Genomic DNA, 144,179 nt, shown 5'->3' with positions numbered 1-144,179 from the left:
AGCCCAGCCATATCCTGTCAGAGCAAGACCCCCTTACTCAGGTGCTCACTTAAGTGTGTTTTCAGCAAATCCAAAAATCAATATAGCTGAGATTCCAGCCGTGAAACTCTCATGTTAATTTGCTTGGGCAAAACAGATTATAGAAATGTACTTTTTATAGCTACAAAGTTAAAGGATTTTCTGACCACAGGCTGCAAAAATCCCCTTAATGAAGCCCCACAGCTCTCCAGGGCTTTAGGAAGAGCTCTGGCCCATGGCCCCCCTCTTTCACTTGAAGTATTGTTTCTGTCTTCAGTTTCCTGCCAAGAATCTCTTCAGCTCTGCAGCTGGATTTGATACAGGGTGGGGAGAGGAGCTTAGTCGCAGCAATATAAAGAGAACTGGAGAGGAGCTATTCGGGGGGACTCTTTCAAGGAGGCAGGTTTAAAAGTCCCCAGGAGTGAAGGGGGATCCCAGATGCCCTACCCAAAGCTGTATGAAACAGAGGGGCCGAACAAAACCTCTCCCAGCCCTTTTCTGTCTCTTAATTTATCCCAGCCCCAGGATTAGAAATAGGTCATTAAAGCTGCTGCAAGGAAGTGGTGGGGGGAGGCCGAGGGTAGCCCTGTTCGTGTCTATTAGCCAATGGTAAATCACAGCCTATATGGAAGCTCACACTCTCTGGAAGGGAGCCTAATTTGCAGCAGAGTGTGAGACGCGCCGCAGTAAGATGAAGTCCCAGAGCAACAAGGGGAGAGGAAGGAGAGAGGGGAAGCAAGAGCAGTGGAGAACCATGGAGGAGGGGAAGCTGCTTTCACCCTCCCTGAACTCAGGCTTTCCTACTGAAAAGGAACATGGAGGGTGAGCCAAGGTGGAGGTGCTAAGAAACGTAAGAGTCAGTTGCTTGCAAAGAGAGGAAGCACAATAAAACACCGGGACTCACTGTTACTATCTAAATTTGTAACCAGACCGTGCTCCTTCCCAGGCAGGTGCATCTGAGCAGACAATCAATGGCCTACCACTGAGTACATTTTGGTAACCATGGAGTACAGCAGTTGCCAGGACCCCCGTATTTCTCTGCCTCTTAGGACATCAGTGTACCTCTATTTACTGGGCATCCAGGACCCAGTCTCAACCAGGACTGAAGCACCAAAACAAGGTGAGGGAAGCTGCCTTCCTGGTAGCCTCAGACCTGCTGTGTCAGAAAGTAGTGGAGACCTAAGAGGCCCTCTTGTTCCACAATTCCCAACCTAGCTTTGCAGATCCAAGGATACACAGACATGTGGATGCTTATTTGAGACTCTCACAGACACTCCTTTTGATATACCAACAGACATAAAAGCACTTCATACACCCAGCTCCCTGCACAAAAAAGACCTCCAAGAGACTGATCCAACTAATCCAGAGCCAAAATTTTTTCCAGATTTAGGGGCACTGAGTGAGGTAATAAGTCTTGAGCACCAATGTAAGTCGAGTAAAATGTCCACTGAACACTTACACGTGTAGGCCATGAAGTTCATTTAGTTTGTGATCCCAGGTGGGATGCAAACTTTTTTTCAGAGGTGCCAGGTAAAGCTGTGTGCTCTCCTCAGCACACAGCCCCCATCTTTCTAGCCAGAGATGTACTGTACAGTGAAAGTACTCTAAGGTAACATGTTCACATCACACACTGATGGCACTAGTGCTGACTGGTGCTGCCAAGCAGCTGACTGGTCCCCTATAGCACAAGTGCGAACCTGCTCTGGGAGCTTGGCTTGCTAAAGTTGGTTCTTGCACCATATGCTGTATCACTCCGAAGTGATGTGTGGAGCTATGACACTCAAAGCCACTTCCTGGGCCCTACAGGGAAATAAGCCAGTCAGAGTGGTAAGGGCAGTGAATCACAGATGATGGGATCTCCAGGCTCGTCTCTCAGAAGAGAAGTTTGAATCATTCTGGGAAATTGTGTGTTAGGACACCTTCCTTTAAATTTGTAGGTAGAGACCATCAGAAAGCAGGAAGAGGTGAGAAAGCCTTGTCCCCATTGGAAGCCACATCATTTGAATCATTTGAGGTAGGAGTAGAGAACACCCAGTCGGAATTGACCCTGTACTAGCACTTTGAAGACAGGAAGGGTTGGAAGCAGACAAGATTAGCTGGGCCCCCAGACTGGAGACTCTTCCCGCTCTGAGCTACACAGGAGTCTGTGTCATTCCCACAAACTCAGAGCTGAGCTTACAGCTTCCCAGGCTAACACAGACATCCTTCCCCATTCTTCTTGCCGCCCTGAAATGCTAACACTCCCACCTCAGCAACACTAGGATGAAAAACACACAGCAGCAGGAAGCCAGGTTGGGCTGTTGTCTGCCACACCTTAGCTGTAGGTGCCACAAAACCACCACAGTCCAAACCACTGACAGCCCAGTCAGCAACTATGCCAGGACACCCCAATAGCAGGTGGGCACAACAGACAATGGCATATTGCTGTCACTCCAGCTACCCGGTCTGCCCCAGTGCACTCTTCCATTCCTGGCCTCCCAGTCGACAATGCCACCTATAGGGCTAGGTTCTTTCTCCCACCTCATGTGCCTGCTTTTCATCTGCACAAATAAAGATGGAGCTGGGAGCAAGAAGCCGTTCTTCAAGACCTGGGTGAAAATAAGCACTGGGAACCCACATGTACATGCAAGAAGCAAGGGTTGCTCCTCCTTTCTGCTAAGTGTGAGTCCCAGCCCTCACAGCAGCAAAGGAAGCAAATGGTGGGACACTGCAAATGCTCCCATACTCCCAAAGATCAGAGAGACAGCTCCCTCCCTCCTGCAGCCAAGCTGTGCGTGGAAGGAGTCCTTGCAAGTGTTTCCAATTACCATCTCTGGAGAGTCAGAGAGCGAGATACACCTGCAATTACCAGGCAAAGTGCCTCCAAGCACAGAGGACAGCGAAGCTCACATTGCTCCCGACTCAGCACAAAGAAGCCCTTACATCAACTCAGCAGCCGACATGCTTTGGAGAGGGGAACAATTATATTTTTATTCTCTCATTTCAGCTCTTATTAACATTCCATAATGTGGCAGTGAAGGGCTGTGCTGGAGCAGACGGGTGCGGCTGCAAGGACAGATAGAAAGGCAGACATTAGAAAGCCAAGCTCAGTTGAAATTTCTGCTGACAGTCTCCCAGCCAGGTGTGATCTTTACTGACTAATCCCCTGCAAAATCATGCACGTAGTTGGGGGGTGAGGGAAGCGGAACATGCACTGGCCTGGCCTGGCCTCGCCCCTCAAGGTGAGGCTTCCTCCATCCCCTGCCAGCCAACCATGGGAAGAAGTCCCAGTCCCAAATGTGGAGCATGAGGTTGGGGGATTTTACGTACTGTGCTCTTCAAGGAACCAGCCTCTTCTCTGTTCCTTCCTCCTGTCTTCCCCTAGGTGGAAATGAGAGCCTTCTCCTTTGTGTTTTCTGCCTTGGAAGGATAAACTCCCTCACCTGGCCTTGTTCTGCCTCATCCACTCCATCTATTTTCAGTTCTCAGATCTATCCTCTCTCACTTCCTGCTTATCTTCATGTCACTCCCTTTGATTGGCCTGAGGATGGGATGCTTTAATTTGTTCACCCAACACTTGCTGTCCCTGTTTGCAGTGCAGCCTGCTGTGACTCATACTGCACAGAGCCTGTCCGACATTGTCTAACTTGATGCAGTTTGGACAAAAGCTGCTACACAAAACGATAGCATAGTATTGTATGCTATGATGAACACACGGCTCTGCTGTGGAAGTGGGACTAGAAAAGTTTCTGAATGATTTTCACATCCAATTTATTCCTTTTTTACTCCAGGCCTTCATTCTGCCAGGCCTCAGCCTTGCAATCTCACTCTGGGATGTTATGTCTGGCTTGTGCCTCATGATAGAGTAAGGACTGGGGGGGCTGGACAGAACAGAACCTGGCTCTGGCAATACATCTTCATTAACTATCCCCTGGAGCAGGGGTAGGCAATGTTTTTCGGCCAGAGTGCCAAAAAAACCACAATGTCTGCCTTGGAAGGTGCCAGAGTGCCAACATGCCAGAGCCCGGAGCAACTGTTTGCAGCCTCCCAGCTGCAGCCAGCCCACGGAGCCTGGTCTGCTTGCAGCAGGGCTTGCAGCCTCCCAGCCACCTGCTGGGAGCAGCCTGGGCTCTGTGGTAGGCAGCAGCTGCTTAGAGCCTGGGCTGACAGTGGTGTGCCAAGCAAAATGGCCTTGCGTGCCATGCTCGGCACGCGTGCCGGGGGTTGCTGACCCCTGCCTGGAGGATACATGAAGCAAGTTAGGACCTCCTATCCAGAGCAGCTGGGACAATGTGAGGCAACAGAAGTAGCCAGGCCTGCTTCTGAATGCATGGAGGGACCAGATCTGACTGGTAAAAAGATGCCAGTTCTTACTGTTACTCCTGGTAGCATTCAGACTAAGCAGCTGGCTGGTTCCAGGCAGCAGGCGCTGCCAAGGGCAAGGTCACACAAGAGAGATCCACTGCCATCTGTAGGGCAGTTAGATTCATAGATGCTAGGGTCAGAAGGGACCTCAACAGATCATTGAGTCTGACCCCGAGTTCCATGTTCCAGTTTCCCCCCACTGCTCCCACCCATGCCCAGTGTCTTGTGCAGACAAGCCACAACCCCCACAAGGAGAGGGAGAAAGTGGTGTTCTTAAAAAGGAAGGGTTTTGCTGAGGATCCTGCTCACCCTCAGTTTGTTCCCCATATTCTGCAGGCAGGCGAGTGTGTGTAGACAGTCCAGCCCCAAGCATGTCAGCAGTGGAAGGAAGCAGACACGCAAGTCTGCAGCTAGCAGCCAGAGAATGTTGTGAGACTGTCACACAACTCTCCACAAATGAGCAAGCAGCTTCCTCCTTTTCCCTGCCCAACTTAGATAAAGTGGTACCTGCCAGCTTGCAGGGAAAGAAGTGGTGGCATGCCTTCACAAAGTACCCAGAATTGGGCAAAGCCACAGGAAAATCCCCTGGCCTTTGGGGTTTGTTCTTTGGCAGACCTCTGGGCAATCCTGCGTTACTGATGTTCATAGGGAGCAGGTGTCAGAGCTGCCTGGGTGAGCAGTGCCAAGGAGCAGGCGCCCAGCAGACACATGACATGCTTCATGTTCACCAAGCCAGGGAACATCACCATTCTCCTGTGACCTATCTGACCACACTCATCCTGGCAACTGGGCCTACATAGCATATGCACACACGCACGCATGCACACACACACACACACACCCTCTTTCCCCGGCAACTCAGATACCCTGATTGGGTGTCCCTGGGCTCTATGAGGAGCTCTGGGTTAGCACATGGTGGCTTCCATAGCAGCTTCAGGAATGAGTTCATCCTCTATGGTGACAGTCACAAACGTGGCTTTCCATCAATTCTGAGCTGTGGCCATCCCAGGCAGAGGGCAGCAGCACCCATGTGACTGGAGTTCCAGGAATCAGTCATGGGATGGGGCATGGCAGTCGCAAGCTGGCCACGCTGATGGGGGCTGGGCCCCTTCCTGGGATGTTCCACGTCCCAGCTCCCCTTTCCTACACTCCTGCTTCATGTGGCGCTCTCTCTCCTAAGCATTTTTAGACATGACCCTCAAGTGAGGCCTCCCTGCCAGTCAAACTGCCAAGCTGCCATAAAACCCATGTCTTCTCCTGCCCTTTCCGTGGAGGGGATGGGGTCGCTGGCCCTTCTAGGGAAAAGGGAAATGGCTCCTTTTCAGAGAAGGTCTGTTACCAAAGAACAAAACCTACCCAGCATCCCTGCAGAGGCCTCTGGTTGGTGCACTGCAAGACAGCCTTACCTGGACCTGCCCATGGGGGCTGCTCTACCCCAAGCCAGAGGGACAGCTAGTACTGACAGAGAGAGTAAGGGAGTAGACATCTCATACCCACACATGTCTAAGCAGTGCCATGAGCCCAAAGAGCTGGTTAGATGCACAGCAGCAATCCTGAGCCTGCACACCAGCAAGCCTGACCCCACACAGCCTTCAGTTATGCTACCCTTATTTTTGGAATATCTTCCTCGCATAAATTGAGCTGCTGCCTCCTAGCTCAGATCTCCTCTTGGGATCACTTCTCTGCATCCCTCAACACAAATCATTTGAGTTTCTCTTCTCTCATAGCTTCATACCTCACCTCCCACTAGTTGTTACTGACTCTATCCAATTTAGGCTGTGAGCTGCTCAGACTGGGGCCTGTGTGAACCATGAACAACTGTGGTGCTGGAAGGGAAACACGGTAGTGTTTTGCTGAGTCTCATTCCAGAACAAAAATGCCTCAGGAGAAGGTGGTGGGGACATGACTGGACAGAGGCTGATGCAATCCAGCCAGTGCCTGCCATCTTGGATATAAATAAAAAGGGGAATTTTCTCTTGGGTTTGGACACATCACAGAAGTACTGTACAGGCTTGGTTAGGTTCGCCTTCTATCCAGGAGACACCCAGGACTGAAAAGGCATCAGGTGCTGTGGTCTGGGTTGAGAGACCCCCAGGAGGAGAATACCTTAGAAGTGCTATGGGTGATTGTAGACACTGGCAAAGAAGGAGAGAAGTACTACCTGTAGCACTGGCCAGCATCATCAACCCCACAGGAGACCTAAAGTGCCCTAAATCCAAAACAGCTTGCTGCATATCTCTGCTTCCCTTTTCTGAACTCCAAGTCTGCATGCGCCTCTGAACCCAGCAGTGTAAGAACAGCTGTGTCTAGCCCCTAGACACAGCATTTGGGCTGGTGGCCAGCAGCCTCAAGTGCCTTCCTCAAGGGAGGAAACCAGCAGGCTCTGCAGACAGTCGTGCATGGCACGGGGTACAGAGTCACTTCTGCACACTGGTTGCAAAGAAACAAGGCCTTTTTCCAGCTGTGTCCCAGGGCATGGGTCATCAAGTGCCCCCTCTCACCATCCCAGGGGCTCCTCTTATATGTGGTAACAGTGCTGTAGAAGAGCCACAGCATGGAGCAGAGTGACTGCACAGGGCCCTTGAATCTAGGCTGGAGCTGTGCTACCAGGGGAAAGAAGCTGCAGAGGGTATTGGTCCAATGTTATGAGAAAAGGCAACTGACCTGAAAAAAGGCCATGAGGGGGCTAGATGGACAGGTGCAGGGCTTGTATGGGAAAGGACAGAGGAGCAACAACAGGGGCACTGTGGGCAGGACATGCACAGAGCCATATACATGTCCAGTCATCTATCTGCAGTCAATATCAGGTTCATGGCATCAACATGCAAAGCATATCTTTGCTTATACACAAAGGTGCACGCAACTGCACACATGACATGTATACAGAAATACTCTGTCATGCACATAACTTCACACATATAACGCCATCACACATATCTAGACACGTTTAAGTGAGTCTCTGTCTCGTTTGGGGCTGTTTGGGCAGGGTGATTTTACACTGTGGCCCTCAAACTGACCCTGAGATGGAGCCACAACTACACTATGTAGAGACCCAGTCAGGGCCAGCTAGTAATGTGAGCATGGCTCCATCTCTGGATGAAGAAAAGCCTGCTGTAGCCTGGTATTTAACCTGGTCTTCCTTACTGTACTGCTCATGAGAACTCCTAGTGGTCTCAGCCAGAGCACTGCATCTGAATTGACCCTTCCCCAAAAGATTGGGGAGTTCAGAGCTGGATCCACACTAGATAACTTGGATCCATTTCAGTTCAGAACTAGAAGCCTAGAGGGTCTTGCCTGTATGTTGGCACACAGTTGTTCCACCCCAGGTGCTGCCACAGGAGCAGTTGTTTTATGGGATCCATGTGGAAATGGAACATTTGCAGCTTGGAAGGCACAGAAAATCCATTTTGTCTTGTGCTAGTGGGGAGAGGGGAATGGCACAGTGCACCCAGGTGGGCATAGAAAACCTCATCAGGCTGTTAGAAGACCATAGAACGAAAGCCTTATGAAGACAGAACACTGGGCAATGAACAGGAGGCTCATTGGTTACATGCACGTAGCCCGGGTACACCCAGGGGATGTGCCCTGTCCTCCGATGACAGTCATAGTGGTCAAGCAGGGTGCTGAGGAAGGGGTCAGCTACTAAAGCGGCTTCCTCCCCTCTCTATAGAGCTAGGCCAAAACCAAGTACTTAACTATGTACAATTTATTACAAGAATGAATACAGACACTTAAAATAAAACATAGAATATTTACAAGGCTTAACATATAATACTATATATAATATTCCACAATTTACATATAATACCAAATATGAACCAATTACAAGCTATACAACACAATTAACACATAGGGATATTAACCTATATAACCCAAGTAAATTAACAATAATGTTTCTTTAAACCTTCACAAATAACAATACCAATATACACATTGAGGCATTAAAACACATAAACCACATAAACCCCTTTAAAGAATACCCCAAGCTATATAGCCCTTAACAGGACAACCTCAAAATAGGGAGCGCGCTCAGCACCTCCCCGAGGGGTTTCATTGGAGCCCCTCCCCTTTAGGGCCCTGGGACGTGGACATGCCCCTCCCGCAATGGAGGGTGGAGGCGGCAGACCCTCCTCACCTGTCAGCCTCCCCTGCAGGGCCTGCTTTCCCAGTAGCTCATGCTTCCTCTATGGAGAAGTCAAAGCTCATCCCCTGGTGGTCGATCCCACAAGAGCCTCTCCCCAGTGGCAGCTTTGGATCTCCTCGATGGCCCGGCGCCCTGCACTGGGCCCCCAGGGCTTTCTCTCTCTCACAGGAGCCATGACCTTGCAGGCTCTGACTCCCCAGTCTCACACTGGGGGTTCTCCCCTTTCCTAGGCCCTGCTCTGGGCACCAGGGCTCAGGGCTCTTTTAGTTAAAACTGGAGCCGCGCTGCGGGGCTCTGGTCGCTTGGTCTAGAGCCGGGGCTAAAGTGAGAAGTCACAAGCTGCTTCTAAGGTGGTTTCTCTGTGCACCAACCCACACACCAGGTGAGGCCCAAGCAACCACGAGCTGCTCCCAGGGCAGACTCTCTGTGCACCAACCCAAGCAGCGTGTGGACCCCGAGCAGCCTTGAGCTGCTCCCAGGGCCAGCTCCGCATGCCCCGAATCCATGCGCTGCTGAAGCTCAGGCGGGGTCCCAAGGATGGCCATCTCTGGAGCTCCTCTCTTCTCACCATCCCTCATTGTCTCTCTCTAGCCTGCTGAGCATGCTCCCCTTTTATACCTTTCAGGGCTCCACCCCTGAAGTTCTCCAGACCTAACTGGTGCAATTCCGATTCAGGTCCAGCTGCTCCTTGCCCCCTCCCTTTGTAAAAGGACATGGTATTGCTTCCCTTTGCTGTCTCGATTGGTGGACGAGCTCCACCAATTGAACAGCAGACCCTCGAGCCTAGGACTCTCCCCAAACCCCGAAAAAGGTAAGCCTGCTACATGTAGGTTGCACATCATGTTACTATCTCTGCCTTTCTAAAGACTAACAGACATGATACCCAGACCCCAGAGGAAGTGGTGTAGGGATTACCATTCTAGCTTCCTGGCTGTAAATAATGATAAAAGGAGCTGTGTTTGCCTCAGCACTGAAAGCAAGCAGAGGTTGGAAACCAGCATTGACAGGTCCTCCATCCCAGGCTTCCCCACAGCAGCAGGGGAGTGAAGAAGGATTGACGTACTCAGGAACATCAAGCACTGAACTGTGCAGGTCTTTGGGAATGGTCATGGGCTTGTAGGGACTCCTCTGTGCTGTGCTTCGGGGTGAGCTCTCCTCAAGAGCCCTCCCTGTGCTTGCGGTTTACACTGAGCGCACATGATTGTTGCTGTCCTAGTCACACTGATAGCATGCATCAGGCCAGTGGTTCTCCACATATTTAGATTCCAGGCACCCTTGTTAAATACAAGGGGTTCCTCAGCTCATTGCTTTCACTAGTTTCCTGACTACAGAAACATAATAGAGCAATTTTCCATTGCAAAGAAAGCCAGAAAGACCACAACAGGTCAGAATGGTGTTGACCCTGTGGATTCCTATTTGAACTCTCTGGGCGTATTTTGTGAATCAGATGTAGATGTTTGCAGACCTCACAGAGCTAATACTGTGCAGCACCCTAATTGAGAATCACTACTTTAGGCACCGCGAGAAAGCTGGTCACTGAGGTGCAACGTCAGGGCCGGCCTGTCCTATCCTGCAAAACCTGCAACCACAGGGCGCCCCACAGCCAAGGGGCCCCCTGCTTCCGGCCACTCACCCCCCCCGCCACCGCCACTGCCGGCTTCACGCCACTCACCGCCTATCCCGCTGCTGACGCCACTGCCACTGGCTTCTTCGGCTGCTCGCCACGCCCCGCCCCCGCCCTTGCTACCACCAGCTTCTTTGCATCAGGGAGCCCCAGAACTATTTCTTGCAGGGGGCCCAAAAAATTGTGGGCCAGCCCTGTCCAACATGGAGCAGTCTGGCCCCCTCCCATGAGGTCCACTGGGTGGCCTTGCTGCAGGTAACATCATGTAGGACCCCAGCAGTGGCAGGGCAGATGGGTCTATGGCAGAGGCTGGGAGCCAGGCACTAGAGATCTGCACAGAAGAGATCTTCAGTAACCCACTGGAGGATTTTGCTTTGTCTGCACACTTGTGGCCTATTTCACATCTGGTGGCAGGCTGCTATGTACCCAGACCATTAACATGGTCAGGGTCCATGAGACACTAACTGCTCTTCCTACATGTACACAGACATGGTTGTCACTGCTTGCATGCACTTCACCTCATGCCCCTACCTCTCCCCCTCAGCCACACCAAGCTCTCCCATTTTAACACCAAGTTGAATCAAAGATACTAAACATTAGAGGACTTTGCCCTCCTCTTCTCCCTGAGTTAAAGGCTGAAGTGAAATGGTTTCTGGCCCCTAGCCCTAGAGGACCCCCACACTGTCGGGGTCACGGCTCCGGGAGGTGGCTGCCCCCAGCAGGAGGCTATGAAATGCTGGTGATTATTCCTTTTTTTCCCAGCCCATCTCATGGTTTATTCCTGGTGGGAAGCGCTTCCCCTCCTGCCACTTTCAAGCTGCTGCACAGAGCAAATGGGGCGGGTGCCCTTTTAAAGAGCAACTGTCACACTTGAGCAAACTTGGAGAGAGGGGGCCAGGGTTACACAAAGAGCCATTTACCAGGCTGGGAAGTCCCTCCAGATGCTATTTGCTGTTATTTCTGATATTTGTGTTGAATCTTTATTGCTCTCCCTCCTTCCCTCCCCCTCTGGCTTATCTCACTGCCAGAGTAAGGTGAGGTCTCATTTGCCTGCCTGCCTTCATGGGCATGGGTGTAGATGGGCAGGGCCTGTGGTGCCATGCAGAGAGAGAAACCCTTCAGCATGTAGGCAACTGTGGCTGAATGCACACATTTCATACTTTTGTACATGGATCCTGCCTCTGATTCTGACCAGCACTGTGGTGTGAGGAGATACTCTGTTAAAATCCCTTTGCTACCTGCCTGTCCCCTGCTGGGCACACAATCTTGCTGCAGTCCTAGTACCAAGGGCCATTTTCCTATGAGAAAACTCCTGCTGCACCATGGGTTGACCGTTGTTGGCTGTCTTGGCCTCATTAGGGAATATGGACCATGCCCAGGGTTAGCTTCCTCTGCCCAGTTCTTAACACATCCTTCACCAATGCTACTTTCAAGGGTCCTGAGGGAAAATAAGAGATGGCTCTAGGGCAAGTGCTAATTTTGGTTGACCTAGGATGTTACCCCAAGGCCCCCAAGCTTAGGAGTCCCCTGTTGTTTGCCAGGAGAGTTGGGTTGGGTAGCATGTAACTTTCTGTTCTGGGTGTGACATCACCATTATCTCCATAACCACACACTGTGATGTCATACCCAGACCAGCAATGGGAAGAAGGAGACCAACCTGAACTGATCACAGACCAGGGTTCTGCTCTAGTATGCCATGGATTTAATGCTCAGTTTACAATAGTGAGAAGATTTCCTCAAGTCACGGAGCATTTCCAGCTGAGATTTGCTTTTGAGCCATCTTTCCCCCACTTCCCTAGTGCTGAGGCAGAATGTAAAGAAGAACGTCAAAAATGGAGCTGTGTGGTCCTTCTGCTCCTTGAAGAAAGAAAAATGTAATTTCACTCCTGATGCAGGTATCATGGATGGACAGCAAAAGTGGTGGGAAGCTCCTGCTCTGTATCCCCACTGCTGGTCTGTTTTGATCTCCCACAGCCCCAGTGGTGAGCAGCCCACACTAGCCTTGGTGCAGGGCAGGCATTTAGAGAGCTCTCCCACCAGAAATTGACTGTTCCCTGCTGTGTTCAGCAGGACACATCACTGCTGCTTTCTTTTCAGTTCCACACACTTGGCCAACGCTTCCCAGGTGACCAAGAGATGGGGCAGCCTGATATCTCTCTCTCACAAAGCCCTTGTATATTCCCTTCCCCTCAGGCTGTGCTTCTGCTCAGCTTCTCCTCATACCCTATCTATGATGAGGTTGAGGTATAAGAGGCTGGATGTGGAGAGGCAGAGAAGAGAACAGAGAAGATGAAGATGCTCTTCCACATCTGGAATTGTTCTATGGCATGTAGACACACCCCTGCCACCCTCTAGAAGGCACAGACTCTGAAGCTAGCTTGTCATCCTGGCTGCAAAAGGCCTGGGTCCTCTCCCCTACACATGGCCCAAGCATTTGAGGACCAGAACTGCCCCCATCTTTGAGTCTCCATCCCTAGAGCTCAGTCTGTCTCTTTTTGGGTTTCACTCAGAATCTAGTCAGGTATCCAGGTTGAGACTCAGAATCTAGCACGTTGTTAGTGCTAGCAAATACAACAGGAGTCACAAGCTTTGTCCTCTGTGCTAGCTCCTAGAGTCTTGGCCAGCAGGGCTCAGCATGCATGCACAAGAGCAATTAACAACTACACATAAAAACTACATAAGAAATCCTGGCCCATAGCATTGTCATAGCTGCAATGTCCATGTCTGTTTGTGAACAGAGAAACATAGGGAGAGAGTGGCTCCTTGGAGATGCCAAAGGGACAAAGTCACTACCCAGCATGAAGAATGAACCCCAGAGACTGATCCCAGGGACCTGAAGGCTACAGGAAGAGCAAGGCAAATCTGGGCCATTCTGGGTTGGGAGCTGCCTCCCACCACACAGGAGCCCCTGGCACAGGAGAGCTGTGGGTTTGGGAGAGCTGCCCTCCTTTGTAAGCAAGTCATTACATCTCACTGTATCCCACTTGTTAAACATGCAAAGAGAGCAAATATACCAACTCTTTGTGCTGCCCCAGGGCTTGGCTCGTTCTCCGCTGGCTCCATTTCACCGCCCAGGCTGTGAAATACAGTCACAGCACCTGGGAGCCACGCACCAGAGCACAGCTCTGCTCTAGGAGCCAGCCAGAAACCCTTCTCTCTGCAACTGGGCTTGTATACTCAGGCACCAGGTGCTCAGCCCCAGATGCTGTGAGGTTGTCTCACAGCAGCACTGCAGGGAGTGGGAGGGAGACCAAAGAGCAGGGGGAGCCTATGTCCCTCTGCCTGCCACTCAGCATTATTATGAATAAACTCTGAGCAGCAACCCCCCCCCCCCCAGCTGTCACTGCCCTCAGCCACCAACTTCCACTGCACAAAGTCACCCCATCTCCCACCATGTGGTAACAACCCCACATCAAATACAAGCACACAGCATCCTACTGTTGGGGAACTGGCACTATCTAAAAAGCCTGCAGACCTGAGGGGACAGAGGGAAGGCAAATAGCAGGCTGTTAGAACTGGTCCCATTTTGTAAATGCCAGGCCAGTGGAATGGCTAATGACAGGTGCAATTCAGCCCGTATGGAGGCTGAGATCAGATTACACCTCCCATACCCTCTCCCTGAGCCCCAGCAAGAAGTGGGGCCCAGCTACCCTTCTGGATCTTGACAGGATGTTGTTCCTACTCAGATGCCTTGGCAGGACATTGACCCTACTCAGACGTCTGGGCAGGATGTGGGAGCTCAAGCTGCTCTTCTTGGCTGGGTTGAGGCACAGGCCCAGCTGCTCCACAGAACAAGCTCTGCCCATTGTCAAGACCATAACTACGCAGTAGCCTTTCCTCTGAGAACCGACCCCTTCTCCTAAGAAGCAAAGACCAAGCCACCCACCCCAGACCCCTTACATTATTTAGAGCCATCAGCAGATGAATCTCTCCTGCAGTGCACTGGAGTGGGGACGGCAAGCCCAAGGCCCCCTGCACTTACCCTGAGCAGCCCCATTATATAACATGGCTGGGACGTCAGGCTGAATCACATCAGCAAGCACCACGGCTTCCCTCCAGGGAGGAGGCGTCAGCAGCTGCCAAGTCGCATTAGGCAGCACTGTGTGCACTGGAGGAAGCTTTAGGAAGGCCAAGGAAGCAAGCGGGGGGGGGCCTTCAGGAGAAGGGGTCCCAGGGTGGGGCTGCTCCATCTTAGTCAGAATCCTTCCCTGCCTTCTTGCAGCCAGGCACAGGGCCGCTGACATTTCTCCTCCCTTGCTTACAGCTAGCAAGTTGCCCAATGCCCACCTATCAGTACCCTGACTGTTCTTGGAGAGAGTGGCCACCGCCCTGCTGCATTGCTGTTCATAGCTGCACTGGCTTTTTGTGTGACAGGGCAAACCAGTGGGAGACAGTGCAGCACTTCTCCCTTCCCAGCCTGAGCACGGCAGTGTACAGGTCAGATGCCCCTTAGAGATGAGTGGGAATCAAAGAGGAAGGAGGGGGATTCTCTCTCTGCTGCTATGGTAGCACAAGGCAGCAAGCTAGTGCTTTCCCTGCACTCCACCCCTGTGGGGTACAATGGGCAGCATCATGGTTGTGCCGGCTGGCTGCCTTCCAGACCTCTCCCCTTTCCTGGGGCTGGGCATTCGGAAATGACCTCACTCCACCTCTCTCTAGTGCCGTCCATGGGAGGATCTCAACGCACTTTACACCATTAATGCTTGATTCTTGCAGGTCAATATCTTCATCTCCACAAGGCAGATGTGGAAACTGAAGCACAGGGGGATTAAATACATTGCCCAGGATTACAGAGCATGTCTGTGCTAAGGTCAAGCGCAGAACCCAGGAGTCCTGACTCTGAGTGCTTGATTTCAATTACCAGGCCTTCCTACCCCTCCTGCATGGTTACACTTCAACACTAATATATTTTCAGAGTTGTTTGTGCCAGAGAGGAGGAAAACAGCATTTCAGGCTAGAACCCCCTAGTCAGTCTGGGATAAAAGGTGGCTGTGTGAGTAAGATCAATCAGCAACAACTTGCTTGCTGGTTGCAGTGAGGCTTGATCCCGGGACTAGGAATGCCATCCAGGCATGGCCAGCCATTTCCTTTAAAAAAAAGTTCATGAAGAGCTACAGTTTGCACAAAGAACCCTATCCTTGTTTGCAACCTAAACAAGACAGCGTTAGGTTAGTGAAAAACACCCTGGAAGGAAAACTGATTAGAAATTAGAGCTGTCTAAATAAATGTTGGTTCATTTAGGTAGCTGAACTCCAGAAATAAAATGGAAAAAAAAAATCACTAAAATCAATGAGTTGCCCAAAATGCCAGATTTTCAGAGGGGGCATGGTTTTGTTTCATTCTAGGATTGCACTGTGCTTTTCTTTTTAGTTTTACATTTACCTAAACGTCATTTCAAAAGGAAAAGCCAAACTGTCTTGTTTTGGAAAAGTGGCAATGAAACACTTCTAGGGGGGTTCCATTTTTCCTTCTTATGTTTTGGACAAAACGGTGCAAATTCCTGAATATTTTTGATTGCTTCAAAACTGTTTTGTTTTTTTTTCCCACGGTGAATGAATGGTTCATCCAAAAAACCTTCCTGCAGCTCCACTACAAGCAAAAATGAAACTGAGTAGGCTGCTTTCATCATCCTGGATGAGCGAAATGGAAAAAGCAAGCAAACATCACAAGCGTTGAGTAGTAAGTCAGCTGTTTACAGCTCTTTCTGCTTTACTGAGCTAATAGGTGGTTAGTGACACAGTAAAGGAAACTGGTGGGAATTTTTAATGTCTATGATTTCTAATATAAGAGTGTCTCTCTAAAACGCCAATAGTCATTGAAGAAGAGAGCCAAATGGGGATACATTCTTGGGTTCCCTGCTGTTGCAAAACAGACTAGATTAATCCCCTTTGGAAGTTCCCCACAGCTTACAGACACCCTGCAGGGGCCAAGCATTGTTCTGCCCTGTATCGTAACACCTCTAACTTATCTCAAGAGCTGCACAGGAACCTTTCTGTCTCCTGAGATACATGATTGCCTAGGAGCAAAGGATGAGCAAATGTCAGTGTGTGATTGAACATGTGAAGGGCATATCTATAGAGAGGGGAGAAAGAAGCACGTGTGTGAACAAGAGGGTTTTTTTATTACCTAGCATGTATGACCATGAGGTGTGGAGATGGCATGTTGTCCTGTTTACCCAACTCCTCACTGTGGTCTCTACATACCCAGGGCATCCGGTCCAAGGGGAATGATCATGGCTGGGAAGTAAATCTGGCAGGATTCACCTAACAGCATTCTGAACATGCTTTACAAATTAAAACTGATTCAAAAATTCACTGGGTTCAGAGCTCTGATGCGGCAGAGCAAACAGGGAAACAATCTGCTCTCTGGCCAGCCTCTTCAGCGGGCGAGACAGGCTTGGGGGTGGATGGGAGGCCTTGGACAGCCTGTTAGGACCTGCCAAAAGTCCATGCCTGGCTGGCCTTTAAAATGGAAACCAACACTAGTTTGTTCACAGCTCACACTAGAGCTTCTTTCTCATTTGTTCAGTTTCCAGAACTGACCCTGGAGCATGAGGGGAGGCGAATTGCTCAACTCTGAAGTGAAAGGCTTTGATTTTCAGCAAAATGATGGTAAAGCAAGAACTCCAAAACCTCAGGATATAGGAGAAATTCAGATCTGAATCCAAACATTGTGACTCAGGCCTGTCTTTGTGAAAGAAATCTCTACTGAGACAGCAGATTCAGCTTCCTCTGCCCTGCATCCGGCCCACCTCTCTTTCTGACCAAACCTCTTGTGAGGTCCACGGGCATTTGGGAAACTTCACTTTGTCCGGGTATGTTTTTATTTTTGTGGCTGTCTCTGTGTATCTGAGTCACAGCCTGGCATGGAAGGGGATAAGCAGAGATACCGTGGGAGAAGCTAGTCCTTTCAACCCTCCAGCCCCAACTTTGGAACTGAAGATGCTTCTGACCAGCCTCTGGTTTGCAGAACCCCAAGGAGCAAGAGTAGACCATTCATAAATAAGACACAGAGACTCTCCTTGATGGATGCTGGGTCCCTGACTGGGAACTAGATTGGGGACAGAAGTTGGTTTCACACTGACCCTACAAAGGGCCACGGCCTATTCCTTTGGGTGTTATCAATGGCAGGGTAACCCCTAAAAGGGCACTGCATAGCTCATAGAGGAGCAGAGAAGCCATTTCCCCCTCTGCCCAGATCTGATTCAGCAAGATGGAGAGAGATTCAAAATAACCACTAAGATGGGGTGCAGGGTTGTACAAACAGCAGCTTTTATTCAAAATGGCAGCCACAGAGCCTACTGTAAGCCCTCAGGCAGCATGAGCATTGGAGTTCTTCTATAAGGCATCATGCAGAGGAAAGGGCTACATTGCCTCCCTTTTCCAGCTGTGGATTGCCACACCAGGGCTCTCACACTGCTGCTCCACCCGCACATTCCAGTCTCCCCACCCGCTTCCTGTATGCGAACAAAAACCCAGGGTGAGAACAACAAATGTAGGCCCTGTCCATCTGTTCCTGAAGTAATAAGAAGGTGAAGAGCCTGAAGGTGGATCTGCAAGACCACAATAGATCACTGGGACACCTAATCTGAAAAACCAAGGCCTTTGTGCAGTGGTGGAAGGATGGTAGCGTGCACCAGAAGAGATGGGCTTTGTTCTCCACTCTTACAGACCTCGCTGAATGCCCTTTGTCAAATAACCTCTCTGTCACTCCGAACTGGAGCTAATAATCCTCTCTTGCCTATGCCCCAGGGATGGGGAAGGTCTGACATAGTTCCAGTGCATTAACAGCTACAGAGCACGTTGTTCTACTGTTACAGTAACCATCTAATCTGAGGTTCTCAAAGCATCCTGAATCCATCTCAGCTTCATGATGACATTAGGTGAACAATGGTCCTCAAGCTCTCAAACCTGCCTGCAGCAAAGCCCCAGAGTTGATGTTTCCAAGGAAGGAGATTTAAATCCATTAATACTTGGGCACTGCAGTACGTAAGACAAAAATGTCTTCCTGACCCCTAAGGCAATAGTGTGTGCCCTGAAGCATGGCATTGCATTGAGCATCCAGTCACTTTATCACCCAGCCTCTAGGTGAGGTCTCTACCACTGATAGCCTGCAAGCTCTCCACACCCTGTGAGCTTGGGGATTGACCTAGGCAGCTCAGGGGGACTTGTGCAAGGCCCTAGTAGACGTCTAGGAAAAGCATCCCTTTGCTCCACTCAACAGCTCTGCCAAAGACCAGAGGGTTCGTCTTTCCCTTTTATTAAGGGCTAATTATCCCTCTATTAGTTTGGGGAAGGATACTGCCAATGTTTGTAAAATCAGCATTCATTAACCCATTCACCCCAGCCTGGGATTAATTTCCCCTTGACCCCATGCTGGGTGATGCACTTCCATCAGGGGAGCTGGCCATCGAGGCAGACAGTGCAGGCTTTGTTCAGCCACCCAGGCTGCATTTGTTGATGGAGTATCACCTTACTTGTCAAAAGTTCCAGCTCCACTCCTGGCTTCCAAGAGCAGCAAAGCCCAGCAGGCACAAGGATTATTATTGAAAGTAATGGGAGAGGGAGCAGAGGCGTCAGGCTTTGGCAGGGTCATTGTGATGGGTTTGCTCAAGGGAATATGTCATGGGATTGAGACTAGGGCCTGGCTGGGTGTGAGACAGAGAGAACAGGAGGAGACTCAGAGATAGATGAGAAAGCATGAAAGAGGGAGCTGAAGGTAGCAAGCAGTGGGAAAAGGGAGAAGAGGCAGAAAAGAGGAGGTGGAGAAAAACAGCAAGCTCAGGTCCTATATTCCTCTCAAGCTTGTTGCCAATAGGTAGTACTGATCTTGGGGGAGGGATGTACCATCCCAGTCAGCAATGCCATGGTCATGTTTCTCCTTGATGTTTGATCCAGTGGGTGGCACAGAGCACTGGGGGACCTGCCCCTGCATGCACCCTGCAAATGCAAGCTATGGAACTAGATGTAAAATCCTACATGGACCTGACTCCAGGCTTCTTTCAACACACTTGTGTTCACCTGTATATTTCATACAGTGGCACTGTCCCACTGTAAGCAAAGGCCAAGACCCACTCCTTACCTTCTGGTTCCCTTCCTCCAGGAGTGGGGCGGAGCTCAGACCTGGTCTCTTATAAAGTTTCAGTCCCCATCTCTCCAGGGAGTCTCCACTACTCCTCTGCCTGGTCAGCAGGTGCCTCCTACTGGAGCCAATAGCCTTGGCTGCGTATGCACTGAGGTCTCCATTCACCCCCTCTCATAGCACAGCCATGGCTCTGTTACTTGGCACCACTCCTGATGCATTAATTCATCCATCCGTTTATTTGTTTATTCATTCATTCATTCCTTGAGGTTCTGCAGCAGGTTTGCTTTTCAAGCAAACAATTACTGGAGTCCAGATTCTTTATTAAATTAAGTAGCTCTTTGCTAGGCTTATCAGAGACTCCAAGTCACGTCTCCAATGTAGCTGCAGCACAGTAGTGATACGTGCATTGCTCTGTAAGTCAGTATTTGACTTAGAACAAATCCAAATACCAAAGGAGTGAAATTGGCAAGTCCGCTTTTCCATGAAAGCCCTCTGGTCCACACACCCTGGCACAATGCTGGAGGGTTGTGCTGAAGGGGGCACCTGGTTTGCAAGGTTGCTGCATGCATAGGAAATGTAAAGCTGGGGGGTCCCATGACAGTGATCACCAAAGCTAGGAAGTCACTAAACACCCTTGGGATTGTAGAGTGGGATTGTATCCAGGCCAGATCCCAGTCAGTCTGCCTTCTTGAACTCCCTCTGCTGTTTCACTTCCTGCCCCAGACTCTTCAGCTGTGCTGCTTTGCGGCTGAGTGGAAAGGCTGATATGTATGTCTTGGTGCGTGCCCAAATTGTGTTCCATTTTTCCTTTTGCTGCTGCCGAAGCTCTAAGGGCAATGTGATTCTCCCACAATCAACAGGATATTCCACTCGGGGACCTGCAAACATTGAAGCATATCCCACACGATCCTAGACTGCAGAACGGTCCTCAATGCTAAAATGCCAGTGTGGTATGATGTTGTCCCCCGCCCCAATTATGTTCAGTCAACCCAGGGAAAGAATGGTTGTGACTGTGAACAAGGAACGCAGTGTCATTCCACGGCAAGTGGCTGCCCTCCATCAAGGAAGAGTATATTTGCCCAGCGCAACATTGCTCTTGGCTCCTTACACAGCCAAAACCCTGAAGTAATCTAGGTCCTGGCTGAGCAGTAGGAGCAAGATGGCTCTAAGGTTGTTATTGCCAGGATCGTTCCCTTGTGTCCTAAGGGAAATCACATCACCCCTAGATGTACTTGTTGCTACATAGGCACAGACTGACCTAATGCTGAAGGAGGACATCACTGAAGCCCCCCCAGTGAGGGGCACAAAGATCTTTCCACAGACATGCATGACTTCCACTGACTTGCTGAGGAGACTCTTGGCTGCCTGCACCCTGTAGGAGCCTGCTCTTCTCTGCTTGATCACAGAGGCCCTCAAGCCTTCAGAATTGGGACAGGAAAAAATGCAAACATGATACAGAGAAATATTCAGAGGGCAGTTGTTTCCTGCAGGGCACTCATATCTAAGCCACTTTCCAGGAGCAATGGGCTGCCGGGGGAGGGTTGGCTCTGCACAACAGCCAAGAACTTCAGGAAGCCTCCCAGGCACTTTCCTCTCATTAATGCAGTCAGATAAACCACACCCCAGGTGCCTGAATGCTTCTGGCTCTGGCTGAGGCTCTACCATCTTGCTCATCTCCTCCAGATTTTTTCCTGCTTCTCTCCAATCTTTCCCCCCTTTGCTCCCATGCAACCCCCTGTACATGGTCTTTTTCTGCCTCCTTTTGCCTTTCAGCTCTTCAGGGTGGATCCAGTGCTTTGGTTTTTTCTGCATCACTCCTGTCTTGCTGCCGCCTCGTAAGCCCTGATGCTCTGCCATACCTCCTCATTTTCTTTTGCTTTTTCAGCTTCCTGCACTGCATTCCCCTTGGTGTGCTCCTTCTTTCCATGTGCATATGGATGACAGGTATGTCCTGGGTTTGCAAAACCTCATCGCAGTTGGAATTTGCTTTTCTTAGCCTGGGCTGGTTCTGGCCTAGGTTCCTTTCATCTGAACCACAGTAGTGGTTAGACTAAGATTGGTTGCCCCAGGTCAGGCCCATTTCTGTTTGCAGGTGGAGGAGAAATGACTATCGCTGGCATTTAGAGATAGGAAGTCTCTGAGGAGGAGAGCATCTCCTTTCCCCTTGGTTGGTCTGATCTCTGCAGGGGAGTATCTACCCCCTATGGCAGCTCTTTCCCCTAACCCATGTGCTTGGGATGGGCTCAGAGTCTGAGCTTAGCATCAGGGCCACTTTCATCCCACAATATAGACACCGTCTGGACCGTTATACAGCCCCTCCTCCACACACCCTCACCGGAGTTTACTCGAGCCCATTTCCTTCTGAATCACCGTCTCTCTTTTCTTTCTGGCTCAGCTACATTACAAAGACCCCAGAGCCGCAACAAGAGCCAATTCCTAGCAAGAACCTGGCGCTCGCCTCGCTCGTGAGGATTACACCAGCCTGCAAGAATTAGGAGGAAAAAAATCAGCTGAAATCCAAGACTCCTTCGGTGCTTCCCACCAGGGGCTGGGGAGGATCTGAGTCTGAGGGAAGCCAGGGTAATTACAGCCTTTAGAGCCCACCTCCCTTTTCCACCCTCCGTGCCCACAAAGGGGAATGGGCATTAAGCCAGTGGGTGGCCCTTTGGGATGAGCTCTGGATCCCACCCCTGGGAGAGGAAAAACTACCCTGCTATCTGGGTGCTGTCCTGACGAACAGCCATCCCTCACAGCTCTCTCCAGGCCTCCATCGAAGCTGCTTGGATTGTTAGCACTTTGCCCTGGACCCAAGGGCTGGAAGGAGTCCGTCAGAAACGAGGTTCTGCATTGTGATGTCCTTGCCTGCAGCCACATCGGCATTCCCCACTGAGGCCCATTGCACAGTGGGACAACTGGCCACGTCACTCAGGCTGTGTCTCTGCTGCTTTTGGCATCAGCCCAGCCCAGCTTCCCTTCTTCTTACCTGCTTTCAAATGCGGGCCTGTGGGCTGGGGTGGAGACCGCTGACACATCCAGTTATCAGCAGAGTGCAGCCTCTGGGAGGCTGTGTGACACCCTGCAGGGCACTAAGGGAATCTGGCATTTAAAAACACAGCACCCTGCAGCTTTCCTGACAGCGAGGCCCACGGTGCCTCATCCCATTAGGATCCAAAGAGGAGCATTCAGTCCCTCTTTCTCTCTCTCCTGTCAGCTTTCCCCTTTCTTTTCTAACTTGCCTGCACAGTCTTCTCCACATCCCTCCTCACTGGCCTGTCCTTCCCTTCCCTTCCCTTCCTGGCTCTTGTAGCACCTATCCTATCTACCCTTCCATGCTGCCTGCTATTTTTATTCACACAGTGACCCTGTTTTTCTGAGTGCTGTGTGTGTTGCATTGGATGTCTGGTTAGAAGGCTGTAATTTAACTTCTCCCCACCCCTTCACAGTAGGCAGCATGACAGCCTCCCAGCTAGGTTGCACTTCTTGGCCACTTCTGCTGCCTTTGCACACTTCTGCGGAGAAAAGGTAGGTCCGAGAGGCGCGAGCAAACGTTTCTGCGGTGTCCGGAACTGGACTCCTCCGTGTTCCTGGTCAGCAGGAACAGACCCTGAAACTCCGGCCCAGATTTTACCTGACACCCAAAGCCTGGAGACAAGACTCTTTGGGAATGCTCAGTCAGTTCTTTGGAGATCTCCACCTCAGCTGGATTAGCTAATAAAGCTGCTAGTTCTTTATATTAAGACTGAGTCTTAGTGCATTAATTCCAGACTCCCTGTGACCTGGGGCACAACACGTTCCTGGAGAGCTCAAGGGAATCCTCCCCCTGGTCAAGCTGGTCATAAAAGTCTTTTCCAGCTGGAGGCTGCTCTGATGTATATCATGACCAACCAGAGTGATTCAGCACCCCCGTTAGCGTGTGCTTCTGTTTATGCCTCTGAGCTACTCCTGAGCTCACCACCCTGTGTCCACATCCCATAGGTCACTGGGGAGATTGCTGGATATAAATAGCTTGCTCTCAGTTGTTGGTGTGCTCCAGGCTAGGGAGAGCGCTGCCGGAGGCAGTCACTGTGGACCTGTTGGCCAAAGGTGGTGTGAGAGGAGGTTTGATGCTGGTGAAGATGTGGGGAAGCAGTAAGGTGTCAAGGCAGTCACATTGCAGCTGGTGAATGGCTGCTTTGTAGCGATGTTAGATGATGAGGTATCACCAGGGAGGCTCCTGGAGGCCAAAGCATGGATGACTTTTCTGATGGTAGCAAAATTAGTTGGCTGAAGACCTTGGCTTTGGTAAGAGGATTGTTGCTAAGAGAGGCCTTCTTATGTAAGGTATTCTTAGGTCTTTGGAGACATCTAGTAGTATTCCAGGAGCTTCCCCAGTATAATTTATCTACCACACTGCCCCTCAAGCTATTTGAGGCCCCTTTCAAATTCTCTCCCCACTTTTGGATGGTCGCAGTTATAGTGCTCTTGCTTGAAAAGAATAGGAAGACTGCCTCCTCTGGCCCTAGGGCTAGCAGCAACTTGGGGAACAGACACCAGTTGGAAAGTCAATGGCACCTTCCCTCTAGGACCCAACAGAAGTCCAGTGATGTGAGGGATGCTGCTCCTGAGCTACAGATCTTCTGCAGCCACCACTGCCAGTGCCTACACAAATGAATCTTCAGACGGGCCTATGAAAAATAGGCCACCAGTGCATTGCAGTTATTACTCTAATTACTCGGCCTGTGGGACTCATTGCATACCAAGACAGGCCTAATGGATCTTCCAGGTTCTTCCTTGTGCAAGCTTGGAAACCAGGTGCAGTTTAGCTGGTGCAAGTCATAAAAGTCCTTGCGTGTGGGAAAGGCATAGCGCCTCGATCAGTGGAACCTGTTATTTATTCTGGATATACTACAGGGAAAACAAGGATAAACTTCCTAATCCTCACTGCAGCAGCTGGCCCAGGCAAGATTTATTAGAAGGGATTTTTATTATATAATCTAATGCAGTTTGGGTTGTTCTAATGTTCCTTTTCGAGCTGAAATGGAAACATTTGACGTAGTGGCAAGGCAGGTTGAGAAAGGCATTTACCTCCATGGAAAAAAAGGCGGAGGGATGGGTGGAGGCAGGGGGATGTTCTTGCCCCGGTGTGATTGGGGGACGGAGGCAGGGAAGGAGGCAGAGTTGGGAAGGAGAATGAGGGGGGAAAAAAAGAAAAGGAACTTTGAACATCCATGTTAACGAGAGATTAGAAAAGCATTTTAGGTCAGTTGCTGGCACGCAGGTTGCTATGGTGACCTACTTAACCTTTATGCATCCAACATCTAAGGCAAGGCAGCCTGTCAGCACCTCCCAGTGAAGTGCGAACGTCCCCCTCCCGCTCAAGGGGGAGGTGATGGTAGGACAAGGGCTGGGGGGCCGCCAGCACTTCCACCTGCCGGAGCATAAGCCAGCCTCAGCCGGGCAGAGGGCCAGGAATCTGTGGCGCCCTGGCCACTGGGTTGTGTTAGCCAACAAAGGCTCTTCACCTGCCTTTGGGGCCCTCACTGGAGCCGGGACGCCTGAGAGAAAACAATGAAAGGAGAAGCCCTCAGGAGGGCTTTGTCCATGTGACACAGCTGTCAGGAGTCATTGCTCAGAGCAGTCTCGCATACCAACACTTTCGCTAAATCACCTCAAGAGATTTGCCTTCCCTCTGCCCTCCTGCTGCTCCTCGAGGATCAGGTTTATCCTCAGACGCAGAGCAGCCATCACAGCGCTCTGCCAAGGGAGGCAACTATCTGAGGTGTGAGAGAAACAACCCCCAGTGGGGGTGCATGGGCAGAGCGGGTGAGGTGTCTCGCTGTGCCTCCAGAGACATGAATGCAAGGCCTGCTCTCAACTCAAAAAGCGACAACCCCCCCCCCCCCACACACACACACACACACACTCAGTTGACACAGCAGTAAATGGGCATCTGCTCATTTGGACCAGGGAGTTCAAAGGGAACCAGATGTGACGATATCCACATCGCTCCCTTCTGTGCCATCCGCTACAGAAGCTGACGTGCTTTAACCACTGTGCTGGGCTCAGGAGGATCTTTGCCCTTGATGTACCCAATGCTAAGCTATCCTGAGGAAGCAGCACAGCAGGTCTGTCTGATGGGAGGATTGGGGCACCGCACATCAGCATTTCACCTCTCGGAGGCATATGCTCAGGTGCCTAGGAGCTGAATGATGGTTGAGCAACCCAGGATCTTTGACCTGTCTACTTGCCTGCTCCAAGACAGGGTGGAGGAGATTTGGCTGAGTTGTTCAAGAGTATCTAGCACCTGCCCTGTGCTAAAGCTGAGCTTAGAAACCAACCCAAGCTGCTGGGACCTCCAAGGAAGGTAGCACTATTGCTCAAAGTGCTCATCAGAAATGGACAGGGAGAACCCCTAGTCTCACCAGGCAGGGGGAAGAGTCCCAGTTGACTTGCTGGTTTGACTTTGTCCTACTGGGTGTGCGGAGTCAGCACTTCCTTCACAACACAAAGCACTTAGCCCTGCCAGTAGGGGAAATACCAGGATTAAGAGCAAAAAAACACACATCCTGCCTAGGTGGGTCCCTCCGGCTATTTAAGATCCCCTTGCACACGCCTATAAGACAGCAGTGCTGGTGAGACATAGATATACCAAGATGTGTCAGTGCCTAGTAGAAGCTGCCCTCCCTGAGACTGGTAAACTCTCCGTATACATTACACACGCGCACAGCTCTCTGAGTAAACTGAGTGTTCCTCAGGAGGCACTTACATAAACGGAGAGATCAAAATACACCAATAACATCTGAAAAACATCAAGCCTCTCCTTGTGGTCTGCTTTCGATTCGGGGAGGTTACTGCTGGGTTACTTGGATCCGCTGGTATGTGAGTGCATGAAGACAAGGCCAAAGGTGGCCCAAGAAGGCTCTTTGCTTAGATCTGTCTCATTCATAACAACCTGCCCCTTTGGAAGTTCAGGTATGCACCACATGTGCAAGTGGGGTGACACCATGCGTGCTGCAGCCCCAGAGCACGTGAACTCTGCGTGTGGAGCTGGAGTCTGCTTTTTGCAGGCAACAGGCAGCAACGGGCAGCCCTATCGTGAGCTAGTGCCCACGGCAGTCACAACCTGAATGCCCAGCTTGCAGCATAGATTCACATGTCTTTGTGGCTTGACATGTCATTCAACACACTGATATTTGTTGTTCATGTGCTGGAAGTGAGCAGGGTTCATTCAGTGCACTCCAGGACTTCCTGAGGGGAGGGAACGGGCACACCCACTAGGTCTGAGCCCATGTTACGTGTGCTGAAACAGACCATTTTGAGTGAACCTAACACCTCATCTGGATGTGGCACCAGGGTCCTGGGAAGCTTAGCCCTGCTCCTCCTCACACTGAACCTAGATGTGCAGAAGTTTGACTTCCCTGGTACCATCCATGCACCCGTCAGGGATAGTTTGTGATTCCAGCAGTTGTGTGCACACAAACCACCACTACCACCTCCCAGCCTCCCACTCCCCCTGTCTATCAGTGGAAGCAGAAATTCAGACATGCAGTCTGGTCCTGACCCATCCAACTGGGCCATACCATTCACTCCACACCAGACACTAAACCACTGATCTCCATGCCAGGCCAAGCCAGCAGGTCTAAACCCCGCTGCCGAGAGGCTACAGATGCACAGGTATGACAACACTGGTCAGGCAGGGAACAGTCTGGCAAGAACACAGCTGGAGAGGAAGGGGTTGTTTTTTTTCCTAGTCACATTGTTCCCAGAAACCTAGAGAGAGGGAGAGCTGTTGATAAACTCAAGTCTCTTCAGAGAAGCACTGCAAATTTAGAAGGAGTGGGAAGGACTGAAGGAGCTAAATTTGTCTAGAGTACATGGGGATGTGCAAAAGAGTCTGCCACCTTCCTACTGCTGTAAACAGCAGAGGAGGGAGATGAGCCATTGATGGAGGGATGACGCCGGGGGGAAGGGATAGAATTGGAACGGGAGGGTGTAAGCTGAGCCTCAGGAACACCTTCCTCAGGCAATGGAGTTGCCTCCTAGGGGAAGGGAGGGAAACCCCATTACTCCAGGTGGTGAAAATTAGTTGGGGAAACAGTAGTAGGGATACACTTCAGAACACTTCCACACAGGCCAAGAGGTGGATTAGATGGAGCCAGGTCGGATTTTTCCATCCCTGACATTAACACGTTCTGCATTGGGATCAGGGCTCTGGCCAGATGTGGAGCAATATGGTCAAAAATAGCACGTTGCTGCATTAGCCGCCAGCCCTCATAAATACAGCAGAAAGCCTCGCTGCTCCCCCTTCCCCCATTACCATGGGGAAGCATGGATGGTGCCATGGTCTCCTGTCAGCATGACAGGGCACAGGGCCTCTTCCCTGGATCTCCTCCAATGATCTTCAGGCAGACTTGCTTCCCCACTCTATCTAACATCTGGCTGGGGGGCAGGGCAGGGAATGCAGAGGTTTTTATGTCCTCCTTGCACTTCTGGCTAGGGCTCTTCAGTGTCAGCACTGGGCGCTCACTGGAGAGGGTTGCCCCTCTCCTTAGCCTGGCTCCTTAGCACACCCCTACAAAGACAGATATACATGAGTCCTCCTGAGGTTTGGCTCATCCCCCTCAAGTCAATCCCACTCACCAGTGAGCAGGCTGCCTGCTGTCCTCAAAAGATGGCTGCCTGGATGACACAGAGCAGACCAATCCCTTCCTGGGCCTGGGAGCCATAGGGCTGATGTCCAGCCATCCCTGGGGCTCAGCCCTGCCGTGTTGTTCAGCGACCACTCGGAGCCAAGCTGTCAGGCTACTTGGCTTCATTACACCAAATCAGCATCACGTCACATGAACCTCTGCACAACAGCCAGTTCCAAGCAGCTTATACCAGAGCATCTTATGGGGCAGTTCCCCACACCTGCTTTTAGGCGTGTTCAGACAGCCAGACTCCCAGGGGCCCCGCGGGTCCCTACCGGGGCGTTTTGGAGCAGGCAGCGTGCTCAAACGTTCCTGCGTCTGCCGGCCTGGCAGCTTTTCCAGACTCAAGGGGGATCCAGCCAAGGGCAAGTTAATAAACTTGACAGAAAGCTCCTTTATTTTAAATAATTAAAATAGCTTATACACTTCTGATACACATCCAAAAATATCAGCAGCTTTGCGGCTTTAATGAAGTTTCCAGGTCTTGAGGCTCACAGCCGAGATCCTGCAAATCCCCCTCATTACCAGCTGGCCCTTTAAGAGCAGCTCTGGATATTGCTTGCGCTCTTGCTGCTGTGATCCCAGTGGCCGCAGCCAATCAGAGGAGCAGGTTTGTGGCTCTTGCATGATGCCATCTCATGACCCTTGCAAGGGAAATCCCTTTTCCAGCCTATTTTCTCTTCCTGCTGGGTCCATGATGGCCAAGGAGGCAGGAGGCATTGCTGTAAAGTCAATCCCAAGTGCTGACGCTTTGCAGGTTACTGCCTGGCTCCAGCTGCATTGGTGGAGAAATCACAGGGGCACAGTGGAGTAGAGCAGAGCCAAGGTTTGTTCATGATGGGCACAAAAAGCAGCTCTGGCCCTCAGACAGATGAAGTGGATCTAGAAGCCAATGATTTTCCAAAGTCTCAAAGCACCTGTGGGAGCTTGAGCTCTTGCGACACCCCACTTCCATGGGGACCTTCTGGTAACATTCATGTAGCTTGTTGTGCCACATGGCTAAGGGAGATGGACTCCTCTAGTGCCAAAGCAAGGGGCCATTTAATTGAGATGGGGCTGTTACAGCTACCAGCAGGCCACCCCTCAGGCTCCTTCATGGTCTCTGTGAGCACAGCTTTGAGATGCTGGGTCTTTTACACGAGCCAACCCAGGGCAGAGGTCTGCAACTCACCCACTCTCAGCCCACCCAGGCCCAGTGTGCACTACCGTGCAAAGTACTTTACTTCTCCAACAGGTTCCCCTGGGTACAGCACCTAGGCTTCTTCCCTTCAGGAGCTTGCAATCCAATTGCCTGCTTAAAATGAAACACTTCCCCCCTCTTCACTCCCTTCCCAAATACCTCCTGGCCTTTCTTGAAGGACTGGGTTGTTTGGGGTTTTTTTAAGTGTGCCATGGTTCTTTGATCTCCTGGGTGGAGAGGCAGCTCTTCCCGTCCTGGCATTGAGTCTCCCAACAACCTTCAAGGGTTTGCTGAAAAGTGGCTTATCCTAAGCCAGTTTTTCCTCCTGGCTTGGTTTTGCTTAAAGTTCCTAATTAACTAAACCCAGAGCTTCATCCAGTGAGCATCCCAACAGCGAGCTCATCAAGACTATTCATAGCTCCTTGCAGAGAAGCTTGATTAGAGATGGGTATGATTAATTGTGGACAGAGCTATACCATGTGCTTGACTTCGCCTCACATGTCAGTTTGTCATCTGCATCCATTTCTGATCCAGGGGCATTCTGCTGGCACTAGAGGATGGACCTCTGTGCTCTCCCTTCTCTCTCCCTGGGCTCCAGCAGATTTTTCCTCCCCTCATCTCTTTTTGATCAAAAGTTTTTGATTAGCAGTAGTTTCAGGAAGGCAGCCTCTCTCTCTCTTTCTCTCTTCATATTTTGAACACTGAGACACAATCACAGCAGTCCCTCTACTGCCACATTGGTTACAGTGTCTCTTTGAGAGAGCTGCTCATGCAGCGCTTGGAAATCTTGGCTCAAAATCGTCCCTTCTCTTTGTGACCACAGCATAGACCTCTAGCTAGCATATGGTACTCCTGAGGGACACTCTTAGAGGACACTCACCCTAAGGTAACACCTTCCTGTACTTCCAGACTCCAAGACTAGCTGTGTTTCCAGACAACATCCTATGCCCTAAAGCCCCTGTTGCCTCCTTCTTATGGCTTGGCCTGTTCCTCCATAACCTTATATGCAGAACGCACAGTAGGTTCCTCCTTTGGCCCGTACCCAGTCACCAGACCGCTCAAAGACTCCTCTCTCCGCTCCCATCAAGTCCTTTGCATTCTCAGCACATACCCTGACCCCAAACTCTTGCTCTTCCTGCTGCTCCGCATTCCTCTCAGGCACTCCGCAGAGCCATGTTCCTTTCAGTCAGACCCGTGTTTACACTGGACATAGTGGGAGGTGGTTAAATTAACAAACTTGAACTGGGGAATAGTTGTTTCTTTCTCCGATACAATCTCTCCCCCCACTCCCTTCCATCCGTCCCTGTGCAGCTCCATCTCGGAGGATGCATTCCACAAGCATTCCAGGCCGTGGAAGGATCCTCGCTGGGGAGAGCTATCCTAGGAAAACAGAGTTCAGGTTCTGAAAGGGATATGCCACAGACAGCGACTACAGGCACAGCCTTTCTAAGACCAGGCCTCCCACAGGCTCTGTTAGGGAGACATCGTGGGGTTTCACGCTCAATTCTTTCAGTAAGAGGATTAATTTACAGACACAAAAAGTCCATCCATGAATTGTGCTCATGGGGTCACCGGCTGACGAGTCAGGCCCTGCCAGAGTGGAGGCTCAGTGGAGCTTCTGGCCCATAGGAAAGTGTGTGGCCATGACAAATGAACAATGGTGTCTCTCAGCCGGACAAAGTTAGCTGCTTTGTGGCAACATCTGGTGCAAAATGGCCTTCAGGAGGTCTTGCTAAGCTCTGGTGTTTTTTTTGGTCTTTTTTTTTTTTTTTGGGGGGGGGGGGGAGGCAGGGGGGTTGTGTGCTGAAACAATCTTCTAAAGGGACTCCTCCTCCTCGCCAGAGATCTGGCAAGCATTTTAGGAACCCAGACATGGCCTCCGTTATCCAGTGCTTCAAGGAGATTTCTGTGCAAACACAGGCATGCTTTGCATCCTGTGTCCTTATCTCTTCTCGCTACCTGACACACAGGTGGTGTTGGATACAAGGGGAGCTTGTGACACCACTGCCTATGCTGGGCAATGGGAACTTCCCTGTATGCAACATGTTCTCCAGCAGGAAATTCACTTGTTTTAGCAAGTCCAGTTCCCCTGTCCCACCACTATGTATTGTCTTTGTTAACTATTAAATTGTAGCTGCCTCCTTTCAAATCTAGCATCCTCCTGCCTGGTCTAGCATGTATGATTGCAAGTTACCTCTCTCCAGCACCTTCCATCTTGACTCATACTAAGTGCTTCATGAAGTGGTGTGAGGTATACACCCAGGGATCATTTCATGGCCCCTAAGCTTCCCTGCCTTTAGGCGGATTCTGAGCCTGAAGAGTTGCTTTAAGACAGGTCAACCCCAGACATCCTGGTGCCCAGCTCAGACCCCAGTAATACACAGGTGATTCTCATCCTATGTTATGAGTCAGCCTTAAAGACCACCAGAAATAGAGCCCTTGCCCTTATGAGGGCATCTGTTTGATGGAATCCCATAGGCATCTGCTTGGAGGGTATTAAACATGCCCCAGCAGGAACCTCCTCACAGGAAATGAATTTGACATTGCACATTCCCTTGGATCATTTCCATGAAGACTTTATCTGACATAAATCACAGCTTTTGTGTTTCACATGTCAACTGATTTTTAATTTTGTGTATGAGGAAAAGCAGTGTAATGGCAGAGGGCTCCCCTCAGAGCTGCTCAGAAGCAGAGCTATCACAGACTTCAAAGTTCTCCAGAGGACACCGTCATCTCTGCAGGGTGTGAGGAGAAAGAGACACCAGCGTCCTCACACTCCCCTCTCATCCTGTCGAATGAAATCTTCCATTGCCATAGTCCCTTTCAACCTGAACAATTCTAACATACTTTGCAGCAGCTACACTCAAGGATGGGACAGGCGCTGAACGCCAAAGCCAGTCATCTAGGTAAGAGCAAAGAGAAGTTTTCCAGTTTGAAGCCGAGAAAGGGCTCAGTGTGCTGCTGGCTTCTGTATTCTCCAGCTAGTGGAAAGAGACAGCAGGTAACAAACTCCACAAGATGACGCATGTGCAGCAAACTGGCACAGAAGGAGCACACCCCCTTCTGCCTCCACCCACCCCCCACTTTCAGTGAAAGATGCCCAAGTAGAGCAGAATCAGGAGCGCTCCAAACTCCGCAACGTGGGGACCCATTTCAATAACACTTCTCATCAAAATTCCACTTTTATCTCATCTATTATATATTGCATTACATTACTGTAAAGTACCACGTAAAGTCCTATATTAAAGCAAGTTATAAAGAGACAGAAATAGCTATGGTGGAGCCTCCTTTGGAGCTGGTTATAGCACCATCTGTTAAGGATTTATTACCAAATCATTCCCCAGAATGATTTTTTAATAACTTATTAAATGAAGTTACATTGAGGGGTGATTAAATAAATATCAATAGCTAAATGGGGCCTACACTTCTGCCCTCAAGGCTGTGCCCACATACCTCTCCCAAGAGACTCCTATGTACCACCTCCAGCCTCGCTCAGTACAACAGCATATTGCTGGGTATTCCTGCTCCTGCTGCTAATTCCCAACCCAAGGCTGGCTAGATTTACATGCGTAATGGGCCAAATAGGAGGTGCTGATCTTGGGTGCAAGGGGAGCAGCCCAGATGCTAAGGAACAGGGATCATGATTTCATGAAACACTTCAGAGCCAGGGATAAGAGCATGGGAGCTAACTTGTATGCAAACAAGGAATTTCCTCAGTTCTTTAAATAGTCTGCACTTTTGATTAACACTTAAGGATAGTTTTCAGCAGACTAGACTGACAGCCCTGGGAACTGATGTTCTTGTGTACAAAGACAATAGCAACCTGAACTTCCCTTCCAGCTGCTTTCTGCTAGCACCCTGCCCCCGGAAAAGCAGGGAGTTCAAGCCTCATAGCACATTTGCTTCCTGGCTGAGAGCTGCAACAAACCCATCAGAGCCAAATTGTACTTGCAAATTGTGCGATGTGGGCCAGAACATGTCAGTACAAGGCAGAGTCCCCTTTCTGAAATCACTTTCCATAAAGACCAATGAACAGGGGCTAGATAGAAAAAAAACCCTTCGATCAGTTCTGAGGCAGTCTCTGTACTGTGGTAGCAACCAGTGCAGCAGTTCCCCCACCTCCCTACACCCACACCACGCAGGGTGCAGTGCAAATGAAGGAGCCAGCATGCACCCTGCCCTGAAGAGCTCAGTCAAAAGGGGAGGGGGGAACACGACAACAATGGCAGGCAGACGAGCATTTATGCAGGTGACCATTTTTTAATACTCGTCAAAATAAATATCAGTCTGCCCTAATGCTTACACGTTTAGCAGGCATCACCTGGAGGCATACTGCTTACTAGTCCATTATCAATTCCCTGAGCTCACCTGTACCTGCCTCTTTCACAGCATCACCTGGTTTCCAAAGAGAATCTGGGGCAAGAACAAAAGCGCACAGAAGACAGCCAATTTCCATAGGAAAAAATCTTTTATTTAACAATATATCAGGTTCCATCATGGCTCCATGGAATTCAGATTCCATATTATTGATTACTGAGGATGATATGATACTAGGTGAAAGCAGCTGTGTAAAAGGCAAAAGAATTAAAAAGAAACGTGACAAGGAACAACAAGAGAATGCATCATTTGAGTGAACCCAGCACTCTGGGCCACGGCCCAGGAACCAAACTGAAACCTAAAGGCATGGATGGAACGTGATTGGAAGTCACAAGATGATCAACCAGGGAGTGAGCTGCTGGGCCCTGCTGATACTGTGCTCAAGGGCTGGAAGAAACACACCCCCCACTCACAATGAGGAGATCGAAGGAAGGGAACAAGTGTTCATGAGAAGAGGCACTCATTTTGGAGCCCTTCTTAAATCAAATTATCTGCTGCCTGCCAAAGAGAAGCTTGAGTGGATGGTTCTGTGTGGAGAGCCTTGGAGAAAGCATGCGCTAATGCATTAATTCCATTAATGAAGGCAAAATGTTAAACCGTCATTAGCTTTGTGCTGTGGCTGAAGAGCATCTGTATTCTCTGCATACAGCAAGTACATCAGCAGGGCAGCTAACGTACTCCCAGCACATTCATTAGCTGTCCTCCTGCATCTGACTCACAGAAACCCCAGCAATTCACAGGAGGGTCCCAGGACCTGCTACCTCAGATCTCTTACAATCAAGAGGAAGCTGCTGGCAGCATCAGTGTTAGTGTCAGGAGGGCTACTTGGGATGGAGGAGGGAAGAGGAAGGGCATGATCCAGACAGAATGCTTGGGAGATGTTAACTGCTTCTCTGCCCCAACACAGGTGGGCATAAACAGCTGGGGGCTGCAGCACCACTGGTTGATCACGTGACTTGAGATTTGCTACCTAGGAAAGTGGAAGGGAAAGTGTTTTTTCTTCAGAATACTGGATCGTGGGATTTAATGAGATGACCCAAATGTGCTCATGGCTGTGACGTATGGTGTTCAGGGCTCATCTGTCAGGCAGGGTGTGTCTGCATATACTTGGTATGTACACACACTCCCAAGGATGGATGCATTTTTACATCTCTGAAATGTGGGAGCATGCCACGTTACAGGTGTTTGTGCACGCGTGCACGCTACCACAGAGACACCAGGGTCTCTTGCCCCTTTTCACTTCAGCTTGCTAACTTCCCCTTCCACAGAGAACCAGGTACTGCACAAGTGACACTCCATGGATTTGCTGTGTTGATATAATGCAGGAGCTTTGAACATTAGAAGCTGCAATTGGAGAGTAATAACCAGAGGCAGAGACAAGCCTCCCCATGGGCCTGGAGATGGCTTCCATGGGGCACATGCGCATCTCCCTGCACAACCAATGATCCTTGAGCCGACTGAACCAACGAGTCCATTCAACCACGGGCTCTAGTTAGGCACAAGGGGCCTTCTCCAGCACAGGGAAAGTTTGCATTTAACTTGCACTCTTCAGTTCAAAATAAGAAGGGGTGGGAGAAGCAAAGCCACCACACTGACAAGCCCCCACATGTTAAAATGTGAGAAGTCAGGCCCCCAATGCATGAGGGACAGGCAAGGAGGTGGCTGAAAAATCATGAGGTTTAAAATTAAAGTCTGAGGTTCTGGTCATTTCTTTTTTGCCTTTGAGTCTTGGGTCACATTTGCAAGCTCTTCTCCACAACCAGGAAGGCAAGAAACTCATCTATAAACTTATGATCAGATCTTCACGTGAGAATGATACGACTCCAGCTCCTGGAGCGGTAGGTACAAGGAGGCTGGGAGTTGTGAGGGGGATAGCTTGGAAAAGTTAGTTGTGATCAGGAAAGAGGGAAGCAGCCTGAACTGGGTCCTAAGCAACTATATTTTAATGGGAAGTAAGATCCTGCATTATATCAACGAAGCGGGGAATGCCCACCACAGCTCTAAATATTCTTGGGAGGAGCACTATGCTGCAGTCTCCTCTGGAGAGCACTGAAGCAGGCACCAGAAGAGATATTACAGGTTATCCTGCCAGGCGAGGGACTGAACACCTAGGGGACCAATCTGGGCCCCTCAGGCCAGTTTCATGCAGCAGCTCCTCCCCCCACTTCCCCATCTCTTTTGGAGAGCAGTTTTGGGACCTGGATTTTCATACAATAATCTAGGCAGTTCGCACCTCACCCCATATACCCGATTCCCCATGGCCCCCTGGGACACATGCCCGCGCGCGCACACGCCCTCGAACGAGCCTCCTGACTTGGATCGTAGCATGACAATGTTTTACACCCGTTCTTGTGGTTAATTTTTTTTTTTAGTTCTCATTTGTTTTTCTAAGAAAAAGCAACCAGAAAATAATTCAGAGTTTATACAAAACGTCTTTACATTATTTCTTCCAAAAAAGACTAGTATTTACACGAACAGCAACAAAAAAACAGAACAAAAAAAAAAAAACCTTCAATTCTTTCAATGAAAAGAACAAAAGGGACACCCAGGTTTAGGGCCCAGCAAACTGAGGTGCTCAGAAAGATCAGAGCTCAGGTTTCACCCTGGCACATTATTTACAAGCGTTTCCAGCTGCCCACAGCAAAAGGAGTTAGTTGGGTGGGTCGGGGTGACTAAGCAACACCCCCTTCTCTACTGGTGACTGGTGGTTTTGTCTTACTGCTTTGTTTCCTTCAGCAGTTAAAAGCTGAGGGTTAAGGACCCCAAGAAGGGGTGGAGGTGATGGGGAGAAGACACTGCACTCGAGGACAGCAACCACACTGGAGAGCTAACATTAAAAAAGGTAGAAAAACTGTGTTTGCTTTTGGTATGGCATCTGGCCAGGCTCCCTGTAATTCCCTAGCCCCTCCCTTCACCCGTTCCCCCAGCCCCAGCCCCAAGCTGAGTCTCAAAACCATTGTCAGTCGCTCCTTTCCAGGCTGTGAAGTGAAACCCCCTGTAAATAAACAGCTCTTTAAACATCATCATTCCCAGACGGGGCTTTCTCCTGTGGTAGGAATCTGGAGGATTGTTTCTGGGTTCCTTGCGGAAACAGGAAGATGGGGACAAGGGAGAAAATTTTTCTTTAAGACACAATGAGAAGCTTTTTGCCATTTTAAACAGCAGACTCAGGTGCTCCTCTGCAGAGCACTGAAAACCCTGGACACCTTGGCCAACCTCCACTGAGCACGCCTCAAAGTGCACTATTGTCTAAGCCCTTTAGAAACACCTCAGCAAAACACTCTGCCCAGCCCGGCAGCTCTGCGGCACAGCATGGCATCCTGCATAGACGTCCCGATGGGGAAGGAAAGGCGCATTTGGGAGGGAGGGAAGGAGGACGAGGTGAGATCAAAAGGTGCTAAATGAAACCCCTCGATACAGCCATGTCTCAGAGTGGCAGCTGGGTGTGCGCCTGGGGTAACACTCTCCCCTTCTGCTGCGACTCACCCAGGGACAGCAGGGAGGGTCCTGTGATCAGATTAGCTTAAGTTTCCTGTGATTCTAAGGCTCTGGTTCACCCACTATCAAGGCAGTGATGGCTCCAGCCACTGATTTGCTTTAGCCTGGAAAAGCGCAGGCTCAGGGGTGATCTGATGGCCACCTACAAGTTTATCAGGGGTGACCACCAGTATCTAGGGGAACGTTTGTTCACCAGAGCGCCCCAAGGGATGACGAGGACGAATGGTCACAAACTACTACAAGATCGTTTCAGGCTGGACATAAGGAAGAATTTCTTTACTGTCCGAGCCCCCAAGGTCTGGAACAGCCTGCCACCGGAGGTTGTTCAAGCGCCTTCATTGAACACCTTCAAGATGAAACTGGATGCTTATCTTGCTGGGATCCTATGACCCCAGCTGACGTCCTGCCCTTTGGACAGGGGGCTGGACTCGATGATCTTCCGAGGTCCCTTCCAGCCCTAATGTCTATGAAATCTATGAGGCCTGGAAGGGGATGGGGGAGAGGGTGTCTTGCTGCTCCTGGCCTTGCCTGGGGTGGACCACAGCTGCTCCACTGGCCCTGAGCTCCCATTTTCCCCTTTCTAACAACCATTTGCTCCCTTTGAGCAGTGTCCCAGGAGGCCATTTCCACAGACCAAAGCACCCCTTTTCCAACAGGACCTCATCACACCCTCCACCATTCCCCATCTCTCCTGGTCCAACATCTGGACCATTGCTGCCTAGGCAGGTGTTCAGACTCGATGATCCTTTCTGACCCTAGCATCTATGAATCTGCCCCCTGGAAAGGAGGTCTTTGTGCCAGAGAGAGAAGGCACTAGGCCAAGAGACCCCCTGTCATGGGAACAGGTCAGCTGCTGGGGCATGTGCTCTCCATTTTGTTCTGTGCTTTTTATGCCTTCTCTTCCACTGAGCTTTCCCCCAGCAGGGGCCAAATCTGCCCTTCTGCCTGCAATTCTCTCCAAACTTTCACCAAACTTTGCCCACCTCCCCCCCCACTCTCTGCCCCGCATTGCACTTCCAATATTTGGGGCCTCAGCAAATCTAAAGAGCTGAGCTCACACCACACATATGTATGGGAAAGGCTGAGGGAAGGTAAGGGCCCAGCACAGCACCCTGGGAGACTGACATGGGAGCTCCTGCACTGTGCCATGGCCTAAGCACTCCAAGCTCCCATGCCCCATCCACATGTCGGTGGAGCATCAAATATGAGTCTCCACTCAAGCCTGACAGTCACTAGGGAAACCAGAGAGTTCTGGAAATTAAAATGCGAATGGAAAAAAAGGCCCAGCTTCCTTCTGTAGCAAGACTGAGATGAGCGAAGGCAGATCAGGGTCTAGATGACCTCTGGAGAAGAGTAGTGGTATGGGGAGCTTTCTCCAAATTCCAGTCTATCCCAGCCAAGGCCCAGAACCAAAGCCCAACTGCAGTAGCCACATAATATCTGCTCCCTCTCACACGGAGATAGTTTGCTCTCCCTTCCCTTCTCCTGCTCCCCAACCCCTTGTTCTAGGCTCCTGAGTACATGTTAAGTAACAACTTCAGGCCCGTTTTCCTCTTCTCTCTCCCAAATGGAAGCACCGTGGCCTGAACCCAAGGACCCAACCCACTTCACAATATGCTCAAATGATGAATCCAGGGATGAAACCTATGCCTAACATCTTGGCTATTCCCTCCTGTCTCACCTCAGCACAGTCCTAGATGCAGCCTGAGACGGGCAACCAGTGCCATCCTACTACCACCTATGACTGGGATCATCTGACCCCAGCACTCTTTCCTGCCTAGGCAGGGGGTTGGACTCAATGATCTGTTGAGGTCCCTTCCAACCCTAGCATCTGTGAATCTACCTTCCCCTTGCTTTTGAAGAAACCAGCCCGGCCACTCTCCATCCTAGGGAATGAGATCAGGCGGGATGCACACTGGGGAGAAGACGCACCTTTTCTAGGGGGGAGAGGGCTCAGAAGAGTCACCATGTGGTGGAAGGACAGGAGGCTGCTGGCTCTGTGTGGGGGAGGCAGAGCCCTCTCACACATACTGACCGTTCAAGACGTCATACATTTTTTTTCTTTTCTTTTTTTTAAAAAGAGACTAAAACAAGAGTCAACGGCTACGAACTGTGAACACAAAAAGTTTAGGATGGCAACGACAGCAGAAGGCATGAGTCCGTGTTCTGTGGCCAGGAGGCCCCACCACGGCAGGTGGGGCAGAGAGGGGAGGGGAGCGTGCCAGATGGCTGAGGGTGGCGGCTCAGAGTCCCACCAAGAATTCACAAAAATAAAAACGTTACAAAAATTAAAATAATAATAATAATAAGTAAGTCGGGTTTGTCAGCTTCCTCCCTGCACGGTCTCTGCATCCTCGCTGTGCCTCGGCAAAGGCTGCCTCCCCAAGCTGCTCCTTTCCACACCGAGTAGGAGGCTCTTTTCTGTGGCCCCCAAGTTCATCCGACTTCCCAGGACCATTCTGGACCTAAGCCACCCAGGGCACAGCCCCCAAACACAAGAATATTCAATGTAATAAAATATAGATGAGGAAGCTGAAAGGGAAAATCCCAAAAAACAAAGCAGGAGTGGAGTCTTCTGGTGTCACCAGTGGTGTCCGAGAGTGAGGAAAGGCACGAAGCCCACGCACGCTGGGTGCTGCACGCGCTAGGGCCGCATCACGGCCGGATGGATAACAGAGCCAGGATGCAGTCTGAAGCAGCAGAGGAGGATGCTAAAGGCTCACCCTCAAGTCTTGGGATTACAAAAGCTGAGAACTACAAAACTAAATACAAAGGGAGAACAGAGAGAGCGTGCGAGCGAGTGATCCACTATCTGGTGCGAGACCCTTGCGCTCCCCTTGTCTTGCCATGGGATTTGATTCACTTCTTCCCTCATGGAGCGAGCACACTGGTGGGGAGCGCCAGCAGCTGCCCCCAGGGCCCTCAGCTCTCTAGTGCTCTTGCATTGGTGGGTAGCTGAGGCTGCTCCTCAGACCTTGTAGTAGATGTTGGCTGGGCTCTGGGGGGGCATCTCCTGGACGATGTAGACGGGGTGCCCATAGTCCCCGCTCACCTTCTCGTAGTGAGGGCAGTAGTTGTTTTCTGTAGTCCGTAAGGGGATGATGATATCGCTGGGTTCTGAGCCTGCATTACCGCTGCACTTTGGGCTGGCCAAGGTACTGAGTGACAAAGCCGCTGCCCGCTGCTGGGTGTGCTTCCGGTGCCGCTTGCGAATCTTGATCAGGAGGACAACGAGGAAGATGATGATGAGGATGAAGATAACACAGCCAGCACCGATGGCAGCAAATACTGCTACCTTGGAGCTGAAGAATCCATCACTGGGACCTTGAGTTTCCTTGCCATCCTGGTTAACAGAACCTGGGATGAGGGAAGGGGGAAAGAAAAATAGTTGTTAAATTAATTTTGTGGAGCTCAAATCCCATCATCCCATGGGCTCAGGGGACTGACAGGTCTCCCTTCAAAGTGCATGTTCCCCCATTGAAGAAGGAAAACCAGCATGCAGAGGGCAAGGGGTTCTCCAGCTCCTCTGGCAGCATTGGGGAAAGGAGGTTCTGTCCTAGGGATTATGGCTCAAGGATCAATGTAGGGGCCTGGTATCCATACCACTCCCAAGTTCTGACACACCAAGCAGCTGGCAACCCCTGCAAGGGTCCCCTTCTGCAGCATCTGCATCCTCACTGCCTCAAGCTGGTTGTCAGCTTGCTTTGGATGGGCTGGGCTGCTAAAATGGTATGGGCAGCAATCTGATTAGTAGAAGCATCTGAGCCACCAACTCCAGATAGGTAGACAGACAGATACTCTGCCAGTATACCTACATACTCTTGCTGAGGTGTCTACACTGTCCCACCCACCCCTTTGCATATGCTGGACTCCCCACACCAATGATCCCATACCCCTTTGGCCCCTTTCAGTATGGCAACATCTGGGAGGAATCCTGGACACTCACAAACAAGATCCCACAGCTCATCCTCTCCTCACCCCAATGTTGTGCTTTATCCTCTCACAGCCCCTGATTGGACTGGAGACAGAAAACTGTTCCTATCCAGTCTATAATCAGAACAAACCCCAGGGGTCCCTGCTCCCCCTCTGCATACTCGAGTGCTCTAATGGAAGTGGGTTGTGAAGTCTGTGCAGACCTGCTATATCCTGTTACTGACCCCCCACCTCTCTCTGACCCCAGGCCAAGGCTGCCCCAGGCCCCTGAAGGGAGGCTGTTTGGCCTGTCTGTATCAGAGGTGGAGAAATGGAGCAGCTTTTCCCCACTTCATCTGATTTTGCTTCTCCCTCTCAGCAGGGTCAGGAACTCAGGAAACCACTTTCAAAGAGCTCTCACATAGGTTCAGCTTAAACATCCCAGCAATCTCCATCTCCCAAGCCCTCTATTCTGCTTCAGTAAACAGAAGAAAAACAAAGAGGGCAGAAAAGCCACACTCCTCCTCCTAGGATACTGCCAAAGGCACTGAGGAACTGAACAGGGCTCTGGGAGCTTCTGTCCACAGTCCAGCTCCAGAAGTTGAGCAGTGACTTCAGGAAATGGAGGGTGAGTGATCCCTGGCTGGTGAAGTTTGCAAGAGGCTCTTACAGAGACCCAACAAATACTGGATCCAAGTCCCTGACCTTAAAGCAGGGTCCCTTGAAAGCTTTGCCAAAAGAGTGAGACTCCCTTCTGTTCTATCCATAGCAGATCTAATACAACACCCCTCTGGCTCCGTGAACATAGTTATTCTAGAGTTAGTCCCCCTCTTCCCTAGCTTGCTCTGAACAATTACCTGGCTTCCCAGGTTCTTCTATCACAGGGACCTTGTTGCGTGGACTCTGTGTGACAACTTTCATCGTGTTGTCCGATTCCTTGCTGGGCCGACTGGTTGTCAGCTGCTCTGGGATCACAGCATTTGGATCTGTGAAAGGGAAGGAGAAGCTGGATGAGAAATCTAAGTCTGGACCCTGAATTAAAACATTGAGGGCAGCCACTCTTTCCCCAGCACTTACTGCTCTGAACTGCACCTTCCCCCTGACACTGAGGACCCTTGCCCAACACTGTTTGCAAAAGTGCTGCAGCACTATGTGCTCCCAACAGCTGTGGGGCAGCACCCAGCATTTGCACAAGTGTGCTGGAGTTGCGATCAGCACTGCACCTGCATTGGCAGGGAGAGGGACAGGCGGCAGATGGGTGCTGTGACACTGGCCCATCTCCCTACCCCATCAGGGCACCTTTTTAATATGCTCCCTGATTATCATGCTCCCCAGCTCCAGAGTGCCATGCATAAGGCTGCCCAGCCAGAGAAAGACAGGGAGAACCCAAATGACACAAGGCCTCTCTCTCCTTCCAATGAGCAGGGGCTGAGAGCCTGACCCAGAACCTTGCCTTTTCTCCTTCTCTCCTACCAACAAGCTAGGAGCCAGGTACAGGTCCCAATTTCAATATGTATTCACAACAATTCCCTCTAATTAGAGGATGCGTGATGGTTATGAGGTTAAGCCCTATATTTGACATAGTCATTCAGAGTCCCTGTGGTTTCCTCCACATAACCCCGCATGCAGGGAATGCTTCCCTGAATTAATCGGTAAGGCCACTACCGTTTCCTCCACAAGCCTCGCCTCTAATGCAACACCTGGTGACAACTGCTAAACTGCACATTGAGGAAAGAGATTTGATTTAAAACTACGATAATTCAGAGCCCCATCAGGACCATGGCCTACATGTCACTAACCCGTGTGACCACATGATCCTATCTCTTCCCTCCTCACTTGTTATTCAAGAGTTGATCTCTTAAATTACTGGGCAAGCTCAGAGACAACAACTCTGTCTTCCCTTGTGTGTAGTACAATGAGGCTCTGATCCTGACTGGGGTTATTTAGTACTACTGCAATATGGATTAGAAAATGGTGCCCTGTGAACAGGCAGGAGGGAGGCTTCCCATGCTGCTGCTTCCTCACTACATTACACGCTTGAAGGGAAGACTCCCGGCCCAACTGTGTTTTCTGAGAGCAAGCACTCAGCCTGGTTTGTTTTTAATGGAAGATACTAGCAGTACAGCTGCAAGCATTGCTCCTGAACTCAGCTTGCAAGCCCTCTCCTCCTGGGGTGCAACTGCAAGCCAATAGATGTCCTGCAAATTCCCAGCTTCCAGAAGCTAGCCCAGTTATACAAATTCTGAGGGTCAGCAAATGGATGCTGAGGGAAACAGCACAGAGCTCTTTGGGAAGGGACAGAACATGGGAGGGTGCATAGAGCAGAGAGTGAGATTTTCATGAGCTGCTGCCAGAAATGGAGGCTTTTCATTTGAAGTGCAGCCTGCAGCCAGCTTCATTTCACATATCCTACATTTGAACAGCATGCTGCAAGACATAACAATAGTAGAAAGCACAACCCCTGTCCTGAGGAGCTTAGACTGTGTGGAGAATGGCAGACAAAGCTAGGGGAATGCCAGGCAATGGGAGGAAGAAGCACAGAGCTGAAATGAGATTGTAGGGCTGCTGTGATGACATGGGGAGTGCCAAGGCAGCTCTGGCATTTAATGCCACTGATTTTGAGTAGCATTCACTCTAAAGATTAGCATTTGAGGGACCATGACTAAAAGGCAAGGTTTGATTGAGGACAGGGAGGTTGTGCAGCCTCAGCATAGGAGGCAGAACTGGAGTAGGCACAAAGACACTTCTTTTACAGGGAAATGGGATCAATGGAGTGCAGGTTCTGAACAGAAAGCCAGCAGGAGATGACCAATGACAATCACAGGTGAGAGCTGAGCTGTGCACACAAGAACAAGGCAACTGCACTCAATGGGGAGGCAGTAGTAAAAGCATGAGAACTGTGGATATCACAGGCAACATTTGTGTAATATTCCACCGTAGGTCAAAGGCTCATGTGCTTTTGCACTACATCACTGAATGTCCAGTCTCCGTGAGGAGTGACCCTCATGTCAGTGACAAGGGTTGCATGCTTCAGAGGCAGCCTTCCTGCTTCAAGCTTGTTACCTGAATGGCTCTAGCTAGGAGGAATTTCAACATTGCTCTTGGATTGGTAGATAGGAAATCCTGCTCTGCCTGCAAAAGTCATGGATGTTGGATAAGAAATGTCTCCATTAGCAGTAATGCTTGGATAAATAAATAAAAAGCAAAGCACAAGTAGGCTGAATCCTAAAGGAATAAGAAAGAAAAAGCCAAAATCTTCCCACTGGAAAACGCAACAAATTCAGTGTCAACCAGTGAGAGGAAGCTGCTGGGCCTCAGTGCTCTGGAACCGTACTTTAAGGTCTCAGCACAACTTGGACAGCTCCATCAGACATATAGTCTTATAATGTTTCCACGTGGGCTCTAGGAGCAATTGCTCAAAGCTGGATAGTTTTGGCTGCCATCTTGCAGCCAGGAAGGGAGCTAACATGTGCCCTTCCACCCCCAGCTTAGTCTAGCTGTGAAGTGCAGCACACTTGTGAGTTTTGTGCAAAAAGGAACCAGTTGTGGTTACTACTGGGAGAATACATCAGACCCAACGTCTATTACCCTGAGCACATTTGCTTTTCATTGACCAACAATACAAGGTGTTCCCTATGGCAGTGTGGAAATGTCACAGAACAGGAAGGCAACTACAAGGGCACAATGAGATGGCTTACTTGGGGCCAGTCCTATTCAGCAAGTGCTTGGTCTGTTAAACGTCAGTGGAGACTGGTGTACAGGCAAGCTGGCTTCACCCCAGTTGCCTGGTGGCAGTTGTACCCCCCCACCCTTCTTTCCTGGCCCTCTATTCTGTTTGTACACTCTAAAGTGACCATCGTAAAGGCAGGGGAAGACACCAACACACTTCCTCTGCTCTCCAGCTGTGACTGCAAACAAGCAGACCAAATTCAGGTGTGGGACATGCCCGAATGTTAGAAACCAACAGCAGCCTCAGAGATGAGCACTTTCTGTCACCATATCCTCAGGTCTGGGAAGTGTGACACATGCAGAAGGGGAAAGCAGCCACCCCACAAGAGTGACTGAAATGGCAACATCAAAGCCAAGTCGTCTCCTCAAAGGAGCGTTAACATCACAGGCAACAGAACCATAGCAACCAGAAACAGAACAAAACCCATGGACCTAACAAGTCTTCTGCTACCCTTACCAGTCTACTGCTGTTCACCTCCACCTATGTTTCAATTGAGTGTGTGAGCTCTCTGAGACAGAGGATGGTAGCTGTGATCAGGAGCTGACTTTATGGGTGGGATGGGGTGGAAGCAATGAGAAGCCACATGGAAAGAGTATGGCAACACTGCAAGTCTGGAGCATTTCAATACTGGGAAAAGAAGCATTTTCTCTTTGGTGGTTGTTCAGGAAGTTCCTCCTTTGCTCCAGTACTGGGCCTGAGGAAATTTCTAGCAAGGGCAGCTAAGGGAATGCAAAGGGAATTGCATATTTCAGGGCTACCCTGCTATTCCTCTAGTTTATTATAAATATTGGCCCCAACAGAGCAAAACAAACTAATAAAAAGCAGCCACCCTGAGCTCGGCAGCTAGGGAGGTGGCTGAAGTCCAGCCTGCAGCAGCCCTGGAGGCCAGAACTCCACAGCCTGGGGACAGGAAACTTTAGGAGAGCTCTGCCCATCAGAAAAAATTACCCGGCAGTGTACAATTAAAAGACTAAGACAGGTTGTGGCTGCACTACAGCTCCAAGCTCTAGGGGCATTTCCAAAGGAAGCATCAGATGTCATGAAGAATTCAGCACCTAGGCCTTGTTCCCACAGCTGCCCCCTTCCTGAGCAGGAGCCATGACCGCTCACAGAATCCCAGAGTGCACTGGGAAAGGTCAGGGAAAGTCAAAGGCTGGCACCTCCTGGAATGGGGTTGCAGCTCCAGAAGCGCCATTTGCTCGAAGCAGTAATTACATCATTTCCAGAGTATCACAGCACAGAAGGTGAAGTTTGTTTGTACAAATGGAGAAATGACTCCCCCACCCATCTCACAGGAGGGGTACAGGAGGACCACAAAATGACAGACTGACAGCATCTGCAGAGCAAGAAGGGGGCTGCTCAAAGGAGAGCTAATTGAGAGCAGGGCTCTGAGAGGAACGGCCTATGATGAGGGTCCCCAATACATGCATTTTGTTGTAAAATACGATGTACAATTCATTTTGTGAATGCTCCAGGGTGTGGAATCCCTTGTGTGGACAGGTGCAGTGTTACTATTAACTCAGGGAGGGGTGAAGGTACCTTAAAGTCAGAGGCCTGAACTGCCAAGGTTTGGGCTGTATCTGCTGTCTGTAGCACATGGATGCCTGGAGGAGGCCCTGCATAAAACTACAGCTCTAGAGTGCAGTATTTACCCCAGGCAACCTGGTTTATAGGATCTGTAATCCCCAGTGCCTGCAAGGAGTTCCTTTTATGCAACATGGGAGTGTTTCTTAGACTACTGACAAGCTGCCTACGTCTCTTCCAAGAAGTCTCTGGTTCATGTTATTATGGGGGGAAGCGCCTGATCCTGAGCTCTCCCGTTGTACTCGGCCTTGGTGAGGCCGCAGCTGGAGTACTGCGTCGTTTTGGGCTCCACAATTCAAAAAGGATGTGGAGAAGCTTGAAAGAGTCCAGAGAAGAGCTATGTGCATGATCAGAGGTCAGGATAACAGATCCTATGATGAGAGGCTGAGAGCCATGGGACTTTTCAGCCTGGAAAAGCGCAGGCTCAAGGGTGACCTGGTGGCCACCTATAAGTTTATTAGGGGTGGTCACCAGGATCTAGGGGAATGTCTGTTCACCAGAGCGCCCCAAGGGATGACAAGATCAAATGGTCACAAGCTCCTCTGCAACCATTTCAGGCTGGACATAAGGAAGAACTTCTTTACTGTCCAAGCCCCCAAGGTTTGGAATAGATTGCTGCCAGAAGTGGTTCAAGCACCTACTTTGAATGCCTTCAAGACACTTTTGGATGTTTATCTTATTGGGATTCTATGATCCCTGCTGACTTCCCGCCCCTGGACAGGGGGCTGGACTCGATGATCCTCCGGGATCCCTTCCAGCCTGAATATCTATGAAATTGAAATCTATGAAATCTATAAGCAGGAGGGTAAAGAGAAAGAGGAAGTCTTTTGGATTTTCTCGTAGAAAGTTCTGCACCTATTTCAAATTGGAAGTATTCAGACTTGAGTATAGTGTCTGCTTCACAGACTGGACATTTTGCCAAGAATAGTTCAGATCAGCACTGGTCCCAGATCTGCAGCTATTCCTAGGGTGACTGGCAGTACAAATCAAGGCTTGTTCAACAAGCAGTGGGCAAGAGGGCATCCTCTGATGTACTGCATGGAGGAGGGCCGAGGACTGAGCTGGGCCCAAATGCAGACCATGGAAGCTTCAATCATCTCCACAGTCCACTGATCTCATAGGCACAGCTAGTTTCTGGCCCAGTCCTCAAACCAAGTTGGGGATGAATAGATGCATTCAGCATTATGAGAGCAAGGTGCAATAAGAACAGGGCCTCTGGAAAGGCCCCTGCCACAGGGTCCATGTAGCCTAGATATTAGGCATTAGTCCCCCCCTTCCTCTCCCCTTCACTTCTTCCTCACTCCTTTCTCTGTCTCTCCCTCCCCCCTGCCACCTTCTGGTTTTTGCTGGGGCATGGCAGGGCTTCCCTGCCAGATTCCACCCAATGCCAAACGGTAACTGGTAAGCTATAACCGGTCATCATTGAGCTGATCGGTTAAGCCAGGGGTTTTCAAACTTTTTGGATCAGTGTACCCCCCCCAGCTGGATGCAGAGTGGGTGGGGAGGGAAGGGAGGATGCAGCCAAATGCAGCGGCAGCAGACACCACGTATGAGCTTCCCCCACCCCCTGCACCCACCCAAGCACGCACCACCTGCGCAGCAGCATGGGATGGTGCGTGGCAGTGCTCTGTCTCCACCCACCCATGCATACCCCCTAGGGCCTTCTCAAGTACCCCTGGGGGTACTCATGCCCCCAGTTGACAACCCCTGAGTTAAACAATTAATCATTTAATCATTCATATTCCTACTGGAGCCTGCAGTGGGAAGAAGGGGCTTTTATACAAAATTGTTCAGACATCAACTGAGTATCAGCACCAAAGTTAATATTGAGGCAGTTTGACGATAAGTTCAAACTCAGTGTAACTTTGTTTGTCAAGATGGTCCCGTTGTGGGAAAGCTTAAAATGGATGCTTAATAATTTGGGGGGGGGGGGGGAGAAGGGAGAGGAAATCACTCCTCCTTGGGGGCCTGACTGGCCAATCCCATGAATGCTTCAGAATCCTAAACTATGACTGGGCGTTAATCTCACATGGTTTAAGCCTCTTCCAGATCCAAATGGCATTTAAATCATTTGAGGAAGAAGCATGATCACAGCTGGAAGAAAGGGGACGTCATAGAACTGCCCTCTTTGAGCATATCTGAAGCAAAGCTTGGGGCACCCAGCAGCTACACCACCACAGATTGTGTTTTACAGCACCTTATGATCTAAGTGTGTGCAAGGACCTCAGTATTTATTATAAAAATCAATCAAGTTAATGACCTTGAACGAAGACAGCAAATTAGCACCTCCCCCCCAAAGCATCACAACTGAGACAGAACTCAACAGAAAGACAAAGCCTTCCTTCCTGCCAGCTCAGTTCCTAAACGAGACTCCTTTGTGAGCTTTGGCCCTGCTCTCACAATAGCACTCTGTCAAGCTCCCATAGAGGACTGAACAGTGCACTTCAGCAAAGTTGGATTTTAAAGAGGCTGTGTAACCATAGCACATTTGGATGCTGATTTGATATCCGATGGGGGAACTCCGCTGAGCATTGAGCAACTCACCCTGCCCTACTTTCATGACAATCTTCATGGACCGTGTCTGGCAGACCCCGCCTTCTCTGTTCTCCAGGCCATCCAGAGTCCCATTGGAAGTGGCTGCAGGAAAAAAGAAATGACTGTTAACAAGCAGTTGTGAAACATGGAAGGGTCTTCAAGAAGGCAAAAGGGGGTCTGCCTAGAATAGCCTTGGGAGGCAGCCCAAGCTTCCCTTCAAGAGTGGTTTAGTTACTGGGATGTGTTTGGTATTGAGCCAGTCTATAGGAATGGGGAGCAATTTAAAGATGATGTTTTATGTAGCACCAAGTGTGTGGAGGCCTATGTGGTGGTTTCTTTGTATGTCTTCAGCTGGGTTTCCTTTGCTATGCACAGGGGAGGGATGCAGTGCTGTGGACCTCCATTCTGTGGTTCCTCACTTCTGAATACCTATTTAGGAGCATCTCAAGGAAAACCAGAAGGCTTCTAATATTCCTATCACAGAATCTTGCTTAGAAGCACTGTTGAGTAACAGAAGGACTTTTAACAGAAGAGAACCTCATAAATTATCAGGTAAACCTCCTCCAGGACCCAGTTAGGTTATGGGATAGTATTATGTGGGCCCCACAAAGAGTGCTTCCATTTCTTCCCTGGGGTGCATGTTTTTCCCCGTGTTCTCACACCCCTGCCCACTCACAGTCTGAGGTCAGGATATCAGTGGGCTTCCCCATTCTGCAGCCCTGAGCACATGGTAAATGTTGTTCAATACACTGCACTCTGGTCTTCTCCAGTCTTCCCCAAATCCTGACTGCTCCACCCCCCCCCAGTTCTATTCACTTATAAACCTCCAGCCCATTAAAATGGTTACCCTGATGCTTGAACTGGTTGCTGAGCTGCTAATTAGATTGTACTCCAAAGGAAAAAGAGAGGCAGCGCCTGACAAAGGCCAAAGCTCCCACTCCACAGCCATGGCACAATGGGGATAAAAGCTGTAGAGAGGCAGCCGGGGCACCGGAGGAGAGGAATGCTTTGGAGGCTGAACTTTCCAAGCCATAAAACTGAGAGATTCTCTCCCCCCTTTTGTCTCCCCTTAATAGGGAGCTTGTTAACCTCATGAGGACAAAACATGAAATGTTCTTTTCACCAACCTGTCGCCCTCCCCCTCTTTGGACTGGTTAATGGCTTTCTGAGCAGCCTAGGGCACTAGCCTAGTACTTAAGGGACTGCTTCTACTCAGAAAAGCCATGGCAGTTGATGGATGGACCACAGCCTTCTCACAGATGGGAGGGAGGCCTGTGGACTTCTTGCCACATTACTCCAATTCCTCCAAAGAGATGCAGCTGAAACAGTGACTGAGTTCAGATGTTGAAATGTGTGTTGCTTTGTCCAGAAGCTGACTGACTCGTTCTGCTCCTTCTAGTATGGCTGAAGGAGACCACTGGACCATCTCTGCAGCACTATTCCAAGCACATGCAGCAGACAAAGGGCACAGCAGGGGGTGTATGCACACCCTTATAATGCACCATGGCGTGCAGTACTGTACTGGCCTCAGCTTTGCATTCCAAAGACCAAAGCCTGACAGCCCTAGGAATGCTTATCTGAGGGTCACAGGTTGTGCCACTAAGCTGCTAGGCTGTCCTGTTTAGGGAAGGGGGTGGGGGACAAGCTACTGTGGAAAAATGCTCACATGTGTATGGCACTGCACTTTGATGCAGGAGAACCAGCTTCAGTCCCTGACTCCAACACAGCTTTCCTGTGTGACCTTGGGCAAATCATTTAAACCTTTTGTAAAACAGGGACAGAAACTTCCCAAAGCATTTGTATATTGTATAGTGCGAGGAGGCCACAATTGCAGTTCGTCCCTCCAGGAATTGCCATAGCATAAAATGAGGAAAGCATCAGGAGCTGTATTTATGAGCAAGAACAAAATGATGCTGGTTATGTTTTGCTCTGCATTGCATGCAAGATGTAAGTCATAGTGCAGGAAGGAATTCCTTCCTGCACTACAACACTGTTGCCAAGGAAAGTCACAGGGAGAGTGGATGCTTCCCAGCACACAGCAATGCAGGAGCCACTGTAAAAAGACCATATTTGGGAAGGTAAAAATGCATCCCCCACTCCCAAATGCTTCATCTCCAAGTCAACGGAAGCAAGAAATTCTAATCCCCCCACTCCTTGGAGCATACGATAGGAACACTTATGCATGTGCAGCACATTATACATATATAATTACACAGTGTGCCTCAGTAAAGAATGTAAACTCAGAGCCCCAGTGGGTTTGAATGGCTGTAATTGCAGGGCAGAAGTCAGTTAAACTCACTTTGGGGGGGAGGGAGGGGAGAAAGGGGGTGAGGGGAGTGCTCAGTTTTTAGTCCTGGTCCTGTGGGAGCGTTGCAAGCCATGCATCTCCTGCTGTTACTGAGCAGAAAACAACACAGCAACATGTCTGTGAGCCCTCTCCCATGACTGGGGATAGCTCTGATGAACCCGCCTGCTCCGTAGCCAGGACTGGGGGGTCGTATGCGGTTAGGAGATTGGTTAGACTGTATACATGCCTAACAAGCACCACGTAATTATGGAGGGAGACAAACAGCTATGTCTTTCTGAATTTAATGTGATGCCCCAGGATAATCTTGACCTCCCAGGAGTGGTGTGCCGTGGGTGGGACGTACTCTCCTAGACAGAATCCTTTTGACTTGGTTCTTCCCACCTTTGCCTTTCCATCCCTCTGGCAGACAGAGCTGGGGGCACTTTCTGACTAAAACCAGGGAGATCGCCACTAGTTACAACTATGGTTATGGTATGGGACCAAACAGGCAGTCAAAAGCCAGACTAATCTAATTGTATCTGGGAACTCCACCCTGCTTGAAGGGTCTATCTGCCTCCTCACTTCTGACCTCTCCACTCCACATAGATCCCAGCTCCTGAAGCTATGAAGGGTTAATCCTTCCATGCACAGCACCAGAACGAGTTTGTGACATTGTCTTGGCTACCCTTTGGATACAGTGCCAAATCAGTCACAGAACCCTCTTCTTCTGGGTGCACCTTTTGAAGAGCTTCAGAAGTGCATGAGAACCCCATCAGAAGGGAGAACTGCAGGCAGAGGATCTACTTGCTTTTTGGACTCAACACTTCTTCAAAAACCTAAATATTCCAGCAGAAGATGTCCCATCAGCAAAAGACAAATCGCTATCCACCCAGCCCCAGAGCAGTTAATTTAAGTTCTGCACAAAACATCAGTCAGAGGTGAATTTGCAACCTAGATTTCAGGGCTCTATTCTCGGTTCAGACAGTCATCAGTACTGCAATGAAAGCTTCACCATGTACTTTTTTGTTTGGGGGGGGAAAAGTGGAAGGAACAGTGGAGTAGGTAAGAGAAGGCAGCCCAAACCCCTCGCTCACAGAGCAGGAGCTTACCTTATTTGGTTAGCTATAGAGCACTACTACAGTAAAAAGCTAAACTGCTTTCAGAAGTACGAATGCTCAGGAGTACCTGCTCACGTGGGGAGAGACCCAGCAATGTAGGACAGGGTTTGCAGTAAGGAATGCTGAAGCCTCGTGAATAACCTTCTGGAGACAATGATGTGTAAAATGGAATTTGGCCAGGGCAGCAGAGCTAACTTCTATCCCCTACTCACCAAAGAGGAGTTTCATGTTACCTGCAAAGCCCCATCCCTTCCATTACTCTGTAGCACAACCAGTCAAGTCTTATATTAAGGGGAAGAGACAAGAAGTGACAGATGGCCGACTGGAACAAAGCCATCACACAACAAGAGAATCTTTACTGTTATGAACCTAATTTGTTTCTGTTAGATAGGTATGGGGAGGGGCAGTGTTTCTTTCCTAATAATGATCTTATACAAATGGACAGTGTTGTTTAACTGTGGTGCCTTGAGGAAGGGGGACTGACTCCTAAGCCTACTGAAATTTGCTGATGCTCTGAAGTTGGCAATCTATTACCCTATGGTTGGCCTATGCAGACAAGTTAACTGGGATTAAAGTAGGGTGTGAAGTCAAAGTGCAAGAGCTCTATTGCTGGAAACCTTCACATGTATACAAGCCCTTTGTATGAAATGACTACAAATGGTTGTAGTGATCAAAGTTAGCCAGCCACAGGATGACTTCATGGCCCTCCCATGGCAGCAGTTTCACAGGCAAGTTTTTACAGACTTCACTGAGTGAAGTCATATTTCCTTACATGTCTAGAGTTCGCAGGCCATTAGTTTTAAAAGCACTGTCAACAACTGGATGGGAAGAGAGCAGGGGAAATTTCCCCTTAGAGAACCGTGTCAATCATTCCCAGCTCTCAGTCAGGCCATGAACCCATTCCCTTCACAGATGTGTCTTCTAGAGACAATTCCACTCATAACAAGCAGCAGCTCTGGAGTGAGAAGAGAAATGGGGTCCTCTTCATCCTCCTATCCACCTTCACCTAAATTCAAACCAAGTCCTTGATCTTCAAATTTTCTAAACTATCACTATTACCATTTTAGCCCCAGCTGCACATTTACTCTTATTCTCATGCTCAATTGTCACTGACTATGCTGCCATTTGGGTTATGGCTATTAGAAGATATAACCCACAGGCAGCAGCATGCTCTATTCCACTCAGGTGCAACACAAGCTCCAATAAGGCACATGGCATCAGGAAGACGAGCAGATCCACAATAAGCCCCCTGTACCACCTTGGTCTCAGTGAGCTGTGGGGAGTCAGTCATTTGTTCTCAGAAACAGAAGTATTTGGTCTCCTTGTAATCATCTGAACCGCAAAGCCCAAGCTGCCCCTCGATTGTGGGAAGACAGGATAATTACTGATGTTTAAAGGACTGGTGGGTATTGGACAAAGCCGGTGGCACCTTCTCCAACTCCACACAACTTAAGGATTGAAAGGTGCACCCCCCCAGGGCCCCAATCTGTTTCCTGCCTGGAGGCACCTGCTCCAGAAGGAAAAAGAAGATGGCAATGCCCGAGAGCACACTTCTAAAGCAGTTTCATGTACAAAGACCACCACACACATCCCTGACATTACAAGAATCCCATACAAGGAGATCAAGCACAGACTACAGGCCATCTGGATATGGCAGCTGGTCCTACTTTGATGGACATATTACAAGATATTAATCTTGTAAATCAAAAATCAAAAAACATTCTTCCTTAACAGTATCATACTTTTGAACGGCCCTGGCACGATGAACATCCCCACCACCCCTTTCTACCATAACAGTGGTAGCGCCCAAACTCAAATCAGAACAGCCTATCTACTCTGAAGTTGATGGTGAATTAGTACCACGCACTGCCATACTTTCTGCTCCAGCTGGCAGAACTCCATAATTAGCAATGGCAAAGTCTGGTCAAGCCAAGCCTGGCAGGACCTCACCCTTTGAGCATTGTCCGATAGCCTTATCAATTCCCTAGGAATTTATTCTTTCATCTGAAGGACTAGGAGAGTAGAAGCATCTTCTATTGAAACCCACTATGCTTGAGGTCAAAGGGAGTCCCACACTAGGCCTTGAGAGCTGTTGGAGACTTCCATATTAATGGAATGTAAACCCTCAGACCTGGAAAGGAAACTAGAAACTCAATGCTGTTACCTACAGAACTGCTAATCCATTTAGTAGAAATACCTGGCTAATACAGAATTGTGAGTAGAGTAGGGGTTCATTGACAGAGCTTGCATATGTCCCTTGAGCAGAGAAATAGCTAAACCCTACCATTTGGTTCATGCTGGGGGTATTAATGTACTGATTGGCGGCAAGGAGGATCCAAATGCTCAATATTTTCCCTCTCTTTTGGCTTCTAACAGCAGGAATGGGCCCTGTGCAGGCCTTTCCCCGGCCTACCTCAGTGGCACATCAAGCTGGCTATGCCTTGCCTCTCCTGCTGAGATATAGCTTTAAAAAAATGTTTGAAAGAATTTGGTTTTGGCAGATCTGAAGGTTTGGAAGAAGTAACTGGCAGCAGATAAATGCAGAGGTCTCTTAAATGGTCAGCCTTGGATGGAATTAGATATCCCAGATTCCCTTTAGAAGGTCTCAGTTATGCTCCGGGCCCCAACGTGCAATCAATGTGCTGAGACTGTAGCAAATCCAAGCCACTTTTATTAGTCTAAATTACTCTCCCATCTGCAGACAGCAGCCTGATGGTAGGTGCAGCCAAACGTTGCAGGGATACAGCATGGACTCTGGCCCTGTAATCTCTCCCATGTCTCCAGAAACGTCTACGATTCAGGAGCTCATATTTTACCTTACTGTCTTTGGTTACAGCCTCTGCTTTCAGTAACAACATTTCTTTTAACTTTTCCTTTCTGTGAAGGTGATTGTTTTTCTGGGCAGAGTAAGATCTGATGAGCCCCAACCTCTGAAAGGTTAAGAGAAGCTCCAACTATAGGAACATTAGGTCCTTCAGCCACAAGTGGTCTTGCAGCTTGTGAAGTGGAGCCTGCGGGTAATTATACTCCAAGAAAAGAGCCCATTATCTAGCCAGATACTAAGGAGCGAGAAGTAGGTTCCCCAACACTAAGCTTCAATTGATCTCATGGCTAATGGATGGAACAGCTGCACCACAGCAACCCTACTGCCTGCCTCACTGAGCCCTTCCCCTCCACTGGTGGCTCTGAATAGTGGATGTGTCAAGGAAGAAGAGAAAGGTGTGTGTGTGGGGGGGGGGGGGGGGGGTGGAGAAGGAAGGCAGGCAGGGGTCAGGACACAAACCTCACAGAAAACCCTCAAGAATTTGGGACCTGGTTCCAGTGTTCCTGCAGGGACTAGAAGAGATGGGACTGGAATTTCACCCCCTCTCAAAGAACGGAAAGATTCTCTCCACAGATGAGAAAAGCCTGGCCATCTCTAAAAGACTGCTAGTCAGTCAAGGCCCAGGCAGTAAGATGATCTACTCCAAAACAAACACCAATACCCAGAAGAAAGTGACCCAAAATGCTTTACTGTGTACAAATTAGCACAGATGATCCCAATCCAGTGATGAAGCTTCCCCCTGCCTACCCTGCTCCACTTAATCGTGCTTCATCCCATTTCTGTGCCAGTCCCTCCCATATGCCCCCCATCTCCTATATCCTGTCTCCTCACATATCCTCAAGCAGGAGAACTTTCATTCCAAAAGCACTGTCTTCACTGCAGACTTAACCCAGGTAGTAGACACAAGGGACATGAGCATCTGCACTGCAAAGCCCTGCTCAAGTTATGCCCTGCTTGCTGGAGGAGCATGCCAAGAGTCTCACCGAAGGCTCATGCTGCTTTAATCCCTTCCCAGTGAATTGTAAGAAATCTTTTGTCATTCAGGATATGGAGAAGAATTATGGGAAGGCAGTAGAGGACTAGCAAGCAGGTGAATGACTAAGCCTGCATCTGCACTGAGAAGCCTGTGGCTTATCAACCTGACTGCAAGAAGAATCACTAGTCTTTCCACTGGGCTAGTTAAATTATATTTTCAGTTCAGGCAGGAGAGAGGTTTGTGGAAGGAAGGAGGCAGCAGTGAAAATTAAACCTCAGTCTCTCAGATGCAGTTAGATACCATGGACTTTTATGTACAACCTACAGATGAGATATGCAGGATTTTAGATATATCTACCCTAGTCTCTGCTCTAGCTGCTGCTCTTACTCCAGGCCTCACAGAACCATTTATGCCATTACTATTACCTGGGGACCAACTCTTAAGTACTAAGCTTCTGCTAAGCTCAGGCTCGAGGACTAGACAGCTTCTTCCAGCCCACCCACCCCAACCTCCAGTTCCTATGAGCCAGAGCACTTGTCTCCCTCCCCCCAAGCCCTGGTTGGCTCTTGATGTTTCCAGGTCACAAAGCAGAGCCATTCATGCGTGCAGAGTTGCACACAAGCAAGGCTGTGTGGTTTGAAAAGCAGAGCTGAACATGAAGCTCACTGCAGCCTCCACCCTGTAGATGAATCTCTTTGCTCCAGTGCTACCTCCCCTTCATGTGCTGCCTCAGGCCACGCACCTCCTAGTTAGGGCCATTTCACCGATGGGTGGCAGGGAAAGGAGACAGCCTGATGCGTCTGATGTTTGGCTCTGCCCTCCCCCGTCTTACATGGTGCACACACATCACACCAAAGCCCTTCCCATCAGATCAGAAACATTTGTTCAGTCGTCTGCCAGAGCAAGTGCAGGGAGGTTTGCACAGGGATTGGCGGGCGGGGGATTAGAGGGCTGAGCTGTCACTCTGCCAGCGAGATTGTGAACAACCTTTCAATCCAGAGAGGCAGCTGCACCGAAAAGGGGGCCCTAAAGCCACAGAAATGTACTGAAGCCAGTCCAGCCCTGTCCCATCCCCATATTACTGCAGTACATGAAATGCTAGGGTTTCATGAACCCTAGCTCCAATGGTCCAGATTCATTTCCAGTGCAGGAGCCACCAGCTTCCTTCCCTCTCTGTTCCGCCCCACCAAATGGGTGATGGGCCCTCATCACCTTCTCCTCCCAAATAAAAGCTGTAATGCAGTCTGTATCTTGTGGTGAAGACAGAAACAGCCCTGGAAGGATGAGATGGTTGTGGGAGGAGCTGCTGGGAACAAGCACAGGGCAGGGATGCCACAGGGCTGGGTAGTTCCTACATGCTAACTCTTGGCATTTAAAGACTCCTGTTGGCAGTCCTAATTCCTAGATTTAAGTGTCCAAACTTAATAATATCTAATCACACACCAACCCCACCCCCTCTGCATATACAGTGGAAGGCTGGTGCTGAGCTGGCACTGGCTTCAGAATGAAGTGGGTGGCTACAAGCCAGGCCCGAGTTTACATTCTGCACTTCCATTGTCCCAGGCAGACAACAGGGATGGTACTACATGTAGACAGATTCCCAGACAACCCGTCCACTCGTCTCCATTGCAACTACAGCACCTGGCAGTTGACCTTTGGACCCTATTCCCTCTATCCAAAAACCCCTTCTTACAACTGGTAAAAAAGAGCTCACTATAGTAAAGCAAGTAGAAACAGATGCTGGGCTATCAAGCTTTACCACAGAAGGTACAGAGTGGGGAATACATCCTCTTCTCAACAACCAGACAAAGAGACCCAGTCTGTAGGTTAGATGATTCCCCCATCCAATGAACAATGAAAGATTTATCTAGGACACATAAAAATTAAAGTACTATAGGTGATGCTTCTGCCAGCACTGCCTACAAAAGACTTTCACAGACAAAGCACCCTGCCTCGGCGCTGCCCATACCCACATTCAAAATCTGCACCAGGTCCCAGTGTCACAAAAAATGAGCCCTCTATAATCACAGGGCTACATAAAGCAACAATTTAAAACCACAGTTTCCTGACAGCCAATCGAATGCTCTCTTGGCTTGTGCATGATGAAATCACTACAGGTCTTTGCTGACCAAGAGAATCTCACATGCCCCATTTCCTGCAGGGGCCTCTGCCTGAGGATGCCATCTTAATGAGCAAGACACAGTGGGCTGTGGAAAAACTGGCATGAGTAGTCCATAATGGGAAGCCCCTCTAGAGTTACTGCTCTAGCCACCACCCTCCAAAGACCAAGGCCCAAGTATTCCAGCACTTGAACTAATACAGTTATTTCATCTAGCCAGGAATGAAACTGCTTTATATTACTTAATACTATTGCGTGGCACTGGAAGAGAGACATCAGAAATAACCTCTAACATCCAATACCAATCTTGCTTAGGGCACATCTGAAGACAGCTTAGTAGCACCTAGTGTCTGGATGGCAAGTATTGCAAAGCCACTACCTACTGAAACTCAGTCCATTAGAGTAATGATGGAATAATGAGGGATATTGGAAACAAGACTGGGACACTTCAAGCTAAGTCAAGTTTGGAAAGCTCTAGATCTGAGGGCAGCTAGAGGGGCAGGTGAATGCCCAAATGGTACAGAAGGAGCTGGCACAAGAGTCTTGCTTTCAATATTTCAGAACAAGGCCACTGATGGGGGTAGCAAGTTTGTCTCAAAAATTTGCTTATTGCTTCCAGCTGTTCCTGGAGGGAGAGACAGTGAAGCATGAGAGCGTCCTGATAGCAAGCAGAAGGTGCATTTGTGTTATGGCTTCACCTGGCAGGGTGAACAGGAAAGCAGACCCAGAGGCAGATCACAGAGGAGGTCTGGTAATAAGGTTGCACCTCCCTTCAACTGTAGTGCATGTGCAGGGATCTCTCCACTGTCAGTCTCACCCACCCAACCTGTGTCAATAAGCCCTGTCACACCCCCTTTTCAAACTCCTAGATCCACTCTCAAGCAGAGCAAACCCCAACTAAGGTGCTCTGGCAACAGTCATGGCTGCTGAGTTGTATATGCCCAAGTTGCCCCCAACCCAGCTCCAGTCCTTCCAGACAGAGGCCGAGAAGAGAGCGGGAGAAATGGAAGGCCAGAGTCCCAGTGGAGGGGCTATTACCTCTACGGGCTCCAGCTGTCCTGGGGAAAAGAAGAAAAGAGGAGGAGCTGCTGTAGCTCAGGCAAAGGGGGAGAGCAAGGCAAACCCAGTTGTTGGCTGATACAAAGGAAGCATTTATTGCAGCAGTGCTTGCCAGGGACTTTGGCATTCAGAAGCCAGGCCTCCCTCTGGGAAGCTGTGGGGTATCCGAACGCAGGCAGGGAGGGGAGGTGCCTGCAACACACATGATCATGACTGCCTTCTGCTTTAAAAAAAAAAGTGCTTATTTTAAGATCTAAGCACAAAGAGCCCAAAGACTGTGAAGCTACACATGGTGAGGAGGCAAACAATAGCAATGCCTGGGTGAGAGGAGCTGGTCCCAGAAGGCAGGCACAGAGGTGCTAGGATAGAGAGCGCTCTGGGTCCCAACCTCAGCTTTTGAGCACTGGACTCTTAGAAGCATCCTGGGCCTTGCTGGGTTTGCCCCTTTGCCATGTCTTTCCTCTTTAACAAAAGGGTTGTGGTGGTGAAGGAAGTCCCCAAGTTGCCCACCTGGGCAGGGAGCAGCTGCATCCTTTCTGGCTGTCCTGCCAGCTCCTCGCTCGCCATCAGTTAAAACAGCCTGCCTTTTAGTGGAGTGCTGGACAGACTGACCCCTGAATGGCCAGAGAAAGCCCTGGTGCCAGGACAGAGCACAGTTTGGGGAAGCACAAGTAGCTAAGTAGCTGAACTCTCTCAAAACCACAACTGCACTGCATCGTGTCCTGTGTCTTCCTATATGCCTGGAAGCAGAAGAGCTGCCAGCTCTCATCTGCCTTAGGGATTGAATGTTCCTGCTGTCCAGATGTTAAGTTTGGGCTTATAGTGTTTCCTCTTTTGTGTTTTCACAAAAAACGATCAATAGATTCACTCCAGCAACCCAACCCCATGGCTCCCAGGGCTTCCCAACATAACACAGCATCTCTCTTACTTAGGGAAGGTCTCCCAATGCCCTGAAGCCAATGATAATAGCTAGGCTAAGATAACAAAAAAGCCAGATCACTTGCTTTACACCAGGGATGTCAAACTGGTTTGCTGCCCCACCCACTCTTGGCTAGATTTGGACTCACCTCTGGCAGCAAGACAAACTGTGCCTAGGGAGACATGGAGGTCAATGCAACAGTCACTCACTTCCCACTGATGATACATATTCCCAGGGAAGTACCCTGAATTTTGGTGGCAGGTCCTGGTCCCACCCAGGTTTCCTGGTCCCTTTAGGATCACTCTGGGGACAGATGACATGGCTCCGTAACTCGCATGTTTGACACCCTGCTATATACCGCTGGGAATCCAGGAAAGCCAGAAAACCACCTCTCTGTGAAGTCACAACAGCTCAGTTCTCAGAAGTTAGTTTAGATATGCTTTGAAGCAGTCCCAAATGCACTGGTGAAAGTGGCCTGCATCAACTCACCAGAAAATATTTCCTCTCCTCTTATAAAACAAGTTAATTAAATGCAAAAGCTTCTGTTCGTTCAACAGTATGACTGTGAAACATGCAGACAAGTCAGAGCACTAAGTGATGGGGCTCTCAGACCATATTAATTCTGCTGCATTATGTGGTGTATTCTAGGGTTGTCCTTGTTCCTTAACTCAAGCCTCAGGATTTTATAGGCAAGCTGTGCGCTGCATAATATTTCTGCCACGGAGAAGGCCAATGGTACTGGGACCTAGTGCGGATTTTGAATGGGGGCATGGGATTTTGAATGAGGCGGCCTTGAAGAGTCCCTGTAACCTTCCCCCGGAAGTCTGTCTCAGCGTACCACAGTGGTTCCATTCACTTTTTGGCAGTGCTGGGAGCAGGGGACCATGCAAAACCTTTATTTGTCTATAAAGAAAGAAAACAACCAAAAAGAGAGACAACATCAATGGAAGGGAAAGGTTATTTGCAAAAGCTCTGCAGTGACCCTGAGCAGTTATATGTCAGAATAAAGTGCCACATAATTCTCTACCTGATGCTCTGCCAGAGTCATTTGGGAGTCCTGCTGGGACTAGGAGAGGAGGAAAGCACTTATTGAGTTTTAACTGGGTGTAAATCTCTCCGGTGAGGTAGCAGAACACATCTGTGACTGTGAATAAAAGATCTGTTATTAAGGGGACTCGTGAGGGGACAGTGCCAACTCCCCAGTTTGGCTAACTACTGCTCTTTGTGTGCTTTACAGTTAAAAGCTTGGATAGAGGGAGAGGCACACAAACCAGCCACCACTGACACTCCCCTTGGACACTGCAGCTGCAGTACTGGGCTCCAGTCCGGCTATGTCATTATTAGATACCAACAACCTGGAGGGAGTTCAGAGAACAATCAGAATTATTAGACGGCTGGAGGGGCCAATTTATGTGTAAAGATAACAAGTGCTAAATCTGTCTGGCTTGGCGGACTGACAACCAAGGGAGAGAGTCTGTAAATATCTGAAGGGAGGGCAAGCTAAGGGAGGATCAGAAACAATTTTAGGACACAAAATGGGACACAATTAGGAGGGGGAGTTTTACATGAAATGTCAAGAACTACTTGATGGCGATGAGATTTGTATTGGTGCAGATTCAGTGCCCATGGGAAAGGTAGCAAGCCTGTGATTCACAACAGGCTGGACACTGTACAAGGCACACATGTCCCCAGTAGCTCCCGACCCACCTACTTCAATTGTTGTGAACTTAGGAGCCATCAGATTCCTGTACCACAGGTTGGGACTCCATAGGCTAGACAATGCATGCTGGATACCGGGGGGAGCAGGAGTACAATAGACTATGCCACTTTCTGTTATCATCCTGATATCTTACAGCAATATGATCTGGTACCTGTACCTGCAGCCAGGGGGGTGGTCCAGAGGCAGATTACATGAGTGCACACACGAAAGGGCAAATGCGTCCAACTGGACAGCTGCAGAGCCACAGCTTTATGCCTTGGCTGGCAGATGATCCTCAGAGAGCTCAGTAAAAAGGGCAGCTCTCTGCCCAAGGAGGACTCTGGCCAACACACACTTGTGCAGCCTCATTAACCCATTTGTACAGTCCACTATAAATCCTCTGAGTTATGGGTGCATTTGTTTCTCTTAAATTGGCACTGAACAAGCTCCTAAGGCGCTCTTAGCTTGGATGGAAATAGCTTGCTCGCAATCTGTGTGGGTGATAAACTGGAGGGGGGGGGGGGAAGGGGAAGAGCCACTCTCCTCCCCAGTATTAAGTGACCCGACAAAGTCCCCACTCTCCTGTCTTGTTGAAGAGCTCCCCTGCACGTGGGCTGGGAAGGAGAATGCAACCCATCAGTTCACCCTGGCTGGTGCTTGTTTCCACAGGAATGCAGGGAGCCCTTCAGCCCATCACTCCATTAACCTTGCTGTTCTGCAGAAAGCCTATGCTGCCATAACTGGAACTCAATTAGCTGTGTTAATACCAGCTCCGTGCTGCAAGGCGGGATCAAAGAGCACAGTCATTACACAGCAGCAGCAGAAAATCATCACTCCTAGGGCAAGGGAACTTCAAAAAGCAACCAAGACTAATTCTCCACAGAAAGACAGGCTTTTAAGGACACAGTACACAAACTGGGCGATCCAGGGCATGCAGGCAGTTGAGAGGATATCAAAATACAGATCATAGCCTCTTTCTTCTTCGTTTCTTTTTATTCCTACCCATGGCACTCCATCAATATCCACTGCATGCTCCAGCTGTGCGTGTCACCCACGTGTGTCAAAAGCCTCTGCAGCTCCACAGCATGCTTTCATTTCTAGCCATCAGACAGGTGCAATGTACACACCCCTTTCCTCTAGGGCAGAGGTTCTCAAACTGTGGTCCGTGGACCACCACTGGTCCGCGAGCTCCATTCGGGTGGTCCGCAGAAAGCTGACCTAAGGCTAAACTGACAAACATTACACCTGATTTCCCAGAACTTTGCTCAAAAAAGCAGGCACACCCATTGCATTAGAAAGGTAAGACTACTGATATTAAAACGTGAGTTGTGCTTTGATTTGTAGAACTAAAAAGTATATTAAGTGGTCCTCCGAGACCCTCAGCAATCTTCAAGTGGTCCATGAAAATAAAAAGTTTGAGAACCACTGCTCTAGAGCACTCACTCCAATGCATGCCCTTACTAGACAGCAGTAGGCTCAATTTATTGCAAAGCTGTGGCTTTTACCTTTTGTGTTAAAGGAATTCTGCGGGCAAAGTTAAGGCTGTGTTGCAGGGATGAAAGAACTGGACACGGGCAACATGGGCAAGAAAGCTAGAGGGGCTTACTGAGTGCAGGCAAGAATCAGAATGTCATTTTGGTGGTAATGCTTATGGACTGAGGTTGAAGAGATGTGCACCAAGTGTTCTTAACTGGAAACAAAGTTACTGGGAATCCCTGACTTTCTGACTTAAATACTCTTCTCTGCCTGCCTTCATATAGGGAAACCCCTGTTAGGATGTGCCCTAAGGGATATGCCAAGCAAGAGCTCTCTAGTGACCCTTCTCAGGCCCCCCAGAAAGAAAGTAAGTGGTGGTAGACACTGAGGCAGTTATAGCAAAGGCAAACCAGAGTGCTTGAGTATGGAGGAGCCAGTTTTCTGGGAAGATCCAGTAGCTCAGTCAATCTGTAGCTGAAAGCAGTGGTTAAAACATGCCAACCAAACAGCTGTCTGCATTTATTTTCCCCTGTAAATTCTCCTATGCAGAGGGGCTCTCATATGTTGAAGCCCTCTTCAAAATTACAAGCTTCTAATTTGAGGCATAATCCAAAAGGAGTCATTTTTAAATATTTTCCAGTTCTACCACAAAGGCTCTAATGAGTGAGAAAAACACCTGGAGAATCAAATGTGGTCCTCCTTGAAATAGTCTGAAACTGAGACAGGTTTCTGGGAATTATCACATTTAAGAGACTTTAAACAAAAAGCGCAAGCACACCTTCATTATGGAACCACCACAGTGTACCCACAATTACAAATATGGCTTCTTGTCATCCATGGCTCTGGAAGATTTAGTCATGTTTTTATAGGCCTCTGCTATTAAAGACGTGCTGATGGGGAAGCTGAGGTGGCAAAATGGGCAAGGGGAAGCAAAGAGGTATAGGAGTAATGAAGAAGCTTGTCAGCTGTATAGACCCACCGCTGTGTGTGAGCCGAGGCCACAAATGAGAATTCTGGTGGCTTTAGTTTTTCCCCCATCATGAAATAACTTCACAGCTGGCAGCCTCAGTTTTGGAGAGGCCTGCAGCTAAAACAGAGGGGAGTGTCAGTCAGGAACGATGTGCCCAGCTCAGCGTGCGCTCCAAGACAAACAGCAGATTAGCTAAGCAGATGAAGTTTGCCTAGCGCCTGCCTGTTGCATTACGCCAAGGTACAACTGCACACTCTGAATCATCGTCTTGGTCTTCGTAAGCACAAAGCATTAGACAAAAACTGTATTTTTCAACTTAAAGGGATAAATCAGACCACTCCAGGGAACCCCAATCTGGGCAAGAGGCTGTTTCTACTGAAGGTTCTGGGGCAAAGGAAAGGAAATTCAAACCTAATTTTTCTTTTCACTGAAAAAGCTGCACTGAACATTGCAGCACCAGGAAGTTCTCCCATCAGGAATTCCATGAGTCCATACAAACTGCACCAGGAAAACCCCTTCCATGATAACAACGATAAGTGTAGGAAAGGACTAGTGAAAAGCAAGTCAAATTAGCCCAGCATCCACACAGTTAAAATGGTGCCATTGCCCTTTAGCTTTCACTCTTTGTTTCACCCAGAAGCCTCCCATCCCCCTCCACCCAAGAAGTAGATCAAAGTTCTGGGTATTTACCTCCTGGTTGGGTGCAGGGACACAGTCCCTTTCTGATAGGGCTTTTCATCCCTATTAGTACCATGAAAGGCTGAGCTATGAGATCAGCTGCCAGGGGCTGTACAGGGACAACTCTGAGCTGGAAAGGTCAGGAGGGAGGAGGAGAAGAGAAAAGAGGCAGAGGCTTAAGGGACAGGACTCAACAAAATCGCATTTACTCTGGTCACGGTCTTCAGCCAAGCCTCCCAGACAAGTAACCGGGTGTTGTCTAATGGCCATTATTTGGGTTTGACATGTCCAGTGCCTGGGTTTTGAAGATCTGAGACAGACACTGTTATAGGCCCATTTGTCTTCAACACAGTAGACTGGGAGCTCCCACACATCCATCACAGCGCCTCCTGTGGGGGGAGAAACTACATACATCTTATAAACCAAGCGCTCCATCATCATTCGCTCTGCAGCTCCCAAGGGAAACAGGCTGCAGATGTATCCTTCACACCCCAGCCAGGATGTCTATACTGCAGCTCACACAAGCAAGCCTGAGTTAGCTTTAAAGTAGCTAACTAGAGCACTAACCATGTTATTGTCATGGCAGCACAAAGCACAGGATAGAGTAATCCCTCCTGTCTTGACACAGCTGCTTGGGTGGGTGTAGCAACTTCCATAGGACTCTATACTGTCCTGGCTCCAGTGCTGCTCTGAGCCAGTGAGTTAATCCTGTTTAACTAACTCCACAGAGATACACTGGGGAAAGTGGGAAGGAGGGGAACAGAACACTGCAGCCTCCCAACTACCAGGACACAATCAGGTTGCCTGGATCGCTTTTGGCTACCAGCACCAGTACAAGAAGATTCAGTTAAATCAAGAATCACTACAGAGACCTAGAAATAAAACCCTGGAGGTGTGACCCTGGAGATCCTCTGGCCCTCAGTATTAGTGCAAAAAGACCTATGCTAGAAGGCAGTTGATGGTGTTGATGATATATAGAAGAAAGTTTTGATTCACACAGCACTGCAGTGCCTCTGGTGAGAAGACATGGACAGCTCTGTACATGAGACAGTCTTCACATAGATGGGGTGCCAACACCAAGCATCAAGAGTGGAGGAGCTGGTTAAGTGGCCTTGACTTAGGAGAAACATATAATTGTAGATTCCAAGCACTTTTGCTCTTTGCTTGGAAAAATTAGTTACTGCTTAATCTAGCATCTGCCATACCAGATAAGCTGAAGAACAGAAGAGGAAGAGTATTTTTGTATTAGTCTCCACACACACACACGTAATTAGTGGAGAAAACAAGTGAGAATCACCACCTGGTGGGTGTAAGTGCAGCCAAGTGGGGTAGCTCTATAACAGGGATTTTGAGATAGATTTTAGGAGGACAAAGTGAGAATGCTTATACCCAGTGTGTTAAGAGTCCAGAACCAGCAGGGGGGATGAATGTTTTTTGTTAGGATTTAAGGAATAAAAACAGAAGGCACCTGACCACCAGGACTGCAAAAACAAGAAAGAACAAAAACACTCAACCAATTCTAGAAGTACTTAAGCACATAATGCTACTCTCATGGCTACAAGACTCGACTGAAAACTTTTACCAAAGGCAATTATTTCTGAAAAGTCAAGAACTGAAGAGGCACAAGGATAGAGAAAAGCAAGTGTTGTGCACTTCTTCAAAAAAAGGAAACGAGAACAAACTTGACACTTGTCATTCCACAGGCTTTCCAGTAATTCCCATTAACAAAGTTCCATGGTATTTTTATTCTATCATTTAAAAAGGGCAGAGGCGCCTGAAAAAAACAGAACTCTGATATGTACAGGTATCAACAGTTATAAAGAGCAAGTCTCACCAGATTTAACAGCTTCAATAAAAGCTTAGAGGCTAAAAGACTTGGGGCTGCTCAGCCTGGAGAAGAGAAGACTCAGAGGGGGCTTGGTGGCACTCTAAGTATATCAGGGCTTTGGGAAACGTCTATTCGTCAAAACCCCTTACCCAGCACCTAACAACTATAAAACTACGAACTGCAAGATGGGGGGAGGGTAAAGTAACCTTCTAGATGCAATATGTTTGATCTCACCAAATCTTGCTGCCAAAAAACATAAATTAGCTTATGAGTACTATTACCTCAACAACTGGTTGAAGGACAAAGGGTAATGATAAACAGCCATGTATCAAATTTATGAGGCAGACACCATTTATTAGGGGCCACATGTGAAACATCTCCATTAAAATGTTCTAGAGGAGAAGGTAACCTGCTTATTAATTGCAATTACAAATGATGCTAAATTGACAGCAGCCCAAATAGGCCTGCAGTCAGAGGAATCATGCAAAGGTGTTCATAACATTTGGAAATAAATGGGTAGGTGAGGAGTTCTACCTGGAAAAGTACAATTAACATCCTCCTTGTCATCATCCCCAACAAGTGTTCAAATTATTTAAAAAACAATCCCAAAAGTAATAAATGCTGTAAGACTCTGTTTCAAGGCATATTACCCTGTCTAGCAGCTAGCGCAACAGAGATGTTAGGTAATACCTTACAGAAATAAAACACTCATCGGGTCATTGACAGCGAATTTGATAAAACACTTCTGGAGCAAAAAAAGCCACTAGATTTGAAAAGCCAGGCCTTCTAGTCCATCTCCTTGCCAATGCAATATGGCAGCAGAAACAGCCAGGACATTGTTGGACTATGTCCAGAAATAGTGTATCGTGGGCATGGAGCTTGTAATTCCTTCCTATATGGTTCTGGTGCCAATGCATCTGGACTAACCAATTATTTCTGGGCACCTCGTTACCAAAAAGCTTGTCAAACCGAAGCAAAGTAAAAAAAGGACCAGCAAACCCAATTAAGGGCTGGAGTGAGTTACAAAGAAAGATTAAAAAGAGCTAAACCTGTATGGCAGCTGGCTAAGCATTGAGGAGGTGAAGAAGTTGTAATAGTCTTGAGTAGCTGAAGACTTAGACATCAAAGAGAGGGGGGAGGTATTTCAGACAGTGTTAATGGGCGCAACTAGGCTGAAAGGGGTGGAAAAATTTACAGGGAAAAATTAGGGCACTCATAAGAAAACCTCCAAATCATGAGGTCTGTATGGCTGTGCAATACACTCTTCCACAGGAAATGGCAGAACCTATCTTGGGGCCTCTAAAATTAATAGACAAATCACTAGCGCAGGACACTGTCTTATCCTCCTGGTAGTCAAACTTAGTGTTTTTCATATGGCTTGTTCCCCCCCCCACCCCGCCCCAAATCATCCACGACCACAAAAAGCCAAAAGGTTTTTTGGTTTTTTGTTTTTTAAACAATGCAGCGCTACTAACATTAGCTGTCCAACCCCCACTTGCAAGCAGCCCCTTTAGCAGCCCTCCAGGCATACAATGGAGGAAAATTCCTCTGGAATGTCAGCTGGAAGCTTCCCAAGGAGGTCACTGTGAATAGCAAGAAGCATTCACTTTGAGGATGATGCCAAAAGCCCCAATCCCAGCCTCAGCACAGAGCCTGGTCTTGACACTCAGAGAATGTCACTATAGCTGCAATGGTAACTGATGCTCAACTCTTAGATCCAGTTACCCAGCTCTCCCCATACACCTCAGCAGCCCTGTCTACTTTCCAGCACTGGGCTCTGCATCTTGCAGTTGGGTAACAGTACAGACCAGACTGGCTTTCTCACCTGGAAGTTTCACTTCCCTGCACTGCTCATATACACTGTAAGCAAAAGCGAGGGTAATGGAGAAGGGGTCTTCAGTCAGCATCTCATACTGCCAGGATGAAATCAAAGAAAAATTTAGAGTCTGAGCCCAAAAGGGGCACTGCCTGGCAGCATAACAAGTGGCTATCTAGGAGAGGAAGTAGGGCAAGCTTGGGTTGGGCTTTGGAAGCAATCCCTGACTGTTTCTTTCTCAACCGTGCAGCCTTGTGTTAAGCACTCGAAAAGGGGGGTTATATGTTCAGTGAAGTTACATGCTTCTCCTGCAATGAAACATGTGGATGTGTCTAAAGAAAGCAAGTGTCCCCATTCACAAGACAAGGAGATGAAAGATGCCTCACTAACAGGACCGGATACCTTAGCACTGTGCCACTCTCCACTATGGCTACGCACCTGCAATCGACATGGCTCCTTCCTGTCATAGCTCCCTTTGCATCCTGCGCTTTGTGATAGTCTGCTTCCCCCACCCAGGAATAAAAACACCACTCCGATTCCCTTGGAAGCAAAAAATAATCAATCTTAATCTTCCAGCACCTCTCCCCACGCTTGTAGCTGGGACAGGGAGTAGTAGCCCTGCACCTCTGTCAATCTTTCAGCAGGGTGAGCTGTGTATGTCCAGGCTGTAGAGTATGACTCTTGGGGAACTTCCTACTCCTCCTCCAGGACAAAGCTGTGCTATTTAATCCCTACTCAGACCCCAGGCAGTCCTTGTACCCTCCATTCCTAGGTAGTGACGTGCTTCAGCCCTGGGCCCGCTACCCTCAAGGGCCAAGAGTGGTCCCTGCAGTAGAGGGTGCTGGGGGAGATCTACTTCATGCCTGTGTACCCTCCACTGTTAAGGATGCAGCAAGAAGGATACATGGCCACCACAGTTATGCCTCTCTACCCTTCTCATGTAGCCGACTGCTTTGAACAAATACCCGTGGCGAGGGGAGTCAGCATGCTCCACTCTGCAGAAGCAGATGCAATTGGACACGGTGGGGATGGTCACTGAAAGACAAAAGCTTCCCCGTGCACAAAAGGTGCTGGGAACTTGCCTGTTCCTCACAGAGGGTGCTCAACAGCATCATCCCCACTCCTGCCTCCAAGATCCATGCTTGATCTGAGCCCATGGGACCAAGAAGTGACGATAATGGGAAGGGCCACGGACCCCACTTCCCAGATCACTGACAGAATTAAGTGGGAGTTTAACTCACACACACAAAACTCCGCCTTCCGCTTGCTCTCAAGGCTCCAATGCTAGAGGCAGGTCCAAAAAAAAAAAAAAAAGCTCTTCTGAAGGCACCACTCTTCCACTGCCACCCCAGGGAGCCTTTTGTTACCAGCATCGAGGCCTGGACAAGAGCGCCCGCATCTGACTCATTGAGAAAAGGATTAGAAAGAGGAATCTCCTTCCCAGCCTAACCCCTGGAGAAAAGATGCTTTTAATGAAAGCCTTCAGATGGCATTCAGGGTCTCAGCACTGGGACTCCGAGGGGATGGGAAGAGGTTAGGTTAGCATTCAAAGGCCTTTTTGATTGCTAAGCAGTCTAAGCCTAGCGTTGAGCCAGAGCCCCCAGATGATAAAAGTGGCCCTAAACGAAGCTTGGCATATCCAATGCGGCTGTGAGGGGTGAAAGAAGGGGGAGCAGCCAGTGAATGAGGATGAACCCCAGGAAGCTACCTTGCTCCGATGGTGAGGATTTTCCAGCTGGCCTTGGGAAGCCAGTGCCCAGGCGGCACACGTCATGCTGCTGTCCGTGCTCTTTTCCGTTTGAACACAGCTTCCCTAAGGCTTAAAGCCGCCAGTAAATGAAAAGGAAGAAAAAACCTTTTGTGTGTCAAGGCAGGCTTGGGAAAAAAAAAGAGAGTGCGAGAGACAACACGTGGGTGGTCTGCACAGGAGACTTTTGACTTTGTTTTTTGGCTATTTTGTTCCTTGGCAGAACGAGTTCCTGGGGCTTCTCGACACAGGGTAAGGCCAGATCACAGGATCATCTCCAGCCCACCCAGGGGCCAAAGTTCAGCTCACAGCAGACATGCAATTCTGGAGCCATGGAGGCTGCTTCAAAGTGTAGAGAAGTCAGGAGAAATTAAAGTCAGAAATGGTCTGTGCCGGAGGCACAGCAATGGCAGGTGAAGGGGTCTCCCAGATTCGTGACCTCTGCCCCCATCCCTCCAAAACACACCCCCTGGTTTGTGCCACCAAGGTAAGGCAACACTCTCTAGGAACAAAGGAAATCTATTAAATAAAGGCTCATAAGCAGGAGCCTGGAGCACTGGCAAGGCACTTGCTTTCACTGGTAGTGCCCCTGGTCCCTCCATTCTCTAGGGACAGAGACCAGGAAGCTGTACAGACCAGCTATGCTCAGGTAATCCCTGGCCATCCCAGACTCTAGTAAAAATCAGGACTTCTGAAAAACAACCATGTTCTGATCCAAGCTGTACATACAGGACAAGAGTGGAAGCATGAGAAGGCAGGCCCAGCCCTTACCTCCAGAAGGGCAGATAAATGCTTGTGCTGCAGCTGTGCTTATGAAATACAAACAAATGATTGGTCTTTAGAGAGCAGAGCTAAAACACCAGTTATATAAAAATAAATGTAATGAGGTTAGCGGCCTCAGCCTAATCCCTCACAGGATATGCACTCAAGATTATAAAACCAGCAATCCAGCCCTATTCAGCGTGCTGGATACAAACACAATAGGCAATGCTGCAAAAAGGGGGGGGGGGAAGGGGTCAGTCTGAAACAGCAGGAATGATTCAGGTGTGTTGGCAGAGCCCAGGGGACTCCTGCCTCCCTGAAGCCTGGCACAAATTCAAAGCCATGGCTCCTTCAGGAGCAGTGTTTATATTTTGCAGCACGCTTTTATCACTGTTTGTGAAAATGCCATTTAAAGCACGAGGCGAAAGGTTAATTTGAAGCAGCGGGCTTTTATGATGTGAAACGCTGAGGAATTATGCGAGTTTGTGGAATCCAGAACCTCAGAACACTGCATTTTATTCCCCTCCCAAACAAAGGAATTGTTACCCGCCCATACCCTACCTTTCCCCACCCAATCTGGGGTGCTGAGAGCAAACCAGAAAAACATCTGGAGTGGTGTGGAAATCAAAGCACTTCTACACCCCAATGTGTGCTGTGCCAGACATTAAGCTCAAGGGTTTGTTTTGGTGAATGAATTTGTCTTTCAGGGTTTATTTACTGTTACAGGGGTCGGTGGGTTTCTCACTTGGAGCTGGTTGAGGCAGCGCTGGTACAAGAATCCCTGATGTCCCATGGGGTGTAACACAGAGGCCCTGGCTAGGACCCCTGCTTTCAATTCTCATTAGATTGAAGAGTATACTTCTGCTTGAACTTGACCTGCAGTGACCCTTAACATGGAAGAGCCAGTGACCGAGTGTTTCAAGATGTTTGTCCGAAATATGAAAGGCTGACTGGTTCCTTTGCAGTCAGCCCCTCACCATCCCCACCCCCCACCCTCCCTTTTTTTTTTAAGTCTCTGCAGGGAAATGTTCAGCTCATTCAAGCCTTACTTTAGCCAAGGAGCTGCAGGAAAATCTGACTTGGGTGAGGTCAATCACCACTGCACTAGGGGCCACAGCCTGCCAGAAATCTGTGCCTGGCCTTTGAAAGGATGGTGTAGTTGTGGTGAAGGCTATGAAAGTGCTTTCACATGTCCCTGCCAGGCTCCAACACCAATAAGAGTAAGCAGCGGCTGGGAATGAACAATTCGGTGAATGAAAGTGTATAAAAGTGTGAGCATGAATTGTTAAAAGGGAGTGAGACAACCAAGTCTCACCCTAGAACATGCAGGTGAGGCAAGTGACACCAGTCCTGGGGTCCCATAGCAGAGAACATACTGAAGGTAACTCGGGAAAGGTTCCTCTCTGTGATCCCATCCCTGTGCCAAGAGCATCTTAGTTTTAAAGCCATTTTTCCACAAGACTGTGACAGGCCTCTGGCACGTTTAACAAAGAAAAAAGTAGAATGTCACAGGAGCAACACAGCCTCATTAACCAGCCCCAACAGCCAGGCAGCATTGGGTTGGGGGAACACAAGCTGGTCAACACATGGATAAGGCAGCAGGCACAGTTCCCCAAACAGTCCCAGTGCATAGGAGACAAGGAGGGAGCCAGGTTAGGCAAATTGGTGGCTGACTTGCCACACCAGATTTCTTCTCCCCTCAACTTCTCCCATCAGCGCTGCCAGCATTCTTCCACTCTTAAAGCACCCAAATTAAAACAGGCCCACTGCAAAAACTAGATCAATTATCTCCAGCAGGTGGGTTCATCTGAAAATTCACTCGAGATAAATTTAGACTACAGGCTTCTGCATATCAGGTTTACTCAACTGAATCCAAAGCAAAATGCAGACACTCCATCAGCGAAAGCTCTGGCTTGCTAGGATGGACAACACAGCCCCACAAAGGGCTTGTATTATCTTCTACCACCCTCCTTGTAGCAGGCAACTGCTGCATTTGCAGAATACAGTTACAGTTAACACTGTCAACTGGAGCCCACCCTCACTGACTGCCAAGATGAGATCCAGGCACGCAAACAGATTGTTTGTTGAATGTGAGGTGCCCAAATACATCTTGGAGCTCAACTCCAGCACCATAGTCTGACCTTTGTGCCATGCCAATGATTGGCAAGTTAGCAGCACGTGACAGCAAGCAAGCAAGGAGCCAACGATGCATAAGGTGACAGATGAGCTGTGGCAGAGCCACTGTGCCCTTTTCCCGCTGCCTCGCTATTGGGTTAGTGCAGCATGCCAAGCCGAGTGGAAACAGCAAGATTCAAGAGAAGCCACAAGAGGAAAGAAAAAAAGAAAGCACAGCCAAGCTAACAGAATCCAGACGCAACACAGTAAGCCCCAGCAGGACCAAAGCCAACATGTACAAAGGATTCCTCTACCTCTTCTGGGCACAATCATGAGGAATACGGGTGTCTCCTGTTTATGGATAAGAGTGTCTCCTATTTATGGAATCACACAAAGATCAAGTGGACACGTCCCATACGGTCATTTTGCTTGCATCTGCAGAGACTGCCAGGCTTCAGGGAACATCCATTCTCCTCCCTCATCAGCTTCTATTATCCCAGTGTAAATCATGCTTTATGCTTCTTGTTTAAATTCTTAAAACCCTTTGGCTAGGAGGATTTCTCCAGGTAGCTTTGTACTCCGTTTCAATGAGGGCACATTCTAAGCTAAGCTAATGCTCAATGCTAACTCTTACCTAGAAGAGAAACTAAGCTGCTATTTGATCCCACTGGGTCAGGCTCTTTGCTGTTCCACTAAGCATTCCCTACATCCTGAGCAAGCACTTACAGAAATGGTCTGACGTACTAACTTCTTCCCTGCTTCATGGACATCACTGAACATACATTCCAAAGCCAGCAACCCAGGCAGTGCTAAGCATGGTTTCCTTCCCCCTGATAGGTCCAGTGTGAATGTGGTAAAATGCTCCTTGCCCATCTAACTAAATAAGACTGTGGTCTGGAGTACAGTAGAAAGGGGTGTGCAGTGGCACAGCCCATTGAATGGATAAGGACCATTAGTCAGCTCACAAGGCAGCTTGCACTTCACTTCCCATCACTGATCCCTCACCATCCCTAATGGATGGGATGAAGGAGAGTTTCCACATGTGCCATGCACTAGCACAGCCCCAGTCAAAATATATGCCTAGGAACTCTTAGCACATCATCCCTAGTGTCTAGCACAACAGTGAAATGTGCCCTCTTGTGGTAAAGTGAAGACATGCCCTAGCCTGGGCCCAGAAACACTATAAATAATGTGGGTTGGGGAACAAAAAGGGTGTGCACCTTTCAGTCCGATGAAAGGCTTTGGAAGAACACAGAGGGAAGACAGACAGTAGTAAGCTGGGGAGGCGAGGAAGAGGAGGACTCACACGTGATGAAGTAGTCCTGCTGCCTCTTGAACTCGAGGCCCATGTAATTAGGGCTGAACTCCTGGAACTTGATCGTGAAACGGATCTCATGATCAGGCCGGTTGCAGGTTACCAGCACATTGGGATCCATGACAGTGCTGCAGGACTCTGCCTGCTCTCGCTTCACCAAGTAGAGCTTGTAGTATTCGTAAGGCCTGGATGGCTCTGCTTTGGGACAGATAATGTCCAGTTTGTCCCCAATCTCTGGGTAGATGACCAGCCCTTTCCCAGTCATGAACCTAGAGGGAGAGGAGAGAAAAAAGGAAAAGGTTAGTCACATGCCCCATTTGGTTGCTGGTCAGAGCTACTGTTTCTATACTTGACAGGAAAGGGAATGGTACAACAAGGCAGTGACAATTTCTGCTTGCCTAGTACAATGTTCAATTTTCATCCCGAGATGAATTCTACCTTCTCTATCCCCTTCCCTCCTGGAAGAAAACCTAAAAGACACCCCAAGTAGAAGTCCCACTATTTTCACTCTACAAAATTTACATTCTCAGACAAAAGCCTTGCCACCTATGACAAATGCCTGCAGAAATGGCCACATTAAGATGACTCTCCTACATCACACCTCTGTGCCCACCACACATGCCAGGACAGGACAGGTTTATGCCAGGTTCATTTTTAAACAGTGACTCAGGTGATGGTGCTTCAGGAAGTTTGGAGTGAGGAGAATGAAGCCCCACCCAACTGCACTCCCTTATCACCCCCTCAAACCAGAAATGCCACAACAGGGCCAACAGTGCAGTTAGCCCAAGAGAAAACTAGATCTGGCTGCTGCTGGAACCATTTTCTCTCTTCATGGACAAGAGCAATGAAAATTGTGCTCTTTGCCCCACATAAGGGAATGGAAAACAAGGATCCTGCTGGATGAAGGAAATGTGGTCTTGTTCAGTCTTCCAGGTCTGAACACCTGCCTTGATGACATTAAACTTTATTTGGAAATGGCAGATTGTGAGGGTCAGGGGAGAGGTCAGAAGTATTGAAGAGTGGTGAAAAAATCTTTTCTAACCCCAACTACCCACAGGATTTTTTTCATTCCTGAATGGAAGAGAGAATAAGAGCTATCTATAAAGGTTTCTTCTGCTAACATAAGATTTGCCACAGAGCCCTTAGTTGGGCAGTATGCTCAAGGGACATGGGAGGACTGGATGGAGAACGTCAGAGTCTAGTAAGAGCTCTTTGGGGCTGGAAGGCAGGACATCAGAGAAAGACAGTAATGTGATCATAATCAATGCCATAGCTCTGCTATTACAGGGCAATTACTCCTTCTGCAATTTAAATTATGTGAATTAAAGGACTGGGGCAGCAAGGAGGGGAGGGGCAGAACATGTATTTAGTGCAAAGAGTATGATCTGTTCTTGATGGAAGATAACTTAAGAACAGATGTTAATGCAAAATTATCTCAGCTGCAACTCCCTTGATGTAATCTGGGCACTCCAAGAACAGGAGGGTATGAGTACTAGTGAAAGGACCCAGATGGGATGCACCTCCATCTGTGTCCTCCCCTCCTCCTCACTCCTTCCCCAGATGTCATCCAGTCCTTCCCCAGCCCACTTTCCTGCTAATGGAAGATGTCCCTATAGGGACACACCTAGTAGATGCTGTTCTACCCTCCTCCACCCCAAAAATCAATGGGATCAGGCCAGGACTACAGGCATTGAAGAAACAAGATCCAGCATACAAGATCAACCTGCTCTGTGGCTCTAATACAAGTCCTAGCAAGAAGCCAAGGGGCTGGAGTCAGAGCCTGAGCAGCCAGGGATTCTAGCCTCCCATCGCGTGAGCTTCAGAGACAATTAATTTACAGGTTGAGCTTAAAGTCAGGCAGGAAAGGCGGAGCACAAGCCCACACACTCAGGCACACTTGGCAGGGACTCCCAAAGCTCTGCTTGAGCTATAATATGGGAAGAGATGTTCAGATCAGCCCTGATCTCCACCTGTTTTCTAGCCTACTGCTTCAGAGATGGGGGCAGCCCTGGCTTTCACTGTCCTTGCCTTTCCCCTCATTCTTCCACTAGTACAATTAATGAGGCAAGGCTCAGGGCAGCAGTGAAATTACTGACAGAGGCTGCTGTCTGCTACAGAAAGGGGGTTCAGGTATGCTGCCTGCCCAAGTCCTTTCCAGCAGCCTGGAGCTCAGTGGCAGCTGTGACTCCACCCAGACAGAGTGCTCCTAAAAATGTGTTCCCTGGCACAACGGGGGCACCTGTCAGGTTCATAAGAAATCATCCCTCCCACTAAGGGCTCAGATGCAGGAATGGAGGGGCGTGGAGGGGAAGGTTCTCACCCATCTTTGATTCCAATACCAACAACACATTTCAATTCAGGAGCTGTAACTTTACCATGCAAGCTTGGGGGGGAGGGGAAGTAATTAAGTTTCATAAATGCCAAGATCCTTTGAACAAAGATGCATGGTATGCTCACAAAAGAACAGAAAACTTAACCCCATGTGACTGAGTTTTGTGGCTGTAAAGAGGGAGTGATGGGAATAATGGATGGCGTCAAAATTAATCTATTCTGCTAGTTTCCAGCAGACCACAGAGTATCAAACAAATGGTAGACCCCTGCCCCAGCTGGCTATGGAGCCCGGCATGTTAGAAGATCGGCCCCTTAGTGCTTACATGTAGGTCACTTGGCTGCTATTCAGGATCATGTTTCCAAAGTATTGCAAGTGATCAAGTCTTCCCCACCCATCACCTGAGCTCTGAGGCAATCCTATGTGTAGGATTGCATCTTGCCTAAAGAAGCCCCCCTCCTTTCCCTAACTCCCCAACTCCACCCTGTGACAGGCCACAGACATGCACGCTAGGCCCACACAAGCAAACACTTGCACACTCACTCTCAGGTTCCACCCCCAGAGGCAGCAAGATCTAACATCCCTCTCTCCAACCCTGGACTGACTCAAGACATTTCTGGCAAGAACTTCAAGCAACTGAATTCCCTCCTTCAGCCTCCACTGTCTCCCTCCTGCCCAAAAGAGTCCAAGCAGGAAGCCACAGACAAAGCACAGGCAGATGTAGTGAGATTTCCTGGGCAGAGCCCAAATCCTTGGGCTACTCATTTTCCATCTCAGTAAGAAGGAACTCCAGCATGGCTACTTGGGCCAAAGGGTCCTTGCAGGGATGTAAAGCCCTGAACATCCCACCTATCCACCAAATGACACCATCCAGCTACCACAGAGCTGTGGCATAATGGTGTTTGTGGTCGCACGAGATTAAAGTGATTTTTAGACATTAGAGACATTAAGAAAAAAATTAAAAGATATCTAAAATAGGCCAGATGAGGGACTGTGTGAGAATACGCAAACAACCTGAATACATTTGTAATTCTTTTTCATTAAACCTCAGCTCTGAATATCTTGGGTTTACTACATTTGTTTGGGGGATAATCAGAATGCCCCTGCAATGTATTATACCGTAAGTTAATTAGGCATATGCTCAACTTGAATTCATCTTAATTCCGGCTTTTTTCTGGGAACTGGGAACATTCTTCAATTTGTTTTTTTAAATGTTCGTGTAGGAAATTATTAACAATTAAACCATGTGATGCTTCTCATTATTTGTCAAGCCTAAAAACATAAAGGTCTCAGAGTTCAGGACCAGATTCACCAGTTTGCTCTGGCTGGTTTTATTCCTTCTCTCTCACTCAAGCAGTACAAATCAGCCAAAACATACCTGCCAGGAAAATAGAGTTTATATCTGTGCATCATCAGAACACTAAACAGATGAAATATCTACACCAGTTTCAATTGACTTCTTGCCTCCCACATTGGGTGTGCATGTGCTTCAGTTGTTTTTTTGTCTTTTTTGTCCTTCACAATCCCCACACCTTTTTTCTCATTTTCTCCCTGTGTTCCTTGAAGACAATTCTGGTGCAACATGTACCTTTTTAAGTTAAATGCTTAGGAATAATGGTGATTATTGACTTTCTCTGTAACTCAGCTATCTGTTAAGAGCCTGAGAAGATTCTGAAGCACTGCACACTTTCAATGGCCACCACCTTCCACTATTCTCTTAAATACAGAAACAAATTATAGGCTACCATTTACTAAGATGCTTTTTTCAAAATGGCCACCCATTCCCACTGTTCCCCAGAAGGAGTGAAACCAAGCTGATTTCAAGGAAGATAGTGACCCCTATGCGGTCATGGAGTGTGTTGAAGGTTAACATGAATTGTAATGGCCATCTTTGTCACAAGTGGCTTTTGGCCTCCATCCAATGAGAATAAGGAGTGGTAACCATTGTGCAAGAGCTCTGCTCTTCCTGGAATGCCCTGTAAAATTCAGCTGCCTTTGCTAAAGAACACTTCAGCTGCAAAAAAAAAAAAAAAGGAGCAAGAATGATCATATAGATCCCATATGTTAGTGAGCTTCAAGTACAAGAAGTCTGAAGAGTCTCTGTTCTCCACAAGGGATCATTCAGGGCCAAAAAAGGCCCTTACTCAAGGTGACAAATTTCTTCAAGGACATTTTTTTTTTTTTAATTAAGCTGCAACTGAAAGTACCCAACAGCTCCACTTTCAATAGCAAGAAAATTCATTGTACCCTGTACGTACATGCAGTAATTTTGGGAAGGACCTGCTGCATTCTTTATGCATAACAAAGAGGTCAAACCTTCTTTAAAACAAAAACCCTCAATTCAGCCTTAACTGTGGCACTATGACAGGCACCTGCATAATAAAGCACTTTGGGATGCAGGTTGAGAGACGCAATGTACTAGACAAGTTAAATTAAGATATGGCAGATAGGCAAAGCACTGTAAAGTAGGATGGCAATGAGAGTGCAGTTCAGCTGCTTGAAGTGATAACCTACTTATCCCATCCAGGACCTGCTTCAGACCACACTGGCAAGTACAGAGCAGCCCTGGGAGCGTGACTGACCCACCTTGCAGCTTCATGGAGAGTCAGGGATATGGACTCTGACCTACAGGAGTCTCCTCCCCACATGGCTGCACTCCATTATGCCACTGGGACTGCAAGGGGTGAGGGGGGGGAGAGGATGAGGAGGCACGGAAAGCCCGAGGCTGCCCTCTAGCCGCCTCTCCTTGCTGGTGCACAGTGGTGCCATCAGCCCCCAGGGGAAGTTGCATGTTTCAGGCCAGGCAGGCAGGGAACAGCGCAAATTTGGGAATTTTTCTTTTTTGTAAATCCAGTTTCTCAAAAAAGCTTCAGTTTCTAACTGGCTGGCGTTTTGAATCCACACACACTCTCTTCCATCAGATGGAAGTTTGAAATCAGTTGGCAGCCTGCCCTTTGCATCCAATCAGTACCTTTGGGTCCTCTAACCTAGGGAAGGGGAAAAGCCAGGTACTGCCAGATGCAGCTGCAGCTCCAGGGAGGCTCAGGAGCCAGCAAACAGAACTGGCAGCAGACCAAGGAGAGAGACAACCTAAAATCCACTAGCTCCAACCCAGCGCTTGCAGCCTTAACCCTTTCACTGCTAATCCTCCACCACACCTGCTGAGATGCTGCATTCCTTAAACAGCCCATGGAAACCTCTGAACAGGCGAGCACAGCAGGCAATTCAATTCTTCTTATTCTGAGACAGCGGACACATCCATGCATCATTTTCCCGACCGAACTCAGCAAAATAAACATACATCAGCTGCCTGGCAGAGCTGGTCTGACAAAGTTTTACTATTAAATATAGGTGTTCTTTAAAAAAGGGGCCTTCCTAGGAGACTAGCTATTGGAAGTGAGGTCTTTACAGTTTTTAATATATGGCATCCATGTGCACAGAATTTTGGACATGTATAGAAATGGGAAGACGGAGACAAAGTGCAAGCCTCTGTTTTCGTAGACTCACGGTCAGGCCTGTAACAAAGGAATCAGACTGGGGAGATGCAGGTTGGGATTGGCTGGGCTCTGTCAGCCAAAGATCATTGCCAGGGAGAGGCACAGGCTCAGACTGCCCCTCAGCAAGTAGAGGTGCCTTTTTGATGCAAAACCACTCTGATCAGCCTCTCTCTCTCTCTCTCTCTGCACCACAGCTAGATTGCTATTCCAACCAATCAAGCAAATTAAACCAGAGTCCAGAGAGGGGTGAAGTGTGTATTCAGCTGCAGTCCCCCTCCCTTTTTCCTGGCATGCCTGCACACAGCAAAGCATGGCAACAATACTCCCATTCCATTCACGACATACTGACCCTTCAGACTTTCCCTACAGCTTCCCAAACTACGCTGGTGCCTCTAGAGCAGACTGAGGCACCACATAGCTTGGGATGAAGAAATGAATGAAGCAAGAATACACAGGAAACAGTGACTCTAGCCCAGACTGGCCTCCCCACTTCATTGCCTCCCCTGTCCCAGTCCACAGTTAACTTCTAGGAGTCACCCTAAACACAAAACCATTTCAGTAACAGATGCCCCAACTGCCCCTACTCTATTTGGCTTCATAAACCAGACTCAAATCAATCCAAGGCCTGTGCTGTGACTGCAAGATGCACAAATATGCCACCTGGCTTTCAGGCACCAACAGACTCAGGAGAAAACAAATGTTCATAATGGGTAGCAACAGTACAGAATGCTGCACACATTGACAAGTCTCTGCCAGTCACTTAAAAAAAATAAAATTCAGAGGCAGACCCTTAAAATGGATGTGAATAATGAGATACAGCCCCTGCTCAGTGATACCCCCTTTCATCTGATGATTTCAAGTACTTCATGAGTTTTGAGCCTCACAACCACAAAGGATGGTTAAGTAACCTCCTCACCTCCTCCCCAAATCCCAGTATTGCTATGATTGGGGGTCTGGGCAATGGGCCAGTTGGTTCAGTCAAACTGCTGCATCCTGGTCTTCACTGAGCTGCAGTTTCTACCACAAAGTGCATTCAAAAAACATAAAGCCTCCCTGTCTCCCTCAGCACCACAACGCGACTCCATCCCTTTCTCCTGGACACTCCCCTCCTTTCCCAGCTTTCTCCATGTCTGACCCCCGGCCCCGATTTGAAGGGAGTTGGAGGGCACAGTCAAACACTGGAGCTCCTCATTAGCTGCGGCTCAGCATCCTTTCCTGGTGGCAGTGAGAAAGACATAAGAGGTTATTTAAGTTAAAAGAGAATGCTACTGGCACAGCAAGTGCAGGAGCTTCAATAGAAAGAGAGTGACGGGCTCACTCGTGGTGTTTACTTGTATTACTAGCAGGTCGATTACTTTAAGCCTGAGAGGTGATTTTCAGTTAGTGTTTGCAACTGCCCACCTCCCATCCCAAAATCCATAAAGCCTCTCCAGGCTCGGCCACTGAATAATGTCTCAGCAGGCCAACCGGCCAGTCTTCAATGGCCAGAGCACAAAGGCTGGTTTCTCTGTGGCTCTTCTCGCAGGCCACATACAGAAGCCTGTTTGCTTAGTGAATTCCTTACTCTGCAGGTTCCTTGGGAGCTATCAGGTGGCAGCATCCAATTTCCTCATTGTTTCGGGAGGTGTTTTCTGATGGGAAAGGTGAAAAGGGTATTTGTGAGCCTTGTAAACCGATTCCTCAGAGTTGGGTAAACAAGGAGAGCTCTGTTGGCAGCAGGCCTCAGGGAGTCAGAGATGCCTGTGCAGAGAAACTAAATTAAAGAGCAGCCCTCCCCCCTTCTCCTCAGAGAAGGAAGGGGCTCTCTACTAGGGACCACCACAGCCAAGCCCAGAGGCTTCCCCTGCAAGCAGGCAGGGCTGCGGAGGCCAGCCAGCATGACAGATGGGCCCGACAAGGCCACTCGGTACTTTGTGCCTGACACCCCACCACCCTTGACAAGCGCACTCAGCCAGCTCAGGCTTAATCCTGGCTCACTCAATATAGGTTTAGGGATCCAAAAAAGCTTATGTGGAACCTGATCTCATGGCCTGGATGCCACATCTGGTCTGTTAATCCTCTGGCTCCAGGGGTACCCCATGCCAGACGTGCTGAGTGTCCCAGCATCACTAAGGTAATTTAACTGGAGGGGAAGGGAGCTGGCGGAAAGGATACGCCCCCAAAACAAGCTGGAAGATGTGGGTACGTTTAAACTGTCATGTGCCACTTGGTCCGAGAAGGCTGTGCCTCAGCACGGATGCAAATTGCATGCAGGCATCACGGCACGTTCCAAAGCAGAAAACTAAAGAGGGACTTCAGGATAGCCATTGCCTCCACGCTAAAAAAAAAATCTAGGGGAATGGTTTGGGACATATGTCAATTTAAGCTCAGAAAACAGCCTGCGTTTAGTGCTTCAGGACAAGGAACAGGAAATCCAGGTTCACAGAGCTGCTGGAAACTTGCTGGGAGGCAATCGGAGAAGTACGCTCTTCCACAAGAGGCCAGAACAAATCATGGCGGGGTGGCTGGCACCCTGTCAGCAGCGGCGAAGTCCAGGCTCAACATTCACTCCAAGGGGAACCAGCCCCATGGCAGGTGTGACTGAACAGGTGGGACTTCAACCAATTCATTTGCGGGATCAGCTACTCAGCTATGTCAAACTAAATCTCAGATAGCACAGCACGAGGTCAGAGGTCCTGGAAGCCTCCCAGGAGCTGACCCAGCACAGCCCTGTTTGCTCAGACACAGGACAGAGAAACTGTGTTGCTAGATGCAATTAAGAGTTATCCAGTCTTGATGGAAACAGATTGGTTGTCTCCCCAGAGGAAAGAGTCCCCTTAGCTGTGGGGCTGCTGCAGCTTTAGCTCAGGCATGAAGGCTATTGCAGGGAGAGGAGATAGGCACTCTGCCCCATCACAATGATTTGTGAATGCAGGTGTCTTGCCTTGATTTGCCACATCTCAGGTACCCGACTGCCCTGACAGCTGCTCAGCACAAGTTTTGGCTAGAGTCTGTGCACACAGTAAGCTGGAGCCTCCGGCACTAAAAATATAAAGACTGACAAACAGATTCAGAATGACCTGAGAAGCGACTGCTGCAAGCAGCACTATGCTGACTCCTGTCTCTGTCTTGGCTTAACAAGAGTTAAAAAAACAAAGAGACAAGGGGTTAAGAAACAAAACTGTGGCAGTTAGGCCTGGGGTTAAACAAACTAGAGAGCCCAGAACTGAGGCAATACACCATTCCCCCCCAGTGAAGACCCTTTTTGCTTTGCATGCTAAGAACATTGGCAATTTTTTTTAAGGCATTAGCCAACATATTTTAAAACTGTTGTTTAAGACACTAGCATAATGCAGACAGGATACACCACTCTTAGAAACAGGTTACACTCTCACATCGGCCTCTGGCTTCAGGGCAAGCATGACCAGCTAAATGTGAAACTTTAAAACAAAACAAGCATTTTTAAATAACCTATTTTCAGAGCCAAGACATGGCCTTGCTCCATAGATTGTGAGCTCTCTGGGGCAGAATCTGATTTCTTCCACATCTGAAATATAGAGCCCACTTAAGAGTTACCACACACACTCATATGCTGGGGATCCTTTGAGGAAAGCAGAACAGCATTTTACAAGTTTCCTCCTTGTATAAGCTACCCTACGGCGGATTCCTTCCAATGTAGACTACCTATGCTATCCACTATTTTCTTCGAAGAAACTCAAAACAAAAGCTCATCTTAAGAAGCAGGCATCTTTTAGTCCTCCTTGTGTGTATGAAGGTATAAAGGCTTCATGATAGTTTATAATAAAGCTTAGCATGAAACAAGCATAACGATAGGACTCTAAGTTTTATATTGCCGTAGGTAAAAACACGTAAGTGTAGTTGTTGACCTTAACTGTGTTTTCTACCTTTTCAGTGTTTGAAGAAAATGTTATTGAAGTAGAACAGAGTATGTTAGCTAACTCTGAAGTTTTTCTATGTTAATTTCCCCAAGTTTTCAAAGGAACTGAAAATTGAAAATGAAAAAGAGCAAATTCAGGGTCTCAAAACGAACAACGACAATGTAGCAAAGAACACACCAACTACAGTAAGTCTGACTACCAAGAATGTCGATGTTAGACTGGGCCTGGTCGCTGCTCCTCTGCGAGTCTGCTGTCATTTGTCAGAGATAGGACTCTACCAAGGAAAGAATGTCATCATTAGTTAATGTGGCACTTTCAGACTGGCAAAAGTGAAGCCAACATCAACATTACAGTTAATTAGGCCACAGGAGTTTGATAGAACTGTTGTAATGTGTAGACGCAGGTCACTGCTTAGCAATCAATGGTGTACCATTAATGTGGCACCATCAAATTGTCAGCCCAAGTTAGGTATGAATAAAGAAAGGAATAAAAGACAGTGGCCTAAGCTATACAGATAGCAATCTAAAGTGGAAATTGAGTGTAAACTCTCAGTGTATGTGCTTGCAAATGGATGCTGAAAATGTGATGTTTCCACAATACATTACTACTTCCCTACATCAAATGCACAGGAAATCAAAAACCCACCTCCATTCTATTTTGTAAGGGGAGTTTACTTGAACATTTATCAGCTATTCCTATTCTCTTCCCCAATTAAACACAGTTCTGACTAATCATAAGTATGGTTTTGCTACTGTTGCAAAATAAGTCTCCCACCCCTAGACTAGTCTCTACCTGGTACCCAATACTCACAGCCACTAACTACAGGGAACTGATAAGAGTTTTTCCCTTCCTCCATTAAGAGGAAGAAATTCTCCAGAATCTCCACACACTGGGATCGCTCCTCCCTCCAGTAAATGAAGGCTGCTTTTGGAATAAGTGCTACCATATAATACAGCAGCCTTGAAGTTGGCAACCCCATTTATTCAGGCCCAGTAAAACTATCATGGGGCTAGTATCAGCCATTAGCATAATGTTAAGTTAGGTGACAACAAAGTCAACGCCAGAGTTGGCAAAAGTCATCTCCATCTCCAAATTTAGAGCAAACCAGAGAGGAGCAACAGTACTGAAATGTCTTTGCCACTCATATTGGCATCCTGCAGTTTGCTTTGTTAGACTCGATTTCCTTCTTTACGGAGGCACAGATCAACCCAAATCTACATCAGAGTGATACAGAAAGGCTGTCCACCTGCCCGGTCTCTGAAGGAAAGATGAAACAGCTATCACCTCTACTCACCAGGAGGTTTTCCCAGTTAGTTCTAGAAGGCAGACTTAATTTGAAGGTCTGAATGGAGTTAACAGCAACTCATCTCCCTTCACATCTCAACAGCCTAGTCAAATAGGGAACATAGGAATTACCATGCTTAATCAGATTAATGATCCACTTTAGCCAGGCAGCCCATCTGACAATGCCCTGTACCTGCTCCAGAGGAAGGTGCAAAAACACCAGAGCATATTAGTACAGACTAACATGCCTATAGGAAGAAAAAAAAAAAAATCTTCCTATCCCAACCAGTTGGGTTGTATGCTGAAATGTGAAAGTTTACGAACCAGCTTGCTCTACCTGCAAGTGTTATTCCAGCCTAATCCTTTTTGAACATGAAGCTTTTCTATGAAAGCAAGTTCCACAGGAAAACAATTTCTTTTCATCCGTATGTCATCTTTTCACTTGTTAAATTGAGCTGTTCATCATTACAATAAAAGGTAAATAGGAGCATCTGATTCACCCTCTCTATACTTTTAAGTCCTCTCTTATCTCCATGTCCCATTTCTATTACTACTTTCCCTTTTCAAAACAGCTCTAAATCTTTTGTCTCTAAGCTGTCTATGTCTAATTATGCCCACTGTCCTTCTACAGACCTTTATTTCTCCTATATACATGTTGAGATGATGTGATCCAAACTGAACACTGCATTTAAGGACATCCCTCTCATAAAACAGTCTAATATCTTGTTTGCTCCTTTGGCCTCGCCCATTCACTCAGCAGGTATTTTTGAGCTATTCAAAATGGTGCTTCAGGCATGTTCTCCCACCCAGAATAGCTCCAGTTAATTTAGATCCTAGGTCCAAATTACAGATCATTTACAGTCTGTGTGCATGATAGTTCAAAATACTCCTCTCACATGCATTACCCTGCACTTGTGTATGTATTCCACCTGTGCTGAGTTTACAGCTTCATTAGTCTCAACCTCCTTAAGTTATTTGGAGTTCTCTCTTAATGTTGCCACATCAGAGTTCACCCAGATCCTCAGGGCAGCCTAAGGATTTTTTGGAAATGGACTGCTTCAACCTTGTTTTTCAAATACCATTTCCTAAAGCATGAGAAAACTTAACTTCTCACTAATAGCTACTTAGTTTCTTCAGTAAATTCTTGGGAGAGACTTTAGCAAAAGCTTCATTAAAGTCCAAATGAATTAGATCTTCTGGTTCAGCTTCATCCTCTAGTTTTCTAACTCTGAAAGAATTCTAATAAACTAAAATGAGAATATTTTTGCCTACCAGAAGCTGTGATTGGCTTATTCCTGTTAAATCACCTTCATCTAGGGATACTGGCACTAATTTCCTCAAGTAGTTTACCTGGTTCTAAAGTAAGCCTTATTGGTCTGTAATTCCCAGGATCATTCCTAATGCCTTTAAATGATAAACATGATATTGGCTACCCTCCAAGTCTCTGATATAGCAGCTGATTTTAATGATTGATTACATCTTGTTAGCAGCTCAGCCACTTTACTTTAAGTGCCTTCAGAGTTCTTGGATGAATACCATCTGGTCCTTTTGACTTATTGCGGTCTAATCCATAGGCTTGTTCCAATACTACTTTTGATTCCTCTATTTGACAGTATCCTGTCCTTATTACCTTCAATGAGAAGACTGGAAATAGGCAGACTTCACATCTTTCTTTGTCATAAAGGCTGATGTAAGAAAGCTGTGTAGCTTCTCAGCAATATTACTCTTTCAACTACTCTCCCTACTCCTAGATATGGAAGGTAGGTCTCAAACTTCCCATTTCAAAGTCTCAAGAACGTTGTTTCTCTCCGACTCTAGGCTTTTCAAAATGTCATAAGGACTGCTACATTTTGCTTACCGTTAGCATGCCTATGCCTATCTCTTGGCACTGTTTAGGCTGGATTCCCCATCTTTGAAGAACATCTTTTGCCTTAAACACCTTTAGATTGCCATTAAGCCATATGATTTCTTCATCTTCACTTCCTGCTTCTTTTTGTTTAAGCAAATACATTGCTTCAGACTGTTAGGTAACTGGATACTTAACAGGCCTATAGGCTAATTCCAAAATCTTGGTTCATCTTGTAGGAGTAACATTGTTTTAATTGCTAGCTCTCATTTCCTTGACTATTCTTTGCTATACCCAAGTTGGGAATTCCAGCCTCTCCTCCTCTCAAAAGTTACCATATTCCCTGCGATCAAACTCTGAACTACAGCCACCCAGCAGGTGACCATGTGCATGCAGCAAGCTCATGAATCTTGATTAACTCCATTAGCATAACCATATGGCCTTGGGAATTTATCCCTCAAGGGAAAGCGTGTGACCTGTGGGGAGCAGGAGGGGAGGATGCCTACTCAGAGGCCTTTAGCTTGTCTAATCTTTTCATGTCCAAGGGAGGAGAGTCCCCACACACCGTATTTCACGCCATACTGTACACAGAGGCACTCTAAACTTGTCATCTCTTTACACGCTTGGCTCCAAGTCTACGGCCACAATGGTGCCCTATTTGCATACAAACAGTGGCTCAAAAGGAACGCTTCCCTTCCTCCCCCTCCTAGAATCCCACCCTGGAGCCTATTCCGGAAGTTATGCCTCATGGGTTTTATGTTCATCTTGATAAACAGCTAATCTGGGCCGCAGATGTCAATAAATGCAGAATGTAAACTTCACGTGCCAGGAACTGCCCAACACAAGCGATTAGGCAGACACGAAACCCAGGGAAATGAGCCAGGCCCAAGCCCTGTTGATAGGGCAGGCTTTCTGCAGCGACAGGTGAGGAGAGAGAAGTGCTGAAATGAAGGATAGAAGATTTTAAAAGAGGCACCACACAGTGGGCAAAACGCAGCACAAAGATGGGAGATAACTGTCCTTGAATAGCTGCTATAGAGAGGCAATAAGCCCACAGCAAAGGCATGGGCTGACAGAGGATGCCACCACCCCAATTCATTAAACAGGACTGGTTCTGTTCACAGATCCCTCTCTGGCTCACTTCATTGCCTAAAATTACTGGCTTTAGTTCTATCATGCTATAAAAAAAAAACAACATTACTCCTCTCTGTTCTCCAGGCAGGCATGAAAGGGATAGCCACACTGTGAAAATAGAGGCCTGGCACACAAGCCTGGGGAGACTAACATGGGCAGGCAAGCCACTGACTTATGCAAAGATGTGAAAAGTTATTTGGGTGAGAATCCAGTTGTTTCCTCCTCCTCAAAAAAGGATCGCTTTCATTCCATCTAAACAACCCTGCGAGCTGGGCTCAGTTTCTCCGCCTAGAATGTTTCCAGGAAAGGCAATTCCACAACCCCTCCAAGGATCTTATTTTGCCACCCATGTTCTTTGTACAGTCTGTAAGCATTTCTGAATCTCTAACCTAAACTCCGTCTGGTGACCAGCAAAAAACCATTTTTAGTTCCTTCTACAGCAGCTCCTTAAGTTTTCAGGTAGACAAGAGCCTGGCCCAAGATGTAGGCAGACAAGGTTCTTTGGATAAATGTGATATATTTTATTAGACCAACTAAATAGTTGGCAGCATTGTTCTTCGCAAGCTTTTGGGCACAAAGACCCTTCCTTCAGGCATAGGGAGTCTGCTGGTGTGTGCACTCTCCTGGGTGGAATAAAAGCCAAAATTCAGGTCTGTGAAAGTGCAAGTGCATGGCGGGGAGGATCAGAGGGATGGGAGACCATAGGGGCCAGAGAGGTGGGGAGGCAGGAAGGGGAACGATGTTGACCCGGTGAGAGAATGTAGCTGGTAAAATGCAGACAGGTTATCTGGGGTTATCAGATGGCAGGCAGGTTATAATGTGCCATAAATCCAATGCCTATATTTAATCCATGATTTTTTGTACCCAGTAGATTTAAGAAGTTCATAGGCTCATCCATGAAAGGCATTTTGTAAATTCCCATTGAGGATTAGAACAGAGATTGGAGAGAAAGCAGTTGTCTTGTGAGAAGCGTGCACCCACAGGTAATTGCATATTTTTGTCTTTGACAGATTTTCAGTCAAATTTAAGGAATAAAGCCGTAAAACAAGGAGGTAATCCCAACCAGAGTGGCTCCTCCGAGTGGTTCCAGGAGCTGGAGAATGGGAGTCCAGACTCCTGGCCTGTCAGTACCAGACAACACCAACAATCCCAAGACATCAGTCTGCTCCTTTGTAGCCCTGACACCTCCTTCAATTAGGGAAAAAAAATCTAAACAGAGGGGCAGCCAGTGCCTGGAGCAGAGGAATAATCTAATAAAGCCTAAATGACCGCGCCTTTCCTCACTGAGGGAGAACTCCCTTTAATTAAATTATGTAAAATCCTGCCAGGTGCTGCACCATGGCGAGTTGTTCTAAGGCGGCCCACCCTACAGGGCCCCCAGTGGAAACAGCCCACCTCAATTGCCAAGGGTTAAAGGCCCCTATTAATAAAGTCCGAGAGATAAGCAGCAACTTGAGGGCTTTTGTTGGCTGCCCTCTTCACTCCTTCCACTCGACCCGTCCCCCTCCCAGACACACTTTAAGGCCATTTTTTCACATTTCAGGTTTAATGAGGCCCATTCAAGCCTCCCAAAGACAAAAGGCCCTTCTCGTTTCTAAATGGATTTACACGACACATCAGTGAGGCATAAACAGGTCGTCATGGTAACCACATTCGCCCCCCCCCCATCCAGCCCCCTCCTTTCCCCTGTGCTCATGCAAGAGAGTTTAGGATTCAGAAGGCACCTCCACAGAGAAAGCCCATGGTTGTAGTTAACCCCAAAGCCCCAGGCTGCTGCCCATCCTTGCCACAAGCAGCTGCCATTTTCTGACTTCACTGCTCCAACAATTCCCCCCGACCCCATGCTGTACTTCTGGCTTTTCCATCCAAAACAATTTGGTCCAATGCAAACAGTTAAATGCCCAGCAACACCATACCCTGCCCCTTTAAAGAAGACAGAAAGAGGCAGTAATGCCAACAGTCCAAAAAAGGAAGCAAGGCCTGCTCAGTCGAGCTAGATAAGAACTCCCCATCCTAGCCTTTACAGAAAGTGGAGACCCAACTTCCACCAACAAGCTCTAGTTCAATTCACCATCACCTCCCTCCTCTCCAGGAGGTGCTCTTTGGAGACCATTCCAAGGGATCTAACCTAGCACTCCCTTTTTTTCACTGGCAAGAGCAAGCAAGCTGTCATGAAAATGGGTTCTGGCTTTCTTGGGAATTCACAAGTAGCTTGCTTTCTTCTCTGATTACATCCTGTCTCTGGCACCATAATAATTATTTCCATAGTAGCCAGCTGTGATGCCATATGCAGCAGACTCCACCCTCTGAAGAATAAGCTGGAGTTACCAAACTTCTGAAAAACAGAATTGGCTGCTTGTCACGCTGACAAAGAACTGAAGTCAATAAACTGGAGGGCTCCTAGAACACAGCAGGAGGTCTCTGTACCCCCAAGATGCAAAGCACAGAAGTGGCCCCTGCTCTTTGCCCACAGGGAATTCAACTTCCAGCATCCCCAGCTCTGATGCTGCATGAAAAGGCTGGCTACTTAGCGTTAGACTACTTCACCTTTTTGCTAGCCTACTATGGATAAGATTTGTTTCGCCCCTGAAAAGTATTAATGGTAAAAACATGCTAGGCTGGCAAAACTGAAGTCGCACTTAATCTCATTTGCTAACCGCCCAAAAGACTTTGCTTTTCTTCTGAACTTCATAGATACTGTTAGGTGCAAACACCTTCAGCATTTGTCTACATCTGAATATATAATTCAGACTCAAAGGTGGTCTGAATTTAAGGCACCATAGCTAGCACTGAATAATAGCTGTGTGGGGACATGCACACTAGAAAAAGATGGTGCATACATAAAACTGTTTGGAAATGTTCCAGAATAGCTCCATGTGTAGATGAACCCAAAAACCTTATGATATTGATGACTGAATTGGCCTCTTCCCAGAAGCTTAAAAAAATGCATCTAATTTATTTCAGACAGTGGTTCTCAACCTTTTCAGACTCAAGGCACCCCTTGGAAAATGTCATCTCTTGGTTTCTGTGTGATTTTTTGACTGCAGAATAATAAAGCAATTTTTCTGTTACAAAGAATTGAAAGGATCACAGCAGGTCAGAATGTTTTTAATATTGTGGATTCTTATTTGAAATTTTTGGTTTATCTTGTGAATCCTGTCGTACGCTTAACAGTGCTAACACTGTGTGGTACCCATGAAAGGATCTCAAGCCACCCCAGGGTGCTGTATCACCATGGCTGAGAATTACTGTTCTAAGGTATTTCCAGTATGCCTGTCATAGGCCAGAAATTCATATGTAGCTAGATGCCATGACTGGGGCAGGAGTTGCCCAAAGGTAATCCTCACATTTTTTTAGCTTCTCTACCCAGAACCGTTGAACATGCCTGGGGTTCCTTGCATTCTTCCACAGCATCCTACAAGCTCCTAGTAAATCACCCTCCCCTTCCACTGTTCCAGTACTCCCTACAACCCTCCCTAAATCTCTCTGTGCCTCTGCTGTTCCCCTTCCCATTATCTGTGTGAAGATGAGTCCTCCAGGTGTTGGGGTCTCAACTTGTTAAACTCTACCCGACTTATCCTCCCAGAATTCTATCCAGGTAGGCATTAATGGATGCCTTCAACACTGAGTACTACTGAAAACTAAAAAGGTGCCTATAACTGTGGCTCTGCTATAGAGATAACACCTGTGTCCCACAACACCCTCCCCCTCTTTTGGGCACTGAGACATTCCTCAAAGTTGATAGGGTTCTAGCCACTGATGTCTACAAGGTTCCCAGAAATTGTGAAATCGACTGGATGCTGCATTCAGGAGTTACCACATTGCATACAGATTGACAGACACGGAAATGCCATCAAGCTGAGTTTAAAGCCTTCACAAGCTCAGCCAAAAACAGCAGCAGTACTTATCTATGCATTCCTTGGAAGAGGAATAGAAATGACTAGTTAGTCAAGTTCACCAGCAATGAAAATGGCCAAGGCCAAGGGAAGGGAGCAGCAAACCAGAACTTTCATTGGAGACTAATGGTTTAAACAGGTGAAGTTCTGAATCTCGGAGCAAACTGAAGGAAGTCCACAGCTGGGTAAAGAAGTTTTCTAACTCCAAAGAAAAGCAGGATTATTGGAGCAACCCTTCCCCCTCAATACTATCAAAACTGAGGGCTGTGTATATAGTTGAGAATCACAGGTACAGAAATTAAGTTGAAATGTAAGCAAAGTGCCAAGCAAACACCAGCTGCAAAGCAGGGCTTCCTGGAAAAAGGTTTTATAACCTTAAACTTGGAGAAGTGCTAAGGTGAGCCAAGATCTAGAGACAGAGCAAGGAAGTTTGCCATACAATTCCCACAAGGGTAGCACTAACTTGTACAGATGGCTTTTTAGTACACCAAAAACAGTGTGAGTGGCCTTTCACTGTTCTGCTGGCCTAGTAAACATGTTCAACCACCTCCTCAGCCAGGGCATTCCTACCTGAACACAAAGCTTGAAATCCACCTCCAAGCTGATAAGGTGGGGAGGGGAAGGAATCCAGGTACCTTTTTCCAAACACTGCTCAGCTCAGTCTCTGGGCAGACAGTGGACCTCCCTGTCACTAAGCACTTGCCCACCTGGGCACAACTCCCAATTCCACTATTCCTCTGTATGTACAAACTGCCAAACAACTTGGGTTTTGTTCAGTCCAGTCCTGATCTTGACTTAAATGGGAGCCACAAGTCCCATGAATCCCCCATCTAAAAGAGAAGAATAGAATTTCCCATCTCTGCGTTGCCTGTTCCTGTCAAACTAAGACCGTGACTATCTTGAGGTAGCTCAGTTGCAACACCATTTGGGTAGCACTAGCCATCAAAGCAAAGATGGAGAAATACAGCTTACGGACAGTAAGGTGGCCCGCCCTGACTGGCACACCTGTGGCAATCACACTAGAGTAGCGTTTCCTAAACTCTGACCTAATGCTCACCACCAATTTAAAACAACACAACCTTAAGTATCACCAGCAAATTTTTGCCATATAAAGTAATTATAATAAATCTGTTAACGTGTATCACTGACAGGTTGTCTGTGTACCACTGCTGGTACTCATACCACACTAGAGCTCCACATCTTCCCATTCTTATTCTTTTCTGGATTCAGAATTCTGAATTGTTAGAACCAAGCACAAACCACTTCACCCCACTTGTGACTCTCCTGGACTCTTGCTTTTCACGGTCTTGATGAATGAAGAGCCCACAGTGAGACAGCTCTATTCTGATACTAAGCTATGGAATCTCTCAACCCAGGGATATTAGTCTCAGCTCTTGTTTAACCATCTTCTGAGCCAAACATCATATTCACTTCCCTGCCCAAGTCTACTAACAGATAGCACAGGCACGACTAATACTTTTGAGTATAAGCACCAAAGCTCACAGAAAGTGAAAGGACAGCTCACTTCAGTTTATAAGCTTTTGACTCATTTTGCTGCATTTCAGCCCAATGTGCTGACTGCAGTGATTTAAATACTTTAGATAGAATTTTTAGGACGTGAGAGCTGTTATAACTGAGATGCTGTTATAACTGAGAACCTGGCACTTGTACAAAGGAAAGGGAAGACCACAGGAGATTTCTCCATTACTATAGCTGCAGCTAATCAGCAAGAGGAATCAGACCAGAAACATTTATCTTAAAAAAAAAAAAAAAAAAAGATAAACACACACTGTTCACTCCAGGCATTTCAAAAAAACACCAAAAAAGAGATCCCAATTACTACTAGCAATTCATATGATGGAGTGGGAGAAGAACTGTGATCCTCTAACCCAGAAAACCCACCAGCAAATACTGGTAGCATGCCACATCCAGATTCCACTCCTGATCACTCACTAGGCACTCTCGTAGGAGCAGCCAAATCACTCAAGGACATCACTCTCCCAGGGCCCTTCACTTCTGCTTTTTCCAAAAATGTCACTCCCCAGGTAACAGCTCCATTTCACCTCATAAAAGATCATTCCTGTTGTAATGGACTCCTCATACAGAGGAAGTGGCAGAGGAAGCACAGATCATCATGACCAGTACTGAATATCAGACAGTGGCAGTTCCCTTTACTTTTATAAGCTTTGCCCTCCTGTACAGCCTAGTGCTACCAAAGCTCAGATGCGTGCCTGAATTCAAACAGGTCCTGTTGCTCTGCTACACCAGAAACATTAGCAGGAAAAGAGGTGAAAAAGAGAGACGGGATCAATGTTCCAAGCTCAAGTTTGCAGAGGGAGAATACAGAGGCTAAAGATCAACAGCCTGAGCTGTATTCTCACACCAGTGCCCAAGCCAGACCTTTAAAATACTAATGTCATCTGGTGCCACAGGAGTTGCTAGAACTATTTTGTACTATCAGTCCCTTTAGTTTGATGCCCTACCTCTGACAAAGGTTACTACCAGATAGCTCACAGTAATACTTGTGGCAATGCATGTGCTGCTAACGTTATGGCACAGCTTCCTCCCAGAGCTCTGTAAGCAGTGGAAGTAATGGTGTGAGTTCAAGCTTTGGCTTGGTGTACTTTGAGTCTGGGAGTCTCAAATACATCTTGCCAAAGGAAATGGCCCTGTAATACAGATACAGGGTGTAGCCCTTTAATATGCTGATGACTGCTCAAAGGGAACTATTAATTAGAACACCATGCTGGGAAAGAAACCCAAGAAGAAAGCCAAAGCAGAGCCTAGCACATGTTAGACTGCTGTCCTCTGCCCTGCGCCTCTGTTCCCCTTCCCAACACCCACGCTCTCATTCAATTGCATGTAAACATACAGGAGAGCTTGGGTTGCTTCAAACTCATGCTTATGCAGATAAGGATGTGCAGGAAGATGGAAGTTGCCATCAGGAGACTGAGGCTTTGAGGTACATTACATATGCCAAGGGGTCCAAGGCTTTCTCCTCACAACAGTGCAGTTTGGTCCCATCCATACTGTCCATTTTGACTGTACGGTAACCACCTGGGAATATCAGGGCTGTAACTAACCAGCTGCCTTTTCAATGCAGATGGAGCCTGAGGTTGCTAATACAATTTCCAAAGGGGCTGAGAAGTAAAATATATGTAGTTGAAACTAGGCTGACCATGCAGACATTTAACCTCCCAACTTCTGCTGCTGTACAATACTTGCATTACGAGTCCTGTCCATCCAGAGTCTGCAGATAGGAACACAGGCAGGATGTAGTCTTTATTTTCTAACTCTGGGATATGCCAGTCGTTCATCTACAACTAGATATAAAGTCAGCCATATTGAGGTCTACAAAGTAGTGTGTGCTGGATGCCTCCTGCCATGGGAGCAGGGGGGAGGGGGTGGCGACAGCCTTGGAAGAACAAAAATATGCATCCACATACTCAAACACTTGCTAGAAAATCCACAGTGGGTTGTTTTCCTTTCTCTTGGAAGGGCTGCTTGAAAGACCACACTACACTGTGAACATACTAGAAAGTACTTTGGGTGGCAGCAAAGTGGATGAAGGAGAACAAGCTATCCCCAGGCTGCACAAATTTTGTTTGGCCATGGCAGTCCTCTTCCTAAAAGCTGCCCAGAACCAGGATTAGGTCTGAAAGAGACTGAAGAAAAAAAACAGAACAGAAGATTAGGCGGATGCTGCCCTTGTTCTCTTGCCCAGTCTATACTGGGAAGCCCACCCAGTCTTTACCTTTTAAAGCCTAGCTAGGCTCTTCCTACAGCTCCTGATCTGCCTCTGAAGCAACAACAGGCTCCAGGTAATGGGGGACACAGGTGGCTTTAGAGTGGTCAAAGCAGTATCTGAATACAATTTGTTTTAAAGGGGATACAAACAGCAGAAAGACTAGCCAGGGCAAATGCTGTGTAGTGCCAAGGCCATTCAGAACACTTCTCTTGGGCTTTGAAACGTGATCTCCTGCCAGCTATGAGACTTTTCTTGTGCTACAGGGGGCCCTCCTCAGCCTGGATTAGAGACTTTTGTGTCCTGAACAGTAGAAGCAACAAGCTTGTTAACCTAAAGCAAGCAGTGAGCTAGGTCAGCTCTTCCTCCTCTATTTATGGAAAAGGGGGAGCCAAAAGGTTTACTAGGGGCTTATGCCATTTACACCTCTGCAGTATTTAAGGGGAAGCCTGGCTATTATTCTCTGCCTCCATAGACAGAGAGAGGAGAGAGCTGAATTACAACAGCGAGCCTCTTGTGCCGAAAGCTGAACACAGATCTGTTCTAGGTATCAGGGATCCTGGTCCACCCTTGCAGGAGTCAGGCCGCCCCCAAGGCAGGGAAGTACCCAACATTACCCAATACCAAGGGACAGCTGGTAATTCAGCAGTTTGGAGGAGATTTAACTGGGGCTGGATTGCTCAGCAAATAGATGCTGCCACCTTCTGCATTTCTTGTAACTGGTAAAGAGCAATTTGACTGGGGCTCCAACTGTGGGTCACAACTGAAGTGAGTCCAATTGTCTCAGCCCGGATCATTTTCTAAGAGATCCACTACAGAGGGCACTGGGCGGGAGGCCCTAGCTCTGTTGCTGCCTCTGCCCAAAGCTTCACAGGTCAGTGTCAAGTCGCTCCAGTCCCCTCCATTCTTCCTTCCATCCTTTGTCCGTTCAAGGCATGAGCCCCAACATAGGGGCTGCCTCACACTGTATTCACACAAAGCCTAGCCCAGGGGAGCCTCAATCTGAGTGGCAACCTCCAGGTGGTAACACAGTCATCCCAACTCCGATCTTTCTGCTGCACCCATCTCCACGTTAGCACTACTAGTTTCATAAACATTACATTCAAGCCATTCTTGAACAACGAGCTGCCTGAGAGCGCAAAGCTGTGTTGCATCAGGACCCTACTTCAAGCCATGCTCCTAGCAAGCAGAGCTCATAGATTCCCTTCCCCACCTGATTGAGATTCTAGGCAATGGCTGCCCAAATTAACAGAAAGCTCCTTTTCAGCACCTGCAATGCTAATTCCTGGTCAGATCACAATGAATAAGGGCTAATGAACCAACATTGTCCAACCCAAGCTCCGAACTTCCATTCTCTACCCACACAAAAACCACACGGACCCCCTGGAAACTAATTATTTTTCAGGCACAACGAACAACTGTGCCATTAGAGAGAAGCAATAAGAGCTAGGAGTTTTGCAAAAAAATGATATCTTTTCCCCCCAGAAATGATATTGCCAGCACCTCCCTTTAAAGAAATAAAGACAAACCGAGTTATCTAATTAACACTGTCAAAAAGGGCTGCTGTGTCGCTGCCACTGAGCACATGACCTGGCATTCCTCTGGTGCGAAGAGGCTTGCCAGGCAGAGCACCACAATGGAGTGGCGGGGAGCAGCCTCCCTTCCTCCTCCCCCTCTGGCATGTCAGTGCTCATATCTCCATCAATGGGCCCCCATGCTGGGAATGAGGTAAGATGCAATTCAAAGTGGGGTTTGTAAGAGGTTTTGTTTTTTAAATGGGGGAGGGGAGGGGAACAGTGCTTGACAAGAGCTGACAGACAACTGAACAAAACCATAAGGGCCATGAATGGCAACACGGCGTTTTAATTGGCGTAGGAATGGAGAGAAAAGTGAGACAATGAGGCGCAGGCTCCGGTTGCAGGGCCCCAGCTTGGCGAGGCCTTGGTAGATTGGGGGCTGCCTTGGGTAGACGGGGCAGGGAGGGTGGGAGCCAGCACTCCCCTCCCCTCCCCTTCTGCTTATAATTAAGATAAGGGTTGCTTTTTTTTTTTTTTATGGGGTTTCTCAAGTGGTTTTATAGGGGCCGACAGCTGTACGCTCAGTATTATGCAAGAGCTGTCCCAGCAGCCCAGACTGGATCTGAGCCAGAAGGGGAGAGGAGACACCCCAAAACACAGAACAGCCAGTGAGAAGAGTGGTGGAAATAAGTAAGAAGTAAAAGCCGAATCACAAGGGGCTGCTTTTCTACAGAGCTTCAAAGCCCAGAGAGACCACCTGGCTGACACGTCGATCTCTTCTGCTTCTGCCAGCCCCACCGACTAAGCCCAACAGAAATTGATCCACGCACACAGCTTGCTCCGAACCGGGGGGCTTCCTGCCTTCCAAATATCCAAGGCTCTTCTTGCAGGAGCCCAGCCAGAAAAAACGGCCAGCAGCCAAGCCCTGCTCACCACGAGGAATTTCAAAAGCTAGAATTCATCAGGAACGGCATGAACTGAAAACCCAACCCCTGGATGCTACAGACATTAAATGATCCGACGGAAGGGGATCGGGTTCCCTGCTTGGCTCCGTTTGTTTTTCTATTTTGCTTTGGTTTTGGGGGAGGACCAGAAAATGCCTGTGCCTGGACTCAGGCTGTAACCCAGCTCTTTCTCCATTCATTGGGAGAGTTGGTGTTGGGGGGTGAAGGTTAGAAGGGAACGAGGTTTGACCAGTGGGGTTCCTGCTCCTCCCCTGACCCTCGGAAACACGACGGAGGAGATTTCGTTTCCTAATTCCAAAGCAAAGAATTACTTTGGCATTGGATGCAGCAGCAGCTGCGTGCCCACTTGGAAGGGAAAATGGCAGCAGCAGCAATGTACCCAGGGAACCCGAGAGCAAGACCTCCCAGCCAAACCCCACTAATTGTAATGCAGATTAATCCCAAGTGAGAAAAGAAAGGAGGCAAATTACAGCCCTCTACAATGCCACATTGGACCATTACACAGGAAACCCTGAGCCTGGCGGGGGGAATGGCATGAATGGAGTTCGTGTTCACTGCTACAGCATCCTCTGCCCCCCACCCAGAGCAGGAGATGTGGAAGGGGGAAGAGAAGGAGGGGTACTGCTTGTCTGGCCTAAAATCTGACACCAAATATGGTATTTTGTCATTTAATCTCCCAGAGAGCCCCCCCTCCCCATCCTGCTCACTGAAAATTCAGCCTAAAAAATTAAAAACTAAAGAACAAACAAGTAAAGAGATAAAATTACAGCATGTGGTTAGTCACTGTGGGCCAAGAAGAATGTGCTTCCTTCACGGACCTTAATCTCTGCTACAGAGTTGGAGGCCTCAAGGGCAAAGAGGGCCCCTAGGTTCAACTCAGCCGCACCCATGTCTGAAGGCAAGTCAGATCTCCCCAATACCCACCCTGCCCTTGCCGTCGCCTCGGATCCCCAAGTAAAACATAATTAAAGCAAAATTGTTCAGCCTAGCTCCCTTGAACACACCCGAACCCCTGCAGGGAGGGAGAGGGCTCAGCATGTCTCAGCATCTCATGCACATGGAGTAGGAGGGAATGAAGAACAGTGAAAACACCATGAAGGCAAACCATTCCTTCATCTAAACTGGTCCAAGGATCACTCCCAAGCGACCGGCAGTTCCTATTAGACGCCGTACTAAAACTAAGGGGCACCCACTGAAATTAGTACGTGGTAGGTTCAAAACTAACAAGGAAATGCACTTTTTCTTGCAAGGTATAGTTAACTTATGAAATTCGCTGCTACAGGAGGTGACAGAGGCAAACAGCACAGCCAGGTTCAAAAAGGAACTGAATGAATTCATGGATGATAGATCTATTAATGGCGACTGAACAGAATGGTTGAAGATGTTTCCTCTGGTATCTCTAAACCAATAATGGTGGATGGAAGGGAGGATACTGAATAGGGGATAGATCACTCTAGATATCCAGTCTAGTGCTGTCCCTCTATAGCAGCCATTTTTGCCACTGGCAGAGACAGAATACCGGGCTACACAAACCACTGGCCAGACCCATTATGACATATATGTCCTTAGCCACAAAATCACAAAAACACAGACTCTCTTCCCCCTTCATGCTTTCACATCAAATGAGAAAACAAAGCAAAACAAAATCTAGCTCATCCTTAAATTAACTTCCTTAACTCCCGTAAGCACTAGAACGGGACCTCCTTGCACCTCTGGGGCTGCAACAGCTTAACCCTTTTAATCTCAGCCAGACCTCCTAGAGGCTCTGGCAGAAACCTCTTCACCTTTAATTTAGAGGAAGAAGTCTTGCCAGTTAGTTTTTGGCCTTCCAAACCATCATCTCCTTGGGAACTCCCATGTGGCTGAACAGGCTTGGGAGTCTAGCAGCTCTCACCTACAAAAGAGAGAACCACAGAGACACTGGGGACCCAAACAGTCTGGTGAACACTAGGCAAGCAAATCTCTAGCAGGCTCTCTCAGACTCATCTGCTCAGGCAGAGCAAGTTCACAACCCACCATGCTAGGCGCTCTTCTGCTGCAAGTGCTTTAGGACCTTTGTCTCATAACCAGTCAAAACCTTCCTGCTCATCTTCGAGTATCACCAAATGCAAACCCAGGCATCAGGCCTTGCATTTCACTTCTCTTCAGAGGCAGGACCTTGACCACCCTACACTGGGTACCACCTGTGCTCACCAGCATGCTGCAAATCTTCCCTAGAGGCATGTAGATCCAGTAGTTAAAACAGGAATCCAGGAAATGTCCTCAAAGCATTGTTTATTTAATCTTAACAACAGGAACAAAAAATAACACACTGAAAAAGATTACCCGCAGGCTTTCTAATGCCCTGTGGGGAACATTATCAGACAGGTTTCTTCAGTCTCCAGCAGTGTCTGCATCAGCCTGTTCTGGAATAGCATCCTGGCCACTGCCTCCCACCTTAACTAGGCAGTGTCCTTTGGCCCCTTTGACTTCCAGTCTTGCTTAAACAAGTCTTGTCATTTTGGCGACTTCTGGAAGTAACCCTTTCCCAGGTAACAGGGCGTTCTGGTCTCTTAATGAAGCCTAATTTGTTTACGTGGAGGTTGTTTGACTAGAGTCCATGAGCTGGCTTCCTGAGAGCTTCCTAACAGCCCTGTTATTAAATAGGGATGATGACACCCTTCACACCTTGCACATGGTTTACGGGACTTTCAGCTTCACATAGTAGGCTTCTTCAGGTGGGCTGGGGAGGAAACCTATCCAGACTCCTCACCACTCTGACAATTTCCCCCATCTCCCCTGCTACCCTGAAAGAAATACTTTACAATTCAGCTCCCTTGGCAGTTGAAGCCCAGAGAACATGCTCCAAAAGGAATAATAATGTTCCTGAAAGTATGGAATCATGGACCAGGGAAAAGCATGTTCCCCAAAATCTCCTTTTATCTGCCAACAGCTAGTGTTGTGTGATCAATTGCTTGTTTTGTGGCAGTGATCCAACACACTCCTCAATGTTTACCAGTCCATTTTGCTAAGCACTGAACAAATGCAGCAAGGAAACAGTCCCTGCCCTGAGAAGCCTGCTACCATCTAAGCAAAGTATGGGACACCATCCATACCCCTGCTGCATTCCCCCAATTTCTATAACTACTGAATGTGAGCAGTAACAATCCCAATTTGATTAATTCCTTGGCCCCATCAGGAAGGCCATCCTTACAAGCCCACTGCTACATCATGTTCCCACCCACTCCCACCTCATCATACTTGCTTTTGTTTCTTAAGCCATATACACATCACCCCTTAATTTTATCATGCAAGACATATGAAAGTGTGAGAAAGGCCAGGGATCAATTAAGACAGCAGCAATTACAGCACATGGAGCACACTCTGAGCACAACCCCTTTAAGGCCAACCCTCAGCAGTCCTGGTTCCAAAGGAAATTTTGCTAGGTGCAAAGTGGGGCAGCAGTTAAACTGAAGCTTGAGTGTCATTGGGGGTAGAGCCCAACACTGCACAAAGCAGGGAGCCCAGCTGCAGGTATTAACAGAGACCTGGAACATTTGGTCTGGCTCTACAGAATTAAAAAATAAATAAATAAAATCAAACAGCCCCCACAAGAAGTCTGACTCCTGATGCAGTTATTTTAAAGAACCAAAACACGGAATAGCACAGCCGTCCTACAGCTCTAATTTCTGCATCCTCCGCAGCTGTACACACCATGGAATCTCAGCTTTCATCACCTGGTTCTTCCCAAGCTCTGGATGCAGGTTACACCAGGCCATATCTGCCCAAGGCAGCAGTGGCATCTTTCTGCTCCCTACTGTGATTTCCAAAGTGCCTCATGCACCTGGCACACTGGGGGCATTAAGTAAAGGATACTAAAAATAACTTTTGTGGAGCTGGATCTTGCCTTCCTGCCACTCAAGATGAATTAGTTGATACATGGCAGTAAAGTGCAAACTGCTTGGCTGGCTCTGCCCAGGTTCCAATAATAAGACCCAAATGCTCATGAAAGACTGCATCGCTCCGCCAGCACATGGGAATAACAATACAGAAAAAGATTTTGAGTAGCATCCCAGAGAAAGCCTGCCCCACATAAGCTAGCAATACAAACTTCCTTCCTCTCCCTACCCCCACCCCCCAACCCTGCCCAGCCCACAACATGAATACCAGCTCTCTGAACAGCTTATGCTTCCATCTCTAGAGCTTGTTAAGCTGTACATTAGGCCTTTCCACTCTGGAAATCAAGCACAAGCCAAGACCTTATGTAGCTATAGCAGTGTGGTGTTCCCAGCAGAACACGACAGTTCACCCAGACTACTGGATACATGTCAAGCCTGTACATCCCAGGGTCATGCTGGAGAGGGCTCTGCACCTTGCACTGCCAGACATGGAGCTGAATCACTCCAGAAGTGTGGACTCCCTCCCCTTCAGGGACCAATTTCACCTGTCTTGCTGGGCAAATAGCAAAGGAATTGGTGCTGCTGCTTTCTTTGCTAGAGCCCTTCACTGTTTGCCTTGAGGGGAGGGGGCAGAGCAGAGAGACTACCTTCATGCTGCAGGCAGGAGGGCATCTACTGGGTACAGGCTGGTAACATTGTTATTCCAAAGAGTCCTATGACAGGCCTAGATAATTCATCTGCCCGACTGAGTGGTTTACTAAGGCAATTTTGGCCAGCACAATGGAGCCTGCAGACAGGAAAGATGGAGGATCAGAGTACTCAGTGATCCAAAAGAGTGTGTTGAATATAAAGTTCAGGCCCAGTTTCCAAATCCCTGTGCAAAGTACAACTTGCTGAAGGTGGGGCAGTGGCAGCAGTACAAACACCCACACCTTCAGATACCAGGATGCAATGAGCTACCACTACAGAGCATTAGCACCTGCACAGGTCATGTCATGAGAAGATAGTGTGTGGCATGGCCACTACCCCACAACCCAAGGCACTAGTGAAAGGAGGGATTGAGAAAGTACCTATAAGGAAAATACAAAACATTAAAAGCATCAGGCCACAAGGCCTCCAATGAAGCTAATAAATTCCCAGAGCTAAAGCTGATAGCTCAGACGACAGTAGCAGGATAACTTTTTCCTTTTAGGAAGATCTGAAGCTGTTTTCCCTAAACCATGCCTATGTGCAGACCCTAGTTTAAGAAATCAACCCTCCGGCCATCAGTAGGGTTAGCTGCTAACAAAGGACCCTGTAGTTTAATAATCAGCAGCCTCCAACCCCCAAGCATGCCAGGAGCTAGAGGTTCTCTTCTGTTCTCCATTTAACATACAAACATGCCAAACAAAGCACTGGCTTGGAGGGACAGGCAAGTGAAGCTGCATTAGTCTGTTGAGTCCCATCAGTTGCACCTACCTACCAACAGCACTAGCCACTCCTAAGGACGAGTCCAGAGGCCAATGGTTCCAGTTTGCAGGGAGATTGTACAGACTGGGCGCTTCTTCCTCTGCAGGATGGCACTTCAGATCTACCCAAGTGTACAGACCAAGGTCAGTTAGTTGTAGCCATGTTGGTCTAAGGACACAGGCAGACAAGGTGCTTTGGATAAACGTAATATCTTGTATTAGACCAACTGAACAGCTGGATAACTAAATCAGCTGGTCTAATAAAAAAACCCCAAAATTTACTCAAAGAACCTCGTCAGACCAAGGACAGGATGTTTCTGAGGTTATCCTCGGTAGCACTTACCGAGGATCAGACACCTCCCTACAGCAGATATAAAACTGGCTAGGTGTTTGCAACTGCAGCCCCCTTCCTCCCGTATAAACCCTTTGCTCTCACTTCCCGTCCCCCAGAGTCACAGACTTGTCTTGCACGGCTCAGGGCACACATCACCACCTCCCTAACCCATGAGGTGTCCCCCAAGAGACTTCACAGAGAAGCCCTTTGCATTAAGCATCAGTTATGAATCGAAGCTGCCAACCCATCCCCCTCTCCCCAAACACATGCACTGGGCCAGCAATGTAGGCAGTGCCTAGTAACAGGACTTTGGCTCACACAAAGAGGGCTACCGAGCTGTTGCCATGGTGCACGTTTAATGAATACCAGAGACCCCTCTCCAATTGTTTTACTGCAGCAGCCCTCCCCAAACCACCCCCACCCGCATGAAATGCCAGCAGCCATGGCACCGGGACAGTCAGCACTGTAAGAGCTCTACCTTTAGATACTTGCTCTCTCGCTTCCCCTCAGAAAGCAGCACTTTTAACACCCGTTCTACCCTGACCTTCCTTCTGAACCAGGGCTGGAAAGCTACCCAAGCCACACAGCTTCTCCAGGCCTGGGCCCACAGCCTGCCTCGCCATGGGCCCACAGCCCATGCATTCACCATGACTTGTGCAGGTTGGCTGCAAGCTACAGGCTGACAACAGGAGGTGCTAACAGAGGTTGGGCCTGCACAGGGAATGGATTTGTATCCAGTCTCAGGACAGCAGACTGGGCATATTCCAACATGTGTAACGACAGTCAAGTGGGACAAGGAGGGGGACTTTAGAAGCAAATACTGATCAAACCACTACTTCATTGCTACTGTACTGTTCACACTCGCACACAGATGGATACAAAGTTAAGGGACACAGAGTCATTTGGGACAAATGACAGCGAAGGGTGTTTCATTACTGTATCTTCAGAAAAACCATGAAGAAAAAGTTACCTTGAGAGCAACAGTCACCCTAAAATGTCAGCACTATGGGATGAGAAAGAGACTATCATTCAACTCCAAATAATTTTTCAACATCACACTAAAACTTTGCTTGCTGCCTGGACCTGCCCTTCTCTTCTCTGCCCCCCCACCCCACCCCTTTCTCCAGGATCCTTAGCTTTCCCTCCTATTTCTCTCTCCTTCTAGCAGCTCATAAAAGGCTCTTTTGAGGCACTTCTAGCCTCCAACAGTTCCAATTTGCATCCAATTACTCCAGGTCTGTATAGAACTCATCAGCAAACAGGAAAATTGTTCCCCAGCTTCCATGAAGGGACCTAGGGTACAAAAACCACCCCCAGACTTCAGAAGCTGCTGCTGCCCTGAACAGGGATGCTTGGTGAGCAACACTTTCTAGAAAAGAGGGCTTACAGATACTGTTACCATGAAGGAAATAACTTGGGGTCCATGGAGAAAAGAAAACTAAAGCATTTTTTAAAATCTACTCATAACTGAAGAGGAAGAAGGAAATAAAAAAAAAAAAAAAAAGCAGGTCCAGAAAACGTGGACCCAAGAGTCCTAAAAGAGTTGGCTGAGGGAACCTCTGGTTAACTGATGTACATTTTCAATAAATCTTGGAATGCTGGAGAAGTTCCAGAAGTTTGGAAGAGGGCTAAAGGGGCAGCTCAGGCCACAACCATTTGACATCCCAGCAAAACAATGAAAATGCTTGTGCAAAATTTGATTTATAAAGAATTACTGCCAGAGTAAAATAATTTAAACCAAATCAGGAACTTATGCTTATAACTTAAATCAGTTAGATGGAAACTTTAACTTAAATTAACAGATTGCAAATGCAAACCAGATTAGTACCCCCGCACCCCAAAGAAAAGCTAGCTCTTAACAGTTAGTAACCAATAAGATTTGTCAATTTGTAAACATATAGAGACTTCTCACTAAACTTGGTACTTTTTGCTAAACAGGATATGCTATATACATATTTAAGCAATTGCATAGTTCAACATATATAAACTTGGAGCCTTCACGTTTATATTTTAGAGCATTAAAAAGTGGTGAATGATATTTCTTATTTATTAGATTCAATTTTTATTTGCCATTTCTGTCAAAGTTTTTTTAATACAAAATGGAATGCCATTAAAATCCACAGAAGCAACATTTTTTAAAATGTCTTTTAGTTAAACAACACTTAACAGGGTGCTGGGTACAAGTTAAGAAAGCCTATCCAAACATGTTTGACACTAAAAAACCAATTTATTAAACAACAAAAGTATTATCTACGTGTAGCAAATCAAACAGATTTTCTTTTCCCTGGTTACAACATCCTTCAAGATTGGAAGTACTAGCCACTTTCAGCTTTCCACCCAGCTTTTATTTGTGCATTGGAAGAGAACCAACAAGTTTTCCTGCTCTTTCAGCTCCCAATCAGTTATTCAACTTCGAATGAACTAGTTAAACTAAACTAAAATTAAATTAGGAAAATGTTTTCTCTGCACCTACAGATGAAACTGTAGTTGTCAAAGGTTGGTTTATCACTTCAGGCTCTAGATCCAGGCTCTTTGCCAGTGAACTGCCCTAACTCAATGATATGACTTTAACACTTGAACAGCAAACATGTACTGCTGGAACATTAAGTTACTTCAAACATGTTACAGTAACCTTAAATCTTGGTATAGATCATCATAATTATAAATTTCAAATCAAGAAAAGTGTGTTTGACTTGGTTTTGATTCAATAACACTTTTTTTCCCCTTATAAAACAAACTTCACATTGCAATCACCCTTTTAAATCCAGTCTATGTAGTATGGAAACTAAGTTTGTTTGACAAAGATTTTCATTTTTTGGTGAAATTGCATTTGGTTGATAAATGCAACTGCACAGATGCGGTAGACTGACTGACTTAAGGCCACATAACATTCTGATTAAAACACTGGCCATAAAGCACATATTAAATGGATTCAGAAACAGCTTAACTGACGGACCATAAAAAGTAGCTGTCAACAAGAAATCATCAAAGTGGGGGTGTTTTTAATAGGGTTCCTCAGGGATTAGTACTTGCCCCAACTCTATTCCATATTTTCATCAATGATCTGGAAGCAAATGGAAAATCACAACTGATGACATTTGGGAAGACACAAAAATCAGCACAACGACAAACAACAAGGAGAGAAAAGCAGTCACGATAGAACCTGACTGCTTGCTAAGATGGGGCCCATTCAAACGAGTTATTTTATTACAGCCAAATGCAAAAATTACACATGGAGGAACTAGGAATTCTGGCAATAGCTGTGGAGCAGGGGGCTGCAGCCTAGACAGCAATAACCCTGAAAAGGATTTGGGGAAACTACTCAACCTAAATTCCTTTTGCAACACTTCACAAAGGATTGATGCAATTCTCAGATACATGAACAAAGCAGCAGTGAGCAGGAGCAAGGGGGGTCAATTTTACCTTTGTATTCAACACTGGTGAGACTGATACTGGAATATCTTGTACAGTTCTGGCACCACATTTTAAGAAGAATAATGAAAAATGAATATACGTGCACAAGAGACATTAAAATGATTTGAGGCTGGAGAAAAGTGTCTTGCAATAAATGACAAAGGTTTATCAGTCAGGTTATCTCATCAGACAGAAGAGGAGGTGACTATTTCACTCCATGGGTACATGTGCAGGGAAAAATGCTGGGCAGGCCCTCATCTAATGGAGAAGGGTATAACAGGAATGGATGGCTAGAAGCCAGAGCCAAGCAAGGTCAAACTGCAAATAAAGACGCACATCTTTAACAATAGGTGTGATTAAGGACTGGAACAAAGGACCAAGCAATCTAGTAGATTCTCCACCTCTTGGTACCTTCAAATCAAACCTAGATGCCTTCCCTGATGACAGGTACTCCTTAGCCAACACAGGACAAAGTGTATTGGTCCCTTCTGTCCTCAATTTCCATGAAACTACTTGGAAGAGCCTCTCAGGCTTTTATAGAAGGAATGGATGCCAACAAAACCTAGGCATCCTATACAAATGCTAACAAGGGTCCCAAGCTTGCCCCTAACAATGCTCACAGCTCATTTGTTTGGGAAGACAGGGTAGAAAAACCACCAGCCACCCCTGACCTCACTCTCCTATCAGGCTAGAATAACAACAATTCCAGGGTGCAATGGGTGTGTACACACACGCACACAAATGTGGTATGCACTGAACAGGCTATTTGGGGAGCAGACTGAATATGCTTTAAGGGTATACCCCACAGACTGGGAAGGCAGCAACACAGAAGACAGATACAGTGGTGACAAGAATCTACATGGGATGTCTCTGAAGCTGTTTTCCACAGTGTCTGAGGCGTTATGACAGCAGTGGCCTCTTCTATCACCTTTTCTATTGGGGTAAGAGGGATCTGTTTAAAGCATTCACCCCAGCACACAAAGCCTCCATTCTCTAACCCACTTCAGTCACAGGACAAAGCTATCCTAAGGCACAAAGAAATTCCTACAAGCAACCAGGAATCCCCTCTCCGAAGGTCACTGTCCCACATCTCCAGGTTTTTAAAACCCCACTTAGCCCTCCAGGCACTATGGGTAGCATGTACCTAGGCTGCTTCTCGTGCACATAACAGTAGCAGTGTGAAACCAAGTGGATCTTTCTCGGTTTCACTCCGTGTCACAGGACAAGAGAGGAGGTGTACTGTCTACAAGCGAGACTGGCACAACCTACAGTATTATCATTTCTGAAGACGCAGAGTCAGGAACAGGAGACAGAAGAAAAAGTTCTCAGATTCACCTCTCCAAAGAATAAGGAGTGCTTCCTACTTATCCCTCCTCAAAGTAGAAAGGAGGATATTGGAATTATGTTGTGGGCAAGCCACAAGACTAAAGTGATACAAAAGAAAAAAAGAAGAAAGGAAAGTGAGGAGTTTGATGCCAAACTGAAAAAAACATGGGCTGATTATTTTATTTTCTGTCGACAAGTTTCAGACACAAAGACCAATAAATCTAGATTAGAGATTTTAAAGGTGCTTCCTCCAGACAGTTTGACTATCAAAGCTATTTCAGATTCCTATAACTTGTTTATGATGGTTATACATGTCAACATTTTACAGAACCCAATTTTTCAATGGCAATGGCTGTAAATCTATATTAGAGATTAAAAGACTGAGTCAAAGTTATTGTCAGAGGGAGAAACGAGTTTGCTTAGGCTTGCTTGCAGGTTTACTGACTTTTACTTTTACCAACAGGCCATTTTTGATGGTTTCATGTTGGCAGTAAATTCAGACTGTTGGCAACCAACGTGTAGTGACAGCAACTTGAGATGTGAAAGCAGAGCCCACACCTTGTAGCAGGAAGGAGAAACCCAGTGTGGGCAGGAACTGGGAGGTAGTAGGAAAAAGCCAGTCTCAAGACATCAGCACATGGAGAAAAAGTTTGCAACATTTCACACCACCATGACAGGAAGTGAACACCACCAAGGCAAAAACCGATATGTGCCATAAAACAAATTCTGACCCAGGAAGCTGGAGCAGGCTGCAGACCAACAGCTCTTCAATTTTCTACAGTTAAGTGTTTCAGAGTAATTTCTGTCAGGAAAGCTATTTAAAATTGCATGTCTGCCGAGCACTCAGGGAAGCGAAAGGTGACAGCTAAGGAGCAAGTGACCCAAGAGAGGTTCTGTAACATCACAGATACATCATAAGGCATTTGAAGATTAAACCATGGAGAGGCAGACTTCATCCTAGTTTCATATGAGCAAGATAGCAAAACAAAGCCTCCGTTCCAACAGACAATGGGTGGGTAGAGAGGATAGGTAAATGCCAAACAACTGCCTAGGGCACAACAACAAAATGGCAATGGATCGAGTGAATGTCAGCTCTTCAACTAAACTGCAGTCTCATCTTTTTTAAGCTGGGGAGAGGAGGCAGAGAAACAGGCCAGCGGTATAAATGAGGTCCCAAGTACTTCTAAAAAGGTGAAGGCAATGAAGTTTGGGACCACAGCTCCCCAACTTCCTGGGTTTTTTTCTTCTCCCTACTCCCATCTTGGTCGCCTTTCTCCCTTAGGAGTTCCTCTATCCTAGTACAACTCAGTTTTTCTTTTCTATAGTACAACTTTGCTTTCTTTTACTTGTCTTCTTATGGTTAACCGCTGCCAAGCAGAGCTATGCGAACATGTGGAGGGGCAACAGATGAAGACTGATTAGCATCCTTGGAGCTTCTCTGCACTGGTGTGGCAAGGCAACCGCCCTGGAGTAATCTTTTTCCTTCTGCACCAAGTTCTGCTAGCAGCCAAAAGACTCCAATCAGCTATGCTAGTTAGTTTTACTTTGCAGCCAGCACAATATGTGAAGCCAGAACCACGTCTGCTGTTACTGGCTAGCTTTCCAAGGCTTAAGGTGCGTCCAGGCTGGTGGCAGACAATCTGTAAGGAAGCATACCAGCAGTGCATGACTAACCTGCCAATTCCCACCAAGCACTCTGCCAATGCTCCTCACCCCTCCCTCATGTGCAGCTCCCACCGTTCAATGGCTACTCCAGTCTTGGGACCCTGCACAATGCACACCTGCACAGATGCTTTCCACTCCTGACCTGCAGCCCACCTCACTTCTTTCCAGTCCTTCACCTCTTCTCAAAAGTAATGACAGTCCTGACAGAACTGGAGCTGTTCTGTAGGTTATGTATTCTTTATACTGACTGAATTAATAGGGCGTTTACTGCATGAATATACCACTTCCTTATCATACAGGGCTGTCAGGAAAAACAAGCAGAAAGGAAAAAGAATGTAAGCCACATCTTTGCAACCACTTGAGGGTTGCTGAGACAATGCCAAGGAAGAGGTCAGGGAACATACAACCTCAAAAGGACTACTGCAGTTTAAAAACTAAAATGCTCTCAAAGTCAGAAGGAAAGGTTAGAAAAACAGCTCGGTGGAACCAGACTAAGACATACTGGGGTGTCTGAAGAAGCTACGTCTATATAAGCTGAGCGATGACAAAGCCTTTAGGCAAAGTAAAAATAAAAATTAAAGTGAGACTTACTTGGCAACCAGAGAGAGGATTTTTGTTCCTACTGCTAACATGCATTCTTTGGTGCCCAGCATACCCATCAATGATCCAAAACTCTTGAAGGGAAGAAGTGCTGATGCTGAGCCCATTCATACCTGCTGCATAAGCACAGTGGACAGATATGCCGGGTACTATAGCCAGGGCTCCAGTCTGAGAGCTGGAGAATTACTCAACTCCCCTCTTAGAAAGAGATTGGTGCAATGCCTAACACCTGAAAGGGTAATGCTTGGACACTCAAAAGGGACAAAGGTGCCCCTTACCTGACAGAAGAAAGTTGAAGTTAAGCCAGTCAGGCCTTTACCCCCTCTCTCATATTTACTGTGTTCTGCCCCAAGTTTAAATTAAAACCCAAGTCAGTGCCCAGGGAGTCTTCCTGAAAGGCAGGGAGGTGGAGAACAGATTGTCAGATTTGCCCTGCACAGTTTCAGCTGAGAGAGGGCCCCAACTCTTAAGACTCCTCCATTGTGAGGGAGCAAGAGCGGCTCCAATCCAATTACTGTTCCTCCATTGTCTGTGGGGAGGGGCTCCCTTGAAGGAGGACACGGGTGATTATAAAGATGGGGAGGAACATTAGGTAATCTTAGGTGCACCCAGCAGAGGAGCGCTGTTGCATTGAAGAAAAAGCGCCCTTTTCCTGATGGAATGAAAGGGCCAAGGGCTCAGCACAGATCCCCAGGGAGTTCTCCACATTTGAAAGCAGGCCAATACCCTTTCTGGCTGGTGTCTCTCAAGTCCATCAAAAAGTCCCATTTACATCAAAATGCATTTCCAGACATGCTTTAATTTTACTTTTCCTCTTTTATCTCCTTCCTCACCCTACCCCCACCTTCCAGGACCATTGTTCAAGCATTTGTGGCATCTTACACAGCAGACATGGCCAAAAAAAGCCGCCAGAGTTAAAAGAAATGGAACATAAAGAGTAGAGCTTAAAAACCAATCATGAAGCCAGAATCACTTTTGGTTTCCCTCCAGCAAGAGTTCTGAGCTTTTTCTCCTCTCCTCCTCCCTCCCCAGTCCCCACAGGGGTCCCATTGTTTAGTGCTGGCCTGTGGAAGGGCAATGTTAGCTCTGTTACTGACACAGGGTCCTAGGTTCGTGCTGCTACACAGAATCTTCCCCGTTGGTGTCATGCTAGCTTTCCTGGTCAGGCTCTGGTAACCACAGATGCTTTTAATGAGCTTTAGCAAAAGCCTCCAGCAATGATTTTGGAATTAACACTCTGCAGCTTGCTCAGAGCCACTTGTTACACCACCCTACAAAATCCCTACGCACAGCCCATGCTCTTTGCTTTGACAGTGACACAGTCCTGTGCCCCTTTGCCCTAAGAGGCCCAGCTACATTTGGCTAAAGTGCAGGAACCTAAGCTGCTTCCCAGTTACCCCACTGGCCTCAGGGAAGCAGGAAGGCTCACTTTGCAGCTGCTGCACACAACTCTTTTTAACTTTGCAGCAATATGCAGCACAGCTCAGTGAGTTCACTTCTAACAAGGCAACGGCTGTACCACTGGTGCAGCTGACAATGTCATGCTTTACGACAGACTTTTAGGGCCATCTCACAGGTCCAGGCATGGCTGTGAATTCCATTTAGAGACCCAGATGCGTAAATGGATCCTAATTTGATCTGAACCCTTCCTTTCCCATCGGTTGTAAAAGCACTGGAGAAGCTGGAACATTTCTTTTTATGCCAAATTTTCCTTTTCCATTTGGCAAACCAAGTGTTTCCCACCTGCCCTCCCTACACAATTAGGATTTAATGAGGTTCTCTATTTCTCCCCATGTAGATTCTTATAACCCACATCCCAGCAAGCTGCAGTGCACTCAGCCTTAACAAGCAATTTGCAGCCAACAGAGGGAGCAAGTGCTGTTTTGCTCTAGGTCCTACAAAAACAGCAGCTCTCTACACTACTCATCTTCTAAGCCTTGCAGAGTCTCTCTCCTTTCACATTATAACCCAATTTCAGATGTTTCTATTGCAAATAGCTCTAATTTGGGGTCTAAAGCATTCAAACTAAGCCACAGAGGGTACAGTATAATCCATATAACTTCTATCAGGCTTCTGTCCACTTCCCTTTGCACAGAACTTTTTCAGTCGTTCCTTCCTGTTGTTGTCTATTTTTAACCCCATGCATTATTTCTCCCTGTGTGACTTCAGTAATTCTCTAGGGATGATATGGAACTGCTGAGCTTGTACAAAGCAAAGTGACTCAACTCTCACCTTCAGGAGTACTGCAGAAATCAGGAGACTAATATATTTCTCTCTGTTCACATTTCCTTTTCTCCTTCCTATCGCGCTTTGCCCAGCGCTAAAGGTTAGGAAAATTGTAGAGAAGTAAAACCTACATCCATCAGTATGCAGCAGGGCACATGCTACTCAGCTCCTCTCTCTTTTCCTGTACCTTTATCACCATGCCAGATATTTCTCCATGAACATTCCCTGGAAACAATTACATCAATATCTATTGTCAAGGTGCATTAACCAAGGTCAGGAGTATAGGGTTGCAGTAAGTTACGGGAATTGAGATTTTAGGGTCTCATTTGGAGAGCATGTCTGAGCAATTTACATGGGGAAACAACAGAGCAAAATAGATAAATCACATGCAAATACAAGACCATATCCAAGAGCCCCGGAAAAAATGAACTAGCTGTTTTCAGCGCACAGATCAGCTCAGCTAAGGCAGCTAAGAACATAAAGGATCATTACCTCACAACCAGTGTCTTTAGTGTGGAAAAACTACAATTAGCTAAAAGGTCAGCAGTAAAACATTTTAAGAACCAACATCAAGGCAAATGCATCAAAACAAAGCCCAATTTTCAAGGACAACTGCTACCCCCTTTTGACCAATTCATAAAGTACGTGAGTGCATAGGGCCAGCTGTTTAGTCCATGTCCCACAGAGGTGTGCTTGTGTTATGCTGTGCTAGTAACATTTTTGCCCCATTAGCCAGATGTGTAAATTATTTGGCATTTTGAACCCAGTGATGCCATTGCTAATTAATGCCTTCTACAAGAGACTGCCCAGAAGCCAAAGCAACTTTATGTCTCAGCTCAAACTTCCCAAAGGGAAGGGTCTGGAGGGTGAATTGGGTATATATAGCATGGACACTTTGATCCAGATTCCACAAATCAGCTTAGAACACCCAGTGGAAACATGCCAACTCTTAATCACGTGGCAAGTCCTACAATATTCTTCAAAATGCCCCAGCCAAGTAGTTGTGAGAATCGCAGCTGTCCCTGGTCACCTAAGCAGCCTTTGTGGTTGCGAGGAAAAGCTTGAAAATGTAACCAATGTACACCCTAAAGAGACAAGTTCCTCAGATCAAAAAAGAATCCCCAAAATTAAATTTCAAATCATGATTTTTAAGCCAATCTCAAGATTTCCTTCAGCTCAACTCATGCTTTTTGATTGCTAGAGTTGGCAATGTCTTGGAACATAAAATATCCTGGGCCTCTACTCTGTACAAGAAGGAGAGCATCTGGAAGTAATTATCCCCTTCCTTTTGGATCTGTCACCCTCTCTTAATACTTGTCTAAGGAAATAATTTGTACTATCAACAAATCTGTTTATCTTTCATAAACTAAGAAAGTGAGCCTCTTCTTCTGCAAAAGGAGGCGGTAAAGGCTTAAGAAGGTTCAGGTCTTCCCTGCCCATGCCAAAATTGGCAGCACATGTGAACAGGGGGCATCTCAGAAACAGGGTAAGTACAGTGGGCATGAGAAGAGACGGGGTTTTTGAAGAGGAAAGGAGTGCTTGCTTGCAGGTTAGCAGGACCAGAGTTAAAAGAGGAATTGCTCTGTTCAGTGCAAAGATCCAGAGCTGCAGCTTGTTAATATTTTACTCAAGCTACCCTTTCCTCCAAAAACCTCATTTGTTTTAACAAACATAAATTAACCCTCATCATGCCTGCAGGAAGCAAGCTAGAACCAAACCCATGTTGCTCAGGAGCAAAAATGAGGGAAAGAAAGGAAAGGCAAATAAGTCTGCAGCAGAGGGCAAAATGGAGCCCATGACCACTAGATCTCAGCTAAGACAAACACAGGACAGTGGAGCACATGAATGATTCACATCTTTCCCATACTTTGCTCCTCCTCAGCACCCCAAGACCCCCAAACTGCTTACTCTTTAGTTGCAACAGGACACTAAACCCCTAATCTGGATTGGCCCCTACAGCACTGTACACAAGTGATGGTTCTGGGCATGGCAGGTTTAGTCTGAATGGAATGGAGGAAATAACTGAAGGTGCAGCAGACCCTGCTAACATAAGGTCCCTAACTTCAAGAATGACTTTTCCTCCCAAATGGGGCAGAAGTAAATGGTTTTGGGACATGTCCATGCCACTCCTAGATATTATGAAACTGGCAAAAGCAGCATGAATCTGCCTGCAAAGGGTGGGGCCACCTGGGGCGATAGAGAGGACTCAGAGATTCCTGTATAAATATGGGAAAGGATCTTCCACGCTCTCCCCACATGCCCCAGCAGGACTTTCCTAAGCGTGGCTGTTCGTGCTTCACCAGCCAACACCACAGCAAAGGACACTGGAGAAATGGCTCCCGTCTCCAGCGAGAATGCTGGGCAGAGACAAAATGCAATAAAGAGGAAACTTAGCAGCAGCCTCTGAAAGCAAAACTGCCTCTTTAAGAAAGACTGGTCCCCACCACAGTACTTTGCTTGGGCTTTAACCACTAACCCCGACTGCTGCAGAGTCCTGTTGCACAGCATTTTCAGTCTCCTATGAGTGCCCTGCTCCCCTCATCTAGACTTTCATTGGAAGAGGGAAGAAATGCAGCTCAGTCCGATTCATGACCAGCCAACCACCAGCCCATCCAAGCAGAAAGGAGAAGTCAGTACCTGTGTGCCTCCAGGTATGGGGGCAGTAAGTCACACTTGCCAGACTGCACTCCAAGGCGCGGTGCCATGTTGGGAACATGGCAGAACATATCATTATTCACAGGAACACTGAAACAGCAGGTACTCAGGAGCCAAGGTGCAGAGCTTTCCCTTCCCTGGCCAGTCAAGGAGAAATGGGGGAAGGGGGAAATGGTAGGAATGGCTAGTCAGCTTATACACGAAAGGGCACCTCGTTTGCTGCCAAGATCATCAGTGGGGGAGAACCTGCTCTCCTCTTTCCCCTTGCCCAGGCCTGACAGACAGCAACACAGCGCTCCGAAACAGAGGCTGCAGATGGGTCTGTTTTGCACATTCCATCCAAAAGCCGCTCACCGATCAGGAAGCATCTAATGAGCACGCATTTCCCATTTATAGCGAGGGGCCTGGGCTGACATCCTTCCTCCAGAGACCCTGCTTGCCGCCTCCACTATCCTCTACCCCGGTGATGTGTTGCATTAAGACATTTTTTCCCCTTAACTGAAAGGAAGATCAAGTCTCAAGGGGAAGAAGAGGTGCAAAGCCATCTAGGAGCGGGAGCCAGTACCCAGGGCTTTCACACAGAGGGCAAGCTGGGGGCCACACGCACAGGGGGAGAGGGGGAATCAGCGATTAGATGGCTCCAAACTGCTGCATAAGAACGCTGGGCTTGAAAGGCACAGCTGTACGATTGACTCTCCCTCCATTGACCTTTGGCCTAGCAAAATTATCCTGACAGGTTGTAGCTGCCCCAATTATTTCAGCAATTAGTTATAGACGACAAACTGCTAATGGTGGAGAACAGAAGAGGGGAAGAGTGCTATCTAAGAGCACTTTGTTCTGGATGCACATGCACTGGTGCACACACCATCAGGACGTGTCTCCAAAGAGTTTATATGAAATAAGAATAATACCAGTTTAAAAACAAACACAGCTGAAGGGGAAATTCCAGCCGCCTTCGGCTCTTAGCACCTCCAAACTGCTTCCTGAAACTTTAACCCAGCTAGGCCCAGCTTTCCACAACAGCCCTTCCCTCAGCTGCATCAGCCTCCGATCACACGGAGAAAGCAGCTCTTTGTGTGTCTGCCTGAGAGGGTGGTGCGGATCACAGGACATATACAATAACCTCAGTTGGGCCCTGCTGCCAAAGCAGCCTGCTTGCCTTCGACAGTGTCCAAGGAACTGGTGTAAATGCATGCAAGCCCCCAGCACCACCACCCTCAGCCCATCACCCCATAGGCCCCACTCTTGCCAGGCAGAAATCCCATCTCTGGACTCCATGGACAAATGAAGTAAAAGCAGCCCTTGAAGGGTAGAGCTCCAGAGAAAGGAGAGGAGCATGCAACACCCAGCTGTCCACACCCCAGCACAGCTTCAAGAACAGTCCTGGAAGAAGCAAAAATATAAGACAACAGATGCTACTACCCAGGCCTGAGCTTTTAGAGGTTAAACCCCACCCAAAATGATCCACTTCAGAAGCAGGCAGCAATACCCTAACTCAGGGGCCACTCATTCACTGTGAGGTAACTATTCAAGCTGAAGTTTAAAGTAAGTAAATGGGGCAGTTCTGTTATGGGGCTCCCCACAGTTCAACAGCCATCTCCCTCCTGACCCAAGCACCCCTGCCTTTCCAGCCTCATAGCCTGGGATTTGCTTGGAATATGGTTAACATCACAAACCTCATTACACTCTGGCTCTAGTGGTTCCCAGAAGAGAGACTGCTCATTGATGCATTAGCCAGATCAGCCCCACCCACTGTAGACAAGGGTTTAATTCTCCCCCCTCTTTTTTTTTTTTATTACTTATTCTAAAATAATTGACTAATTGGCCCAGCCCCAGGTCTGTACTTGGAGTGAATTCCAGGTTCGCTCTTGCATGAAACGTTTATTAAATACATCAGAGCCAAAGATTAGAGTAAGTCACAGCATCAGGCAAGCCGGGGAAACTGGGCGGTATCCTCCAGGAGACAACGGGAGGTGGAAGTTTCCCATCGCACCCAGAGGCAGGAAGCCTGCAATGAATCTCTGCTGTAGCCCATGATGCACCTCTATACAAAGCAGACAGAGCATTAGTCAGTCCAGGCCCACGCTGTGCAAGTTGCTCAGCCTGTCCCAACCCAGATTTACCTGTTCCTTGCACCACCAGACCCACAGGAGCTGGGAGCTTCCGGCCCTATTCAGCATCCCACCATAACAGGCTCCAGAGAGGAGAGAAATTCCCCCACAAAAAACTTGCATGCTGAAGACCAGGTGTAAAGAGATGGGAGCTCTGTTCCTGTCACTCCATGGGAGGGAGACATGCACTTTAACCCCCTTTTTTGCCTTGGTGGAACTACAGCACACTGAGGTAGCAACTAGCCTGGAGTTATTGGGGAGTCCACATTAGAGCTGGGTAAGGAATTTGGGAGCTCTCTTGCCAGCTGCCAGAACATCACTGCTACAGCACACTGGGAGTCCATCCCAGGGAAGCGACTGCTATCTTATTGAAGACACCTCATTTTCCAGGGAGAATTTCAAAGGGGCTTTCAGTGCCCTCACCCAGAGGCCGCTGTGGCAAGAGCTGGACTCTCCAGCCAGGAGCAGAGGGCAACCCCATGTCCAGGCCTTGCATAGGCTGCCACCCCCTGGCTGTGCTGCAAGCCAGCCCCTCCCTCTCCTTTGCTTCACTTTAATCCCAGGCACTGAAGCAGATCCCTTTTAGGGGAAAGTGTAACGCAATACCTGGAAAATTTCTCCCACCCGTTCTTTGCTGTCTGTTGCCAAATTTAAAACATATTTGCTGCTCCGTGTTGAAGAAACGTAACCTGCTGCCTAATTCCAACACGTTTATTCTTTGGGGGCAAAGAAAAAATTCACACCACCACTCGCTACTTCTCTCCTTACAGTCTACAGCCATAGGTGTGAGGGCTGCCAAAATCCTGCCTAGGATCCATCCAGGAGTAGAATGTATCCCTTGGAGAGAGGCCTGGAATAGAAGGACCCATGTTACCGTCCCACCAGGGGGGACTAACCATAGCAACACCTACACTGGGGAGTCGAGCATCAGCCCCCTCCAACCCTAAAACTCAAGGCAAACCTGCTACCCAAGGGTGAACAGTCCTCCTTAATGGCAGGCCAGGAAGGTTTGCAATGCTGGGAGACTGTTATAATCAGACATCCTAGAGCAGTGCTTCTCAAAGTGGTGGTCCGCAGACCGGTGCCGGTCTACGAGCCACTGGTCGTCTGTCCGCAGCAAGTTGCCAGGAAAGAAAGAAATATATTTTCAGAAGCATAACACTGATATGTCGTAGCGCCACAGTTTGTACGTTCCAACACTCCAGGTGACGTCACGTCATGCGAGGTGAGGAAAGAGAAAGAAACAGCTGGTCGCTCATTTGTATAGCGCTGTTACACGCAGTTGCTGCACCGGTCCCTGGCCCACTGGAAAAAAAATTGCCGGTCCGCCACATCAGATTGAGAAGCACTGTCTTAGAGGACACATGGGGTAGAGTTATGAAAGGTACACAGTAGGGCAGGAGCACTGAATCCACCCAGCAGAACCATGAGGCTTCATCTCAGATGGAGAACCTCTTTCACTACTTTCCAGGACAAGGAACACAGCAAAATGCCCCACATTCCACCTCAAACAAAGCAGTCCATGCAGCAAACAGGCGCCTAAAGGGAAGAACGCCCACAACATCTCTCTCTTCCCTGGAGCCTTTTAGTTACTGTAGGACACTGAGAAGGGCAGAAAGTTCCCAGCTCCTAGCTCACTGCCCTTTGGTTCCCTGACTATGCCACCTGACAAAACTATTCACTCAGGAGTGAGATTAGCTAGGAGCCCCCAGCACATGCAAGTGGTACCAGGAGCTGCTGCAGGAGACAGCCCTAGGTAGCCTCCTTGCATCCGAGATGGCCTTAGGAAAGGACCAGTCTCCTCTGTGACACTGGATGAGCTGCAGAGGAAGTTCCAGCCCCTGGCCACACCAAGGGCCTGTCTCCCACCCCATGGATGTGCTTCTGCACAAGGGGGTCCTGCTCCACTGACCACAAACTGCCCCAATACCCAGCCACCATCATCTCCACGAACCTCCTCTTGCCAGTAACCTCCTGCTCTCTGCCCTTCAGTCCCCTCTGGGTCCTGCTAAGGCTTGTGCCAGGCTAATGAGACCCAGAAGCCCTCTCCCCGCTCAATGGATTGTCTCAGCATTAGGACTCAAAGGCTCCTAAGCAAAGGAATTTTCCGAAGGGCTTTGGTTCTTAAGCAGAAACCTAAAGCAGTGGAAAAAGCCTGCTGGAAGTCCGGCATTGCAGGGACTTGGGCTGGGGGGAGGGCACAATGCATTTAACAGACTGAGGAATCCGACAGGGTCCATTAAAGGAAACAATTTGTAATACAATAATTATTATGTCGTTTCTCTGGACCCTTTCCTAAGCCTCTATTTAAACAGTTAGAGCCTTGACACGCATGTATAAAACAGACATGATCTATAGGGCTCCGATGCTTAAGTGCCTACATGTGTAGAGATGAGGCAGACAGCGACAGACACACGCTGAGTGCTTTGCACTCTTCCAGCGCCTGCCATGGTCGAGACAGCAGCCAAATCCCAAAGCAGCAACGCTGCCCCAGGGAGAACCAGCATTAAACCTTCCCCCTCTGTCCACTGAGCCATCCCTCCCTTTGCCAGACTCATAGCCCCCCATGTAGGAAACATGGAATAGACAGAGACAATGAGCTGCAGACGTTTTATTACATGAAGCTGATACATGGCCAAAAACATGAGACAAGCAAGGGGTGGAAAGTGGGGGGGTTAATTCATCCCTGATTTTCCTTGCAGTCCATAACTGATTGGACATCTACGCATCCACCACAGAGGGAACAAGCACTAGATGCTGCCAGCACAGTTTCACATGGGCCAGTTAAGGGGGATAGCCTGGAGCGGGATGTGAACGGACAGCCTTGTACTGTGAAACTCCAAGCAGACAGGCTGCTCTGATGAGAGCTGTGCAGGAACCAAAGCTGGCAAGGCCAGGGCCCCAGAATATGCCTCTTGAACCGGGAACATGGCAAAACGGCACAAGGGACCAGCTCTATCCAGCAGGAGGTGGGGACAAGAATACTCAAGCTGCCGAATTCTTCAGCTGGCAGCGAGCAAGGACGTGTGCATCTGTGAGGTGGTGGGGGAAGGGGGTGACAAGGCACCAAATAAATCTGGCAGCATGTGCTGAGCAGCTGAAGGCTCCTCAGCCTGTGTGAAGGAGGGAGGGCGGCTGCAGGCCGGCCCACCACGACCCAGACAAACAAACACTCAGCAAATGGATGAAATTTAAAGAGGACAGACAAGGCAAGTGGAAAAGCGGCTGGTAAAATGATTTGCAGGCACCTCGAGGGGTATGGTTTGTCTTACACCCTGGGAATTCAGACAGCAGGAGCAAGCTCTAAGAACCCGGGATGCAGAGGGCTGACTAACCCAGCACCCAGGGATGAAGGAAGATGTACATGGAGCAACCTAACAGGCCACTAATCGCCTCAAGCTGGGGATGGACTCTGAATGCCTGGTGGCACAGCAAATGTGCCAGCAAGAGCAGAGCTGCCAGGAGGTTGGAGCAGCTTTACTCCCACAGCAGCTTTGCACTGCTTGCTAGAAGCTGGATGTTAATTATTCATACAGCGCCCCAAGTGTGCACGATGCTTCAGAGGTCTCTACAGAGGCCAGTCTCTGCTCTAAAGAGCTTGCAATCTGTAGTCAATGGCACACGGCAAGGATGAGACAGCACATGGTTAGAACAGCAGGAGCCGAGAGGAAAAGCTCTGTGCTATGGATGGACATGCTTTATCATCATTTTTGTTAATACTAGGATTGGGAGGTGATAGTGAATGAGCTGGCCTGAACCAGTATGTTCATCAAAAAGTGCCATGTCAGGGTCCTTGCTGGGTCCACAACCAATAGGCAAGTCCCGACTCCACTGCAATATAAAGGGGCACCTCATGGACAGCATGGAAGAGTACTGGCCTCACAGGTTTGTCACGGGAAAGAACAAGATGAGAGAATTCTCTTTTCACGTTGCATATGCTATTTGAGAGAGGCACTCTTAGCTAGAGACGTAACATCTCCTGCCAGGGCCACATGGAGCAGAAACAAGCCTGGAACCATCTCAGTCATACTCTTCTCCAAGCAGGAGGCTCTTAATTACACAACCTTCTAAAATTGGGGTGGAGGGGGCTTTGTCTGCACCCCTGGGTCTCTGCATAGGGATGGCTCTGGAGTAGCTGCTTTTGTTAGATTCCACAGCAGCTTCAGCTGGGCTGTGCAACGTGCCGCCGGCCTCCAGAAAGGGTGCTCAGTGACAGGGTGGGGGCCACGTTCTGGCAGCAATCGTTCCATCTGCAGGTCTCCAGGCTCATGCTGACTCTGCTTTTATATGCTGAAGTTCTCAGCTGCACATCTGAAGAAACTAGCAGTAGCGAACAACAGAGCGAGAGAGAAAGCAACACAAATCCCCTGGATAATGAGCCCAGAGGAGGGAGACGGTGGGCTCTGTCTGAGAAGGGAGCCTTGCTTTTATTGGAGAGGCCTAAAAGGGCTATAAATCCTCAGATTCAAAGGCGAACTGAAGCTCTTTCAAGTCTGAGGAAGGCCTGGGATGTGTCAGCAGTGAGGACTAACCACACTGCGTCCCCTGCTGAAGTGGCCTCTTCAGTAAAGCTGTTCTGCAGCTCGGGATATTACGCTCAGATCCTTTCCATATGCTGTCCTTGCGGCTGCAGACAGGGTATCTCCTTAATCCCACCCCTGGCTTCCAGGGGAATTTCCCCCTGCACAATGCAAAACCATCTTTCACTCTCCCTTAAGAGAGGGGCCCCACTGGCCTCCAGTTTCTCTGAAAATGCTAAAGAATGCCTAATACCCAAGAGTCCTCTGCAAAACTGCAGCCAAAATATTGCCTAGGATGGGGGGAAAGGAGAGGAAGAATATCTTTCTCTATATCCTATGTTCATGAATACCACTTCTAGCACTGCCCCTTCCTATAAAGTCCTTTCCTAACCTGAAGTTGACTGTGGGGGAAAACAATAGGTCTCCCCCTTGTGTTCAACTGAGTTACTACATGAAGGCTAAACAAAGGAATTACAGCTAACATTTATAGCAGGGTCCCTTGGTGCAGCTCTCAAGCTAAATTCAGCACTGATTTGCAGCACTACTACAAAAAGCGAGAGAGTAGAGTCCCCACACCTAACCACCTCTAAACAGGAAGTCATTTACTCTCTCACAGTAGACTGCACATGCAAACGCACTTTAGAAGCCCATTAAAATATTAAAATTGATAGCAGAGGGAATGAAACATCAAGTCTTACACTCGCATCTAATGCATGTACAACCACAGAAAGAGACATCTCCCAGTTCTAATGAGAAGTAAAATATGTAAATATTCAGTGATCAATATTAATGCCATAAGTGTATTTATAGCTGATAAGCAGCAAAGACGCATTTTGCTTTCTCTCAAGTACCTAACCAGAAGCTGTTGCATAATGAAACTCAAGCAGTGCAGATCGCATTCCCTAAGGTTTGGATCAAACTGCGAAGAGGGAAACTCCAGTCACAATCTCAGCACAAGAAAAGAAACCGATGGGAAGCAAAACTCAACCATGTCATGTTCTGGCACCAGCAAAGCAATGAGAGGGGAAGTCAGAGGCTTCTGTGCCACTCCAAAGGAGTAGGGTCCTTTATACCAGAAAAAAGGCACATTCACCTACTCCAGGTCACAAAGGATCCGCTCCTCTCTCTCATTCGGTCTCTTCCGGGCTCCCCTGATTTACATGCTCAGCCACCAGGGGGTGACACCAGTCAGCTCAGGAAGAATGCGTTCGCCATGAACTATCTACTTCAGGGTGACACACAAATGGCTTGCAGAGCATCTCATGCAATTTGTATCCTTCGGTGCCTCACAATGTTAGAAAGAGACAGGTGCAAAAACCTGCTCCAGTCTGGGGTAGGGGCAAGAGAAATTAATCCAAAAACCTAACCCACATCCAGACTCTTCAATACAGGTTGTTACAAATGGTAACATGCTGTAAACCGGCACATTTAAAACTACTGAACCCACAGCACAGCAGAGGCTTCAGAATCTATATGGCCCAATTTACACAGGACACCAAGTCCCTGCACCCAGGCCTCAGCCACTGGGAGGAGAGCTGCCCCTCAGGGACTCAATACATCCCTTGAATAGGTTGAGACAGCAGTTTGTTCCCCAATACCTGGAGCAGCAAACATCAACCCAGAAGCTCAGCAGGAAATGCAGCTGAAGCACATGAGATTAAACATCACTGGACCCTCTGCCTGCATCCGCTTTTACATCTGGCTATTCCAAAACACAGGCGTGCAGCAAGTACAAAAAGAATGAAGAAGTTTGCTGCATGGCTTGTGCAGGATCCCGAATCTCCTCCAGGATGTTTGCTTACGTGGAAGTTTTGCAAGCCACCAGATCGCTCGCAAAGCTGAAGCTCTGCTCTGGGAATTCAGGAAGAATAAAATGGGCTAATTCATTTCACTTGCAATAACAGTCCTGGAGCAGGTGCTTTGACACCCTTCCTAACCTCCGCACCGCACGCTAATGCTTTATAGGGATTGTCGTCAGCGGCAGCCATGCTGACATGACAGTATCGCAAATCCAGCCTGAGCTTTGTCAAGTGGCTCCCTAAGCGCTCAGGCAAACTACGGAGTTACAACAGTGGCAGACTCATCCTGGAATTGCACTTGGGTAATTTCCAGCTCTCCCTTTGTCCTTTTCCTTTCAAATGAGGCAGACAAATATGGCAGTGCTCCCCGTCCCCATGTTTTACTGCAGAAGGGGAACAAATCAGTAATTTGGTAGCCAGGGATGCACTGTGCACGCACAGCCAGGGGCAGACTCGCTGTTCAGAGCAGACAAGGGGCAAGAGGATTCTGCTAACGAGCATCACAGCCAGAAACCCAGTGTGTTACACTTTCCCCTGAAACAGGTTTATCTGCCCAGGCTATGAGCTTGCAGCTCTCTGGTAGCTTTCCATCCTCCTGGTCCATGCAGCAAGTTATTCAGGTCCAGATAAATATTTCCTCAAGATAGTTCAGACAGCACTTTGGCAGATACCTGCAGCAAGTGACCCTGTGACAAAAGCTGCTTAGGACTGCTAAAGAAATGGGAGAGAGAAGGCAAACAACCAGTGAAGGATAAGCTGTAGCCAGGCAAGGTTACTGAAGAACAGAGAAGTCAGGGTTAAAAATGGCTGGCATTATTTATTTATTTATTTATTTTAAGTGCAGCTGCTTGGCTCCAGGGCCTTTGCTAACCTTGCCACTGGGTCACCTGAACAACTTGGTAGCCAGCTCTGGAGAACAGTTCTGCAGTCACTGCTAGCAGAAGCCAACCCCTTCCTACCACCCTCTCCACTCTTCACCTGCAGCCTTTCTACAAGGGGGCATCTTTGCAACTGAGGCACCAGATGGCAGCTCAGAACATCAGGGTCCTTTTCTGAACAGTCAGAGGAGACTTTGCAGGATACAGGGCAAGTCCTTCAGGCCCAGATCATTAAAGGCACACAACTCAGACTCCAGAGTACTTCACTAGCACAGCAAAGGAACCAGCACTTGCTTGTTTCAATGGAAGTTTTGTGCCTTTGAAGATCTAGGCCTTAGTCTCTGCCCAAGTTCCCCATAAACAGGTATGCACCCCTGCCTTCTCCCCACCTTTGTCTGGCATTATACATCATGATCTTCAGGGCAGACTCTTACCAAGGGTTTGGTCAACACAGAAGGACCTGAATCTCAGCTGGGACCTTTATACAAAAAGTATACATTTGGTCTATAACTAGCTCTTGCCACCAACAGAGCCATATGGTGCTAGGGCAAAGCTAGCAGAACTAGGAGAGAGGCTCACTGACATCTTGTTCAGTTCAGAGCAGGTCTACAGAAGAGGTCTGCAGTGGTGCTAGCTAAAGTACAAACAGCCTTTACGGCTGGCTGAGAAGCAAAACACAGGGCCTTCCACCTGAGGTGGTGGATCTCTTACTCTCCGACGCTCAAAGCGTGCAAGTGCCCAAGCTTCAGAGAACACAGCCATTGATGGGAACAGCTTCCTAGAGAGCTAAATGGGGCAAAGGAAAGGATCACCCTCTTGGAGCTACCCTGTGCACAGCAAGTTGCAACTACTTAGATGCACCCCCTCCCCCCTGCAACCGTGCTTGTTTTGCAAGCAAAAGGTACAGACAAGATGTTTGAGAGAGCTCCAAGGCAAAGCCGGGGGAGGGGGAAAAGCATAAGGATTTGAGCATTTTCTAGAAGAAACAAGACAAGTACAATAAAAGCCCAACCACTTCACTGCATCCTTGCCCAAATGTGACACTGTGATGGCTACAAACCCAGGAGCCTTCCTCCCGGTTTCCTCCAATACAAGGAATCATTAATTAGACACAGAGTCGATTTCAGCTTTGCTGCTCCCCACCCTGTTTCAGCTGCCAGACTCCAAGTAGCACGTGCTACTGATCTGTACAAGATGTTTTCCCACTGCACTCCTCAGGCAGATCGGCTTCCAGGCGGCACGGCACTACCACAATTGCTCTGATAGAGGGGGCTGCCCTGCTGCCAACCAGCAGCTAGGAAAGCTATCAAGGCAGCAGTGGGACAACACCCCACATTTCAGATCTGGAAATCCCAGAGAAGCAGTGCTCTCCCAGTTAAATAATTCAAGACTTAAGGGACTTCCTACCATCCATTCAATATCTGCCCTGTAGAAGGGCAGAGAGCACCAATTAGACCTGGTCTGAAGTGCAATCCACAGTCTTCATGACTAACACAGACGGCATGGCATCATCTCCTGCACACAGTCAGTCACCTTACTGGAACAGGCCCAGGCAACATTCACTAGCATCCACACCCCTGCATCTGTTGCTCTCTGCTCATCTATGGCAGAGTTCATCCTCTCCTTGCTAAACGTATCTAAACCCCTGCATGTTACCCACAGGGCTGTAAAGCACCCAGGCTACGGTGAGGCTGTTGTGATTCCTTCAGATCAAGCAAGAAAACCTGACCCTTATTTCAAACATTAAAAGTTTAACAGCAGCAGGACTGTCCCCCCACAGAAACAAAAGCCCGATTCTGTCGTGATTCCTGACACCGTTCTAAGGAACGTTAGCAGCTGTTTTGTTCTGTGAACTGCGGCTCCTTTTACAATCAGCCACCCCATCATGGCTTTTTTTTTTCTTTTTTTTAAAGGAAGCAGTTAAATCTGTTTTATAGAATCCAGTGGTATTTACCCAGCTACTGCATTAGTCGCGGCTTCAAATTCAGTTACTTTTATTTATTTTTTGAGTCAATAGAAGGCTCCTTCCCTACAGACATGCAGCAAGCTCCCCTCCTTCAGGCAAAGCCAGCGAGAAGGGTAGGAGCACTGAGGACCTGGCTTCCCCCTCTCCCCTGCCCCCAACTGGTGAAAAAATAAAATAATAAAAAATGGCTTCTTTTCTCGGCAACAAATGTAACACATGCCAAACTCACCAGACCTCAGAACTGGCCACAGTGAACAAATGGAGCCACAAGTCTGCCTAGCATTACAAAGTAACAAGGTAACAAACAGGCCGGTATTATTCTAGGGGGGAAATTGCAGGATCCCACTTGCAATTAAAAAGGCAAAGCAAGCCACCCTGAACAATGTATTTCCAATAACCCTACAAAACCCTGTGATCTAGTGCTATGCTGAAAATCATCCAGGGATAAGGACTCCCCCGGTTATGGCTGAATTAGTCGAACTGAAGCATGCAATGCTCTGAAGTGCCCTCAACCTCCTGGCACCATTGGGAAAGGCTCCTTCATTCCAGAGGGAAACATGAAACAGTGTTCAGACTACCCAGCCCTGCTTAATCCAAACCAGTCTTTGGAGATTAAGGAAAGCCTTTCAAATATACCAGTCAAAGGTGCATGCATGCCTATAAGATCAGTTACACTGCCATCTGGATATCCCAAACCCAGCTTAGGAAGAAACACTGGTAGATAACGCCCGACAACTACAGCAGAATCGTTCCCATATATGAGATTTGCTGTCCAAGGGTCTTACGAGCCAAATGTGTTTTTAATTGAAAATAATCAGCACATTTTCAGTATTTCTCAACTTCTTATACTGTGAAGCGCCTCCTACACCCACCAGTACGGTAATTAAATTACATCTGCGCAGACAAGTGTTAGCCACTGAAGCAGAGCTCCAGGCCAGCTACTCCCAAGAAAAGCAGTTTTCCCGCAAGCACTCTGTCCCTCATAAAAGGCATTAAAAACAGGACCAGCAGATACCGATGCGTAAGAATTCAATAGAACACTACAATGTCATTAAAAACAGAGAATAAGGAGCCCGCAAAGGATTTTGGCTTTTCTCCGCACCAAGTTTCTTTTAATATTTTTTGTTTTTGGCTTTTCAGAGAGTCATTTCCCTTGCAAACAAGAGCTAACAAGTAAGCGAGGTCGAGATGTTTAGTTGGAAATGACCAATTCTTAAAAGCTACGTGGATGATGTGTCCCATTTCCCTCTCCTCCTTATTAAAATGCTTTCTGGAGAGCCAAATTCCATTCTGAAATGAATTTTCCAAACCATATTTTATTAGGAATGCTTCCTTTTAACATTCGACACAGAAGCCCACCGGGGTCAATATTTCTCCAAGATTACAGCCGAGGGATTTAAGAAGAGATTTAGTCAGAACTTTTGCAAAACTCCATGTTGCTTAACTATAGTACGCCCAACCAACAACCAAAAACTCTAACTGCTAAGTAGCAAAAGGTCTGATTAGATCATTGAAACCACACTTCAATTCCATACACACACCCCCACCGAAAGCAGTTTTCAAAGAGCCCCCTTCAGACAAGATGGGATAAAATTAAAACCATATTGGTTCATTGAGACCTCTGTAAAGTAGCTCTGCACACTTCCAATGTAAAGCTCGCTTAAAGGCACGCTGTTCAGCCTGAATTTGTCCAAAACGTAGGTTTGGTGCAAATTCTAAGCTCAAAACCAGGACAAGGTTTTCCAAGGTATTGTTAAACATACTACCTTCCCTGGCATTCTTTACAACACAAATATAGCAATGCTGTATTAGATCAAAGGGCAAAAATGAAACCATCTAGGAACAAAAGCAGCACAAACTATGGTATTTTTATTTTCTGCAGTCCCTCAGCACAGACAAAGCAATATATCTGGCACAGTGGAAAGCAAATTACATGTTGAAATGTTAGATTTTAAAAGGCAAAGGCATTTTTAACATTTGTAAGGGAAGAAGTTCTTTATATCTGATATTTTACGTGACGGTATCCCTTTAATACCAAAATGACAATCAAAGCTACTTCTCTCCCCACAGAACAATCAAAAACCTGCTAGTGTGACAAAGATAAAGGTATAAATTCAGGTTTTATTTGAAAACAAGCAGGCTGCCAGGAGAAGAAAAAGACAGAAAAATATTTACATCATTTAAAGCAACAATATCACAGCCCAGTGGGCTGAAGTACATTTTTTCCTTGTATCTGTTGGAAAATTCCACCTAATGATGTTATTTTTAAAAGCTTTAATGTTCTTTATTCTAAAAACAACTATTAAATCTCAGCACACTTGAGTGCAATTGGGTAAGGGACTGATAAGGAAAGACGGCAGTTTTTAGCTTCCAAAAAGTGCAAAAAACAGAGGACATTTATAAAAACGTAAAACATTTGGGAGAAGAGATTTTTTAATGCGTTTATGCAGAAAAAATAATCCCAATGCAACAAAAGAAACCCAAAAACATATTTCAAAGAGTTTTTAGCAATATGTGGTGGAGCTTTTTGTACTCCATGGGTTTCAACCTACTTTTTAAATGGGTTTCAACCCACTTTTTGAGCTTGCTTATTCAACTGCATTTACTAGCAGGAACTACACATTGTGAAGAAGGGACAAGTCTAATTCAGCCCAGTCTGCAAGAATCTGAAGCAAAAGCATTAAGACATGAGAGGAAAAAACAATCGAAGTGTTTTGATTGGAAATCAGTAGGCTCCAACTTTTAATTGAACCCCAGAGGCAGGCGGTACAGGGGTTTCAAAGTTAGCTGGGCATCCCTTAAAAAGCCCAGGTCTAAAAACAAGGACTTTCATATAAACCAATGGATTAAAAACAAAATGGTGAGGGAGGAGATTCTACAAGGGCCAAAAGCTGGCTGAACAGAAATGGACAAAACTCCCTTGTCTCCGCTGCTTCTTTCTACCCAGAAGCATTACTGCAATACTGTACACAAAAGATGCTTACATCCCCTGCCTAGCACTACAGGCTCTAGAAGTACCCCTAAAACCCAGTCTACCCTTAACTAGTAAAAACAAAAAACCAAACAGCTTGTATTTTCTAAGTGGGCACGCTATCATCAGCAGACATTCCTTGTTCGTTTCAAGGTTTTCACCACCAGCGGATAACCAGCCAATCTTTAATTCCTATCTAGTTGGCACTGCTTCAGCAGGTTAATTTGGGGGAGAGGGGGCCAGGCAGGGGAAGAGTGAGTAATTTTTATTTGTTTAAACATTACGTTCTATTCATCTTGTTAACTAGTAACACAAGCCTGGCAATGGAACTGTGCCTCTCCCCCCCCACCCCACACAGCCTGCACTTCAGCGACCCAAAAGGAAAATTCTGCTGATACCAGGTAGTCAACGGTCTGCTGGTTCCCTTAAGCCACAGGGCAGGAAAGTAACAAGGAACAGGAATACAAAACACAACGAAGAACAGGTTCTGTATCAGCAGCTTCTATAACTTTTGCTTCTGAAATTCAGACTCTTGGCAGCCTGAAGTATGACCAATGATACCATGCTCCAAAATTAACTGACAGCTAGAGAACAGTCACTGTCCTCTGAGTTTAGCTATTTCAGGTATCCATCAATTCCTCTGTAGACAAAGGAAAATAGGAATCTGAACTGGAAAATGCCTCCTCAAATCTACCTAACACCTTGCTCTTTGCACGTAATGAAACGGAGCCTTCTAGCTTGCCTCTACCTACAACACTGGGCTCCAAGGCAAATACTGGAACACACCATATCAGGGCAACCTGTAACAGCTAAACACTTAGGAAATTTGCTGGCACATCTTGCCTTGAGGAGGAATGCAGAAAAATTTCCATAATTAAATTTAAGTAGTATCACACCCCAAACTAGCAGAATAATTATTTTTACAGACTCCTCCCAACCTTCCAGGCCTTGACAATTTAACACTTAAAAAAAAATGAATAAATCAGGCTGGCTTAATCAGAGTGCATGTTTCCCAGATGTGGGTAAGTCCCAGCAATAGTGCTCAGAGGTGTCAGCTAACCCATGAAGATAAGACTTGCCACGTATGGAAGGAAAATGTCCTCTTTCCCTACTAGAAGGCCAAACTCTCAAGGCTAAGCAAACGACATCTCATCTGTCCTGCTCAATATATGCCATCTATCTCTGATTTCCCAAGCTAATGCAATCAATTAAAGGCAATTTCTATCCTCTTAAAAAAAAAAACCAAAAAAAACCCGAGGTGGTCTCTGGAACCAATTTACTTTTATTCCCCCTCAAAGCCTGTGATAGATTTACAAACGCAGGTCACTTCTTAAAGGGGGAGAAAATTCCTTGTGTTCCAGGTCCACAAAATCATCTTCAAAAGGAGAAGGGGGAGGGAAATCTAATAGGTGAAATCATTTATTGGGATTTTGACAGCCAAAATAGTTCTTTGCCAAGTCTTTCTAATTGCAGTGAATCAGAACTCAAAGAGTTCTCATACACGTTCTCAGGGTGATAAGCTTTTTCTTTTGAAAGATAAATTGGTGTTTAAGTGTCAACCTCCAATTGTAAAGACTGACCAACTGGTTCAAATTACTTCATTTTCTTTTCCCTCTCCTAAACCCCCTCTCCAAAAGCTATAAAACCCAGTTGATTTTTAAGGGATATGGAAAGAAAGTTATCAAGATTAAAGGCAGGTTATTTTTAACTGAGAAGAGAAGGGGATAAGATAAACAAACAGCCTGTGATTTACAAGATAAAGCTCAGCAAGACTGCTACCAAAAACATCCTGATATAATCAGTCCCAAAACATCTACAGGTCATTAGTACCCAAGTCAGGCATTTAGACATCTTTAAGCTTTTAGCTGCTTTCTACTACAGCCATGTTGGAAAAGTGACTTTCATTGTTAATATTTTTAAGCTAAGACACAGCTGTTCTGGGACTCTACTGAATTTATTCTAAGTGAAGCTGTAAATGCCACGTTACCAGAGGGGCTGGAGGGAAAAGGAACGAGTGCTGGAATCCCATCACATATATAAAGCAGGGCTTGATGGAAGCATTTAAATCTTTCCTTGTCGCCCTAGTCTGAAGATAAGCGTTGTTTAAATTCTGATTGTTTCAAAAGCTTTGCTGGTAACAGAATCAGTGCTATTAGGTTTCAGGAACTGGGGGTGCAGAGGCAAAGACTCACTTCTCTGTTCAAAAGCGTATTAATGCAAGAGAGATTCCTTCCTCCCAGGAACCTTACACACACAGACTTTGTCACACAGCCATTCCAGATCCCAGTATCCCAGTGTTGAATTGGTAGGGCAACAAGAGCCTTGGGCTTAAGGTTGCCCAGGCCTAGCAGCTTTGGAGTGCCTTAAAGGTAAACTAAAAACAATTTACAAAAAACAGTTTACAAAAAGAGAAAGCAGGCTCCGGTTAGGTCTTGAACAACAAATGCCTCCAAACAAAGGCATGCACAGAACCAGATACAAAAGCGCCTCTCAGTTTACATTAAGTAAAGCCAAAACAGGCAACAGCAAATACTGCAGGAACCAAGAAAGCACCTGCTTTGACTAAGAAAACAATATTTTCCAAGCCTTTTTTAAAAGCAAGGGCATTCTGGGGACCTGCCCCACTCTGGCAGGTAGATGAGTGTATCTGGTATTTTATTACAGAATAGAGAATAAGATTTTGAACAACTATGTCTAACATGTTTATCATGCCTGTGTGCCCCTAGATCACCTAAAGAAATATGTACTAGTAGGTGCCAGACAGAGGCATTATTTAATAAAGGTTAGCACCAAAGTTTACGATCTTCTCTTGTGAAGCCAGTTTATACTTCTCGATACTGGCTCCTGGAGTGGATGGAAATGTGAAATGCAGCCAGAATGGTCTCCCTGGCTCCAGCTTGCAGATTTCAGGTAAATGATAGAAGCCAGGGTTTAGTTTTTAATATTTGCCCATTGGTCAAAATTTATTAGCAAGCGCTTAATAACTGGAGGGGGGAAAGAGAAAAAAAGCGGGGAGTGGGCCTGTCAATCAACTTCTAGCACAACCGGGAGGCAGTGTGTGCAGAGCTAAAGCCAGAGGTAAGAAAGCATAGATCACTTTTAGGTGATCTAATAAAGATATCACCAGAAACCCTGCTTTCAATAAAACTGAAGTCTTGTTAACCTGGAGGCTGCAAATAACTTGGTTGATGCCGAGGAAATCTAGGAATGCATCAATGTGTTCAAAGTTGCCAGCTTTTAAAAGAAAAATTAAAAAAAAAAAAAAAAGAGAGAGAGAGACAGAGATGAAGGGCAAAGTTTTCACCCAATTCTTTTGCACAAAAGGGATGTGGTTCTTGGCACCAAACCGCCATGGATCCGATGAGGTTTCGATCGATATACGAACCCCTAGTTCTCTTGGCCTCTAGACCAAGTTTGCACAGGACCCGCGAAGGGAAAGCCATCTGCTGGCAATCCTAGACCCATCTATACAATCCCGGCAGAAAACGAACGCTTGCGGCAGCCTCTTCTTAAACAAGAGAAGAAAAATATCCGAAGAGCGCTCTGACGGGAGAAGCCAGCAGCACAGGAGCCCCTGCTCAACCCCAAACCCCACGGCCAGGCAGAGCCAAGTCCGGCGCTTCTCCGGGGATCCTCTCGCACGTCCAAAAGGAGAAACCCTGCGAGCCTGGAGCGGGGCTGGCGTCCACCAGCACTTCTGCAAACAGGGTCCCCGCCAGAAAGAGGGGGGGCTCTCTCTCACCGGAGAACACAAAACGCGGGGTCCCCCCGGGGCGAGGATCTCGCTCTCTCCGTCCCCTGAGCGCTTGCCCGGGAGCAGGACCCGCGAGGCCGTGCGCCCGAGAGGTGCCCGAACTGGGGAGTGGGGCGAGCCGGCACCTTCCCCAAACCCCTCTGCTGAGCCTGCTGAAGAGGGAGAAGGGACCCCGCTGCGCCGGGGAGCCTGACGGGGCACGGGGCACGGCGGCGGGGGTCTCCCCCGGCGGCAGGGGCAGGGGCGGGGGGGACGCGGGCGGACGGGCGCGCACGTACTTGGGGTTGGCGGAGCTCCACGACACCGGTTCCAGGTTCTTGGCCAGCAGCGGCGCGGCGAGGCGGCACAGCGCGAGCAGCACGCCCAGCAGCCCGCGGCGCAGGCCGGCGCGCCCGTCCGGCCGGGCCATCGTCCCTCCCGGGGCCGGGGCGCCTGGATCCCGCGGCGGCCCCGGCTTCAGGCGCCCGTCGCCGCTCCCGCCCCGCACATCGCGGCCGCCCGGCGCCGCGCTCCCACGCACGCCCGGCCCCGCCCGGTAACTCCACTCGCTCCGTCCCGTCCCGTCCGTCCGTCCGTCCGCGGCGGCGGCGCGGCTCGGCTCGGCGCGGCTCAGCCTGTCCTGCCTTGTCCCGTCCCCGCCGGCCGCCGGCTCGTACAGCGCCGCCGCCCGCCCCGCCGCGCGCTCTACTCCCCGGCGCAGGCAGCGACACGGACAGCCCCACCACGCCAGCCAATCCTCGCGCCGCGCGCCGGGGGCCTTCGCTCTCACCCCGCCCCCTGACCAGGAGGGGCGGGGCCTCCGCTCTCTTAAAGGGAGGCGCGCGGGAGTCTTCTCCGCTGGTTCCGGGGCTCCGCGGGGGTGGGGGCGTGTGCCAGCCACACCCTGCTCTGCCCTGGGGTAGCCCAGTTCGGGTTCCCCTTCACGGACGCTCAGCCCCGCGTTGCTCGTGGATCCGCAGCCCGGGCTCCCACGCGTGACCCGGCCCCGGGGGCTAGTCGCATCCCAGCGCCGTGTTGGTCTCGGCGGCTCCGGCGCAGCGTTGCTGTCTTCTCCCCTCGCGTCTCGTCCCCTCCCGGGCTCCCCGCACGGAGCCGCGACTGAGGCTGGCAGCTGCAGCCCTCAAACGCGGACCAAGATCTCCCCCTGCCGGCTGCCTGCTCCGCCAGTGGGGCGGCCCCGGGACCGAGCCGTCCTCCCGTGTCCCGCTCCCCGCGCAGGGCACGAAGCTGCTGGGGGGCTTCAGGCTTGTGCGGGCTCCGCTCCCTGGAGCTGCTGCAGCCCCGCGGTGGAAGAGACGAGCAGCTGTCAGCACTAAATCAACTCCTGGGCTGCAGACAAGAGTCCTCCGGGCATTTTCTCCATTAGGTATTCTTCTAATCTAGCCAGCTCCATCTCCACCTAGGAGAAGGGAAAGGTCCCTGGAGAGCCGGAGGCGAGGGTGAGCTTTCTTCCCCTCGCTTTTTTCTCCTTCAGAAAACTGTGACAAGCAAAGTTCTCCAGCTCTTTTTCATTTCCCCCCACCCCACATCTGCCTAAAACATGGCTCGTGTGTGAACACTGACGCACCCGGCCTGTGTCGGGGAAGCCGACCCGAGGAACTGCTGCTGTTTGCTCTTCAGCCAAAGGCCTGCAAGGCAGGGCTGGAGCTGGGGAGAGGGAAAGTGCCTGGTTAAATGAAACCTGGGGGGAAATGGGAGCATTTTTGTTTTAATGTTCTGAAAAAGAAACATTCCTCTTTGTTTTCAAATGCTGTTTTGAGGCTCAGCTACAGCTAGCACATTTGAAAGGATAAAACAAAAAACCAAACCCACATGAACATAAAATATTTAGATTTAGACAAACACCAGGCATGGCTCCAAATGAATTTAGTTTTGTTTTGGTGAGGAAAAGAATTAACATCGGTTTTGGGGGGGTCAAAGCAACACTTCTGAGTCTTGTTTGTTTGGCTGCTGAAGTGATGCACAAAGCCAGTTATACTGTTCTACTTGAGCACCTCATACTTCAGTCACTCAAAGGTGGGAGTAAGTTGGCTTGAGATCCTTTGGTATTTGCATTTATTAAAAAATGGAAGCAAGTATATCAGTAAACTTCAGAAAACAGTCTGCATCTCTTCAAGCACAGGGAGATGTACAGCAGCACCGTTTCTATCTGGTGCTTGGGTTGCCCCCATTCGGTCCTGGTAGGTGTACTAGGAGTAGTTATTATTCTGAATGCAAGTTAGCATTGTAGATTTGGCTTAAATTAATAAGTCCATTTACCATTTTTAAATGACACCTTAATACAAAAGAGAAGAAGGAAGCTTAAAAAAAAGAAGAAAGAATGAATTATTTTCTTTTTAGGTGGGAGGATTTATAACTTACCACAGTGAGTTATATTGCAACAAAAGTAATTATTCTAAGTAAGTTGGCTGGGGAATTGAAAATTGCATTACAGCATCAGTGACTTCCCTCTTGTGTCTTCCATCATTTCTTCTAGTCAGAAAATTAAGCACAACATCAAGACGAAGAGAGAGAGACATTTACAAGAGATTTTATCAGGCAAGTCTCAACAACCTTAATAACCCCTTTAGTCCTTCCTGTCAGGAAATAGCTTACCTCTAGCAGGTACAGGCTACCTGTTTTTGTACTCTTCCATGTGAATATCCCCTTTCTGAGCAGTGGGGAATGGCTGGCAATTGCCACTTCTCCTGACCTGCATGATACACCTATGGAAACTAGTACTAAGTATTTATGAACACTAATCTCTCTGTATGATATCACAGTTGGTTGCCCTGGAAAGTCACAGGGATGACACTTCAGGTGGAAAATAAGTAGCAAAGGAATTTTTAGCCACACAGAGTGCTGTTTTCATACCTCCCAGGTACGAAAGAGAGAACAATGGAGAAAGAATAAACAGAACCTGAATCTTTTCTAAATGAACTAATACCACAGAAAAGATGCATGGAAAAAAAAAGCCAGTGACTAGAAATATAAAAGTTACAGTTACTGCACAGCTGCCACAGGATTTCACATCTTGTATCCCTTGTCCAGTGTGTTCCACAATGTATGCATTGGATGCTACAATAAAGCTAGGATGCTACCTTATTACCAGGGATCCTAGTTTTCTGTTTAAAAATTGCAAATTCTCTGATTAAACACACACGCACTCTGATTTAAAAACCCAATATCCACATTTTTCTGCAAAATACATGGGTATCAGTTGAATGTAATGTTTTATTGATATATTTATAATTTTAAAGCAAATTAGAAGCCTACCAGTGCCTCAATCACTATAATAAAATAAATTCTAATAATTTTGGCATTTGATTTTTGGGGGTTTTATCATGGAAAAAATCAGAGCTCCCCCTGCCCTCTTCTCTCACCAGGACATAGGTCCAGCTGCAGCTGTGGTCTGCCACTGCCTTGAGGTGTTGAGCAGCCCTGATATGCTGGTGCTCTGCCTGTGCCATTGCCCCTCACTCCTGACCCACAACCCCTGGCCCTGCCAGTGCCACACATTCCACAGCCACCCCTCTCCACCCAGCCTTCCCAGCCCTGGCAGAGGGGGCCCCCAGCTGCCAGGGCTACAGGGCCAGGGACCCAGGTCTGCAACCCTCTGCCCCCCCGAGCAGCACCCAAGCACCAGCTGCCATGTGTGGGAAGCAGTAGCTGCTACAGCCAGATTAGAGTCTGGCTCCCCCTCCCCCATGGGTGTAGCAGAGCTCATGGGAGATATGGCAGATATGGGCTGCCTGTTGCAGGCTTGGGGCTCCCCACCCTGCTGCCATCCTCCCAGGGGCCTCCACGGCCCAGTGGGTTTGACTCAGTGTGGCAGGGCAGAGTGGGGATTGGTGCTGCCACCAGGAGCCCCATGCTACCATGGCGAGGCACTCCCTGCCTACCCATCAGGAGTAGGGGAGGGGGGCGGTGCAGAGTTGTGCTCCCTGTTGCTGCCAGGAGAGCAGGGGCACCTTGCCATGGCAATCAAGGCTGCCAGCAGTGGCACTGAGCCTCCCCACTGTGATCTGCTTTGCAAGATCCCACCCACTGGGCCATGGAGGCCCCCAGGGGGAGGGCAGCAGGGCATGGAGCCCTGAGCTTGCAGACATCAGCCTACATTCCCCCGCCCCACACACAAATCTGGAGGGCATGTACCTCCCATGCCACTCCTGGGAGTCCACACAGTGACGGGGAGCCAGCCTACCATCACCCACTGAATGAGCAGCTCTGCCCCACTCCCCACACTGGCCCTGAAACCACACATTTCCTTCCAGGCCCCAACCCCCATGCACTGCTCTGTCTGGGCAGCAGACCCAGCCCCAACCCTTCCCAACTCCCTCCCTCCCTATGGGGGCTTCAATCCCCCACCCAGACTTACCTACAGGGAGTTGCGAAAGCTGCTTTCTACACTGCCTGGCTGCCTCATGCATGTGTGTGTGCGCACATGCATGTGGCAGCCCCTGCCTGATCCCCCTCCTCCTATTCCCCCCAGCCCCTTGCAGGCTGGAACTCTGCCAGCCTGCAAAGGGAAACCCACCATTGCTTGTGTTGTTCTCCTTAAAAAGAGGAAATAAGAGTCTTTCTCTTTAAAATGAGAAAATATGCGTTTTACTGTGGAGAAAGCAAAACCCAGATCCCTGATTATTACATAGGAAAACAGAACTACCACACACCGCACCAGTGCAGGCATCAGACTTCATTTTACCATTGCTCTGTTAACTTTGACATTTACTGACTTTTGATTTTAACATTGCAGATTCAACCTTAACTAAGTAACAAATGTTGCTATTAATTTACAGCTTTCTATTTCTAAAGAGGAGGTAATTCATAGCTTTCTATTTTTAAAGAGGAGGGAGGAGACAGGGAGTTCAGTTATACTTGTTTGACCTGTCCATCCCCATGGCTGTACTTGCTTGGTATATCCATCTCAAACTATACAGCCATGGAATTTAGACACGTTAGCCATTGTTGCTGCTACTGGAAAAATGTTCAGTCATGACCACAGGAGCCACTCCTAATGACCAGTACAACTGAATGATTCCCAAAGGATGTTAGTGGCTCTCTGGGAATAGTAAAGAAGGCTTGCTATTTTGGAGTGAGCTGGGAATGAGGATTTTTCAGCTGTTGCCAGAATAAGAACTAACTGGAAAGAGGCAGCTAAAGAAATGATGTGTCACTTTTCTTTTGAAAATCCAAGGCTCTGCAGGCCTTTTCCAAACTTTGACAGGCAGCTGGAAGTATGAAATAGGGCATGATGGCTTCCATGATTACCTGTTTCCACTTGTAACACAGGTGTATAGGAATTAAGTCATCCTTCTCTCACTACTTGAGCTCTTACTGACTTTCTGCTTCTCCCTTACACTTGCAAGTTAACCAAGGGGTGCTTGCTCTGTTTGTACTTCGGTGTGGGACCACATGTAGGGGCTTGTGGCCTAGATCTCTACATCATGTGTGTCACTGGAAAAGGAGGAAATCCTAACTTGGAATTTGGGGCTGGGGAACAGAGGAAAAGAGAAGGTTAAAAGACCTTTCCATGCAGTTTCAGTTCTGCAATTTCCTTAGCCAACATGTTGAAGCATAGAAAAGGGATAAATGAGAGGTCTGGTAACGGCTATGACATTCTCCCGCATCTTCAATCCCCCTCAGTAATTCCCAGTAGAGACCAACTTGCTGTGTTCCAGCATCAAGATAACACATGGCTCAGGAGCACCTGTTAGTGTTCATACTTTTTACCATGAGGGTAGAAGATCTGAGAGCTCAAGCTGTGATGGACTGAGCCCTACCACCTGTCAAGGATTCACATACCACACATCAGGAGAAGCAATTCTTATAAGACTCTGTACACTAGGCCTGCATGCAGCAGGGTCCAAAGATAAATACACGTGTAGCCCAGGTACAGAACCATAAGTAAGAGGTATACTTGTGCTGCATAAAGACACAAGCATGCAAAGAATGGAGACCAGAACATCAGCATGCAGCCTGTGTGAAGCATAGGGGTGAGCAACAGATACAGAAGAGATGATGCAGGACTTGGACAACTCTCAACTGGTCTGGCAAGAAAGAGCTGTTCTACTTCCCTTTGAAGTTTTGTGGAGGGACAGCTGGCTTAGATATTAAATGACTCACCATATGTAATGAGTTTGCAAGAGTCTCAGCAGCTCTTCAAAAAGTATGTAACCCAATTCAGTGCCCTCTTTCTGTGTGAGGGATTTCTCCAAATCAGTTGGGAGGATTTTCCCTTGCAATGTATTCAGAAACTTTTCATACAGCCAGAGGGCAGCTGTCAGACCAGGTTTTTCAGACTGCATTTAGGACCTGCTCTGTACTGTTATACACACACATACACAATGACCTGTTTCCTTCCACCCCTTTTACTATAATTAAAAACTACAACACTACTCCTGGGGATGGTCTGGGTGGATTTATCCCTAAAGGCCTCCATTTTATTCCTAAAATGTCTCATTTCATGCTAGAGGTACTCCCTTCAACAGACACGGAGATCCAGCATTTGCTAATGATATACCTCTGCTTTTCTCCAACTTGCTGCCCCCCTCCTACAGCACCATGTAGCCCACTGTTTCTCATAATGAACAATCACTTCCTCATCAAGTGATGATCTGCATCACAAAATGTATTCCACAGCCACTTCATATTTAAATTACTTGAAAAATTTTATAGCAAGGGAGTAATGGGATAAAACAGAGCAAAAGAAAATTTAGGCTGAACATCAGGAAAAACTGCTTAATAGTGAAATCTACTAGACTGTAGAACAGTCTCCCAAGGGAAGTGTAGAATACCCATTGCTGGAGTTATTTAAAACCCACCTAAATAAAATAATAAATTTAAAAAAACAGTAGAGAATAATCTGCATTGGTCCCAAAGGTATGGACTAGATACCTAGTAGTTTTTTTGCTATTGCTACATTCTGTGCTGAGCTCTATGAATTATCACACATCTAACCCCTTTCCATGAGAATTCATGTAGCACATTTTATCACAAATCACTTTTCAGCTTCTGGAACATACATAAAGGAATCTGAGTAACCCCCTCTGAAACAAAGCTTCAACCAAAGGGGAAGCAACATGAAGCAGCATGTAAAATAAAGCAAAGAGTGAGTCTAGACCAAGACAGGTTACAAAACTCTAGCCTCTTTCAAAAATGGCATGGGATATTTAACTGCCCAGGACATAAGACACAGGGAGTCAGACTACTCCAGTACCCATTGGATAATGCATATAGCCAGGCAAAAGGCATTGGAAAGCATCAGTATCATGACCCCAAATCTGAAATCCAAATTCAGAGATGCAGAGTGACATAAATGAGCTCCCTCTACTATAATTTAGACTGTCTTTCACTCAGACTCCTCAAGATCTAATTGCACCCTCCCTACAGACATGCTGGTGTGTCTCAGATGATATAACTTACACTCAGATAAGCTGAAGGAAGACATAAATTAAAATGGTCTGCATCCTATCTGAATGACCATTTTTTCTTGGCTCCTTACCACATATGCTATAATTAATTTATTAATACATTGGTACAGTGAGTATAGACAGGTTTAAGGGAGCCAACCCCAGGCCATGAATTTAGCTTAGAAATTCCAACCCTGGGAGAAACTAATCCAGGTTGTCCACTGAGTATTAGGAAGGAACTGACTGAGAAGGTGAGGGCACCAAACTTACAGCAGTATGGCCACATCTGCATGAGCATGCATGTGCATTTTGCAGTGCCTGAAAGGCTTTTGAGGTGCCACAAAACGCACCCCATGCACATGATTTGGTTTTCCGCACTGCATATTTGCAGCACAGAACCAAATTTAGATACCAGGAGATCCCAGTATAAAAAAAGGCATGCAGAGAAAAAGCGGGGCGGTGCATGTGGCAGAAATGTGTGCCACCCAAAACCAGAGCCTGGCCAGCCAGAGCCACGCTCCAACTGCCAGTTGCTGGCCAGGCTCTGCACACCCAAATTGCCACTGCTGGAGGCCCCAAGGACACAAGATAAGGCTGGGCCAGCCCAGCTACTGGCCTTAGCCTCCCCTACCCCACCCAGAGCATTTTTCCCCACACTAACCCCACATACAGGGTCATGTGCCAGAGCAAAAGAGAACAGCAGAAATTTGTACCACTGCCTTTTTCCCATGGCAACTGCACGCCCCTGTTTGTGGGGACGTGGCCTCTGTGTGCAGTACTTGAATCACAACAGTTGGGAATGGAAGGACACCAAAATGCAGCAATACAAGTTTAATGGAACTAGGAAATTCAGCAAGCAAGGCTCATGGCAGGAAGTATCAAAATCCTTCAGTGGTTTTCAGAGATGCAATAACCAGTCCTCTGAAAAAGAAGAATGCAAGAAATCAGAATTGACAGCTTCATGAGTGACTAGTCATACCTCTGAGAGAGCAAACATGAGAGGGTAACCAAATAAAACTAGTTCCCAAGGAAAAGCATAAGGCAGAAAAAAAACAAGATCAGAAAATATAGACACAGAGAGACATTGAGGCCTCGAGAGACCAGATTCAGTAGAACACTTTGTAGATGCCAAGGTCCATCTACAAAGCCCCAACAGGTCTTGGTTTTCACAGGATGTGTGTCCTGAGTAGGACTGCTCTCTTTCCTCAGGACCTGTTGGCAGGAAGAACACTACAGAGAATGTTTCATCATTCATAGGTTTTAAATTAATGATGACTCAAAAAATGGATGAGAGATACAGAACTTGACATTTTAATCTGTCTTCACAAAGAAATAAAATGTGTTTGGACAAGGCAGTAAACAAGACTGTAAAAATAACTATCAATAAAGAGCTGATAAAACAATACTCGGAAAATCTCATCAGATGTAGTTCAGACAGTCTGAATCAGAAGTACCCTAGGAAATATGGTAATTATTTAGCAAAAGGTCTAATCCCAAAAGGTGTCAAGCACCCTCAGCTCCCCTTGATGATAATGGGAGATGAGGGTACCCAGCACTTCACAGCACTGAAATCCCATTGCCATTGGATTCTTTTAAGACAATGTAGATAAATGGAAAAGTATCAGAAGATCACGGAAAATGCTCCACAAAATTTTAAAAAGAAAAGAGTGACCCTGACAGCTGGCCCTCCATTCACGTAAATCCCTTCCCTCACAAAATAATGAAACAAATATTAAGAGGGAAAAGCCCACAAACTCTCTAGAGATTAACAGAATATGAGCTGCAGCAGCATTAATTTACAAACAACAGGTCTCCCCAGAAGTGCTCTATTGCTTTTCCAAATATAGCAAAATCAATGCTGAGAAGTGATAGGTGCAATGTGTTTAGATATAACTGACACTTGGTACAAGATCTCAAGAGAATATTCTTAAAATTCCTTTAAACCAGCATGAATGTGAACAATCCTGAGATGAACAGAGGGTAAATGGCAAACACCATATATCAGTTCTGGGGTGGAAGCTGTGAGTGGGTGGAAGGTGTCAACAGTGTCTAAGAGGAATATTGCAGGGGTGGTTAGTTAACATCTTCCTTAATGATCTGGCAGAGACTGTAAACAGCATGTTAATGAAATTCACAGAAGATACTGTGATGTGAGGATTTGCAAATATTACTGAGGGCAAAAGGAAAAAAATGAAAGGAAAGGAGACTGATTAGAAACATGAAGAAAATAAAACGATTCTGTTAGGAAAAAATATAAGTTAATGTACCTAGGATGTAAAGGCATCCAAAACACACATCTCAAGGGAGGGAGAAGCCCTGTAGGCTGTTAGACTAAGAGAGCTCTTGGAGCATTAATGGTCAGCAAATTAGAAAAAAAAAAAAAGCCTCAGCATGACAAGACAACTGAAAAGGCCAAAGTAATTTTGGCTGTAACGTACAGTCATCACAGAGCAGCCTGGTAATAGTCCTTCTGCAAGGCACTGGCACAACCCTACATGGAATACTGTGTACATTTCTGGGCATGCCATTACCAACAAGACATTGATAAATTGAGAGAAGTCACACAAGTGAATAGGTGGCTGGAGGGATTCGTTTATAACTAAAGGTTAAAAAAAAAAACTAGATCTGTCTGGTTTGGATATGAAATGACTAAGAGAGCAATTATACTGGTAAACAACTATCTGAAGGGTTTTGGCACCAAAACAAGATATTATTTAAGCTGGTAAAAGAAGGTATAATAAGACA

General features: G+C 47.7%; 1 protein-coding gene and 1 long non-coding RNA gene across 3 annotated transcripts; one reads left to right on the top strand and one right to left on the bottom strand.

The window, feature by feature from the left end:
- Positions 1-33,512: 33,512 nt before the first annotated feature.
- Positions 33,513-134,705, bottom strand: EFNB1 (ephrin B1). 2 transcript variants are annotated; one of them, XM_014607219.3, is made up of 5 exons: positions 134,322-134,702; positions 74,399-74,676; positions 48,709-48,801; positions 41,708-41,836; positions 33,513-40,295 (listed from the first exon to the last, which is right to left on the bottom strand). In XM_014607219.3, exons 1-5 carry the CDS (start codon positions 134,450-134,452, stop codon positions 39,907-39,909), a joined length of 1,020 nt encoding a protein of 339 aa, XP_014462705.1. In that variant the 5' UTR covers positions 134,453-134,702; the 3' UTR covers positions 33,513-39,906. The 2 variants fall into 2 exon arrangements, with proteins under 2 accessions (XP_014462705.1, XP_059588751.1); XM_059732768.1 differs by lacking the exon at positions 41,708-41,836 and having other exon boundaries at positions 134,322-134,705.
- Positions 134,706-134,867: 162 nt separating this feature from the next.
- On the top strand, positions 134,868-137,336 carry LOC132252159 (uncharacterized). The gene is made up of 2 exons (XR_009463978.1): positions 134,868-135,482; positions 136,520-137,336. It is a non-coding gene; the product is annotated as an uncharacterized LOC132252159 (long non-coding RNA).
- The last annotated feature ends 6,843 nt before the right edge of the window (positions 137,337-144,179 follow it).

This window comes from Alligator mississippiensis, chromosome 8, assembly GCF_030867095.1.
Source record: "Alligator mississippiensis isolate rAllMis1 chromosome 8, rAllMis1, whole genome shotgun sequence".
NCBI classification, from domain to species: Eukaryota; Metazoa; Chordata; order Crocodylia; family Alligatoridae; genus Alligator; species Alligator mississippiensis.
The sequence above is the reverse complement of the archived record's forward strand: the minus strand, read 5'-3'. Positions and strand labels throughout refer to the sequence as shown.

What these genes read in the sequence shown, in the direction of transcription:
- EFNB1 (XM_014607219.3), bottom strand. Translation starts at nt 134,452, where the DNA reads ATGGCCCGGCCGGACGGGCGCGCCGGCCTGCGCCGCGGGCTGCTGGGC. An exon ending in GCAGGACTACTTCATCACGT is followed by an intron (nt 48,802 to 74,398) that starts GTGAGTCCTCCT and finishes TTTTTCCTGCAG; the next exon opens with CCACTTCCAATGGGACTCTG. An exon ending in TGTCATGAAAGTAGGGCAGG is followed by an intron (nt 41,837 to 48,708) that starts GTGAGTTGCTCA and finishes TCCCTTTCACAG; the next exon opens with ATCCAAATGCTGTGATCCCA.